Below are 144,179 nucleotides of genomic sequence, written 5' to 3'. Positions count from 1 at the left end.
AATCCAAAGCACTTTTCACACAGAGACCCTGGAAAATACACAGAAAATGTGTCAAGCAATTTGTCCCGGGATCGTTAGATTTTGTGGAATCTGTGCATGCGTTCACACACATCTCGTGAAGATCCCGTAAAGACACGTGACGTAATATACTGCAATGTAACATGCATTTTTTGGTAGTAAAAATAGGGTTGATCATGGCAAAAGATATTTTCTTGCTGTGTTTTTAGGTGGCTAAATAGTGCAATTAGGAATTATTACTGCCTTCCTTTATTTATTGCCAAACAGGCCTAAATAATCTCTGACCCGCCGTGCGAATCAAGTGTGAATCAACTCCCGCCTGGCTCCACATTTCAAACTAATGTAAATATAACACAATAGAAAATGTTATGGATTTAAGGGTTATAATGGGAGTTTTATTTGTTTTAATGGAGACTATAATAGTGTACACTTATATTTGGATTCTATTGATTTGATGTAATCTAGCAGTTTGGAACCAATAGAGCAACAGTAATTTCTATTAGAATAATGCCCAAAACACACTAGAAAAAGGAATTTTGTAATGGTTTTAATGGCAACAATTATCCTTTGTGTTATGGTTTTTATTGTTTTCTTTCAGGAGGGCAACTATACCCATACTGTGCTGCACACTATTGACAATATTGAGCTGTGGCTTGACTTTAAAAAATTATATAAAATAATATCGCAAATCAAATAACAATGTCTATATATATTTTCCCCAAATCACACAGCACAAAATCAAATCCAAGAAGTTGTCTACGCCGCAGCAGCCACGTTTCCCTGGAGAATCAAAACAGCACCATGGCTGCAGGTGAGCTACAAGCCCTTAGTAATTTACTTCCTCTTACAAAGATTGAGTCTCAAACCAACCTCAGAGCAAAATGTCGACCCGTAATGATTCTGCTGCCTTGAGTCTGTGTTAAACATGGGAATCGACTAACAGATCCTAACTAGTTTCTTATATACTGAAGCTTGAACACACTAAACAGTGAACATGGATCTTAACTGGGCTACTATTCCTGCCTTCCATTACCACAAATCCAAACTTTGCTATATGCTAAATTGAAGTGACTCATCTCTTTAGACAACCGTAAATAAAACAAATTCTGCCCAAAATTTGATTATTATGATAAACAAATTAAACTCCGTAGACATGTGCCGATTTTCGGTAATTCAATAAATCACGATAATGAATATACACAATATTGTTATCGTGGGCACTTCAAAATACCGTAAAAAATAATAGATCCGAATTTTTATTTTTAGAACGTGCATTACAGCTTATTTTCCATCAACCGCTTGAGCAAACACTGCGTATATGCTGCGCAGAACACGTGAGCGCACCCGGATGTAAACAGTGTTCACGTCACACGTAGAATCACACTGCACGCAGTGCGCGCCACGGCCACTGACGCCGCAGTCAAATTCTCACATGAAGAAGAAGCATGGCGGAAGGAGGAACGCTGCCGACAATTTATCCCCCTTCTAAAAGGGTAAAGTCAGAGGTTTGGAAATATTTTGGGTTCCAAAAAAATGCAGAGGGATTGCTGATCGAAGACAGTTTCCCTTTGTGTAAGACATGTGGACGGAAAGTGGCTGCAAAACAAGGGAACACGTCTAACATGTTCGCTCATATTCGTGACAAACTTTTATATTTTATATTGTTTTATTTATATTTATTTGTATTTAAATGTTTGAGTTACTTTTAGTTCATTAAAAAGCTATTCAAGTTACTAAAAGGACAAAACTGAAGTTTTTCTTTTTTTAACCTGTTTCTCTTGTAAAATTACAATATCGTGATAATACCGTATACCGTGATAAATGCTCTCTCAATTAATCGCAGCATGAAAAAGTGATACCGGCACATGCCTACGTCCACAGTAAAATGGCTATAAATAGTGAAGAGACATGACATCTATTCATTTTAAATGAAAGGCATAGTTCACTCGTATTAAAAATCATCATCTTTTATTCATTTTATTCCTTATGTCATTCAAAAAATGTATATGACTTTCTTCGGAACACAAAATAAGATACTTTAAGAAATTATTCAACGGTTTTGTGTCTATACAGTAGGACAATTTTATACATGTACAGAATAATTTTAATAGTGTAAGACACGTGCGATACAGTTTTGAACATGCAGTAGACAGAGCAGCCTGTTTGTGTGAAGTGCGTTTGTCCTTGTGCTTATTCTAATATGAGGTTAAGTATTGACGCACCGCTATTTATTTTGTTTATATTTTTGTTTTTAATATAAGTGTCTTTGCGACGACCTGCCAAAATAAAAGGGGGCTTTATTTGAACCAGATTTGAACCAAAACAAAACATTTATTTACAGTAGTAAATGTATAAACTGTAGTAAACACTACACTTTGTTTAACCTTACTATAGTAAATATTACTGTAGTACCCAAGAATTTCACTATAATGAAATATTTATTATATTATAAATACTGTAGTTTACAATAGTTATGTACAAATGAATTTACTATTGTATAGCAAAACGTTGAAAATACAGAACTCAGAACAATTAACAAGGAAAAAACTAACATTTCATGGCCCTAATTCATTCAGCTGTGCCTAACATGAATGTCCTTAGTCATTTATCTGTCTATTTATGTAATGAACTGCACTTTTTATACTTGGGCTACGTGCAAAAAAATTAATTTGTAAAGCCCTGCAAAGGGGCCAATTTTGGTTGGTTACCAACATTCTTCAAAATATCTTCTTCCGGGTTCTGCAGAAGAAAGTCTTACAGGTTTGGCACCAGGCGAATTAATGAATGAATTTTTATTATTAGGTGAACTGTCCCTTTAATACAGCAATCCGCTACATTGACTTAAACTGTAAACAGAACATACAAACAGAAACCATGGTTTGAGGAATATCTGTAACTGTTAATTATTTGTATTTAAGGAACATTTTGCTGTTGACAAAACACATACATGCGTATGTTACCCTTGGAAAAAGTTCACACACAAGAGTCCATTTCTGTTCCAAGTTCTCAAAGGCGATCACAAAAGGATGACACATTTCTTTGTCAAAAGAGAGAGTGGATATAAAGGAGAACTGGAAATGTCTTCGCAACGTAACTGACATGTCTTAATAACCCAAGGGGACACCAGCCAGGGCAAACTAGTTTCAGTATCGACTTGTCTAATCGTATCTCAAGCATCAACTATTTCATATAACCAGGGCTTTAGGTTAACTTTTGTTTTGCTAAAGAGGTTAAAAGTTTTGTAGCACAAAACAAATACTAATTGTATTTTCACGGGTTGCCACTAAGACGCTTCGATGTGTGTTTGAGGCAGCTTCACTTTAAACAGTCTGGCTGTGTCTGAATTCGCCCCATCTCCCATATAGTGCACTATTTCAATTGTCTGCCATTTTGTAGTGTTGTCCAAATTCTGAGTGAACATCTCATTTCCTACATTTGTTCAGTACTTTTTACTCACAATGCATTCTGATTTTGAGTGTTCATCCGATGTGACCACTCATATTTCCTATGATACAACACAAATCAACCGTCTGATTAGAATCAACCGTTAACGGCCAAAAATGTACGCTTATACTAGGGCTGCAACTAACGCTCATTTTTTCTACTAATCCGATAAAAAGTTTAATTGGATCTTTGGCTTACAATAACTCAATCAGAGATGAGAAAAGTTCACTGAACTCATTTGACTTCTCCCATAATGTTGTGGATGTCTCGCTAGTTAACGCGACGAGGTTAGGTTGATTTAGGTGTCATATTAGAAGTAGCCAATAATCTCTCCCAATCGTGGGAGGGAGGGGGTGATTGGCCAAGGAAATGTCTTTTTCTGTGGCATGAAAAGTGAGATATACAATCTTTAATTTTGTCCTTTAAAACACCTCTCCACTTTGAACTTTAAAGTGGCTTGAACAGACGCATGCAAAACACGTCTGACTTCAAAACTGCGCACCTTGCGCTGCACGGAGAGACACATTTGACTTTAAAACTGCGCACCTCACGCTGCACTGAGGGATGCATGCATAGACACGTTTGACTTTAAAACTGGACTTTTGCTCCACGGAGAGACGCATGCACGGGGAGAAACGTCTGGCTTTAAAACCGCACAACTTGTGCTCCATGGAGAGATGCCTGCATGGAGATAAACGTCTGGCTTGAGATATAGACAAATCCACGAGTATCACGATGTAACATGTTAAACTGTGCAACTCTTTCACTCATAGACATGCAGAGCATGCAGAGGACATTAAACAGTAGAGTTCTGCTTACGTGATTCCTTACGATGTTTTCCCACATCACGCAGATCATAGGGCTCCAGATAAATGGACTTAATACAGCCAGGAAAGCGAGTTTTAATCGCAAAAACTAAATATAAACCAAAATAAATAGTGGTACACCATTTGTTAACCTCACTCGCGATAAAGCACAACGACAAATGCACTTCACACAAACAGGCGGTTTTGCCCAATGCTCGTTCAAATATGTTTCGCCCGCGTGCTACACAATTAAAATGATTCTTAGCACAGACCGATTTTTTCATAACGTGCACTGCATATAAGTTACCTCATATCAGTTCTGCTACGCATTAATCATTCTATTACAAATTCAAGATCATCTACTTACACGTCAGAAGGAATCTGCTATTTAGCTCGAATCACTGCATTTACCCGGAGCTGAACTACTTGCAAGCTACATTTTCATACAACCAAATGTCACATAAATTGTCACTTGGATCCTTCCATTTCCAGCCAATCTTAAGCACCATGTGCTGCCGTGCTGAGAAGCCAGGGAAAAGACACATGTTCAATTCAATTTTATTTATATAGCGCTTTTCACAATGTGCATTGTTCCAAGGCAGCTTTACAGGGGAAATTAAAAACACCTAGTAAATAATATCTAATGTCAGCAGTCTCTCGGTGGTTTATTTAGCATATTTTGCATTAAGTGAGTGCTTGGCTGAAAAGATGCGTCTTTAATCTAGATTTAAATTGGGCGAGTGTGTCTGATCCTGGAATAATATCAGGAAGGCTATTCCAGAGTTTAGGTGCTACGTATGAGAAAGCTCGGCCCCCTTTGGTGGATTTAGTTATTCCAGGTGTTATCAAAAGTCCTGAGTTTAGAGATCTTGGAGAGCGTGATGGGTTGTAGTATGATAAAAGCTCTGTTATGTGGGTAGGGACTAAACCCTTCAAGGCTTTATTAGTGATTAAAATCATTTTGAAGTCAACACGATACTTAATGTGTAGCCAGTGAAGGGTTGATAACATTGGGGTTATGTGATGGTATTTTCTGGACCTGGTTAGAACTCTGGCAGCTGCGTTCTGAACTAACTGTAGTTTGTTTATTGATGATGCAGGACAACCACTAAGTAGCGCATTACAGTAGTCAAGTCTTGTGCAAGCAGTCTTCATTCAAAAGCAGGTGACATATCGCAGTCAGAAGCTGTTCTGAAACAAAGTGAGCTGCCAAACTAGGCAGGATCGTTGGGCATCAAAGGCACATAGGATAAACAATCCAACTCGATATACAAGGTATTGCCAAATGCAAAAAAAGAAAAGGAACCTGCGTCAAAACATGCATGCGAAGACCAACTAGATGTTACCACGGTTTTTAGACATTTACAATGGTAACACAGGATTTGGAGTCATGGCACTGTACAATCATCATGGTATATTTTTTAAGCAGTATCACAAAAATATTAAAATGCGATTACATTGCCAAGTGACTCCATGGTTCACTGTCACTTGGGGTAAAAGTAGAAAGTGAAAGAGAAACTCAAAAGCATTACAAACTTTTGTCTTATACATCTACTTAATGTATAAGCGAGTAATAACATATCAAGTAGTACAATATAATTCACCCAGTATCGTGGTTTTATCGTGTGTTTGTGTGTGTGTGTCAAACAAAAAGACATGGTATAGCAGCCGTACTTAAAACACAACATTATCGTGCTTAGACATGACAGACCAGAGCTAAATTCTTAATATAACCCCTCGTTTATTTTCTAAGCACTTAAATCACCTTAAGCGACTTTTAACAGGCCAAATATGTGTCAAGCCACATGACCAAGACAGCAGAAGCATTACGTGAATGTGCTGAACCTCTTCCTCGTGTGTTATCTAAAGATACAGATTAGACCAAAAAAGACGAAATTTCCATACAAAGTTATATTAAATACCTAAGTGTTACCCAAAATAATATGGGGAATATTCGTTAGCAATCCCGGCTAGGGCTTCACTGACACCCGCTAATGCTAAATCCAGACGTGCAAGTCATTCACTTGTGTTGGCCCTGAAACATGACATGACTCGCGCACACACACTAACATGAGCGGTCAGACTCATCTCTACAACCGCGTTCTGACCTCTGACCGTCATTCTGACAGGTTGGGGCTACTTTAGCGAGAAAAGCCGATAAAATACTTGTCTTTAGGCAGGCCCAATCGAAGCCCTGACCTCTCCACAGGCTACCTGCGGGAACACACTCGCACTCAGTGCCGCGGCCGAGCGAGCCGCAGCAGGCCCGGCCTGGTGCACAGGCCCAGCTCAATATCGCGCCGAGCGGCTCCCCGAAAACGCCCTGCGTGCCATGGATGGCGTTTAAGTTCGCTTAAAACGGGCGTATTCGCGGCGGCCGACGTGACGAGTCTCTCCCAGCGCATTTGAATTGAAAACATGGCAACCGGAGGGTGAGCGCTGGCCTAAAATTCAAGCCAACGATGTAGCGATAGGCGGTTTTTTCGCACTTACCTTCATGTCGGGACATCCTACAGACAATGACACAGCCCCCTCCTCGGGCTCCCTAACGCCTGTGAGTCGGAAAGATGCCGCTAAAAACGAAATAAAAGTGGGACGCGGTCTCTCTTTCCTATTTTCTCTCTTGAAGATGGATCCGGGGCTTACAGTTCTCTCCGCTTCCCCCTCCCCGTCTGTCATCGAGCGTGTGTGTGCTGAGCGAGCGTGGCCGCGGTCTGCCGCTAGTGGGCGCGCGGACTCATGTGGTTCTTCTTCTGTGGTGATTGAAGGGCGGTAAATCCGCGGCGCTGTTCGGTGTTCCTGTGGCTTCCTGATAGTGTTTACATCGCCACCTACTGTACTTGAGAATGCTTTATACACAGTAGTATGGAAATGTTTACGATGAAAACCTTTTGAACACTTATTGGAGCACAACAAAAATGTCACAGCGATGGCATTTTGTTTTGTCTTTTACAGTCTACTGTATTCAGCCTTCGAACTCAATGCCATTCAAGCACAATGCTGAACTGATATACCGGAACACTGTTTGTATATTAAAATAATGCGCAGTTTCTGTTTGTCAAAAGTACTTGAACATGTATGTACATGTAGAATATATTTAGGTTATTGCTAGATTATTGCGAAGGAAGTCATGCACTCCGATAACAGCCAAGTTTGACAGACAAAAAAACAAACAAATATACCCTAGAGATGAACCAAAACAAATGTAGCTACTGTGGAAAAAAACAAATAGACAAGATTATTTTGCATTCTTTATTTCTAGTAAGTAATATACAGTGCTTATTATTCTCATTTAGAACGAGTCCTTTGACATAGAAACAGGCAGATAAACAAAGTTGACACACTAGTGCCATGTACAAAGTGAATGTCATACTGTTAAATATACAGCATTTATTATCAGTAAAATACAGTGCATTTTTAAAAGACAATTGCAGCAGTTAAGATAAACATTCCTACATGCAAAACATTAACCCTTATACATCCATATTACATTCCTTACGTGTTATTATCAGATTATCAAAGAGCATTTCCTCATATTTCCATACGTTAAAAACATGCTGTAAAGAATGGGATCAAAACACATTCATATTCTTGTGTGTATGTTTTAAAGACAGACTTGTCTGAATTCTGAGATGAGTTCTATTGCTAGGAAGTCACTAAGATGACAATTCAGATTTTTTTTAAAGGGAAACTTTAAATGAAACATTATAATCAGATATGATGTATTAAGTACATTTTGGCACAAGGGAGTCTTTATCTGTGCAACATTTCTATGTTAGATACACTTCTTCATCCTATTCTGAACACTGGTTTCGACAAAAGTAAAGATTACATCTATTTTGACAAGCCTGACATCAAATCAAAGTTGTTTTTGTAGGTTTGAAGCAAAATGACTAATAGTATTAGCAAAAATATGAATACATACTATAAAAACATGGTATACAATAAGGCAATCTCAGTTGAAGCTCATGAAAAAGTTTAGTTAAATGTCCACGTGGAAATTATTACCATCCATTTTACAATCAATGTTACTATAAAAAAAGAATTAAACGAATTTAATATGTTTAATAAAAAGCCGTACAAATGTATACAACTAAAGAGGTTATGTCCGTAGAGCACTTCCTCTATACGGTACATTTTATTAAGATCATGATAAAATAAACCTGAACAAACATAGATGTAATGATCACATAATCGCTCGGTTCTTCTCAGTGCCACCCACATTGACGAACTCGCTCATTCGCTGTACAAAAAGTTAAGTATTCACGTTGGCATGGTTTCAACAATGTGGGACTTTTCTATAGATAAACAGTCTGCATGCAGTGGAACCAGGTCCATCAGTTCTGTCATTCATGAGTGCCATTGCAAAAATGTTCCTTTTATGAAGGGAAGAAGTTCCGGTACCACTAAAGCTCTGTGCAAATTTAAGATCCTTCATTCTGAATTTCAAGCTGTTCAGTGTCTGGCTGATCTTCTGCTGTCTTCTGCTTGATCGAGGAGTGACTGCAAACCGTTTTGTTGCTTTCTGTATTGCCGTGGCTTCCTGCACTGCCCAGTCGAGATGAGGCGACCACCGCTTTGACCGCTGCCTGTGTAACCAGCAACATGCTTATAGTTGAAAAGTGACTTTCATATATACACTCACACAATATTATTTCCTGATGTTTAGTTTGTATTGTTGTTATTCCTATAGTTATTTACATTTACTGAAGAAAATGTCAGCGGTGCTTGCCAATGCAAAGCTCGCTGCAACAATGTTAGTATGTATGTGGGTGGTTGTGTAATGTTGCTATGTGGCTGCTAAGGTGATGTGTGGTTTAGCTTGCTTGGCCAAAAACAAAAGGGTCCACCCTCAAGTCTCTAATATATTCCCTTGTATTTCAATATGGCTCGCCTTCAGTTTAATTCTATGGGATTCTTTTGGGCAGTTTTATAATCTTTTATATGGGAATCGTAGTTATTTAGAAATGTAATAGCACACGTGTCACATGATTCTGAGTATTACTCATATTCCTAAATGGTGCGCCATGAGCTTGAATGTTTCAAATGTGCCACAAAGTTTATTTAAATCAATACACATTTCACCTTTAAAGCATCATCAAAATGTAGCAGAGATGTCTCAAACCTTGAGTTTTCTTCGTGCGTTGAACTCCTGGAGTTTCTTCTGAGCAGTGTCCATATGGGTGAAGTTAACAGCCTTTCCAGTCACCCAGGGGTGCTGCAGAGCCTGCTGTGTCGTCAGCCGTTTCTTTGGATCCTGGACAATCAGTTTCTTCACCTGTGGGGACCAATAAAGATGGATAAATAAGGTTTTTATTTAACTAAAACCCCAGAAACATTTTAATGTAATTGCATTATTAAATATATAAAATAAACATAGAATTTCTTTGTAAAGAAAATTGTATACACATGACCTTCCAAAAAAGAAAAAACAGAAGTTGATTATGGCAGAAGAAAGAAATGGTGTGTGGTCATGGGTGTATGAACATCTGATATTTTACTTCTGCGTTGTAGGTATGTGTCATGGGATTTAACTGTTGAACCTATCTAATATCGTTAGAAAATGACATAAAACGTATTACACAACAAAGTGTTTCAATTGTCATTACTTACAAGATCCTTGGCGTTAAGGGACACATTGTCCCACCAGGGGGAGACAAATTCATATTCACAGTTGAGAATGCGTTTAAACATGTATTGATCTCCTCTTTCATCAAAAAAAGGCTCAAAACCACATAACCTGATAACAGAGAAGACAAACAAAACAGCTGTTTCAACTGAAATTGCACATTTATCACGAAGACAAACTGGATAATCACTTTTAGTCCTTAGTTAGTCTTTTTCATATGTATAGCGTTTGTTAATATAAAAAAATGTTAAGACCTTAGTGTAAAATTCATAGATTCTTTTTGCCTTTTTGAAACTTGACAGCAAGAAGGTCAAACAGGTTTGGACTGACATATTATTGAGTTAATGAACATTCCTTAAAATACTGGTTCTATAAAGAAAAGAAAATAGAATGAATCATCCCTAAAAGTTCCAAACGTGCCTCTTCGACAGTGAATGACTAAGCACAAGATTCTGGCGAAAGAATAACTTAATGACTTAATGTTATATGTTGTGTCACTCACAAAATGTACGTGATAACTCCCACAGACCACATGTCCACCTCAGGGCCATAGGCACAACCCCGCAGGATCTCAGGAGCTGAGGGAGAGAATGACAGAACATCAGAAGCATCGAAAAAAGCGATGCTCCGCTCTAAATCATTTCTGTAACTGGGTCGATGACATGACACCAATCTTTTCTGACTCCATTAAATCTATTAAAAAAAGCAAATGAGAATGTGCAATTGATGTTTTAAAATACTCAATCAAAATAAGTTTTTATATTTTTTTGTCATACTGACAATACTTCGAAAAAATGTAATATCCACATGGCTACGTGGCAAGGTCCGTAAATATTTTTTTAATCTTATTTTAAAGTAGTTCACTCAAAAATAATATTTATTTTATCGTTTATTTACTCTTGTGTCAACCTATATTACGTTCTTGCTTACGCAGAACACAAAAGAAGATATTCTCACGACCGTTTGAAACCAAACAACATTTGCCCCCATTGACTTATTGTATAGACACAAAACCACAGACCTTTAAAAAATATCTTCTATTCTGTTCCACTTAAGAAAATCATAGAGATTTAAAAAAACAAGGGGTGAATCAATTATAATTTATCATTTTTTATAAAATTATCTGGATTTCTTTTTATTTCGAAAAATGTGTTTTCAAAACTAGTTAAAGGCACAGGCACCAAAGTTCATCCTAAAAAGACAATTCTGTCATGAATTACTCATTCTCTAGTTGTTTCAAACTTGTATACATTTGTTTGTTTGGTTGAACACTGAGAAAGATATGTGGACGAATGCTTGTATAAACAAACAGTTCTTGGACCCCATTGACTACCACAGTAGGAAAAATTACAATGGTTGTTAAAGTGGTTGCACCACCACTGTTTGCATTCTTCAAAATCTTAATCTGTGTTCAAAAGAACAAAAAATATATAAAGTATTTTTTCCACTATGGTAGTCAACGGTATCCAAGTATTTTCCAAATATCTTTCTTTGCGTTCAAATAGGAACAAAGAAATGTATACGGATTTGGAGCAACTCAAAGGTGTGAAAATGACAACCATCCCTTAAAAAGAATTATGTTTTCATCAAGTCAGATGAAAACAACCTATCTGCAAAATAATAACAGTGAAGTCCTCTTGAATAAACTCACCACAATAGCCTGGAGTTCCGCAAACTGTCTTCATTGTAACCTGATCGTCCACAATTTTCGACAAACCAAAATCCGCTAAAAAGATAAAAACACACCAAGTAAAACCTGGAGTTTTTCTGGTAGTGCTTGCCCGTGTAAAACTAGTTGTGCCATGATTCTAGGATGGGTGGTTGCCATGGCGTTGCTTTGTGTCTGATGAACACCGAAGATATGTTCAAATTTCTAACCTTTAAGATGAGCAAACACCACCATGAATGCTACATTTTTCACGAGCAAAAAACGTAAAAGCAATATTTGAATCATACCACAATCTTAGAGATGATCCATTCTGTGAAACAGACAGTGAATGTTCCCTTTCTAATACAACCGGATCAAGTTACTTGGAAACTTATTTACCAACAAGGGATGTCTCAGCCAGTTGCACACAAATGGAAAGCCTTACCTATTTTGAGCGGAGCATCTGGTGCTGAGGTGGCATACAGGAGATTCTCAGGTTTCAGATCTCTGTGCACAACTCCGTGTTCATGTAGATACTGCAAGCACAATGCAGACACAAGGGGAATATCCCCATTGTTATTGTGCCATGCTTCATGGCGCACAATCAGACATTAATAAAAGGCCACAAATGAACAAGCATTGTCATTATTAGCATGTGATATTATGTTTCATATGGGATCCTCTGAGTGCTAAACAGATCAAAACAACATTAGAGTCAATTTGCCTTGCGAATGTGGTAAGTATTTCTGGAAAATTGACTCATTTTACAGTTATTTAACTCACACAAAAATATCATTTTGAAAAATAAATAGCAGAAACATTAAGATTTAAGCTGTGATTTAAGAATTTACGTTCAGAGCGATATGTTTTCAGTTAATGAATGATTTAACACTGACAGCTAAACGAAATCTATTTGAATTTAACAGTCCTACACATACGAATGTGAAACTGCAGCTCAGAACTACGGATAAGCATAACCTTATTGTTTGTTGGTGATTCTCTTTAATAAAGGTCCAGTGTATACTTTCTTTGGATGACACGGAACCGGTTTCGTAAATACGTAATGTCCTTCGTCAAAGAGGTGCAAACATGACAATATTTTAGGTCTGTGTCAGCCTCCGTAGTGCTTCGAAAGGGAGGGGTGAGTCTAGCGAGCAGTTGGTTGCAATTCGCAACCTCACCGCTACATTTCTTACAAGGGACTTTTAACTGACAGCGATAATGTCATTGTAATATTTACATACTTCATACTGAATCCTAAATACGTGGCACACAAGCTGTGTTTCTCGGGCACAGCTGACACAAAATGCGACTGCAAAATGGACTGCAGCTCTAATGCCTAGTTTCTCATGCATATCATTTATTATGAAGCCTAAAACTGAAGCTGACCTCAAATCTGAATTGGAACTCTTTTTCTGCCCTGCAAGCACTGGCATTTCTTTCAGGAAAAGCAAATAGGTTAAGGATCCAGCTCTGGGTGGATTTTAAAAACTTTTGGCCAAAACAAAGATGCACAATTGATATTCTTTAATACTTGTCTCAATAAGTGTCTCTTCTTCAGAGTGAAACTATGGGACATTTAATAATGTTATAATCTGAAAGGAGAAATAAAAAAGTTGAATAAGATTGATTCGATCCCTAAACATGACCCCTAAGCAGTGATCCTTGCCCTAGCAAACACCCCCGTATGTCAATGCCCACTGCACAAGTCTATACAGAAAAACAACAGATCTGTTTTTATAATCAGCCCCATGCACTTGCCTTGGTGAGTGTTACCACGGTAACTCATTAAACAGAGTAGCATGGGCCACAGAAGTCTGCCTGGTTACAGAGAAACAGCACGTGCTTACCGTTTAACATGCTGCTCAAGAAGCTGATGAATGCGATATAAAAACTCAACGTGAGGGAGATTTTCATTCTCTCTCATTACTGTATATAGCAACACAGATTCAACCACCCATAGCAACCGCATAGAAACACCTTGGGGTGTTGAGGTGTGTAGGGCAAAGACATCCATTTATTTTCTTTCGTAAACACAATAATCTAGTTTAATATTTTGACTATTAACTGAACTTTCCAAAGAGTCCACACAAATATGTCGTGTTCAGATACTGTGAAGAGCTCACCGGCACATAAAATTCACACGGGACCATCGAGTACAGAATTACCGGAAAATACACCGTTTAATTGTCAAACCATCACGCAAGACTTCTGATATAAAGGCAGTGAGGGAAACCACGGTCCCCAGTGCAAATGGATTCCTGTGGGTTGTTTGCAGTACGGCCGCACAGTGATTCCTCAGAGAAAGAGCAGTACAGTGTGTCAGCTCACCAACACCAATTATTATGGTGACATGAAGGAGTATAATCTTTTAGTCGCGTCCAAGGGGAATACTTCAATCCCGCTCAAAACTCTGGCACTGACACACATAAGGCATTCTCTGTCTCTCTCTCTTTCTCTCCGTCCTCCTTTCATCTGACAAGGGCTGGATGTCTATTTTAACATTGCTGCTTTGCCCGCAATGCATTTTTTAGCCACTAGTCTTTAGTTATGTAGTCTGATAAACTAACAAACAAATCAAAGTTACCTTAGTCATTTTTAGAAGGCCATATATTCGAAGAAGGTCATTTCTGCATCTAATGGCAAAACATGAATTAAAAAAAATACACGTTTTCAAACACTCTCCCAATGCGGAGAGGTTTAGGTTTAAAAAAAGGTTTAGACAAACAACACATCTGCCCCAAACCTATAATATTAAGTAGGCCAGAAATGTTCACAGTTTACATAAAACAGAACGATGTTGAGATGATGGGCCAGATTTATCAGAGGAAGGTTTATCAGCCTACATAACTATGGCATTGCGGGCAAAGCAGTTATGGTAAAATAGACCATTATGAAGATGAAAGGACGGAGAGAAAGAGAGATTGTTCCAGGGCAATTACCTCTTTTGGCATTACTGCAGGGATTTTTGAAGGTAAACTGTTCAAATGTGCACTGAAAAGGCATGGACACAGTTCACTGTAAATAAATTCACCAATTTCAGCTGCCTTAAATTCTTAAGTTAAATAAAATTAGCTTTATGAGTCAATTGAACAGTCATCTCAATATAATTAAGTTTACTTGACAGATAAAGCTAATTTATTTTATCTTTAACTTATTGCACATGCATTGGTAGGATTTTTATCTAAATCTATTTTAAAATAATCACGCAACACGGTTTAAGAATTTACTGCCCTCTTAAAACATTTGTGTTAAAAACAACACATTTTGGTCCAGTTAAGTGCAACACACAAAATGTGTGTTATTTTTGGGACAACACATTTTGTGTTTACTTTTAGAAATAGTTCAACTTTAAATAAATGCATTTACATGAACTTATATAATTTCAAACCTATGACTTTTTTTCTTCTGTAGAACACAAAAGAAGATATTTAAAAAAATGTTGGATCAAAGGTTTTTGGTTTGCAACAGTTTTCAAAATAGCTTTCTTTGTTTTGCAGAAGAATGAAAATCACAGTTTTAAAATGAGTAAATGATGACAGTCTTTTCATTTGGAAGGTAAACTATTCCTTACTTTTGCTGTCCCTTTCATTTATTTAATACAATAAACACAAAATGTAATGTGGTGAAAAGCATTTCACAGACTGTGGCATTTGCGTCATTATTTAATACCCACAAAATGAATTTCTTAACATACGCTAATTCTGCTGCTTTTGGTCAATGTGAGAATGAGATACTGCGCCTGTATTTTGTAATGTGTGCCTTCAGTAAATCACCAGCAGAAATGTCCAGCACTTTTTTTAAATTGTGCTTTCATGCTTATTAGACTGTTTAGTAAATCTGGCCCTGAATGTTTTCCTTCACAGTAATTCTAAAATCTCATTCACACATTTCACAGATTTAAACTTGGTGTGCAGCATTCAGTTACCAGACGCGATAGCTTTTGGTGTCACTGATGTCAAACCCAAAGCAATGCAAATGAGATTCGACTGCCACAGTGAAGAGCATGATTTACTGCATTATTTCTGTCTGTTCCTTGCACAAAAGAGTCACATGGCTTAAATTTTAGCCATTTTATTTAGTTTAAAAAGCAGAAAACTAAACTAAATGATGATATGTGTTTGTACACATTTTGCCCCATGGGAAGCGAGTTTAATAAAAGAGATATTAGTTATAATGTATACAAAATGTACAGAAGAAATATATGATATATGAGTGAAAAAGGTTTACCTTGAATAAATGTTTGAGGTTTAAAAAACAATTATTGCATCATTTTTCACATCAGTCTCTTTTAAAAGGACCCACAGACCCAAACATCACACAAGGATTAATATCAAAAGCTTCTCAAGCTAATTTGGTTGATGCACAGATATAACATCCGTGAAGGAGATCTGTTTTTCTAACTAAGAAGCGCTCTCCATCGACGGCAACCCTTTGAATCCGCCACGCGAGTTTCCCTTGTTTATTCTCGTAAATGTTTACATTCCTCCACAAGTAAGTGGGAATGCGGCACTGCCACCGCTGGCAGATTACATCACTGACATGGAGCAGCAACACCCGGACTCGCTTATTATCATTGTTGGAGACTTTAACAGAGCAAACCAAAATACAGGCAGCACATCACATGCCCCACCAGAGAAAGCAACATACTGTCTCACTGTAACACCACAATACGGGATGCATATCACACTGTTCCCAGGGCAGCTTTGGGTCTCTCTGACCATTGCCTGGTTCGTCTTCTCCCGACCTACAGACAGAAGCTTTAATCTGCCAAGCCTGCAGCAAGGACTGTAAAGAGATGGAGCAGCAAATCTGGATGAGTTGACTGACACAGTGAACTCCTACATCAGTTTCTGTGAAGACATATGTATTTCCATCAGGACTCACTTAACATACAACAAACCATGGTTTACAATGAAACTGAGACAGCTTTGTCAGGCTAAAGAAGATGCTTATATAAGTGGGGACAAAGTCTTGTATAAACAGGCCAAAACACACTGACAAAGGAGATAAGCGGCTAAGAGAAGCTACTGAAAAGCTGAAGAACCCATTTTCAGGCAACGACCCTGCATCAGTGTGGAAAGCACTGAAAGACATTACCAACTACAAGTCATCATCCCCTCAGTCTGTGGGCAATCGTTGACTGGCTGATGATCTGAGCGACTTCTGTTGTCGTTTTGAAAACCAGAGTCTCACCCATCACACCCACTCAGACCCTATCTCTGCTAAAGTGTAAACACCTCCTCTTGATACTCGACCTGCAGTTGGGGTCTGCGAAGAGGATGTGTGTCAGCTTTTCCGCAAACAAAAGATCAGAAAAGCACCAGGCCCAGACAATGTCTCATCCTCCTGTCTGAAAGTCTGTGTGGAGCAGCTGTCGCACATCTTCACTCAGATCCTTGAAGCAGTATCTTCCTGCTTCAAACGCCCCACCCTGTACCAAAGAAATCCAAAATTTCTGGACTTAATGACTACAGGCCTGTTGCCTTAACATCTGTGGCCATGAAGTCATTTGAGAGACTGGTATTGGCCCACCTGAAGGACATCACAAGACCCTTCCTTGATACCCTCCAGTTTGCTTACCGAGCAAACAGGTCTGTTGATGATGCAGTCAACTTGGGACTCCATTACATCCTACAACACTTGGACAGATCAGGGACCTACACCAGGATCCTGTTTTTAGACTTCAGCACAGCCTTCAACAGCATCATCCCGGACCTTCCTCTGCCCGAGCTAACCCAGCTCTCTGTGCCAACCTCCACCTGTCAGTGGATTATTAACTTCCTGTCAGATAAGCAAGTTAGGTTGAGAAAATTTACATCTAGCACATGTATAATCAGCACCGGAGCTCCTCAAGAATGTGTTCTCTCCCCACTGCTCTTCACACTCTACACAAATGAATGCACCTCTACAGACCCTTCCATCAAAGTTCTGAAGTTTGCAGATGACACCATTCAAGGCGGTGACGAATCTGCTTACAGAAGCTGGCGGCCAAAACAACCTATAGCTGAATCCACTCAAGACAGTGGAGATGATCGTGAACTTCAGAAGGAACCTTTCTTCACTCCCTCTCCTCCCCATCCTGGACAGAACTGTGTCTACTGTGGAGTCATTCAGGATTCTGGGTTCCACTATTTCTCAGGACCTGAAGTGAGAGTCCCATATAGACTCAGCCCTCCATCCTCCATCAATTGAGAAAGTACAACCTACCACAGGAGCTACTGACCTAGTTTTACTAAGCCGTTATCGAATCTGCCCTGTAAACTTCAATAACTTGGTTTGGCTTGGACACCAAATCAGACCTACGAAGACTACGACAGACAGTGTGTAGTGCTGAGAAGATGATTGGTGCCCACACTTCAGGACCTGTCTGATTCCAGAATAAAGAACAGGGAAATAAAAATCATCACAGGCTCTACTCACCCTGGACACAAGCTTTTTGAACTGTTGCCCTCTGGCCGGCCCTTCAGAGCACTAAACACCATGGACTTGCAGACACGGAAGAAGCTTTTTCCCTCAGGCCATCTTCCTCCTAAAGAGTTAACTGCTCCTCAAGAGTAATCTTCCACTTTTTTTACTACTCCTATCGTGTACATTATAATGCCATCGTGTATATATGTTTATTTCTACATGTACATTACACTACCTCTGCACACAACATTATCCATTTGCACAAGTGTACATACCGTCTGTAAATAATGTAAATTCAACAATACACTTCCCTGTACAATGTCTATTATATGTTATCCCCATTCTGTATGATAGTATTTTATATATGCATATTTATCTTTACCTACAGTCTTTATCTATCTTATAATTTGTCTTGTCATTATGTTGAATGTCTGTACTAGATGCTTCCAAGTCCAACACCATAGAAAACTCCTTGTGTGTGCAAGCACACTTGGCAATAAAGCTGTTCTGATTCTGATTCTAAATGTAACTTATTTAAAGGGTAATAATATATATTTTCACTGGTTATCAACCCTGGAAAAAATACAAATTAAGAAGATGTCTTTCACTGTACAGAATGCTAATTTTCCACTATTTCCATAACTGCACCGTCCGTTGTTAAATTGAGGCACTATGCTGGTCCAAATCATTTCACAAAGAAAGATTCTGAGTTGTACCAATACAAAATCCTGCATCAAGTCCCAGACTTCCAAAGGAGAACTGCAGAGATATTGCAAAGTCCCACGCCCCCTAGACGTCCCGGCCAATCAGATTGGCAGAGATCTACAAAACAGAGATCCAGATACCACATTGCCACATGGCTTTGATGTGACAGACGCACGGAATCTGCTGTTGTGAGGGAACCTGTGAATCTCTTCACACAATAACATGTTAAAAACGCTCTCTTAAAAGGCTGGTCACTTCAAAAGGGATGTCTGGGTGTCCTTTTTTAAGTCCTTTTTTATGACCGGGTAGGAGCTGTGGTGTCTCTGAGGTGAATCCAGCCCATGAGGAAGCCCACCATCTCATCTCCTTGGCAACAGCCATTTTTGATTAAAGGAAGAAAATGCATTTGAAATATATTAAAATACATAAAGAACATGTTTTAATTTGGACTCCAATGCCCCTTAAGCGAACAGGGATCCATCACTGATAAAATAAGGAACGTCACATCCATGATGTATAGGCGATAATAACAGTCCTCATTATAAATGTGCAAACAAACAAAACACAAGCACAGGAGGGAGAGAGAGAGAAAAGAGAAATATATAAAGACTGATGGATTGACAATAAATAGTTTATTGTGGCCATCAAATGCAATCTAGGCACACTCATCACATTTTTACATTAGAAATAGGGTTTCTATTGCACTAATAAGTTTCACTGCTGATCTAATCTGCCTAGGGATAAATAATTTAAGATAATAAATTCTGATGAACTGTCTTCTTATTTCAAAACCTCAATCATACGCATGATAAAAATTATACGGACAGATGTGGGCTTGTTTACTTGAAAATGAGTTGCGTTTATATCAAAATCCTCATTGCCTTCCCTTTTCTGTCTGATGTAAATGATTTAGTTAAGAAGGCAAAAATTTTAGCTACATTTTCTTTGTTGTCTCGCATTCACATCCCGCAAATAGACTGTCCTCAGACACAAACATGACATTATCACTGACAATTACAAAACATAACTGTCGTTCCTAAAAAAAGTTGGAATATGTAAAATTATTTTTAATAAGACGAAACTCATGCAAGTTTGGTATAACATAAAGGTACATATCTTTGAGAAAATAGCAAAATGATCTAACTAATCTGCTTACTTGTATTGAAGTATGAACAATCATTGAAAAGGCCATTGAAAAAAAAACTTTTATTAACAAGACCAAAGTTTTAAAAGGACAGTTCCCTCTAGCCGTTATGTCTTTCTTTCTTCTGCATCACACAAAAGAAGATATCTTGAAGAACGTAACCAACTAACATTGGCCCTCATTGACATCCAACGTACAATCACAAAACCACTGCAACATTTCTCAAAACATTTCCTGTGATATGTAATAAATGACGACAGAAGAATGTATTTTTGGTTGAATTTCCCTTTAAGCTTTCAAAACGTTACAGCAGCAGTAAAAGCAAACGACCAGACAAAGGAAACAATTTCAGTCAGAAAGTGCAAAAAGACTTACTGAGACCGCCTCGAGCACTTGTTTGACCGCATCAGCCGCGTCTCTTTCGCTGTAGTAGCCTTTCTCAACCACCCTGAAAGAAAGAAGGGACCTTTTGGTCTCCAGTGAAACTGCATTGAACGTAAAAGAAGCTCCCTTTTCCAATTTTCACTTCATTCTTTTTCACCGTTGGTGTGAGTCAACCACACCTCAGTGCACTGTGAGAGATGAACAGAGACATTTCTGTGGATTGTTAAAAAGAAAAGGCCATTTTGAAAATAACTCATGCCAAGACAACTCTGTGAAATCAGGTGAATGAGACAATCCTGGGTGAGTATAAAATACAGTGCATCACTGCAAAATCAGCGGGGTTTTACAGTTAAAAGTGTGCTTTTCATAAATCACACAGTAGGTTGTTTTGCTCAGTGAATAGTTCCTGCAGAGAGATACACTACATAGATTTGAAGTTTTTAAGAAAATGCTCATTGCTAACCACATTTCAATGTGTTTCTGTGTGGTTGCTACATAAGCTGGCCCAACTCAAAGAGGCCCACCGTTTGACATTTTTTTTATGACGCAAAGATATTGTTGGTTGCCAGCGTTTCACGATATATTAATGCAAAAATATCAATGTTTGTTAACTCTATCCGCCATTTTTTCCAAGTAGCACTTCACCCCCAAAAACTGACCTGTCAAATAATTCTCCTCCAGTGACCAGTTCCAACACGAGGCTGATCTCCGCAGGCGTCTCAAAGATCTCTTTCAGTTTGATCTGACAGAGAACATCATGCAAAAGGAGAACATTTCACCGGAGGAATTTCTAAACAGTGAATGATCAATTATTGATACTCCACTATGGGTAGTCCACTTTAATGTCTGACAAACATTTGCATAACTAGACCATGCTACGTCAAACACAGACAGCATCCAAACAGCATATCCTACAGTAAGACGTGGAATATCATAAGTGTTATGGGATACAAAGGAGACAACAGATTTTTTCTCTTCAGACTTACTATATTTGGATGAGAGAGGCGCAGTAATACACCAATCTCCGTTCGTACAATCTTCTTGTCAACCTGTTAGAACAAACCGAGTTTGTAGAAAGTGAACGAGGTGTACAATTATGTAGCCTTAACAATCGGCCCCAACGTGAAATAGCAATCGGAGCTCCGCGTAGAGGGGAAAAACTTCAATCGAAACTTGAAATCTTAAAAGTATTACTGGAAAAAGTAAATCAAGCACCTCTTTACCATTTAAGACTTAACTAGATGACTGGGTCATGTACACATTCTCACTCTAATGTATTGTTGTTCTAAACCTGTGTAATTGTCTTTCTTTCCAATAAAATGTTCATAGTTTTATCAATACAATGAACAGAATAAAAGTTTTTGAATTACATGATTATTTGGGTGAAATTAAAAATGATTTGAATTTATATTTTTTGTAAATGTTTTATAATTTTGCTTTATTGTTACTTTACAACTTAAGAGATAATATACTGTAGCATCGTAACACAACATAATTGAATCACATATACATTATGGAGACTTCAGTCTTTTTATACCCTATAAAGGAGCAAGATGGCACAAATGATGGAGTGTTGTACACATCAACGTATGACTAGTGATCGGACAACAGTAATTACCCATCATGCATCAGAGTGAGGTAGAGAAATAGATTTTAGGTCTTTAAGATCGAAGAAAGTTCTGGCCAGAAAACGAAGGAGAACAAAGGCGAGAAGACAGCCTGGCCATGCGTGGAGAGAGATCAGCGCACTTACAGTTTTTTTCAGCATTTTCACAGCGTAGTGCTTCTGGGTGCCTTTTTGATGGCATCGGAACACCACTGATGTGGCTCCCCTGAAAGAGACAAACAGCGAGTGACTCACTTGACCAGTTAGTTTTACCCCAATTCTACCAAGATAGAAAAAATTAACTGAAAAGGTGAATACATTTTTCATAGGAATGACATCTGTGCATTTTGCAGACGCTTTTATCCAAAGCGCCTTAAATTGCATTGTGCTATAAATAATTTAAATGAATTACTTTGTAAACAAGATAAGAACAATAATATTATATAACTACATTATACAAGTACAAAAAGTTACAGTTATATATTTGTCTCCTGTTTATTTGAAAAATGAACATTACAGTCATTTTATAAGCTATACTTTTCTGGACACGTCAACTTCCACGGAGAGTTCAATCCCGTAAACAGGTTTTATTTACTTTAACATACTGGGTCAAGCTAACAACATTGTCTGAAGTAATATTGACTCATTTATTTAAATGTTCTAATAAGAAAACCTATAATCTTACTCCTTGTGGTGGCATTCATTCTTCACTTCTTATAACTAAGGACGTAAACTAATCTGTGAACTCTAAAAGATCAAACTGTTTTTAATTATTGCTGTGGGTGGCAAGGCCGTCCTATTTAAACTTACACTGGTGTAATGTCACTAATGGCTTATACACCTGGGCCACACAACCTCATTAATTACCTTCATCATTACAGACCGCAGGCAATATACTGTAGCACTAATCCTATCTTCTATCTCATTTACAACATATACACCGCATAACAGCCCATTGGATTCTACCTTTCAAGCTATTTATATTACTATTACTACTGCTAAGAGTCTTGTAACATAATATATACGCATAATTAATAGTGAAGTCTTTAATATGATTGCATATATATATATATATATATATATATATATACAGTATATATACACAAAACTAATCCACTTTGTGTGTGGTACTTAACCACCTAACAATTCCTCTGCAACCACACAGCCTAGCATCGGGGCCAATGAGTTTTGCATAAGCAGGCACCCTTTTCTCTACAAGAGTCAACACCTTAATATTTGATTTATTCTCAAATATCCTAACCTCATCTTTCTGTGGCCCAAGACCAGTACGGTGTGTTTGATCCGAGCAACAGCGGTTAAAAACAAGCATATCAGCTGGAAAGTGTCCAGTGTGCAAATAAATGAAATTTGGGCGGACAGCTTGGCTAATGCAATTAAAGAGGAAAGGCAACCCCAGTGGCATCTGGGCACTCATTAGGTGACCAGTGCCAGATCCAAACAGCTATTCAACCCTGCTTCTTTCTCTACGCCAACCGTACCCTCCCACTGACAGAACATGCGAATAGACATCAGGCAACGGTAGAAACCAGTTTATGACTCCAATCTGCTCCACATAATCCCCATGTGCAAAAACATTAATGTTATTAGCTTATGCAAACAGAACATTTGATAGAATCCATACACCTGCCAATAAAGTAGGATGGTGTGCAGAGCATCCTGCTTAGATCACCAATTTCTCTGTGCCTGTACGTACTTGGCAGGGATATAAAGTAGAAAGTAATTGTGCTTTATTAAGTTATCCCACTAAAAATGGACGGACGGAAAGCATTTAGAAAGTATTCTATGGGCACATTGTTTACTTTCTTTAGTGAATCAGACACTTAGGCAATGCAGTCAGTGCAAATCTTATCAAACCTACAATTTCTATATGCCATTAACTGTACGCCTCTCATTCTCACAGCAAGCAGTTGGGATCCCCAACACTCCATTTCAATAAATCATTACGAGTTAATAGAAGTCCGGGATGGAAAGATTTGTAATGAGCTCTCTTGGCTTGCAGGGTGATGCATGAAAGGAAATGGAATAGCTACCTTTTCTTCCAAACCATCTGTCATAGACTTCAATTCTCAAAACGCACACTAATACAAACATATATTTAAAGAGAGGACACCAGATTTGTGCCTCTGGAATATCTCTGGGGATTCATAACAACACGTCTAAACGAAATGGCATTCACAATCCATTTACTTTTGAATGCGATTGTGAAAAGCAAGAGTTGTGTGCAATAGAACATACTTGTTTCATTGAAATACTTAGTCCGCATGTCGTCATTATGCTTATTTATTGGTGGTCAAAACAAGTCTGTTTCCTTTTTGCCTCTCCACATTCATTACCCATGCCAACAGAGAGCAGCAGCAGCAAGCGTGTGAAGTTGTTGTCATAGCAACCAGGTACGTTGCAAGCTGATCCGTCAGCAAAATAACTTGCAATGTTTTTCTTCTCAGCAAATGATGCCAGAGACAACACCTAAGAAGGATAATGCAGATATAACACTAGAAAACGTGACATAGGAGGAGGTCAGACGCAAAACCCTCTAAAAGCCACATAAAAGCCATGAGATTACAATGTTAAGTGTTTGTTCTACACACATACCACACACTTCTCGTTCTGAAATATCAGATTTTGAGATTGTAGGAACCAGGTGAAAAATGCTAATTTAAATGAAAAGCCGTCTGATGGATTAGGAGCGTTTTGCATCTGAACTCTTCATATACTCTTCATATATTTTTAAGTATTGCACAATGAGACACTCTGTGAAATCCGGACTGTCCCCCAGGTAAACAGGATTTGAGAATTTATAAACTAGGATAACTTAACCCCGGTGTAAAGAACTCGACATTTCATTTACGCTTTTTTTCAGGGTGGTGAAATGTCTCTTTCAACAGTCAGAGTCTCATATAATAAACGATTAGCTGAGATCATAATAAATCCAATACTGATAATAAGTCACAACTCTCTTTATAATGAAGTCAACCTGCTCAGGTTATGGCACTCAATCCTTGGAATGGGACGGGATTTCCATCTCATTACTTTCCGACTGGACTATTCAGCATTGTTTGATTAAAACTTGATGAAAGTGATAAGATAAAATGGCTGTCCAGGAGAACATTTCTGAGCAGATTTATTTCAGCTTTACATAAGATCATTTTGATGGTCTCTAACGGCACAAAATCTTGAGAAACGGGAGACTTTTTAAATATTAGCATGATATTTGGTCTACATTGCATCGGATTCATGGCAAGAACTACCCAGAGAGGCTCTATGAGTGACATGTAAACTAACCAGACGTGACGTGAAGATCAGATACAACCCAGAGACCAACAAATATACACTTAAAGGCGATTTTATAAAATAAAATATATATTTATATAAGTTTTTGGAACCTAAACAATGCTTTTAACTGAAACATGCATATGACAACTAGTCATGAGACACACGAGAACCAACAAGATATAAAGTTCACTTGGATTTCCATGAATAGAGCCAACTAACCCTAAACGTTTACCATGTTACTGAAAAAAGATTACATGAACTGTTGTCATGCAGTAGAGAACGCTAGGTCCTAAAAGCTAACACGCAAACAGATGGCAGCCTTATGAACGGCATATGTCATAAACCTCCATTGAATTAAAGTCCAAAGTCAACCAATATTCGTGATGATATTAATATCTCATCATCAGTGGACGCCCAGTGGCAAAAATAAATAAATTCACCAGTTACAGCTAATCATAATGAAACAACCCCACCATACCGTCTGAATATACAGAATAAAGGACCTCAGGGGGCCTCTGAAACAAATCCATCCACATCCTATAACCTACCACCGCTTTTAATGTGTCAAATGTGACTACCTTATTTGGCTCTTTTACAAACCCTAATAACACGTAGCAGTACAATTCGCACTTGAAACCGTGACATGCCCAGGCAACCAGCTCCAACTGAGGAAATCTTGCTCTACGTGATCATACAGAAGAGAATGGGACATTTTTTACACTATAGGCACAGTGTAACTTGCATTGTGTGGTGTAGCTTTTGCACGAAAAATGGAGCGCAACTTTAAGAAGACTAAATTAGAGGTATTTCGTACTGCCTGGAAGGATAGTATTAAAAAATACAGGAAAGCCCTAAAAACGTCTCGATCCACCTACATTTCATCATTAATAGAAGAAAACCAAAATAACCCTAGGTTTTTATTTGATACAGTGGCTAAATTAACCAAAAATAAATCGTCAGCGACTTCTGATGCTGTATACCAGCATAGCAGTGATGATTTTATGAACTATTTCACAAAAAAAATCCAAGATATTCGAGAGAAAATTATAACTATGCAACCAGATGCGAAACCCGCTGAACATATGACTAACTACAGCACCCCTAAGGAGAAATTATGTTTATTTTCTACTATAGATCACGATGAACTATCGAAAATCATTAGATCATCTAAATCGACTACATGCATGCTAGACCCTATACCTACAAATCTTCTGAAAGAGATGCTCCCAGAAATTATAGATCCTCTACTTAGCATTATTAACTCATCTCTGACATTAGGACATATGCCTAAAGCATATAAGGTGGCTGTTATAAGGCCCCTTGTCAAAAAACCCCATCTGGACCCTGGAGAACTAGTAAACTATAGACCTATTTCGAATCTACCTTTCTTATCTAAAGTTCTGGAAAAAGTAGTCTCAACTCAAATATGTTCCTTCCTCCAAAGGAATGAGATTAATGAAGATTTCCAGTCTGGATTTAGAGCACATCACAGTACAGAGATTGCTCTGATTAGAGTTACAAATGATCTGCTTATGGCGTCTGACCGAGGTTGTATCTCCTTATTGGTGCTGCTAGATCTTAGTGCTGCATTCGACACCATTGACCACAGCATGCTCCTACATATACTTGAAAATGATGTCGGTATTAAGGAAATAGCTTTGAAATGGCTTAGATATTATTTATGCGACCGTTTCCAATATGTAAAAATAAACAATGAGGTATCACGCAAATCGCAAGTCCAGTACGGTGTACCACAGGGCTCAGTACTAGGGCCTATGCTCTTCGCATTATACATGTTACCCCTAGGAGATATAATAAAGCGACACGGAATAAGCTTTCACTGCTATGCTGATGATACGCAACTTTATATTTCCTCGAAGCCTCACGAAACACAGCAATTCCATCGAATAGTGGAATGCATAGTCGATTTAAAAAAGTGGATGAGTAGCAATTTTTTATTACTGAACTCGGACAAAACTGAAGTGCATCTTATCGGACCGAAAACCGCCCTACGTAACAACCAAGAATACTGCTTAACTATTGATGGATGTTCCATAAAACCCTCATCTTCAGCTAAGAATCTTGGCTTTATATTCGATAGTACTCTGTCATTTGAGAACCAGATCGCCAACACCTGTAAGATTGCGTTTTTCCATCTTAAAAATATATCTAAATTACGTCATATGCTGTCATCATCAGATGCGGAGAAGCTTATACATGCCTTTATGACATCAAGACTAGATTACTGTAATGCACTATTAGGTGGTTGCCCTGCAGGCCTATTACAAAAACTCCAACTGGTCCAAAATGCGGCAGCTCGAGTTCTTACACGTACAAAAAAGTATGAGCATATTAGCCCAGTTCTGTCAACCTTGCACTGGTTACCTATAAAGCATCGCATAAATTTTAAAATCTTGCTTATTACCTATAAAGCCTTGCATGGTTTAGCTCCTCACTACTTGAGAGAACTTCTTACGTATTATAGTCCATCACGTGCACTACGCTCTCAGGTGTCAGGTCAGTTGGTAATACCTAGAATTTCAAAATCAAGTGCAGGCGGCAGATCCTTTTCTTATCTAGCGCCTAAACTTTGGAACAGTCTTCCCTGCACTGTCCGGGAGGCGGACACACTCTGTCAGTTTAAATCTAGACTAAAGACGCATCTTTTTAATCTTGCATACACTACATTATCATAATATATGTATTTCAAAGATCTAGGCTGCACTAGTTAGATCAACCGGAACCAGGGACACTTCCAATAACAACTGATGCATTTGTTGCATCAAAGAGTGCAGAACAGTACTCTACTCTCAGCCAGTCTTGTCTCATTGTTCCAAGGTTACAAGAGCGGAGCAGGCAGGGCGCAATCCATTCCTAGACCTGACAAATGCTGGACGAAGGAAGTGACGTCCCTACAAAACTTCAGCCACTATTAGATTATTAATGATAATTTTAAATCTAACTTTTTTATTTTGCCTTGTTGTGCAAGCACTGTTGAGCTTGTGCAGAGGCTGCAGTTTTTGCCAGAGGGGAACTGGAATCCCCTGGTTAGGCCTGGTTTCCCTCCGAGGTTTTTTTTCTCCTCCAATGGAGTTTTGGGTTCCTCGCCACCGTTTGTATACTGTTTTGCCTAGCCGGGGGGGCTGCTAGAATTTGGTAGTCTTATTTAATTAACACTGCATATAGGAATTTATTGTGTGTCTGATATTTGACCTGTGTTTTGAATTCCATAACATTAATAAATAATTTATGTTTTACTTAGTAATTTTTTCTTGTACAGCTGCTTTGTAACAATGAAAATTGTAAAAAGCGCTATATAAATAAAGCTGACTTGACTTGACTAATTATTAAAAGCATAGGCTAGTTCTCAACTTGGATTATATTTGGTCAGTAAAACATTTAAGCAACGTTAAATAAACAATACAATACAGACATGCTGTCACTTAATATCCTCCTTTATTTATACCATATGTAAATTGTACTCGCAGTATAGCAGAGCCTCCACACCTTACTTATAGTTTACCTATTTATTTTTCAATCATTTACTCTACGCACATGTCATTCTAAACCTATATGACATTCTTTGTTTTTCTAACTAAAACTCCATGCAAGTACAGCGTGAGTATTTTTCCTCTAATGTTCTCTTGTATTTTTATACGAATGTTCTCTTGTGGATTTCATAACATTGTAACCTACAAATGTAAGAATGTATTGATTCTGTTTTCTACTTTCTGAGCATTATATAATCGCAGTGGAGACTGAGAGAAAGAGAGTGTGTGAGGGAGGAAGAGGAGCGCTCTGGGGAGTATGGTAGGCTTCATTACTCAGCTTGCTCTGCCTTCTTCAGGACCTGGGCGGTTTGCATCTGGCCCCATTTACAAGAGTGTCCTATCTATTTCCATGCGGTCTAAACGATTCACTGGCTTTGAGTTGATAATATTAACAAATAAAGATCTTGAGCCTTTAAAATTGTACTAATGCTGTACGTTTCAAGTCTCTGGAGGATCTTGATCTAAGGTAAACATACAATTATTGGCCGTGCCAGCAAAGGCATACATTGATATTAATAAAGCTCACACATTTGTTCAGGTCTTTAACCATAAAAATTAACATGTCTACATGAATGCTTTTTTGTGGAGGGGTGCTGTTTTTAGGCTATCAGATCTACATCTTACAAACAAAACAGGTTAAGGAATCCCACACACCCAAGCCATATCTTAACACAAGAATATCACAAAGGGAGTTTTACTCGGCCCAGTAGGCAACTCCCGAGCAACCACCACAGAACACCCTAGCAACCACACAGCAATGCCCTGGCAACCGTGCATAAAACCTTGGCATCCTTGCAGCAAGTTTACCTATCAGAAATGTAAAAATCTGGTTTTATTTACAATGTTGTGCCCATGCGCTGACCTTAAGTAATCGCATCAACAAATATAATACACTCCTGTCAGCAAAGATGTATGTGACTCATTTATTGCGAGATTCATTCGATTAACTGAATTTATGTTTATGCGCCAAGAAATACAAATCACTCTTAGCTGAACGAATGCAAGGTTTATTTGTATTGTTTACAAGTGTTTCACTGCATGCGCCGGGTTTACTTCCTTAAATTAGACACTGTGACTCAAATGATTCAACATCAGCACAAAAAACCTCCAGAGCTCCTTTTCATTACATCTCATAATTAGGCTGTGTTCATTTTCACCAAATGTTAAAGGAAAAACATGAAAAAAAACTAAATTCTACATCAACATTTTTCTGTCCCTCTAAAATGTGTAATATCGTTTTTTTTCTAAAGAATTCATATCTAGTAAACAGTTATATGACTTGATTGCTCATAAAAGCGAACCAACTGTCCATTCAATTTTGGACTATAGCCCTAGTCTTTGTGAGTCTAGAAAGTACAGCCTTTAACTGAAGCCTATAACTCGGCACGGCATATATAGCGGTGGTGTGAGGAAACCATTGAACAGAGAGGCGAACACATTTATGGACACTCAGCAACAATTCATGGCCCACCCATCACAGATCAATGAATGTTCCTCCTCCTACATGCTGCTCTGAGACGCTAAAACAACACGATCAACTTATGAAAGACACTTTGAGCAAAGACGCAATCTTAAACTAACTCTCGTTTTTTATTATTTTCCTATTCAGGTGGTTTCATTATGTGTATCATTTAAGGACACTGTGAGATTATTACTACATCCCTTTTTAACATTAACAAACAAACACACATAAACAAAAATAGAAAATTACAAGGCACACACAGGCTTAAACACACTAACACATAACACTATGATGTATTGTAAACACATATCATGTTATTCACAAAGTACCACGGGCTTACCAACAATGATATCACTGTTCAATGCCAGAGTACGTTTTTGTAAGTGAAATATTATGATAATTCAGTATCATGTAAATATAAATCGATTTATCGTCAATTCTATGCCTGCAGGATCTGACTGAACGCGGTTAACCTTTAAGACAACCGATATGAAGTTTGTTTGATGAAATAATAGTCTGGTGACAAAGAAACACCTTGGAGTCTTTCCTTTCCTGTTACACTTATTGCTTAGTGACAAATGACCAGGTGGTAACATAAACACTGCCTTAGCTTATCACTTGGGTTTAGACTACCGACACCTGTGAGTCATATTATGTATGATTCTAACTTTCCTTGTGACTGCCTTAAAATTATGTCAAGAAACGGAAATGAACACATAAGCGATATTACGGATCGTGGGAAATATGAGGCTTTGTGATGGAACTAAAATAACCTAATGGAAGTAACTCATTACAATGAAAATGAGTTTTATGGAGTGGGAACTATGTTCAATTCTAAACATGTTAAATAGCCTACTGGATGTCAGTTTTCACAGCGGTGTTGACTGCATTTGTGTGGCTCAACTATTCATCCAAGTCAAGCAACTGAAAAGGAACAAACCCGAACCCAAATGTTATTTGTAGTGAAATACGTTGTTTAGATTGTGATTCTTCTGACCGCATACATTAAACTCAATGGCAGCTCATCCAAATCATTCAACGCCAAAATGGATTTAGTCCTTCATTCAAAGCAAATATAAATCCATCAATAATTACAAATCAGTATTGATTTCAAACTATTTATTGCAAATGTGCAACTACTTGCGATATCTATTCCTATGAGGGTTAATAAACACGTGATTTCCCGAATCATACGCGCAGCTGTGCCTGTATATTCAGCCCTCAAAAGTCATCTGCACCTCCACTTACCGTCCCAATTCAGACTCCAGCTCATAGAAGTCCGCCAGCGTCTCTTTCTTGGATCCGTCGATCCAGTATTCCGGAGCGGTTCTGGAGGCGGGCATAGTCACTTTCAGCATCTCCAGCGCGGTATAAGATCTGTGCGGATAACGCCACCACACAATGAAACGCAGAAAGCACATACGCACAGTCGGAATAAATCAGATGTGTAAAAGACAGAGTAAAGCAGTACCTTTAATGTATGTTGCCGAGATGCAATGAGTGGATGTGCAGTCACTGGATAGCGGTTGTCATGTCGCTGAGTCTGTGCGAGTCTTCCACTGGGTCTTACTGTCGCCTATGTAGGGCGCTGTGCGTGCGTGTGTGTGTGTGTGTGCGTGATTTACCTGGATTCAATGGACGTCACGGTACGTTAATACATAACACGAGTACTCCAGATGCAATATACACTTCTAGACATTGTTATGACCAATGACAGCTACATTGAAAGATATTTCATAATTTTCTTCATAAACACAGATCCACAACCTGAATACACAAATATGCTGGGTGTTTATGCCTGGGTTATAGATTTCACCCCGTTTGTGTTCGATTACAAAACAATTAGACATTTATTATTATGTAAGCCATTTCCTCCCTCTTAACTATACATAGTTAATAAAACATTTAAATGTCAACCTTTCTGTGAAGCCCATTCATTTTTGAGGAACTTACTGTTTCCTAAATAAAATCATTGACTATACAAAGAACTTCGGCTAATATATATAAAAAACCATGTCAAAGATTAAAATCTTAATTTCAGTATTTGAATCAGATTCTTGGATACTTTCTAAAACACCTCAAAAATGACTACTAAAAGCTTTTGACTGCCTTTGGTTTACATTAACTCCCTTATTGAATATGGCTTGATGAATATTATTGAGGATTTCCTGCATTTTTTAAATATGACACTTCCACTCAATTTCAATGTGCTAAGGGATCTGAATCACCCACACTGAGTGCACATCCATACTGGCCAGCATGACTAGTCATACTTAAAGCTCAGGCAGAGCCGGAGTGCTCTGGGCTCCCACACAGAGAGACCCATCTGTTCAGTATCTGCTCTGCTGCAAAACAACCACAATCACTGCAAACCACCAGCATTACTCTTCACTCGCCCATTCACTTCCTTTCAACTCACTCATACACAGCGAGAAGCAGATGACGCAAAATCATTTTGCCATGGGACTGCAGTAAAATATCTGAAGGAGTTTGGGTGGACAAAATAAATTTTTTTTAGAAACAAATGTGCCTTTAACTTCGAAAACAACAGATTTACTATTCCAAATCAAGACAAAAGCTAGTAAGTGGAACATGTCCATGGTTAATTTATCATGTGGTGGGATGTGCCAAAGCTGATGGAATCTGACTTCTGGTACTGTCTTAAAATAGCTCAAAGCAGTACCCAACACAATAAAAGGTTAACGCAGCCAAATTCATACATTTTAACATCTAACTTACAGACCCACTTTAAGGGACCGCGATATCCAATATCCACAGCGTGCATATTTTGCCTTCCGTAATAACATTAGTGACGCAATCAGAAACACAAAAATTACACAAACATTTTGTATACTTCTAGTTTCTTTTAATAAAACTTTAAAAAAATTGAGTCTGACACAAACATTCTCAGAAATGGCAAAAACATCTATGATGCAAAAAGGAGCTTTACAGCAGTGCACTCTTAATATACGTCAATACACAAATGTTTTGGTTTAGTAGCGTCTCAACGGTGAGCCACGATTCTTTCAGTTGATGAGACACATTTTCTGCTTCCTCCATTAGCTCGGGGTGCTCTGCAATTAGCCGAAGATGAAGCTGAAAGGGAAAGACAAAGTTCTGAGTGAAACACGCTGAAAGACATTCATCACAATGTGGTGATTTTAGTGGCATCTAGCGGTGAGGTTGCCAACCAACGGCTCAGTCCACCCCTCTCCCCCTTACAAAGCACTATGGTGGCTGCACAGAACAAAGATGTTGTCAACTTTTCGCATTCCTTGCCGAAGGAGATAACATATTTACGAAACGCGCTCTGTAGAGCAGTTTGTCCGTTTATGGTTACTTGTAGAAACGACATTGACAATTCCATGCAAGGGAACCTGAGGTGCTATGTGGATAGAAACAGCTCTTTCTAAGGTAATAAAAACAGAAACATAACGCTTCATTACGTAAGTTCTTTATACACCTCTGAACACATAGTTATGTATGTAATATTGCATTTCTGTCAGTGGACCGTCCAAAAAAATTACAATCTGGACCTTTAATGTCAAACATTGTTGCCGCTATTGCAATTCCTTTAGAAGTTTTAATAATGACTAGGACATACAGTGGCTGTTCAGATATGCAGGGAAAAGATTTGTGACAGTTGAAAAGATGACATCATCTTATATGCATCTGCTGCCATCTTGTGTTTACAATTGATGATCCTATAATTTATACATTATCTTATATAAAAACCATCTGCATAATAGGTGTCATGTTTACTTGAAAAAATAAGTGGAATTTTATAGAAACCCACACAACTAAACATCAGTTAAAGCCTCATGGCGTACCTTAAGAAACAATGCTAGCCAAGCCTGAGCCAGGTCAAAATCCCTATTAGACTTAAGAATGCTGCTGATCATCTTGAGGAAACTCTGCATCACTTTGACATCTCCACCCATCTCTGGAGACATGACCCTCAGCTCTGTGTCGACGGCAGAGGGGCCGAACTCTTTCAACAGCTTCACTGGCTCCTCATCTGTCATGGTAGCGAGAAAACATACTTAACACCACTGAAAACACATCAGAAACATCCCGGCTATGCAAACGACTCTGAACTTACACAAGTTGTTTTCTAAAGCATCCTCAAGCTGAATGTAGAAGGTGGACTTCTGTGACAACACTCCCAAGTTGACAACTTTAGACTAAAAAAAGGACAAATGAGGAAAATGTGCATTTCTATGAGGATGGTTGGCAAATGACACCTTCAACTGTACTAAACTACAGAGAAGAGAGAGCTTACCTGTTGCCCGGTGGTTGTGTCAGGGACAGCAAACTGGGGCACAAGCCCTGGAATTGTGGGAATGAAGAAAGGTGCAGCTTTGGGCAGTTTTGGAGGTTCTTTAGGTTTGTTTCTTTTCTGTGGGCAAATAAAAAAAAAAATTATGCTCAGCTTAAAAGCACATCTCCATTAAATACTGCACAAGACAGGTTTTGTTCTGCACACACACCTTAATGACATCTAAATGCAGAAGGTTCTTCCAGCGTGAATCCGGGATGAGAGAGAGTGTGATAAGCTGTTCAGCCAGCTGTTCTGGTGAAATGTATTCAGCCATCTCGGAGCCGTCAAGCTCCACAACATCATCTTCCTCCGTATCTACTCAGAATATCCCATTTAATATTAGCCTCCAGGAAAACTGGTCAATTGAACTGAATTAACTATAATTTAATCTGCTCGTACCTTTGACCGGGCAGGTCCCTGGCAGCATGATCACGGTTGGTTCATAGTCTGCAGGTAGAGGGCGCAATGACACCATATCACAAAGTGTTTTATTGGACCTAGAAAACATAGCAAAATCTGAATATCTCAACATTTTACAACAAGATATATTAATGGAAATAATAATGAACATAATTAAATTAGTGTTTTTTCAAAACATCTCTTTTTGTGTTCCAGAGAAAAAAGAAAAGCCATTCAAATTTGGCGTGAGTAAATACTGACAGGACGTTTATTTTAAAATGCACAAAGTAAGCTGTAAGCTTTTAACTCAATCTTACTGTAAAGTGTAAAATAACTAACCAAACAGCTAATAACAAGAGCTGACTGATGCAGTATCTGCAAGGCGATCTCTTACCATAAGTATACACCCAGCCCATCGACATGCGACGAGGCCAGGAAGTTCCCGGTAGGGGACATGCTGAGACTGACAGCTGCCGCATCTACCAGGAAACAGTCGACCAAACTGTGAAAGTCCGCAAGAGAAAGGGGAGGGTTAAGAAAGAGGTAAAGAAACATGTGCAACAAAAAACTGCTCTCAGGCCAGAGGGGACTTCGGAGGCAATCCCCCGGAAACCAGTAAAAACAATAGCCAACGTACGAAACGTCAGTATGGCTATAGCTATAAAAGATAATAATTATCTCTAAAATTGGTTTCACTGGTTACTTTGAAAAAAAATCATCAGCGAGTGACTAAACCAAAGGTTATCACCACTATCAAACCAGTCAATAATACAGAAAGTGAAAAGGTGTCATTGGAATGCCTTGGTGTTTCCCTGCTTCAAATGGCTACTTGGGTGGTTAGTGGCGGAATGACAAATTTGTTCTGACCTCGCTCACCTCTTAGAAGAGACAGTGACGCAAAATTAAAGTCCAAAATAATTTACTTCGGTTCTCTGAAGTCCATACCTGCCTGAAGGAAGATCCCATGTTCTGATGGTGCAGTCCATAGATGCTGTAATCAGCCAGCGTCCATCTGGGCTAAATGTCTGGAAAAAGAGCACAATACGCTTTAATATACCTAGTATTGAAGTTGAAGTTACAATAGTCCACCCAAAAATAAGACTTTGTCTTGTATGCAAAAAAATGATATTTTGAAGAATGTTTATGCTGCTCTCTTCCATACAATGCCGTGAATAGGGACAGGGGCCATCAAGCCCTAAAATCTCTAGGTTTCATTAATATACTGTAATAGTAGTTGATGCATATTATTTGGTGTCGTTTAAATCTGTTAATCTATGAAGCGACGACAATCTAAGGTTGAAACTAATTATGTTCTCTTTAATACAAACAACAAACTTCAATTTCAGGTTCTTTCAATTTCTTTTTTTTTAGAATAACCCATTTATACACGTGTAGCGATACGCTCAGTTCACAATTCAGTGCGATAAGGTTTACCATTACGATTGCACCACGATATTTGTAAACATAACATGAAACTGACATTCCACTTTTTTTTCCCTCAACCAAATGTTATTGTAAACATATACACGATTTATTTTCTATATGCAGACCACAAAAGAGGAATATTGGTAACCAAACAACACTGTCACCCATAGATGAGAAGACATTTCTCAAGATATCTTCTTTTGGGTTCCACAAAACTAAGTCATACAGGATTTGAGCAATTGTGGGTGAATTCTCTCTTCAAGGACTCAAATAACAAGTGAACTTTAGATTGAATGAAAAAAAAAACTCTTCCTTGAACAAGCCGCATCTTACCATGTCATTGATCTGCCCACGATGTCCTGAGAACTTGCGGACTATCCTCCTTGTCTCCATATCCAGTATGTTCACAACAAAATCATCCAGTGCAATGGCCAGCATTCCGCTGCGTGGAGACATCATTTAGAAACATACACCAAACAATGGTTGCACTAGACTCTGTGGTGGGTGGGTTTTGAAATAACCTTTGCAAAGTTGTTGTTACCTAAAATGTGTTGAACCACACAACCCTATCATAATAAATATATTATTTGTTTCACTTGTTCTTGTTTAAAAAACTAAGAGCATACACTCGCGTTAAGGAAATGCGCGCTCGCTCGCACACACACACACACACACACACACACGTGTTAAGGAACTTTGTGTTTTCTGTCTCTGTAAAATCGTCTCATGAAGTCCCTAAACACAGTTTTTAGGGACCGATGCATTAGAGACAAAACAATAATCTGCAGTTTGATGCTTTGAACAGCACAGCATTCTATATTAAAATCAATCTGTTCATTTCATTATTGATGCTGTTCAAAAATAGTTTTTGTGGACTATTCAAGTTTTGTTTTATGGTTTATCTAATGAGCTGCTAATGGTGGAGGACTTATTCTTTTCACTGAAATTCATGTTTTTATCCCAGACCAGTGTTTCACAATCCTGGTTCTCATCTTTTCCAAACAGCAAATTTGTTCCTTGAACGGCACTTTGTGTAGGGGACACCACATAAAAAGTCGCACCAGATAAAGAGACATTGTTCAAATATCTGCTCTTCAAATGGTGTAGGAATCTGCCCTAAACTTAATCACAAAAGCTTACACAAATCCACCAATCATAATTAAGGACCAGAAGTCTGTTTTATTTATTTTGAACATTTAAACTCCAGTTATTTACATTCCAATTTTAATATCCAAATATTCTATTAAAATAACTTTCTTCTTTAAAAGAGTGTTCTTGCATTATTATATAATCATAACAAAATCAGTGGCATTAAATATGAATAAAATGGCATAAATATCGGCTATCGCAATAAATTCTTATGCACTTTGTCGCCAAACAAATATTTGCTATCGCGACACAATTTTCATTTTTAGGTGAACTATCCTTTTAAAGGACAGTTCCTGAAGTGAAAGCTTTCTATTATTCGGTTCCGTTGTGCACCTTCCATCCGTTTCTCAACACAAGATTGGATCTTATGTAAACATCTGAGTCATTCTGCACTGTCTCTTCTCAATAAGTGTGATCTCGGAGGCGCATGTGGGCGTCTATTGACTTGATGTTTAAAGAATGAAATTGCATAATAATTCCTTTGCTAAAAATGAAATTTACATGAAGGACTGGCGGCACGGTTACCTGACGATGACTCTTTTATCAATACTTGCATTTTTGGTAAAAATACATTCTCACTTATAATTTGACCTCGATACCTTGACCTTACGATTCTGGCGATATTCTGGTCAAATAAGTTAAGGCTTGTAATACCTGTCTCTGTGAAGCAGTGAGCACGCTGGAGCAGTGGGCAGGCTGTGCGTATGTACGAGGGCCTTGGATTTAAACTTCCACATTTTCAGGAGGTGATCCGCGCCTACGCTAACAGTCAGCTGGTTGAGAGCATCCACGGCAATCCCTCGCACTGGCCCAGCATGCGCTGCAAGGCACAACAAAACATGCGATTGACCCTACTGGAACAGAGATTTCCCAAAAACAACAAAATGTAAGACAAGAAACCCCTTTGGTGCCCAAAACATTATAAACAAACAATTACCCTCGTCTTCTCCATAATGTCCTCTATGTAGACCTGACTGCATGTTATACACATCAATGTGTCCTGAAGACAGGGCGATCACTGCGAAGTTGCCACAGGAGGTGATATCCACAGCCTGGAGAACATATGGGTAAAATTAAGTTACAGTCGCTTTTTAAACATAAAAATACTGTAAACGAACATATCAACATGCTTACTGTGGCATGAACACTGAGGGCACGGTTCCTATTGAAACGTTCTGGCTCCAATTTGTGTGCACCACTTGAACCCTTCTGGTAATTCCATGTTGTTGCCACAAGAAAACCGCGGTGACACGCAATTATGCCGTCCCAGTCACTCTGACGTGCCGTTTCTATAAATAAAGACCTCAGGATTCAATACTTAAGAGTACCATTACACAAAGTATCATAGTATGCATGATATTTTAGGTTTAGTTTAAGGTCAAGACTCATCATTCATATAAATATTTTTTGGAAATGAAATAAAATCCAACCTGAGGCAAAAGTAGTGATGGCCGGAAGTTTGGCAGTGTCATGCGCAACACCTTTCTTTTTAGCTTTCGCTTTGTTGAGACTGCCTGTGGATGTTTGTCACGGAAACATTACGGCAAAATGCAAAGAATATTAGGACTGTCACGTTATGACTTTTTTTTTATATAAACACATGTGTTATTTACATATACATGCCACACACATATATAAACACAAACATTAATTCTGGAACCGATTAATCACAATTAATCTATTTGACGTCGCTAGTTTTATCCTTTTCAAGGGAGGCAGAGAGAGTTTTGTAAGGCAAAATGTCAAATGGGTGTAAAAATAGTAGACACTGGTGTGGAATTATTTACAACATTGTAGTACTAACACAATTTTATTTATTAAAGTTATTACCATCACTACATATTGTGACACTCCTTCATCATTTATAATGTTATCAAATAATATTAAATACATAATCTTCTCAGAAGATGATCAGAATATTTATCGGAAAAACAAGCTATTACCATGCCCCAAACTCTTGTTGAATCTTTCATGGACAGTTGAAAACGATTGCAATGTACAGTCTTGACCTAACATGACAAAAGAAAGACAATTATGTTCAATTCCATTTCATCTACCTTTCTTTGCTTTTTAGCTTCGTCATTTACTCGATCGATATAATACTGACTACAACATACCAGCACTGAGAATGTTCATGCTGCTCTGGTCGTGGAACCGAATCTTAGTTGGTGGAGCGCTGTGACCCATCCGATGTCTCAGCAGACGGGCGTCTCCTCCAGCAACATCAAAAATCCACACCTAATCCGCAAAGATTTGCAAACATGATTCTGTTGCCTGGTCTAATTGTCACGTCAATAATGTATTTAATCAATAACAGACACCTCGGGGCCTATATGATAAGATAAAAAGAAATGGGGCACAAACCCGTATGGCATTGTCTGCTCCATTGGTGATCAGAAGGGGCTCGCTGTGAAGGAACGTGAGCCCAGTGATGGCTGTCGTGTGAGCGTCTCTCAACTGACTCACTAGTTTCTTCTCCTCTAAATCCCAAAGTCCGATGTGTCCGATCGGACTACCTGATGCCATTATTGGATGCCCGTCTGCACAGCATGAAACAAGTGCAATTTAAAGTGTCTGTTTACCATTAATATAGGATTATTAAGATGAGATGCGTGCTTAGACATTCTGGCTTTCATACAAGTATGCACTTGATTTATCCAAACCATTACTTTCTTCCCTACATACATTACCTGTTCTGAAGGATAAGGCTGTAATTGGACCCCAGTCTTGTTGGAACTTCATAAGTGTTTCATCAATCTTCATATTGTGAATGATGATCTGGCCAGATGCTAAGCCCACACCCACAACATCAACAGCTGGAGTCTGAACAAAACCATTAGAGACAAAAAATTGTAATAAACATAATGAAGATGGTGATGCACTGCTAGGTACTTGTGTGTGATAACTCGTTTATTAAAATCGGATGAAACTACAATGCTAAAAACTACGGTACAAACCTGTTGAAGAACAGTTACAGCCGATGCCCATCCTGGGAATGTATACAGGAGTTTACTAGATTAAAAGAGAAGCAGATTGTTGGTGTTATGTTGCTTAAATAAAACAACACCTAGGGCATCTAGTTTCCAAGTGCTAACACACTAATAACTAAGGTTGTCTTTACACACCCGAGTTTTGCAAGGACTAAAAAGCGCAGGTTAAAACACAGCACCATTTTTAAGGGTTACGCAAAAGATGGCATCCTATAACGCTGGCATAAAGAGGTAAGCTAGGTTGCATAAAAAAATTCTGTTAATATTTACTCACCTTCATGCTGTTTAATACCTGTATGACTTATTTTTTTCTAAATTCAAAAGGATATTCTGCAGAGCTACACTTCTCCATTCTTGTTAATATTTCAAAGAAGCTATTATCTTTATACTTGGAAATTTCATGGTCATTTTAATCTAATTTTGATTTCATTGCTTTTGTCATATATTTATTATACTTCATTAATTTATTATATAACAAATAAAAACAGTTCATAAGAAACAGTTGCTAAGATATGGAAAAAAGCATGTCATTAAATATAACAGCTCTTAGAGGTGCATACTTTGATTTGACGTTCCACAACTGTAGACTCCCATTATTGCTTCCAAACAAAACTTTGTTCAGGTAGGTGCTCGGATGCATCACAGCAGAGACCTCAAAAGACACTCTGTCAAAGGAAATCTGCAAATATGTGTCTGTAATAACATGAAGAAGTCAAATGAAAAAGAGACATATAACATGTACCGAGAAGGATTTTGCTGAATGCAATAAAACTGGACTAGCAAGAATAATAACACGAACAAACCAACCTTCAGACTCAACGTCCCAAATGATGACAACATTCTCCCTGTCGACCGAAATGAGATGATCTCCAAAAGGTAACAAAAGGTGCACATCAGCCTCATGGCCCGTGTACGTGTGAACAACCTGTATGGCGATGATTTCAATTCAACAAAACCTTTTTATTTTCCAAATTGTGTGCGTAAATAAAAACGTGAACTGTAAACAAGAAAATAAACATTTCCTTTACTGCGGTTTCAACAAACATCTCAATGTTTTACCTCCTTGTTTTTGGCAAAAGCAGAAATAACTTTTCCGTTTGCAGCATAGACAAGCATCCGATCGGCGGCGATGCATGAAATGTCTTCTGGGAGAGAATTACCTGTGGCACATCATCACACATCCATTCACATATTAACGGGAACATCGAACATGTTTAATGTTTGTTTCTATTAAAGAAAGGAGGTATATTAGCTCGGAATCTACTCACTGACTGCAACGATTCCAAGTTTCTTGACCTGTCGAAAGAGAAAAGCCAGTGTTGTACTGAGAATGTTTAGATGAAAAACACTGCTATTGTTTATATTACTGTTAGTATAAGTTCTTTGTTCATAGCATGGCGTAAGATCAGTTGGCAAACCTAGAGACAACTTTGACTGTCCCTGCACAGCAAAATCGCACAAGTGTGGATTATATATATATATATATATACTGTATGTATGCACATACACTGTGAGTTATTTCGACCGTATTTAACACCGGCGATTTGCTGTGTGGGTGCAGGATGAGGTCATCGGTGTTTATTATGACTTTTACTTTCACACCCTCTTCTTTTTAAATTATAATTATTAATTGAATTAATAATTCTTCTTGAATAAATTATATACGTTTCAAGAACAGTTGAATGTTGACATCATGTTACACAAAATAAGCGTTTTGTAAAAGTCTGAGCAGGAGACCGTTGTGACAACTGAACTTTTACAGTTCACACAAAATAATTTGTCGTACTCTTGGTGCTCCACGTTCATATCATACCGTTGTATTATAACGGCAGCCCGTGTTACCCTAATACACGTTGGAATGTTTATTATAAGGTGCTGCTGTGTGCCTGTCATTTACTTACATTGTATGTGTGGAAACATTGTCCGACTGCGGTGATCACATAGAACTCGCGGTGTTTCTTATGGAAGCGAACCACGTGCGCCAGATGATTCGAGTAAAGTCCCAGCGCTCTGAATCCCGAGAAAATCGCACTTCCTTTCTTTCCCGTAGACATCGCGGAATGTTACTTTCAATCACAAAATATTAACAATCACCGATTGTGTCTGAACACTTGACATATATTTAACAGCGTTTCCAGCGCATTTCTGCATACGGTTCAGATGCTGTCAGTGTTACACTAAACGGGGTCCGTTTGGAAACTAGCTACTATTCGTTCCTACGTCCCAAAGAGTAGCAATATTATAGTTTTTTTTATCCAGTAATAAATCCAAGCGAAAACAAAATTTTTGAGGAAATTTTCACGGGCACACTCAATTTACAGATTTCTTTTATTTATATTCAGATATACACGTATCAGTAAACAGTGATCACTTTTCATAAATATAAGCATTATCACAGCATATACAATTTATAAAAGACAAAAGACTAACATATGTGTAAAAACAATAGGCCTATATGTACATATTTAACATTTAGCGACTATATTTAAATGAGAACATTCATGTTTTATACATTGTGCACAACAAATAAAAGTAAAAGCCTAGATATTGCTTTGTAGAAAACAACACCAACATGACATAAAGGCAGGTGTAGTACAGTTCTTCACTTGATGTAGGCCAGTTCTATTTCCACAGTTTCTCTGTTGAACAAGAAGATTGCATGCATACTTTACATATTTGTTGAATGTTAATAACGCATTTGTAACGCATGTATTGTGTCTTACAGTGCTGTCACTTATCATCCGTTGTACCGGCTCATTGAATATACACGAGTTCCCATCTAAAGTCCAGTTTAAGATGCAGGTAGGATCCGTTTCGAACTGCTGTGCGAAAATAGAATGGCTTAAAATCTTATGAAAAACAAAACCTCATGATACAGATTTTATATTTTAATCATATTTATATTATTTTAAATGTATTTATATCCACATTGAAAAACTAAACAGACCTTGATGTTTCTACACGAGAACTTTAATGTCTGGTTAGAAAAAAGAAAACAACAAAAAATCATCAATTGTTAAAAACCATTAAATGTTTTACACATTTAAGTAATTGCATTTAGACATTTCAATAAACTTACAGTGCATTTAAGACATGATATTGTTATGTGCATTATTTTGGTATCGAGTCTCTGATTTGGTGTTGCTAGTGCCATACAATCACTTGAGCTTCAAGAGTATCAAGCCAATATACAAAACATGATATTTAGCAGAAAATGACTTACACAAGTACTTACTTTCAGATAAGGCATTATTATAGCAAAGGAATCATTCTTTAGAATCTGGAGACATCCTTCCTTTTGCCATTGTGGATTTGATCTGACAGAGTAAAATGTGAGAACTACAAAAAACAGTTCTGTGAAGAAAAAGGTTGAGACGTGAGAAAGAAATCTGAACAAATGCTCACTAGACTAATAATCCAAGCGAAAATGTACCTACCACAAAGCTTTCTGCTGTCCATCTTTGACCAAACCACTTAAAGCACCACTTTTATACCAAACCGATAAAGGGGATAATGCTTACACATATAAGATGAGTCAAATCGAATTGGTTGTCAGCACCCTACACATTTTCATAAGAATTCCAACACTGTTCACATTGCAAACCTAATTTCACATCCAATTCAAAGGTATATTCATTCATGAACAGAGCGGGGGAGACCTTAAAAATTCGACTTTCCCACAAAATGAGATAAGTGATTTAATCGCTGTTTTTGTTAGACACACACACACACACACAGAATATGTGCAACCCACAATAGCAGAAAACCCTGACAAAATGGGGAAACTGTGACAAGTTGTAACAAGGGATACATAGATGAACTTTTGATTAAAAAATAGAGCTGCCAATAAATTAAAAAATAATCTGATTAATCAGAAATTGTTTTCTGTGATTAATCGATAAATCGCACATAACATTAATATTTTTATATAATCTTTTTCATTATAATAATTTTACATTAAGTCTCAGATTTTCTTGAATGAAAGCCAACATTCTGATATTAGAACATACTTCAACTGATGTCTCTATTAAATTCATTATTTTTAACTTAAGGGAAAAGTTCACCTCAAAATCAAAATTGAGTTATTTTTTCTCTCCCACATGGCGATCAACATGTTTTAAGACCTCTCTGTGTTTTCAGAACACAAATAAAGATATTTTAAAGGTACAGTGTGTAGTTTTTGGGATGATCTATTGATAGAAATGCAGTATAATATACATAGCTATGTCTTCAGAGGGGTATAAAGAGCTTACTCAGTGAAGCGTTATGTTTTTAGTACCTTAGAATGAGCGATTTCTATATACATAACGAGGGTCCCCTTGCATGTAATTCGCCATATTCTGTCAGCCGTCTTAGTGTTTCGAAAGGGAGGATGGAGTTGGAGGCTTGCAATCGCAACCATGCCGCTAGATTTCACTGACTGGACCTTTAAGTGACATCCGAGAGATTTCCAGGGCTCCTCAGACATCATGGTTATAGTTGTTGTCAAGGTCCAGAAAAGTACTAAAGACATTGTTAATTAGGTCCATCCGCTCATAGGTGCTCAAGTGAATTGTTTTGAAGCGACAAGAGGTAAGAGCTGGTAAGAGCATAGCATTAACAACGCCAAGGTCGTGGGTTCGATCCCAGGGGATTGCACATACTTGGAAACAAAATGTATAGGATAATGCAATGTAAGTCGCTTTGGATAAAAGCGTCTGCCAAATGCATAAAATATAAATGTCAAATGTAACGTGCACCATAAACTGACAGGAGACAGGAGAGCTTGCCCCTGCTGCAAGACAGAGGAGAATATATCGATCAAAGTTGTTATTTTGGTTTGTAATTCGCACATAAAGTATTCTCGGTTCAAAATATTGTCACACCTACTTCTATGTTTTCAAAGCATAAGAAAACATTTAAACATAACCATAATTTTCTTGAATGTACGTGTTATGTTGTACATGTATGTGTCATGTTGAGAATTTGGTTTTTACTTTTATCCTCATTGTCCTTATTCAACATGTCTACAAATTTTTGTCCAGAGAAAATATACTGTATATATGCAGATCAGATATTATACTGTATATTATAAACATGAATATATTGCTTTTCCAGCCCCACAGATCTGCCAAGCCTCCGAGCAACACGTTGTGTTTCCTTACTGAACAAATCAGTACTTTTAAGGAATTGGCTGAACAAATGATTCAACTCACTTATTAAGACGGTGACTTGCCACAACCTACTTGCCGTTTTAGTTTCATATTTACACGTATCATTTAATTAATTCCACAATTTCATATTTACATATTCAGAATGTTACATTTAAAATATTAATCTCATAATGGCTTTTATGCTATTGTAACTACAGTGTAAAGGTTATGCAGTCTGTATAAACATAGGCTACCTAGCGGTGCTGTTTGAAATTGAAATGCGTTGGTTTCTCTTGGCATTCTGAGCTGGTTGAACTCAAAAATTGGCACGAGCCCTTAGCATACAGACAAAGAAATACAGAAATAAATAAATAGATGTGGAAATAAATAAGTGGAAATAAAAAAAAAGAAACGTGGAAAAAATATAATTACGGAAATTTACATTTATCCAAAGCAACTTACAAAGAGTTCAGGGAGAAATTAGCGATATGTCATACAAAGAGCAATAGTACAATAGGTGCTAATACAAAGTTACTATTTGTAACTTTGTAATAAAAGTATAAATACTCATTTATTTTTGCCTTTTTACTTTTCTTCATGGATTTATTTTTGTATTTATTTTTAATTTTGGCAGGTTTGGAATTACATAGTCACGTTGTGCCGTGTCCCACAGCTAAAAGGATCACGACTGAGGTATGGCCTTAGAGCGTTTCGGCGAAGACCGAGTCTATCCATACGGAATGCGTCAAAACAACAGTTTCAAATCACGCTTTTAGGTTTAAAGGCCTTAACATGAATGAAAGTGTGATAATACAATGTAACAGACGAAGAATGACAGCATAAATGTATGCTGCTGCTAAACATTATAACGTGTAATCTGAAAATAAATCGCATGCATTAACGCGTTAACGTTTACAGTCCTATTGAAAATACAGCTTAAAAGGTTGTTTATAAACTATTTTGTTCAATATAGGAAAGGCCCACCAAAATTGACCTATACTTAACATAGAATTCTAATTACGCCAAAAAAATATATATATATATAATATATTATATATATAATAGCTGGAACATCAAGTATTTTGATTGGTGTCCTTTTCTGATGTTCGATTGTGCACATTTATGATAATTGCTATATTTCAATAAAACACCACAAAAACTGTGCCCCCGGGTCACCCTGGGTCCATCTTGGGGCCCCCAATTTGAGAACCAATGCTTTAAAATATGTTACAATTCAGTTATAAAAACAGGGTTTTCACACAAAAAGGACTTCAGACATTGATTTTAAAGCATGATGACCAATAATTTAGAACTTTATTATAGAACTTTGTTCATTTTTTCACCCAAAAACCAGACATCGGTTAGTTTTACACATGCGTTTGTGTATATAACAGTTACCAATTCAAGTATCTGAAATGAATAGTTTTTATAGCAAGTTACAATTTTACAAGCACAAATTTCACAAAGATGCAAATAATATTTTAATGACATCTATTCCATACCTGCCTTAAGAACTTGGCACAGTCCCTCAATTAATGCTGCCATGTTCAAATCACATTATGAGCGCTAATGTCCAGTGAAGTTACGGAAAACAATTACAGCACTTGAAATGTTCTGCCCCTTGTGATGGTAAAGTGGGGTTGGGGTTACCATAAGATTATTAAAATGCATTCTTAATATGGGGGCATGTTCACTAACTATGGAGCACAGCTGCATTACTGCTAATAAAATGAGCTGTGCAATTGCTTTGACAACCATTGCTCGGTGAAAAATAACATAGGTAAGCTGACAAATCACAGAAGAGGCAAAAGAAACGTCACTTTTTTGGAATGTCCAACCCGACCTGCGAACAAACCCTGAACATAACCCTACCAAATTTGTTTCACTCACGCATTTCGCAACAGCGTCGAGTAGATAATTTTGGTGATCTGCAGCACGGAGGCGTGAAGCAAGTACTGGACCACGATGGAACCGAAGCCTTTATAGAAACCCAAGGTTCCCTCCTCGCGCCGAATGACGTTGATACAGTCTCTCATTCCTTCATACTGTGTGTTTATGGGCAACACTTCGAAACCCAGGTCAGTGTTGTCAATGATGGTGCGCGTTCCTTGGATGTGCAGCCTGTGCAACACAGTTTCCAAAGGAAACAACAGCACATCGGCACACAGGCTGGCTGCAAAGCTGGCCATGAGCTCAGGGAAGTAGGCATCCAGCATCGACTGGACCGTGTCCATACCAGAGTCAGATGACAGGGGCTTCCGTGAGCCGTTATTCCGACGCAGCAGGTAAAGAACCAGCCTCTGTACGCTGGAACTGATGATGTAGTGAAGGATGCCGTGGAGCACTGTCGGGAAAACCAGGTTCCAGAGAGGGAGGAGGCGCTTGCTGTGGGGTATGCCCATTCCCATTACACGCCCAATTCCTTCTTTCACGCAATCTAGGATGCCAGGATTGTCTCTGATTATTTCACTCTGGTAAAGGGGACATTGAAAAATTTTTTTTAATACATAGCACAGCTGTTGTATCAAGCGTTGCGTAAATTCTGGCAGGTCACCTGAGTCTAGCCTGCATAAGCCGATCACATCAGGTGCAGCTAAACAACGTTAACCGATAGTCATACAACACATACTAGACCTATCCTATCAACTGCTTAATTGTGCCAAACTCAAAACCCACCTCCATCCCCATCTCCTCCATACCTGCCTGTATCTGTCTGATCATTTTTATTGAATCCTGTCATGCAACATGAACTGTTCTGGTTCTCCAGGTGGGGGGGGACATGTATTGCTGCTCTCCAGCTCTGTGGAGAGTTTGCCCAGAACAGTTTCATTCCGCCAACCTCAAATATTACAACTGTTTAAATATTTCCTGACAGAAATGATGGTACATCCAGATACAAGGCATTTGACTAAAAATAAAAAATGAAATCCAAGCTAATATATTATTTCACAAGTATTTGGCTTAAAACCAGACAGGAATGCTTGACCATGACTCTATATGTGTATAGTCTTCACCTTAGTATGATTGTCTTCATATTTTTCAAGTAACACTATTAAGGTTCGTATCTTTCTTTAGTGACAAGATTTCACAACCACCTCTTGTTGAGATTTCCAACTACCACCGCAATTTCCATAGCACTCCAGAAAGTGAAATAATTATGAGCAAAACCTATACCTGTTATCATGTTCAGTTACTGTCACAACAGGACAGATACTTAGATTTTCCATCAGATGGACTTTGCCAGTCTTTCCTTGGAAACTGATAGGAGTGGCCTCCACAAGATCAAATCATACCGTTTCCAGAGATATCTAGTCCTAAATGGACTGTGTTTTTCTAATGTGCCACTTATGCAACTTAAACTATTTTTCAAGAAGTAATATTTATATGTTATGTGTGTTGGTTTTGGAATTAGAATTCAAACATTATAAACTACTCTGGAAAAAAATTCTTGTCAAATAAAACTTGATTGGAAAAAATCGAATTTTCCACTTGTTTTAGACAACAACTCATGTATGCATTCAGTGTTTACTGAACTCCAACATTATTACGTACCTGTACAGTCTCTATGAGACTTGCTGAGTAAAACGGCATCGCAACCACATATGTCAAACTGAAAAAAGACAACGATTTGATAAGATCAAAGTTAATAAGATAAAGAAGAGACAGATAATGTAAATGTCAACTCCATGGAATTCACTTTACGTATTTTTTCTTGAGGGATTTTTGTATAAATAACTACATATGAATGAAGCTTAGTCAGATTTTATTCAGGTAGTTTCTGGCCATCTAATAGCCATGATCTGTTAAACGATGACTCATAAAAGAGATAAACTCAATAATTTGCAGCTGACTGCATTTTTTAAAACAAAGTCATTTCTGCAAACACAGTATGTAAAAACATTTATCCTTATTATCAAAAAATAAAAGCAAGCACTCAACTTACCCCTTGAGTACTAAATGTCCCACAACTTGTTTGGGGATCCACTTGTGTGACAACTCCCTGTGAAGGGACATAAAAGGATTAGATACAACAGCACCATCGTTTGTCTCAATAAAGCTAAGTTTTGTTGTTCTGTAGTAATTTCTATACAATACCTTGGCAATGAAGTGCATTCACTGATAATTCCCTCAGTTCCAAGGGCGACTCCCTGTACCACAAAAGTGCTGCCCATTCCTTTCCATAATGCCTTCGGACCCTGTAAATAAGTGTATGAGTACGAGAAAGATTGGAACAAAAAGCTGTATTAAACATTTACAATGCCACGCCAACCATATGATATATTTCACCTGAGTTTTTGTGACGTTGTACATCACGCTGATGGCTGTCATTGGTGATAAGTGGTAACACCTGGCATGATAGTTCACCTGAAACACGACGTTTATTTACATTTCTTACACATATACACTTTATGGACAAAAGTATTGGGACGACCCCTTCTGATAAACGTCTTTATCTATCGCAGTAATTCCAATCAAAACTAAATTTACATTTGCATTTTTAAGAATTATGTTTCCACTTTTGGAAAGGGCCTTTTCTGTTCTGAAATTACAGCACCCCATGTACAAGTCATTGATAAGTTTGAGTGTTTGGCTTAAAGATGTTCAGTTTGGTTCAGGTCTGGGCGTTATGCAGACCAGTCACCAGTTCTTCCACAGGGGGCACAGTCATGTTTCGGAACTGTTACTATGTAATCGGAAGCAATTCTCTAGAATATCATAATACGCTGTGCTGTATCATTAAGATTTGTGCTCAAGGAAATGACAGAAGTAGTCAAACTTGTTATTAGAAGGGGTCATCTCAAGGGTTTTGCCCTTGTAGTGCATCTTAAATTTCAAGTTGTATTACTAGTTATTCTAACGTAGTTACAGTATGTACAGTACAAACATTTATGAGCTTTTCAGAAATACACAGTATGAAGCGCAGGTGTTGTGTGCAATTTTCTTTCCCATGATGCTTACCTGACATTGACGCCGAAACACAATGCAGGGGTGGGCCAGCACATTTTCTGTAAAGAGGCTAATTCAAACCATCAGAAAATGATCAGTTCACTAACAAATCGTTTTGAAGTCGTATTTCACCTTCATTATATATTTGCTGATATTATATATTCCCTAAGTAGTGTGTTTTTACCTAGCAAGGCCTATCCCGAACCCCGCAAATCGGTTCAGCTGCTCTAAAAGACAAAGGTAAGAAGAGTCACCTTAACAGGGGAAAGTACTTGTGGAGCAGTAGCAGTCAATGAAGATATTAAAAGCAAAATAAATGAACAAAACAAGAAAAACATGAGAAATGTAAGGTTAGTTTTCTTTTTTTAAAGAAATGTTTTTTTCTATGAAAGACAAAAACAAGTCATTTTTAAGAGAGCATTTTGGAACATTTAGTTGATTCTGCATAGTGTTTATATCGGTACGATCGAACATTAGAAAGAAGTCGCTGGTGAATTAAACGTGAGGTTAAAAGAGAAAAGTGAAAGTGATAGTAACGTTATACACTCCCATTTTTACTGTTGGTTAAGGGGCGGGGTGAGCAGTGCGTTAGTTTTCACAGTATGTCAACCACCACCACCGTAAGATGCTACTGTCAAACACTAACGTGTCATTAGAAAGATAACAACACAAATTTCTTCTTGCATGCAAAATCTAACCGGACGGTGGAGCCGTTGGTTGTGTCTCTTCTGCTCCGGGTGCCGTCTCAAATTGGGGGGTGCGATCCTCAAAATGCAGGTTTCGGCTGCCAGGTATATCCGGAGGTGTAGTGACCCAGTGCTGGAGATCAGCACTGGATGAATTATTGAACGACCTCCCTGAATAACCCCCGCTGAATGACGGATCCTCCCTGCCCCTGTAACCCAAACCTTCAAAGCTGTCAGGCCGACGAGAAGTCATACTGGGGAAACGCTGGGGATAATGCGCTGAAATGACTAAATCTCTTACTCCGACCACCTACGATACGTAATCGTTGTGACTTGATTCGAATTCATTGAAAATTAGAGGAATTAAAATGAAAATGTCGAGATTTATTTTCTTGTTGACCGAGACTGTGAGCGATGCTAGCGCTTTAGCAAAACAACCCAACACCAGGTGGAGTGACTTTTGTCTGATTACATTTGACTTCCTTTTTGTGGTTTTCTGGGATATGTAGTTCGCTGTTCAAACGTTATCCAAGTAAAATGTGTTTGTACAAAACTTGTATTAGTTAATGAGAAACAACAATACAAAAGGCTGTAATAATAATTTATTTATTATTTTATTTTATTTAGGATTTAGTTTTGGACATGAAAAATCCACTCGACATTGAGAAACTACAGATAAAATGACCACATTTGACCGTTTTTGGTGTATATATTGAGCTTTCATACATCATGCTTATAATAATATAAAATAGAAATAAAAGCAATATAATAAAATAGAAAATAGTAAAATAAAGATAATTAGGACAAATAGTGTGAATTTTAATATTGGGTTTATGTATATGGAATGCGATCTAGTATAGTCTCTGGCTAGTGTATTTTAATATACTAAACATTTCATTAGTATGTAATGCCAATATAAACAATGTACTACATTTCGAATTTCAAATGGAAAATGTATTCCTGTTGCTCAGCCGGTGACAATGGTGCCTGTAATACCAAGGTCATGGGTTCCACTACCCAAGGAATGCATAATAAATTAAAAGTTTGGTTCCAAAATGAGATAAATACAATTCAATGTTTTTTTATCGTGCATTCCATTTGCTATCAATCAAACTGCAGTTGGTTTGTTTTCAAATAGATACTGATAACTAACGCCATAAAACACAATAAAATCTTTTTTTTAGATCTTTTTAATCTAATTTTGGAACCAAACTCTTCAAAATATAAGATCTTTTGGCCATTTGTGAATTCCTCTAGCTAAAGTGGCAATTTAGATTGACGGGATAAATGATACAACAACCAATTCTACTTAAGTTACATGTAACATTTTACTTAAATAATGACAGCTAGATGTGAAAATGAAGCATGTGGCCTGGCTCAGGCGGAGATGAGAGCGCCTCCTGCTGATGAAGACTGGTTGTACATTAGCTTGAGATGCAGAGGCTTTCACGGAATCACCGGGATACAGCAGCAGCAGCATCCGCTCGCGACTCCGCAGGGCCTTCGGTAAGATCATCCTTTTACAAAGCATAGCTTCACAATAACGACACGCAACGATGGGAACAAATATACAGCGTGTCTTGATCACCAAATGCATAAATGAAGAGATTTTGTTTATTGCTTCAAAATGTGTTTACTTGAATAGCATCCACCGGATAGCTTGTTAGCAATCTTACGTGCGTTGTTCTCCTAAAAACAACAATATATTTGAAATGCATGCCATGTTATTTTAAATTCAGCATTTTTGCAATGTGATTTCAACTTTGACTATTATTCTGGTTGTGCTGTTTTTACAGGTAGTTGTGACATTCACGCTGCTCCTCGCTGTTAGATCACAGTAGCTTCTGCTGGAGTAGATTGCTGATCTTTGCTAGTGTTTTTTTAGAAGCATTAGACAAGTCTGATTCACAATGTATGAATTCATTTCTATTGCAGTAGCCATTGCAAACATATTTACTCTCTGTATCTCGATTAGAGTACATTGCTTTCATGTTTATCAAGGAATCATATGCATTTAAAGCAAAGGTCTAGAGAGGAACCAGAAGTATGCCAATAGAATGCACTGTATCTAAAGTTTGTTTTTAAAAGGACACTAAATAGACATGTTGCATTTACAAACACCAACTCAAATGTTTTCAAGAAAATGCATGCTGACAATGCACTATATAGTGTTTCAGAGAGAGCAGCTCAATGTAAATGTAATTGGATGTGCTAGGCAGTGTAGCAAGCAGTACATGTAAAACACATTATACATTTTTCGCACATCTTTAGTACTACAATACACAAAGGATACACCCACTAAATATATGCAATGATCAGATTATACACATACTACACACATTATTGCAAAATGTATTATAACTATGGAGGGTGCAACAGAGATGATTACTGTGTCCGGATATGGAGACCGGTTAATTTCGGTTAAAGGAATAGGAGTGGTTGTTTGCTTATAGTGTGGTGGATGGCGCAGGGATCCTATAGCCTGGGGGGGAAGCTGTCCCTCAGTCTGCCTGTGGAAGACCGGATGCTGTAGTACCATCTGCATGAGGAAAGTAGAGTTAACATTCCGTGGCTTGGGTGGCGGAGTCACTGATGTTCCTCTGAGTTTATCTCACTCATCGTCTGGTGTAGATGGTGTTCCGGGTTGAATTATCGAATTTCCGAGAGCATGTTAAGGCAGCATTACCTCCCAACAATGTGGGGAACAGATTGCACCACGCTTTGTGATTGTCCGCAGCGATGTTCCCGGACCAGGCGGTGATGCAACCAGTCAGAATGCTTTATAAAGTGGAGGACAGATGTAGAATTTTCTTTTGCGTCTTGGCTTTTTTAAGTTAAACTTAGGTTACTTGGGAATGAACTTTTGCCCTGATGACCTACATTGCCCTCTGTCTCTATTACATCACTTCTTAATTCCTATGAATGGCAATTTCAAGCTTGAAAAAGGTGAAATTTCTTTGTTCTGTTTAACACAAAAGAGGACATTTTGAAGAATGTGGGAAGCAAACAGTTCTAAAGCACTTTTGACCACCATCGTATTTTTTCCTACTATGATAGTCAACGTTGCCCAAGAACTGTATGGTTACGATCATTCTTCGAAATATCTTTTCCCGTGTTCATCAGAACTAAGACATTTCTAACTTGAGGGTGAGTAAATGATGACAGAATTATTATTTTTGCGTGAACTATCCCTTTAAATCTTATGACTTCGGAAGGTTATTCTTTTTTTTTCATTTATCCTTTTTTATTCTAACTATCGGTTCACCTTTAGTGCCAAGCAGAGTGCTCGACATATCCTTTAATGTACCATAAAGGTTGTGAAAGACATGGATTTGAAATGACAGTAAAAGTGAGTAAATGATTCACTTTTGGGTGAACTATCACTTTAACAATGTTTCTTCTCCTTTTCTAGTTACCGTTAGTTGTTGAGAATCAGAAGGATCACAGATGTAGCGAAAGGAGCATTGCGTTGCCCCTGCTGGTCCCTGCACTGCATGGCTTCACCTGCTGGTGTCTCTCATTGTGTTTCCATAACCCCAGTCCTGCACACCCTCATGCTGGGGTCGCAGGCCTCTCACAGACGGACCAATGACTGCCTGGATTGTTCTGCCTGTCAGCCTTTCTGCCTTCTCCATCACTGGGATATGGATTGTGTACGTATTGTAATATTATGATATTCATATGTATAGTCTCATGCTTTTATCTGTCTTTGGGTGTAATGTAAAGTACTGTACATACTTTTGTGAGTAAAACAGTAATTATATCATGTAAAAATAAACATTGCTGGTATAATTCCATAATCAAACAAGCGAATATACCTGTCGCAGGTCTGATAATATACTTTTTGGCCTACAGGTATGCTATGGCAGTAATGAACCACCATGTCTGTCCTGTTGAGAACTGGTAAATTGAATCCCAAATCATAATTTTAGTTAAGTTTAAGCTTCAGGATTTCATGCTTAGTTCTGTGTATTATAGGTCATACAATTTGACATGTACAGAGGAAACAGCAAAGAGGGGCTTTCCAAAGACCTGCTGCACACTTCAAGACATCCCGCTTATCAGGTAAATCTAACAGAATAAAAGTGAATTAGCATCATTCGATTTCACTCCTGTGACGAAAAGGTATTGTGAAAGACCAACCTCTGTCCCAATGACGGAATCCAATGGCGTGGTTAAAGGGATCTTGTGTTCTGCTTCTCCTCAGTGCTTCTATCTGAAGTTTTTTTTAAATGTAATGGTTACAATTTTGTTCAATTTACATTACTCTGTAGTTAAGACCGATCTGACTTCAATTTTAATATAAGTTATATGACATTTCCAATTTATCTGTTGACTATAGTTAATTTTATCTGTTAATCTTCATACTTTATTTATAGTTATCCTTTCGTTTGGGACCTGCTGTTGCACAGAGTCTCACGCCGGCCGAGTATGTTGATCTCGGGGTCACAAAACTGTCAGTTCTGATCTTTAGTCAGAGGTTTTCGTTTTTGAAAAGTTTCGCGTACATACGACAACGTTATCAAAACAATCCGCGTTTACGATTGTTTGATGGTTTATTGGAAGGCGGGCTTCCGTCGCTAAAGAGACCATACAATACAGAGCGCTGCATTTCACCTCATTCGTAGTGAAGAGAAGCTTGCGCACATATACAAACAAACAAACAAGATGGCGAAAAGTTTGGACATTCGAAAGTTTTCCTTCCATTGAAGCTTGTCAACAACGCCATCGACAAAGTTGTCCCACCATCTACTCGTCCTCCCGGGTCTGATCCAAAGGTGTCGTTTAAAAACCCTTCGTCGCTGTGAATCAGTGTTAAAAAACGCTGTTTCCGTGTAAACGGACAGCCAAATCGCAAAAATTGTTTTGCGCTTTCACTTGAAAACGGTCTCGTGTAAACGGCCACTCAATCTATCTGTAAACAAGGCTCCCTGAGAAAGCAACACCACTTAGATGAGTGCATGTTATGTTCCAAAGTAAAAAAGCTCTTGTTAGGTTTGAAGGAAAATGGACCCCTTTACCCATCGCACCGTGACCTTTAAAACAATACCAAACATGATGATCAAGTCTTCATAACATGACAATAAATGACATACACAGTATGAAAAGTGTAAGCACATTTCCAGTGGTTAGTGCCTGAAGATATGAAGGGGAGGGGGAGGTGTGATAAGAAGAGGGGGTTCAGTTCCTGGGCATCAACAACCCCCAAGCAGAGGGCAGGACATCATTCCTCAGGATCTAGCAAAAAATGGGGTTTTAATGTTTTGTGTCCCAGCATTACAAACAACCTTAGTTCTTAGGACTTTTCCAGCTGCCTTACATTTATCTGACATCTTTTTCTTTTAACAGTAAATGTGGTTGCTATCCACCAGAGAGCTGTCTCTTCAGTTTGATAGGCAATGTTGGCGCCTTTATGGGTAAGAATGGCTAAAGTCGCATTCGAAATTGACTCTATTGTTGCACAGATGTTTTTTTTATAATAAACAGTCTTCTTAAGTTAACTTAACATGTCAAGACAGAAGAATATGTCATTAAATATAAATAATAAGATATTCAAATATGTCACAGTTGATTTTTCCAGTACTGTTTACATTATTACGTCATGCTTATTCTTCCTCACATTCTGTCCCTGCAGTGGTCATGGTGTGCATGTTGCGCTATGCTCAAGTGATTGAACACAGCCACCACGGCTGGACCAACACAAGCGCTTTGGTGTCTGGGTGCATTAATGCCCTTGGCCTGGTCATGGTGGGCAACTTTCAGGTCAGCTGGCAAGAGTGAATTGATGACCTCAGTCCATGGTATGTGAATGTCAGTTGCATAACCGTTTCATTCTGTATATCTTTACTCAGGTCGATCATGCAAAGACTCTTCATTATGTGGGAGCCGGCGTGGCATTTCCAGCAGGTCTGCTGTTCGTATGTCTGCAGTGCGTTTTGACGTACCGTATAGCAGAGACGGCGCTGGACTACTGGATGGCTCATGTGCGTGTCGCTCTCTCAGCTGGAGCTCTGATATCACTTGTCCTCAGTATCCTTACCTATAATTTATGAGGGGTTCTGACCAGCAGTGGTCAGGTGTGTAAGACTTGATAGTGTTAAGTGCTGTGTACAGTTTTCTTTATACAAAATTGTGCTGACTATTAAGTGTGCCATTCATTTGAGCTGCATTTCTTAACATCATTCTTACTATTCAAGGTGGAATCTTCTTTGTCCACGAGAGCTTTATGTTACAGCATGCCGCGGCCATCTGTGAATGGGTTTTTACTGTGCTGGTCCTGGTCTACTATGGGACCTTCACCTATGAGTTTGGCACTGTCAACAGCGACACCATAATGGCAACCTTAATGAAGCGCAGTCAACATCACCATCCGGGACCAGGGGTCATCGTGGGGGGTATCGGAAAAGGTGTCCCAATGGGGTGTGGGGGCCGCAGCCTCAAATCCCCCGGTGGCAGCAGCACCTCCACACACCTCAACTGTACAGCGGAAAGCAGTGCCATGCTTTAAGGGTTTAGCGATACAGAATTCTCTCAGACCTCAAAACTTGTCTCAGACAGAACTCTTTTCTCATTTACACCTGCGACTCACAGATTGGTTAAAAAAACGGATACAAGCAATATAGAATTACTTTGAGAGCATATAGCAAGGTGGAAGGCTTGTTAATTCGAATCTAAAGTAATGACCAGTTGGTTGTAATTCTAGGGTTATTTGCACAAGGCTGTATTTTACATTACTCTGTAAAACCACGTAGACCCGTACAGCCCCAATGACCAGCACAAATTAATCCTGTGAATGCCAATGAATATCCTGCAATAATTAATCTCATGGTGCGTTCAAACACGGACAGTGATAAAACCCCTGGAATTCTGTAAATCGTAGTGGGTGATTCTTAAGAAATCTTGATTTTTCTATAAATACTTGCCTCAACAAAATCTTTCATTTTTAAACACTTTTCTTTCCTCATTACCACAACAGTCTAAAAATGTCATTATCATAGAATGTTTAGCTAAAAAAAGAAAAGCCATAATGCTTAATAGACATTAATAAAGTATATTCCAACAGGTCATATATACAGTATGACAAGCGAATATTAAACTTGCTAGAGAATTATAAAGAAATCTTTAAAACTGGCAGATACCTCCAACAAAATGAAGCTTAATGTAAAGAAAGATCTTTGTGTGTAAACAGTCCTGAAAAATGTTAGGGAGGTGAGAACATCAGTCATGGACACCACTATTCCTTTATTTTTGTGAGCATGAACATTCTGTCAGCTTGTCCTGTTATTTTCCAGAATATTTAAATTTCATTGAGTTTACAACATTACAACATATCATGCACTCAGACACTCGGTTAAGGTAATGACATTACAATTGCTTGTTCTGCTCATGTTGCATAAATGAGGTTCAATGATTTGGATCACATGGTGATGGAAAAAATACTGTTGGACTAAACGCCTTTTAAATCTGCTACAGATCTGCCAGCAATACCAAGACACTTGGCTAGACAAAGAAGATAAATGGCTAAACGTATCTAACCTTACTTCACCTGTCTAATCTGTAGGAACTGGTCGAGCCATTACTGTAGCGATAGAGAATGTATTCATTCCGAGTGTTTTCATCGCCTTTTATGATTACGCACAATATTGGCATGCCATCACTGTGGACTACGTATCTTATATTATTAGACAAAATGAAGTGGAAAGTGCCAACTCTTCAACTTCCGGCTGTACGGAATAGAATTTACAGTAAAAAAACTAATATTTAGGTTAATCTCTGTGTAGAGATTTTAGAGATCTGTATTTAAAAGCCAATTTCATCCAAGTGCTACACATTGTGCTTGATCCAAAAACTGCCTGCACAAATCTGTTGCATCCCAGGTGTTCTGGAAATGAGATCTTTAGTATTTTAAGACCAGGGCAAACCAATAATTGTTGTGTCACTTCATGTATGTTACCCATGAGCCATTGTTCCTGGACTCACTAGATCAAGTGCTAGGAGAACGCACCGTATATGTCTCAACACTCACTTCTTTTCAAGTTCAAAACCGAAATCTGCTTTAAATGTAATGCCATTTGAGGATTTAGATATTAATGGTAAACCAAAATTTGTTTATTATACTTCCTCTGCATTCACCACCAAAAAGTCATTCATTATGCACACTCCAGGTTTCAGGTCCAGTCTGTCATTTTCAGTTCTTATCATGATGTCAGGAGGGGCATTTTGGGGTAGTGTAACAATGATAAAGGGTATAACTCCTTTTAATCTTCATGCTGAAACGTTATTGAACGATTTACTGTAGGGGAATAATAAGTATTCTAGTGAAAATAAAATTCCCCATAACATCAGGGAACCAAGGTTCCCAAGGAACCTGAGATGTTTGTTTGTCTACCATGTTCCGTTTCCATTCGACCACTTAACACCGTGTCACGAGGAATTTTGAGATAATCAGTTGCTTTACATTTACATTTATTTTAAACATTTACTTTATGTAAATGATACAGAGCAATGGTTATGCAGAGCTGCTTCTAAATGAATGTCTTTAGCTAAGCAAATAAAATATGAGTACTGCACTGAGAGTCAGTAGTCAATAATATGAAAAGAAGACCGCTTTGTTAATAGAATCGCACTGTTAACTCTATTCTTCCTAGATATTTCATCTTGTATATGGACTGTATATGGAATACTCAGAAAAAATCTGAATGTCGGAAAACACATTGAATTTAGTGATCCCGAAATGTGAAATCCTCAATAATAAGCTGTATTTTGACTACACAGTACATTTGAGTTCGAAATATTGCTCATTCAAAAGCAGTATGTGTTATACATGTTATAGAAAACCATGATGGTTGGTTATGCGTTTTATTTGTTTATATTTTTTTCTCGGTAATGCCAGACAATAAAATGGTGCAATATTCAACTTTGTTAAAGTACTTGCAAGCAGGTATACCTCGATCAGAATCCTATAAAATCTTAGAAAATGTTGAGATCCTGAAGGAGCTCAGATAAACCGCATATATTTTAACCGCATATATATTTTGGTTTGTTTTAGGTTTTCTCCTGTGATAACTACTGCTTCATAATACTCAGACAATTAAATTACAGAGATGCCACAATCTTTCTCGGGTTCTGTTATACAGAGGTGCTTTTCCTTATGGTCCATTATGTATCTGAAGCCCTTATCACAAATAGATTTTTTGGGTCATAATGTAAGGACAGATTTTCTGAAAAATGAAACGGAGAATGAAATTGATCTTGTTACAGTTCATACAGCAACTTTCTGTTTTCTGTTATAACCCAATAATCTGCATGTTCCTTATCTTTAACAAAGGTTTGTTTTATGAAATAAAATTTATCTAATTTTCAAAGACACTGTTTGCTATGAAGGATGTTTTCTGCAAGTGTCAAACTGACCGCACAGTTGTATCATGTTTGATATAAAATTTAAATTATCATTCAAATAGCTTACTGTGTCTCTTAAGGGGCGAAATAAACACATTTTCAAGGGCATGTTTCCTATGACGTCAAGGTTATTCGATGTAGTAAATATTATCCCAAGTCTGTGACATGTTTTATATAAGCACTTGACAGGACAACTAGGTCTGACAGACATTTTAAGGGATTTTCTTGTTCCCAATTTTGACATTTTAGAATATTTATTTGAAAAACAATTATGAAACGAGACATTTCAGATCTTGCCCATGACCTCACCTACCACACTTGACCTTGAAATGTTCATGTTTTGTTATAATTAGTCAAATAAAATAATGACAGAAATAAACTGCAAATGCAAGTTTGATGTTAAATAACATGAAAAACAAATTGTATTTTACCAATTGGTGCATGGGGCCAAAATAGACATTTTATGGAATGACCGTAAGGGAGTTGTATTTTATATTGCTCAATGACAATCCTTACCTCCTGTGAGCTGTTGACACGAGAACCATAGATTGAGCCAGTGAGGTAAATGCTGCTTTAGTCAGGAAGTTCAAGTGAACCACACTTTGTCTTTCTCAAGTATTTGCGTTTTTCTGTTTAAGGTCATGGGAACATCAAGAACTGAAGCTGACCCCCGACATTGGATGATTAGTTCTGCTTTCATTGTCACTTTCTGACCGTTATTGCTACAGACATGAATGTTATTAATTTCCTTCTTGGGCTGTCCCAATATAACATTTTCTCTATACAGTATTATAGCCAAAATTGTATATAACTATTCTCAGATAAAAAAAATGTCATAGCCGGTTTGTCTGTTTTGGCCAATGAATCACATTCAAAATGCAAGTGTAGTAAGAGATTTGTTGTATTTAAGGCAAAATGAAAAACTAACAAACCTGCCTCATGCCATTGTTAGAACATTATGTTGGAGTGTCAACCAGTTTTACCATATGATTGTCGTGATCATGCCTCTCCTTGTCTTGGTTTTCGAGTCTTGTGGCAGGATCATGTCAGACCCATGTGTTTTACCTGGAGAAAGAGCATGGCATTGTTTGTTTTTATAATGCCATGCTCTGTCTCCGGTGTTGCTTGTTTCTCCGTTGTGGACCTGTGTGTACTGGCATTAAGCCTGTGTGAAGGAACATTGTTTTGTAGTTCTTTTGCCCAGCACATCATCTGCTGGATTTCCTTTGCTTTGTATATGGACATGCAAACTTCAAGGATGAACAATGGATGGCTAAACCTTTTTGTCATATTAAAACTGGAAGCTCTGAATGTGAAGTCAATTACCTTGTTGTGCTGATTTGTAGTTTATAATATATAAACAAAAATTATTTAAACAGATGATTTTGAGATTATGTAATAAGCAGAGTGTAAGGATGAAGTAACTACTATATGACGAGAACGTTACCAAAAAAAAGAGAGAAAGAGAAATGATGAACCAAAACATTCAGAAAACATGGGGAATAGGGAATAAAGAACAAAAAATGAACATTTAGCTATAATAAAACAACAATCACTGAACAGCCGTCTCACTGAGAACACGGCAAACAGACACTGGTCTTTCTTTATGATATATTTTTTCCAATGCATTTGTCTGGAGAAGAGTTTAGGTAAGGTAAGTGCATAATTTAAAGATTATAATACAAACAATTCATGACAGAAGATAGATTTTAATTCTTATTCAAATCAGTTTTCAAAAAGGGAAGTTCAAGGTTGGACTACTTGGTTTATTTTACTCAAGCATTTGATTAAAGTATTTTGTCAGCACTTACAGTATATCACTGAGGTTGACCCCTTGACAACAGTTAACAATTTTTTCACTTTCTTCCTAAATTGCAAACCATGACCTGTGGTATGAGTTCAAGAAAGGTTGTTACATCTGAGGGCAGTATAATATGTAATTTATATTATTTAATAAGCATTTGTGACATGACAGCACAAATTGAAAAGAAAGATACATGTACATAACCTTAAAAGTGCCCTTCCTTTAAATCCTCTTGTGTTTACATACCAAATATCACCACCTTGAACTTTCTTGGTATAGTCTTTTTCTGCTAAGCCTGTTTATATGACATCGTTTTGCTAAGAATGTGTTTCAAAAATGGCTTTGATAAAAACAATCTCCAAAGTTAAGATAAGAACAATTTAGCCAAGATGTATAATTTTGCATGACAATTTGGGCATTCTAAATAATGAACAGAAATTTATTTACATTGGCAAATAAACCAACATAATGAATATCAGCAAAACACTTTGCACCCACACACACATTTTACAGTAAAATAATTGTCTTCCAGTGGTAGGCCTATTCATAATCTTCCGACTGGTGAAATGTCTTCCACCCGTCTGCTGAAGTTTATGGATTTTCTAAATCACTGTGTACCTCTGGATGCCCATGCCCATGCCCATGCATGTCTTGGGTGGCAAGCATGGCGACCACCACAGCAAAAACAATAATGGCTGAAAGCACTACAACGATTAAAAGTCCTTTATTAGCCCGCAGGTACTCCATCATCCGCTTTTTTTTCGGATTTGCAGCTTTTTCCAAATCCTTACACTAAAATGAAAAAACTGTCAATATTTTGTCAGTATTTTAAACGGACTTGCTTAACACCACATTCCTTTGTAGAAATAACATTTCACAGAATTCCCTGACCTCTGAAGCACATGTTTATATTTTACATTTATAAATCAATAACTCGGTGACTGTCTTGAGTTGCTGTTGTTTATATTTTACATATATAAATCAATAACTCAGTGACCGTCATGAGTTAACGCAGACTTTGTTTTGGTAAAGCAATCTTGGGGTTACATTCTATTGTTTGACTCGAAGGCAGCACAGATGCTCACATACCGCGTTCTGCAGATGTTCAGCTCTCTGATCGAGATCCGAAAGGTTTTCTCCTCGTTTTTCTGCTTTTTTAACGTTTTCCAACATAATGGCTTTCACGTCGTCTGCCTCTTTCTGTGCGCTCTCAATTTTATCCTTAAACATAACACACGGATGCCTTTAAATTCAACTTCATGTTCATAATTAACATGAATGTTTTTAATAAAAATGTGAATTTTGTTTGTTTTATTTATTTATACATTTATTCTTGCTCTTCTTTAATGGGGAAGTTAAATTAAGCATCATAAATGTAAAGGCACTATTCAAGTTTTTTTGTGCGACTGTATTAGGCTACTTGCGTTTTCATAAAAACATTGCGTAACATTGCACAAATTAAATTGCAAAATGGTAAATATAGGAAATATTTCAGAAATGTTGGATGCACTGCTTAAAATTGTTTTTTTTTAATAAGTATTGAATAAACTCACCATAATGCAGCAGTGAAGTGAGAGCCGCGTCGAGAAAAATTAAAGGACAGTGCAAGGCGCCTCTCTCGCTGTGACAGTGATTCCTCTTGGCTTAGGGAGGAAGTAGAAATGATTTTCCTTCCACCAAAAGGCAGGTCTTTACCATTTTTCCCAGGAAACTGTGACGACGTGACCATTTCAGGAAAATTTACTCTAATAAATCTTTCTTCTAAGAAATCGTATTTTTCTATCCAGCCCAAAGCACCATGTGACCCAGTGGTAGTATGGGTTTCTAATGCTGATATGTTGGATTACATTTTGGAGAACTGAACACAACGTTTGAACACAACGTGTTGTATGAAGTGTAAGCATAAATAGGCCTACTGATAGATTTCTGACTTTTGTGTAGCCTACACACTATGACATTTCTCAGGGAAACTGTGTGTATAAAATATGTTTATAAACACGTTATATCCAATGAACTTTTTATATGTGGAATGTTGGAAGAGTGTTTGTAGGCTCTTTCGTTTTTGTTTTTATTTCACAGGTGTTCAAATGATACGCTTTCAAGGGCTCCACACTATCACACTGAGGACATCTGTAGGTCAAAGGTGAAAATGGAATGGAACTATATTATTATTTTAAACAAAATAGTACAACCAAACATTCCACACATAGAACTTTATTGTGGGATTTGTGAACATGCTTTGGTGTCTTTGTATTTTTCTTCAGACCAGTAATCCGGAAGTTGAGATGCATTAAATGCATTACAGTGCAGTACATCACATTGCATTAAGTTTACATGGTGGTAAAATGCACGAATAACTATATAAATACCCTGGACTCCTTTAGCTGATGTTGTGCTTTAGAGCAAGACATTTCACCACAAAACCTCTTCATAGGCAATGCACTTTAAACGTTGCTGTTGTAAACAAGACAATTGTGCAAATGTATTCTTTTTACATTTTAGATTTGACCATCATCAAGTCTGGTCTAAACTGCAGAGCATCACCACCTTTTCACTGCTGCTATTGCACTTCAACAGTAATCAGACGGGATGTTTTTTTTAAACATTTTAAAACCTGTAAAAACATCCGGACAGCCTCCATTGCAGCACCATCCCTATAGCATCAGCAGCCCCACCTCCCTCGCCAGAATCAGCAGCCCCACCTCTAAAAAGATTACATGTCCGGCGACGGATCAGGGTGATTTGCACACACTGTGGAATTCAGATATATCAAAGGAACTTGCAAAGGGTAAATTTCAGCAAAATAACACCTGTAATGTAAATGCATTAAAGCCAAAACTGGCATCTGCATTCACTCTAATAACCTGCGTTTGGAGTCTAACACAAATGAATAGCTGTGTTTTTATGAAAACCACCTTGTTTTATCCTGTATTTATTTTTAATGACCTAATGACAACATTTTATATTTTTACAGGTGTGAGGAGTGATGGAACAACACTCATGTGATTTCATGAACTGAACTGTTTCATGCATTATTATCATTATTATGATTTTCAGTATTGTATAGTTCAGTCATAGTAAAACTAAGCCACTGGGTCTAACATAAGAAGAGGAAGTTCTATTTTAAACCATAACATTTTTATTGCAATATTATGTCTTTATTTGGGTTTGAATGCCCATATTGTTATTTAATCTAGAATTGTTTTGTTGTATTTCTTTGGCGAATTACATTTCTCCAAGCTATTGGAACATGTCTGTACTGACAGATTTTGAGGTACAGCTTTTTTACTTCTTTGCATGTACCTCTTTAATATCTGTTGTGGACAGTTATGAAAGAATACAAAACTATGACAAAACATAAAGATTTGCCTAAACATTGAACAAAAATAAATTACCAGACTTGACAGCTACATTCTGTATTTATTTGTGCATCACTTCAGTTAGTGAATTGATTGTGGGTATTCATGTTGATGGTAAGTGGTCTTATATTTGCTGTACAGTTGTCTTGTTGTGTGCTAACCACAAACATTTCTTAATATAGTTTTGGTTTTATATAGTCATAGTCTCAATGCCATTTGTTTAAGATTTGCTTTGGTAAGTTTGCACCCATTTATGGTTATTTTTTAAGCAAGAAGGACTGAGAACACCATCAAAAGAATAAAAAAATGATTCAGATTTTAATTTGCTATCTTTAATCAGTCTGACATACAATCAGAAAGTGGTAGTGCTGCAGTTAATTCAGGCATTTCCTCTGAAAAGGTATGATATTGATAACTATACTTTTGGTTATAGTCCATACATTTCCAGTATGCATGAAGTAAATAAACATAAAATAATGCACGCTTAAAACATTTTAACGTCTGTCACTTTCCACAGTCAAATCCCACAGCCAGTTGCCCAAGAAGGAAAACTAGCAAAACCAGATAAAACAGAAGTCCTTCCACCTGAGTCATATGTCATTGAGATTACCCCAACACCATGAATCTCTGCATGTAGAGGAAATATTTATATATTACTTGACTATTGTTTGTTTATGTCTACCTTTTTTGTTTAAGTGTTTATGAGCAGCACTTGATGAATTACATTATTATTGGAATTTATTATATTGCACAAAGGACTCCTGGAATTTGCCGGAAATACGAGACAAAATAAATATCCATGTGTCTTGTTTCTTCAACCCTGACTTGTGAATATTGTGGGGTGTTGTAAATATTATGTATGTAAATATCTTTTGGTAAAATAACATTAAAATTATGTGTGAAAATAAGTGCTGTGTTCTTGAAGTATATTTATATTTTGTATTATATTATATTTATTATATTTTATGTACATATTGCTATACATTTGCTAAGTAAGGTTAATAGAAACAAATAAATCCAGCAACACCTGTAGGACAGTGGCATATGTGACTATTAAATTATACATTAAATAGTTTTATTAGGTGTTCACGTAATGCCGTTAGTCACAGACACACGTCTGACCATGCTAAAAAAATCTTGTGGCAAATGACAAATGTTAGTGAGTCAAAAATAACAACAAATATTAGCACTTAGGTCCAGTGGTTTAAGTCTACGGAAAGATTGTATAGCCTACATGTCTCAAAGTTCAGTTTATCTTTAATATACACTTCTCTTGCCGTGCGAAACAAACTGTATGAGTTCGGACTGTGCCTACGCGACGAGTGGATAGCTCGAGCTCCGCCCACTAGGTCCAGCGAGGGGGAGCTGGAGCTTTGCTCCACCCCCTTTGCTCAGACTGAGTGACGTTTGAAGGGGAGGAGTTCACGGATTCCCCACCCAATCCATGTAACATACGTCATTTTACATGGATAGTAGGGAGTGCATTTTCAGATTTTAACTAACGATTATGAGGACACACGGTTTTTAAAAAGTTAATTACAATCTATTTACAATCAACACTGCAATTTTCCTTGAAAAAAATTGGCATTGTGATTTTGTATTTCACTGGGACTTTAAAATGCATACTCTCCAATGAGCGTCAACCAAATTTGGTTATTCGACATTGATACAACACTAAATCAAACATCTTTGTTACAGTATCTGACTGGGACCATTCGAAACTTGATCCAAATTTCTAACCATACTTTTCTTTAAAAAAACCTCCCATATAGTTAACAATAAAGTCCGATATTAAATACACTTATTTATATTTAGTGAACTGTCTGACATCATACTAAAATCCGTAATATCGTAATATTTACATTTCCAATTACGGCCGCTAGTTGGCGAACGCTTCGCGCGCACCTTTGCAGTGTCAGATCTTGGGCGTCCAGAAGCACCGAACTTTTATCGTTAACAGGTTTCCGTGTTCCTAACATACCCGCACAATGTCAAAAAACGGTAATAACTCAAGAATAATACAGTTTATGGCTCCAGAGGAACGCCATCAGTTTGGAATCGAGGTAAATGTGCACAGCAGAAAATACAAACACCTGACAACAACCAGCGCTAGCAAACGTTTTACACGTGTTTAAACCTTATTTTTCTACAACGCAACTGCTCTTCGCAAACCGAACTGCATAACATGTGCATTAAAGAAGTTTTAACCTCAGCAATGGTGTCACGTTATCGTCCTCCAGAAATGACAAAGTAGGCCTATATTTACAATACCTATAAAACATACAGTATGGATGCAGTAGCGGATTAGCTTGGTTAAATGATAGCATTATATTGTCTAGCATTACATCACTTAGAATGAAATGAGAATTGCTTAAATGATCAGCAATGTGAAAACTGTATAAAGAAAGAGCCTTAGAGATTGTATTTTGTAAATTGATCCAATAATGTATCGTTTTAGACTCCTTACCAGCGTCTGGCTTTGCAAATGCAAGACATTTTGGGAGATAGAGGAATTCTCAAAGAGGTGATTCATACAGGAGAAGGCCCCCCCATACCTCTTCATGCTTCAGTTTCAAGTAAATATTATAGTCAAGTAAAGTTTAAATGATTCTTTTTTGTCATGTCGAAATTCAAACATTCTATTTGATCCACAGTTCACTTTTCGGGTTTCCTTGAGTACTCCGACATGCCATTTGAGACAACCATCAATCAAAGATATCCCCGAATGATGAAGCTTGGTAGAGGTAAGTTGGAAATTAAAGCAACACTATGGAACATTCGCTCACGGTGGTTGACAAGCGCAATTGTATGTTACTAGTGTCGTTTCTCCGTGGGAAGCACAATACACGTGAATTTGTTGACTAAGCTGATGGAACAGAAACGGTGGAACGAATTCAAAAACGTCCAGAAGCTCTTCCGCAGGCAGGGGATGGGCGGGGCTGTGTGTTTTCTGACCCGAACACAGAATTTACAGTGTATGGTTGTAGCTGCTCTGAGGCTGGTCAGGTAGCAGCAGGAGTAGAATTGGTCCGGTTAAGAGTTGTTCCACCACTGAAATCATTTGGAAACATTGTTTTAAGATCGAAAAACTACAAAGTGTTGCTTTAAATTCTCCTATATATTATGTCGTTTCTGTTTGTTCTATACCATGCCACTCAAACGAAGTCTTTCCTCAGATGTTACTTTGTATGGATTAGAGCTCGGCCTTCTTTCCATGAAGAAAGGCGAGTTCTCCCGTTTTCTGTTTAAGCCCAAATATGCCTATGGGGACCTCGGCTGCCCCCCGCATATACCTCCATTAGCCACAGTCCTGTATGAGGTGCAAGTGCTCGATTACTTGGACTCCGCACAAGTGGATGAATTTATGGATCTGTCTGTGGTAAGATGTAAAGAATTTAGCCTCTTTATTTTGTCGAATGCTTTAAATTAGTTTTACTCATTGAATGTAAAATGTGAACATTTTATTAGATTAGATCAGATTCATTAATCTTGGGGTGTGTGTTAACTTTAAAGTGGCCCTGCAACGGTGTTTCGTGCATTCTGACTTATTTACAATGTTAAATGTGCTGTCTTCTCATGCTTGACATGGTCAACTTGTCAAAATACGAGTTTGACGTATTATGTAGTAGTTCTGTGCTCGATACACTCCCCCAGCGTTCGTACAGAATCGTTACGGAACAACTTTTCTTAGTCCCTTATTGGACAATTTTCCCGGAAAAGCACCAAGAAGAGCTGGAGAAGGAGCATGTGCACATCCCTTTCAGTTGTGTGCAGGATTGAAAGAGAACTACGTTTGCGATGTTCAGCTTTGTTTGTCTGTTCTCTGCGTTTGGGTGAGGAACGTTATGTAAACGGTTGATATAAGGCTGGATTTGGAGATCGTCTGAAACTGATAGATGGAGCGTGTTAGGATGCTATTCTGTAAGTACTCAAAATTAACATGAGATATGCGGAAGCTCTGTGTGTTATGGCCACTTTAAAGAATCCAAAAGTCATTTATACAACAGTTGGCACACATTTATGAAGATTATTTCAAGACACTTGAGGCTTTTATCAGAAAATAAATATAGAAACATGGCATTTATTTTATATGTTTTGATTGTGTTGTAATTAATCGTTTCCCAGGAGGAGCAGAATGATGTCCAGCTGGCAAAATTGCTGACTGTGGTGGACACCCAACGTAACTTTGGCAACCTCTGCTTCAATAAAAAGCGCTATGAAGATGCAAAAGAGAGATACCAGCAGGTTTTGTTTTCTCTGATCTTTGACTGTCTTTTCTTTATTTTACCAATATAAAGATCAAATATGTCAATAGAAGATAACATACACAAGTTTGAATTCTGTCATAACTTACGTCATTCGACAAACTTTTTTATTATTAAAAAAAGAATAGCTTGTTAACAGTCTTCTTTTGTACTGAGTGGACGATAAAAAGATTGATATGAATCCGTGTATAATTTTCAGAAAATGTTATTTATTTAATTTGATCATAAGTAAAAAAAAACATATTTTTGTGTCTTCGCAAAATATTTAATTGGAATCTTAAAATGTAGACCGTCGCCTTTGGCAATTCTTTTGCTGATTCTTCTCTGATGATGTTTGACGCCTTTGGTGCACCTTATTTATAAATGATGGTACTGTTTGCAGTGGCACACTCTTTTTTTCTCATTCGATCTTACGTCTAAAGCGGAAATATGTATGTATAAACTACCAGTTCATGTGCAAATTAAAGCTGGTTTACTGAACGTGTAAACATAATAGAAAGATACTATTAAGTCATTTTAAACAGAGCAATAAAACAAGGGCATTCTGAATTTTCTATACCTTGAATAGTCACTTTGGATAGAAGTGTCTGCCAAATGCGTAAATGTTACTGATCTAAGATGGTTTTCTAGTAACATTCTCTTGGTCCATGGAACAGGCTGTGACAGTTTTGCAGAACCGTGTGCCCCTAAACGATGAAGAAAAGAAGCATCTTGAGGAAGTCCAGTTACCTTTCTTACTCAACCTCTCACTCACCTACTTTAAACTGGAGAAGCCCCATAAAGCACTTTGTTTTGGACAGAAAGCCCTGGCTATGAGCCCCCAGAACACCAAAGCACTGTTCCGCTGCGGCCAGGTTAAACCACTTGACATTTTCATGTTTTTAAATATATTTTCTCAGTTATACTTCACCTCAAAATGAAAATTCTGTCCTCCGATCTCATCCCCGCTTGTCTCCCATGATATTTATTTTCCCTACTCTGAAAGTAAATTGGGGATGGGATCTGTTTGGTTACTGACATGCTTCCAAATATGTGTCCATTAGAACTTTGTACAGGTTTGGAACAACCCGAGGGGTGTATAAATGATGACAGGATTTTCATTTTTGGGTGAAGTATCCCTTCAAACGTCAGACTATGTTCTTTGAGTAAAAGGATGTTGGTCTACGAAGACCAGTACATCTTAAAATGAAAAGGCTTGCGTGTTGTAACTTCATTTTGTTCACCAGGCCTGTTTTGAGATGAAGGACTATGAGAAGGCCCAAGATTACCTCATACTTGCCCAGTCGAGAAAGCCATTTGACCCTGACATCAATACCTTGCTGAAGAAACTGGCTCTGTAAGTCTGCTTTGCCTAAATGTTATGCTGAACTGTTTACGTACGTGAATGTTCAACAGAAGTAGGCCAAACAAATCTACTGATACTTTGCAGCTGCTACAAGGACTATTTGGATAGAGAGAGAGAGATGTGTTCCAAGATGATCTCAGGTTTAAAGCCAAAAGAAAAGTGAAGGTGTGTGCAAATCTGCGAATCCTGCCTACTATTTTTCCAAAGTTTCCAGATTGACCACAAGAGGGCAGTGTAAACCCAACAAAGTCATTTGGTGTAATTGATTACAGTTTGTATTACAGTGCTTTAAAGTAAACTAAGTGCACAACATTGTTCTGTTCACATTGCTTTGTTTAATATCACAAATTATATATGAATCAGATTTTTTTATGAATAACATTTTATTTGGATTTTTATTTTTCAACATACTTGTTCAGTTCTTTAGTGCTCTCCTTTGATCATCATATTCAGGTATACCTGATTGACATATATTTGGATATCTATACCAATTTGTTGAATATTTTAAGTATTTCCTAAGAACGTTTTGTTAATATTTCTTATTTTGTGCAGTACGTGTGCTGTCCTCATTGTTTAAAGTTATCACTGACTCCTCTGTGTCAGCACTGACCAGTCATTTTTCAATGTTAAAGTAAAAAAGTTAAAGTAATCGTGTAAACAAGTGTTTTCCTGACCCAGAGTTTGGAATTGTCCTTAGATTTGTACAGAAATAAACACTGATGCATAAGATGGAAATATACATAAATGTTGTTTTGTTTTTTGTTACGTAAATAAAAATGGGTGCTGGTAGGGGATTACTATTGATATGAAATATCTTAAGGTTGCCTTTTGATTTTGATGTTGCTTAGCATTCCGTGAATGCCCAGTTTTAATTGGGTAAGGGTTTTTAGATTCGCAAAAATAGAAACATTTCATAAAGGGTACAAGCAAGATTTTTACAAGTTTGATTACTTAAGCCTGGCGAATTATGCTTTGCTCAAGCACACAAAGGCTACAACAGACTCTGTATACTAGTTGACAGTCAACATCTTTTCTAACATTGCTAATAAGAACATAATATTATCGGATGTTGAGAGTGTGATATTAAGATTGTGTGGGAGAGAATGCATGTTATGTTAAGACGTTTACTGTGATTTTGCCAAGTAGAATGTGTGTCTTGATCAAAATACTTGTTTCGCCTGGAACAACAATGCTATAAATCACTAGGATTTAAGGTTAAGGTTAGATCTGGGGTTAGGGGCTTGAAAAACATTTGCATCAACCTACAATTTCCCACATATTTAGATGGGGTAACGGTTGGGATGAAGGGTCTGTTTGTTTGACAGGAAACAACATGTCCTACTTGAAAAAATCATGGCCACCCATACAGATGCAGAGACATTGAAGCACATTGGTTTGCGTACAGGCTTCTGCGTGCAAGATTGCAGCAGATTCAGATCTCCAAAATGAGCTGAAAGCTGTAGACACAAATAACCCAGTTGTCTGTTCCTGTCCTTGCATGCTTTAGACCTGGAGATACTTTATGTGTGATTGTATGTACAGATATGTTCATGCGAGAATCTGAATGGTGTAGGTGCTGTGATAAGATGATGTTGTCTTGTTGTCAGATAATATCACAGTAAGGATTCCATTGACTTCATTGATGCTTTTTCTAGAGAAGACACTGTACAAACAAAAAACGTACAAAAAATAAATTTGTTCAAGTGGTATTACTAGTACTGTTAAGTTAAAAATCACTTCCAGTCTACTTTATATGTACTTATGACTATAGTATACTTGACTTGTACTGATAGAAAAGTCTATATGGTTCTATGTAGATATACTAGTCATGTAGTGTTTAAAATTGTAATCGTGTATAGCCTTATGAATGCTTTTTTAACAAAGTTTAACACACTTTATACTTACAAATTGGAGCTTATATAGATACATGTCAGCTTTGGGGTGGATTAAATAACATAGACCTGATCTTTTCTGTAGACAGTGATAAGAATCCGCTCAAATCTACTTAATATATAGTTAAAGGTATGTTTCAAGCAAATTAGTACCTAAATTGAAACTGTAATATACTAAAAGTGCAAGAATAATATACTTAAAAGTACACGTGGTATGCTGTTCTTGCATAGCAAACAAAAAAAGTGGGCCAGTCTCTATATATTAAAAAGAACTTACAAGTATATTCTGACAAGTAGTGCTGTAGGCCAAATGGTTGTTTTTGGATTACAGAAATGTTGCATGCAATTCACAGGATGATTCATATTGTACTGCAAATTTAAAATTGTCCAAACCATAGCCCATGTTTCATCCTAGCAAGTGTGGATCAAACATCAACAGTTTTTTTTATTGGAGACCCACTGTGTTAACTGTTAGAATGGGTTGCTGTTTGTCTAAGTGGGAAGGGGTCTTCTCACTTCCCTTTTTGATATGAAAACATGGAAAATAAACAAACAGGGTTGTTTTTGTTATTTTGTGAAGTAAAAGCTTTCTTTTTTGTACATAGCTCCTGTTTGTTGTTTTGGTGAGGCTGAAATGTTTTGGGCTATCAGCTGATGTTGGACTCATTACCTTTGTTTAGTATAAAACTGTACTGAAGGAGTGCTTGGACGCTGTTTGTCCTGGCTCAGGGTTGAGGATGTGGTGCGATGCCCCAATGTTGCCACAGACAAGTTGGCGCCCATGGATATGGTGGCTGAAAGGCCTGGGGTGTTTTTTGCGACAGGTATGAATGGTCAAAGCAAAGAGTGTCTATAGTTCTTTAGTTTGAATTGAATTACATCCATAACCAACACATTTGACTTCTACTGGATTTTAAGGAAACTTCTAAAGATTCAACAGTCGCTGAGAGATGTACAAAATAACAAAAAAATGCACGTTGCATATCCAAGTCATTCTTTTTATTTTTGGCTTTCTGTAATTTTCTACAATAGACCTTGTATCAAATTTGACTTGGGCAGAAAAACATTCTGGCAAAGAAACTGCATCCATCCTGCATAGATTTTACAGGCCAATGGAGACCATTATCTGTTGCCTCTAAGTGGACACATTGTTCTGCAAACACACTGGTTTACTCAAACCTGCACACAATGAGGCGATGCCTCAAGACTATTTCCTTCATTTTGTGCTTTCTGTTACGCGTTGACGCCATTGTTGGTCCTTAGTGTTCACGACAATCATGGTTCGAAATGGCTTTTGGCTTTGTTTAGATGCCGTTTCAGACAACATGCTGCAGGCTTCTAATAAATATATGCCTTTGTCTACAGCCCTGTGTACAGCCTGAAAGCTCTCAAAATGAGAAAATGTAAACAATTATGAATTAAATAGTGAAGGCTTTAAGACCTTCTTAAGACGTAATTGTCCATAAGACACTAACAAAGGTATTTAAGTGATTCTTTTGCAAAGTTAACTTGATTCTTTGTTATAGGTTTTTAAAATCAGCGTTTTGTTGTTTCAGCTGTCATCTATTTAAGTCTTATACAGCCCCTGATAAAAATAAACAGACCATTCCAAAATTACTTTTATGATATTCAGAATTTACAATTTATAGGTAGGTTTAAGTAAAATAATATTTTTTGTTTTATTCTGGGAACTAGTGATATTTCTTCCCAAATCCAAATGAAAATGCTGTTTTCTAAATTGCATTAAATTGTACTTGAACAAACAAATACTTGAATACTGTGAAGTTTTGAATTATGTTTAAACAACACAATACGTATTTTGGGATCAGTTACAAAATGAATATATGAAATTATAAGACTGATCTTTTTCACAGCTTTCATTGAAACTCAACAGACACACTGGACTGGAATCGCCACAATACATGCAGTGATGCTGAGTGGCCTTTTAATTTTTTCCACGGCTGTATGAATGTAAAGAGTACGAGTTACACTGGTATGGTGTTGTTTACTTGTCTTCCTATTAACCTCAGAAGTGAGGTAAATACACCGTGAGGAACTGTACCGTGACACAGAGACTCCGTGTGCATGATGCTGTTTTCAGATAGTGGGGAGGTATCGCTGCCATCTCAGGCTTGTTCGGGCAGGAAATGCAGGCTTGGGATTTTAGTCTTTATTTAAGTCCCCTGTGTATCGTGTTCACTTCAGACCTAATAAAAACACGTGGATATTACTCTGTTTAATATTGCCCTCTTAATTCACATCTCATCCTCTTTATTTACACGTTTAGTAATACAAAATAGTAGTTAAGGCTGTGTCTGTGTGCCCATACCTATGGTTAGGATAAAGAAAACAGTTTGTGTGCCATTACTTTTCTGACTGATCATTTTATGAATGTTTTTGCCCGGTGAAAAATTATGAAAAAATCAACCACTGCACAGCAGTGCCCTGGCAGCCATTTTAGCAGTTTAGCAGCATTTTAGCATTGCAAGACTTTTCTATTTCATGAAACGCATGTCTCTTTGTAATATTAATTTGAATAAAAAAAATCTGTCTCATTTTCAATCTAAACAGAGGAACGTAAACTGTCAGTGTGCGTTTCATTTAACATCATCATTCTTTATAAAGCCTCACTGCAGGTTTGAGGAACAAGGTTTGATTGTGTACTCCTGCCAGCCATCGCCAAAAATACCATATTTTTTTTACTCCCCTCCACGCCGGAGAAGAATCAGCTCTATGTGAATGTGAGACTCGTGTTTATGTAAGCTTCGCTGTAACTGGAAAAGAGCAATAGCAGATGAGAGAGGAGTTTAGTGAGCTTGAGAGGGGAGGCGAGATGAAGAAAACCTAGTGCCGTAACGATGGAACGGGAGGAAAGCAGCAGAATGAAATGAAGAATGTGTTTGAGCGACAGATGATTAAGAACTTGGAGTGGGATGCCTTCCTTGAGATCCAAGCACAACATTCGGAGATGTGGGAACAGTGCCGAGGTCTGGAAAAAAACGTTCTGATTTCCGCCCTTGCAGGTGGGAAATAGCATCTCGACGTATAACATTAGGGGGATGCAAGGCAGAGAAATGCAAGTGTGCTCTCTGTGTTTGGCTTGTCATTCAGTTTAGTTAATCCAGACAGTTTTGTTAGCTGAACCCCTGTGAGCAAGTTTTTATATTCTATGGGGGAAACCATGTGTATCAAGGGGAAGTTAATTTAAAGACTATATCTCAGTTTCAAGCAGGCAGTTATACAATTGAATGCAAAACTACTAACGTTCTAAAAGCAAATGACATGAGTTTTTCATTTGAAAAAAATATCATTTGTTATTTGAAAAGCCCATAAAGGACATGAAATTTGTCTTTTTTGATGCCACTGGATTCATTATTCTTTGTGGTTTTTAAATGATATAAGGGTCGATAAATATGATTTTTTATTCCCTTTTTAAAGGATATCCATAAACCAAGTGACGCACAGTATGTTTATAATATTACAGATGCTCATACTTCTAAAACAATCTTAAATAAAAACAGCACTGGCCCCTATTCACTTCTATTATATGGACACACAACGTGAACGGGGGCAGGTTAACAATAATCCTCAAAATATCTTCTTTTGTGTTCTGCAGAAGAAAGTCGTACAGGTTTGAATTGACAAGGGAGAGTAAATGATGACAGAATTTTCACTTTAGGTCATTCCACATTGCAAGAAAATATAAAATATCTCTCTCCTTGCAGATCTCATCCGTCATTCTCGAACCAGACCTGTAAACACAAAGTACTGGCACATATCAGGCAGTTTGTCACTATCTGTCTTCAAATACCCCACCGTTCTCATGTGAACTTAAACCAGTGAGGTGATACCTGATTCCTGTTGCCATCCACACCATATTAATAGGACTTGTTAGGTGTCCCTGACTTGCTGGAAACACAGTCGGGGGGAGGCTGGCATGAGGCGGGGGTGTTAGGCCTGTCCAATTTATTTTAATCTACTGGTAAAAGATACCCACTGCAAATCCAGCCATACTTCCCATTTAGTCAATGCATCTGCTGTTTGATGCTGTACGACCTGGATGGATACTGCTGCCATGGATGGCTTTCCATTATAGAGAGGCTTGGGGAGCATTTCTAAAATAAAATGTTCACAAATTGAGATTAGTATTGTAATCATTGCCAGATTTTCACGTATTTAGTGACATTCCTAAATAAGGTACATGGTTTCATTCTTTAAATACTTTTAGGCTGTACGTGTGGAGAAAACAAAGCTGACATGTCCTTTTACTAATACACTATACTGTATTATCCTAAAATATTCAAGGGTTTGTATCCAGTTGAAAAAGGCCTTCGATATTAAGCAAAAGTGATATAGAAAATATCTTGCAATGATCTTGCAATGTTTTCCATAACCCTGTATGTCCTATTATTGGGCGGTAGTGTTATTTTTCATCACTTCATCATCAGGAACGTTCTACTTTATTTAAAAAATCCTTGGTTGTATTCATCTGAAAAAAAGTTGGGCGCCATAGCATAAACAAAAACATCGTATTTGAAAGATTTGATGTGTTTGTGAATGTTCTAATTAATTTTTTTTAGTTTTGTAAACATCATTTTAAGTGCTTATTTGAAACTTTACAAATTCCACTCAACAACATTATTTTCCCTGAAGGATTCATTTTCTTTGGCCTTGTGTGTTGTGCTCATGGCTTGGACGGGGCTTTAGTGCCTCTGGGCGCCAGAAAAGCTGCATGTGCTTAAGTAAGAGGTGTGTGAAGACATAAGGCCTTTTTTGCCTCTGGCTGATGGTTAGATGAGGAATATTCATGATCATACACAAACCGAATGAGATCACCGCAGAGCAGATTATTCAGCCAGATTTATTCAGGACAGGTGGGTTTAAATTAACCTTTGAAGATCACATGAAGCATAAATTGAGTCAAGCACAATTTGTTTGTAGCGTAAAGCCTATATTTAGTGTTTAACTTGTCAAATTACAATGGCATATTGCACTCATACAGATTTGCATTCTGTACACACAGATTTATTGATTGTTTTGACTTTTTCACTTTTTTTCCCGCAGTCTTTTGGAAACTTCTTAAAGGGACATTATGAAAATATTGCTAACCGAACAATTGCGGTACCCATTCACTTATATTGTACAGACACAAAACCATAGTTCGGTTACCAACATTCTACGAAATATCGTTTTTGGGGCGTCCTGCAAAAGAAAGAAATGTTGGGTGAACAATTCTTTTAAGTTCAGCCCATTTGTTTCATCCTTCACTTGCTGTGGCATCCTTGTATCATTTGTTCTAATTTGGCTTGTAGAGATGCTTCTGTAAGTCAGCTAAGCAGCAAGTTCACGGTTCATGGAAAATCTCTCACCAGCTTTAATGGCTACATGTGTAACTTTGACTGATTGCCCTTGTAGATCTGATCCCTTCGCTTTTATTTTTGCTCCATTCAACAAGTACGAAGAATAGGCTCTTTCATGGCAGACCCGCGGTCGAAGACGTGGAAAGCGGGGCTTAAACAGCTCTCAGCCAAAACAAAAACGGCCGCCAAAAGGAATCCCATTTCATTTATACGAGCAGGAAATTGACCCGTCAGAACTACACGATACTCTGTTCTGCTGTGAACATGTCTGCTGTGCACTGCATCCTGAATGCCGAGCTGAGAGCTCAATTAAGGGATAAATGCTCTCTCTATAACTCTAGACGCCCCCTGTGCTCTATTTAGCATAATAATGGTAAAGTGATGGACCATGTATCACAGATGGTGCATTTCTGACCTGTACCTGAGACTGTAGCACACAAGAAAGCACAGATAGTAAGGAGAGACTATGAAGGTGAATCAGTAGCAAAACTTGAGAGCATGTAGATTTTTATTTGTGAACTTGCAAAGTAAGTATTTGTACCTGTACACTAAAATGTACACTCACAGCCCCAATGTGAAAACTTGTCAAAAAAAAACTGAAGTTGAATGTTGAGATTTGCACACGTGGACAAAATACATTGGCAGATACAAATGCATAGCACATATTTACACATTGTCCAAGATGCAGATTTAAATTGCAACCACAAAAAGGCAACTACGAGTAGCAAAAGTCAAGGCGGAAAGATTTGAAACTGCAGTGACAGATTTGAGAGGTCGTAGATGCCTATTTGTGGTTGCAATTCAAATCTGAATCTAAGACAACGTGTAAATATGTGCTATGCATTTGTATCTGCCAATGTCTTTTGTAAATGGCAGTTTACACATTTGTGACAATTTTTCACAAGACAGATTTGTGAGTTTTGTCCACTTGTGCAAATCTCAACATTCAACTTCAGTTTTTGTTTGACAAGTTTTCACATTGGGGCTGTGAGTGTACATTTTAGTGTATTGGTACAAATGTTCACAAATTAATATCTACATGCTCTCAAGTTTTGCTACTGATTTACCTTCATAAGAGACTCTCATGGACCTCATAGACCAGATGATGAACCCGTGGAACTGTATTGTAAAGAAAAGGATATGCTTGGGAATGGCACTATTAGATTAGATTTTACTGTCATTACACATATACAAGTACAGTGTAACGAGCATCAACTACACACACACGCACGCACACGCACGCACACGCACACGCACACGCACACGCACACGCACACGCACACGCACACGCACACGCACACGCACACACACACACACACACACACACACACACACACACACTCACACAAACATGGCTTGCAATGACATTAGGAAATCTGAGGTTATGTAAATATGTGTATCTAAGAGTATGTTAGGGGTAAATGTCTTCATAATGTTGCCAAATGCAATTGGCCATCATGACAATATTAATAAAAAATAAAAAGCTATTCAAACTACAGCTTGAAGAAAACACAATCTTTTTAATGATTTATTTTCTATTTTGTAGAAGATTACAGCTTTATTTGTGTTATAACACACAGTACATATGCATAAAGATACATATAAAATGTAATTGTGTTTTAACATGCTGCCACAATATCTTTAGCATTTTAAATGTGTTTATAAAATAATAATCCTATAGCTGTTTCCCCTAAAATAGCTTTGCCCTACATTGCAAGCGTATACATTTCGTGCAGTCTCTCTGTATTTACAGTTTTAGTTTAGATATACCGTGTGTATAATAATTGTATAATGATGTCATATATAATAACTTGCTTTTGGCATGATATATATAATAAGTGTCTATTTCATGCATAATTATTACTTTTTTCATTGCATTTGTTTGTGCTTATAAATTGAGTATTCGTTGAATATTACAGTACCCCTGCCACTGTTTCATGTCAACTGCGCTTTATTGTAACGTTTAGTGGTATATTCTAGCAAATTCGCCATCATTTCAACATATATGTCTATGACGGATCACACCAGCAGTCCTGCTCCTGTCTGTGAGAATGTGATCGCTTCTTTTTGACAGTGTTGTGGAGGAGGGTGGAGTATTAGGAGGAGTCTGTCAGTCAGTCATTGATCAACGCCCCGTTTTAAAGAACACAGCGAGAAGTGACTGACTGTACAGCCGAGTGACAGTAGCCTACACCGGAGTGTTTCCATGCCACGAGCGTCACAACATCGGAAGTTTTTAAAGATGGATTATTTCAGCTTCGTGAAAGTTTATTCTCGCGGATGTGAACGGAAACGGACAGTTGAGCGAAAATCGTTTGGACGCGAGTGTTTTAAAGCTTGAAAAGCATAACCGGTGCATGGGTTGTTTTGCTTTTGACATTCACTTTTGCCATTAATCCGACGGATCGGTTTTCCGATTACACACCTGTGGACGTTCTTAACATTATCCGCGATATTAGGCCATAAGAATGAAGATTTCTCGTGTGAACAACATTTATTCTTCTAAACCACCGAACACGTAAGGTAAATAACTACCATGAATCGACTTTTTCCATATGTAAATACAACTCTGATGAACAAACACTAGCAACTCATTTCTGCTAAACCAGAAGCCTAAGAAAAACCCACATGGCACTGGATGTATAAGTACTTTTTCTTGACATCGTCGCAATGGCCAGTCACATAAAGACAGTCGTTTTACTTTTCCAACTCATAATTGCTGGATCTACATTGGAGATTGGAGTATATGATTTTGAACGGGGTCGACCTCGCAAATGTGAACCCATCACCATTCCTATGTGCCAGGGAATCGGCTACAACATGACACGGATGCCCAACTTCCTGAAATATGAAAGTCAAGAGGAGGCTAGTACTAAACTGAACGAGTTCGCATCCTTGGTGGAATATGGATGTGACGTACACCTGCGATTTTTCCTGTGCTCTCTGTATGTGCCCATGTGCACCGATCAGGTGTCCGCCACTATCCCAGCATGCCGCCCCATGTGCGAGCAGGCAAGGCAGAAGTGTTCACCTATTATGAAACAATTCAGTTTTGGCTGGCCAGATTCGTTGGATTGCTCAAAGTTGCCAACCAACAACGACCCAAATGCGCTGTGCATCGAAGCGCCCGAAAATGACACTCAGCCCGAGACTAAGAAAGGTGAGGGCATGTTGCCGGTACCGCCGTGCTCCAGACAGCCTGCAGCGGGGAGTGGACGTTCCTCGAGCACCTCAAGGTCCTGTGATAACCCCGAGAAGTACCAGTATGTGGAGAAAAGCGAATCCTGTGCACCCCGATGTTCACCTACGGTGGATGTCTACTGGACAAGGCAGGATAAGGACTTTGCTTTCATTTGGATGGTCGTGTGGTCGATGCTTTGCTTTGTTTCTACTGCTTTTACAGTTCTGACCTTCCTCCTCGACCCTCAACGCTTTCAGTACCCAGAGCGGCCCATCATTTTCCTCTCCATGTGTTACAATGTCTACTCGGTGGCCTTCATCATTCGCTCAGTATCTGGGGCTGAGAATATCGCGTGTGATCGTGAAAACGGAGAGCTTTACATTATTCAAGAGGGTTTGGAGAGCACAGGATGCACTATAGTGTTTCTCATCCTCTATTATTTTGGCATGGCCAGCTCTATCTGGTGGGTCGTCCTCACGCTTACCTGGTTTCTTGCAGCAGGAAGAAAATGGGGTCATGAAGCTATTGAGGCACACAGCAGCTACTTTCACATGGCCGCATGGGGTATACCTGCAGTGAAGACCATAGTCATCCTCACTATGAGGAAGGTGGCTGGGGATGAGTTGACAGGACTGTGTTACGTGGGTAGCATGGACACCAATGCTCTCACCGGCTTTGTACTGATCCCCCTGTCCTTTTATCTCATTGTTGGGACCTCTTTCATTCTTACCGGGTTTGTAGCTCTGTTCCACATCCGCAAAATCATGAAAACCGGCGGCACCAACACGGAAAAACTGGAGAAGCTCATGGTGAAGATCGGAGTCTTCTCGATCCTCTACACAGTGCCCGCCACCATCGTCATCATATGTTATTTCTATGAAAGGCTGAATATGGAATATTGGAAGTTTCAAGCACTGGAAAGCAAGTGCTCTTCCTTTCCTGGTCGCAGGAGCGAGGACTGCTCATTGGACACCTCGGTGCCCACAGTAGCTGTGTTCATGCTGAAGATTTTCATGTCATTAGTGGTGGGTATCACCAGCGGAGTTTGGGTATGGAGCTCGAAGACGCTTCAGACTTGGCAAGGATTGTGTAATAGGAGGTTGGCCATGCGGACGAGCCGCAAGCCCTGCTCCAGCGTCAGCTGCAGTGGCTCCCACTGCCATTACAAAGCACCGGCTGTGTCAATTCACATGAACAAAACAGATGTGCACACAGACAATCCCACTCATGTTTGAGACTAACCATATCCGTGCACAGTCCCATAACATTATAAGACGCCCAGGCTTAAGGATGAACACTTGTCAGTAGTGGCATTTATAAAACTTTCCCTAAAATAGAAACGCACAGCAGAGGTCAATAAAGGGAAGGTATACCAGGACATTAAATATATATTGGCTGCAAAGCAGAACGGTTTATTTATTGTCAGTATTTAAGTATAGCTGGTTGTATAGATTGCTGTATGTGATATACTGTATATAAGGACATGTGTTACGAGAGAGTTTTAAATGATTTGTCTCAGAGGAGCAATAAAACATTTATAACAATAACTTTTCTCTGTTTATTTATTATATTATCAGCACAAATTGTGATAAACAAATTCATTGTAAAATGTAAAATTTTACAGTAAAATGATTATAAAATGGGGTATTTTCCCATCTAAATATAAAAATAAAACCCATAGAGAAACTTGAAAAGGATAACATTTGATATACAATTCCTGCATACATTTCAAGAAGAGACGATACAAATGAAATGCAATAATGTAAGTATAAACGTGAACTAGAGATTTTCCCTTCATCTCTCATTAGCACCATCAGCATTTATCACTATCAGCATTTACCAGCACCAGGCAGAAATTGATGAATGTAAAACATTTCACAGTTTTATTTGTTTTACTGTTGCATTTAGTTTAAGTTATTCTTAACTTAAGTCATCTATCATTTTGCTTTCATTTGTGACACGAATTGCTCTATTCTATTTCATTCTATTCATTATTTTGTTTAGCATGCGCAATGCTCAAGTCAGGAGAAAGAAGATGTGTTTTAGTTTAACCTTTACAGTCATCGTGGCCTCATGTTTTTGGTCATTGATGACTTATACTGTACAAGGTTTGGTTTATGCTGGAGCTGTTGCAATAGCAGATGATGAGTTACAGCTTTGTACAGTAATGTGTGTGTGTGTGTGTGTGTGTAAAAACTGTGCTGCTGTAATTCTGTATGTATACCTCCTCGCACCGTGGGAAAATATACTTGATTTCAAATGTACCTCGAAAAACAAACACTCTAAACCACATGCTGTCCTTTTCTAAAATCCATCTTCTTAATGAACTAGCTTTCCCTCGCAGAAGTAAATATTATTCTATAAATTTTTCAATGTGACTCTTTCTTTGCCTGACTGTGCAGATATAGTCGAATGGTTTGGCAGAGCGCAGGTGCTGGATCTCAAACTGTTGTAACATTTGGCTGTAAAAAAAGCTTGTTTGTCTTGGAGCACGTAGCCTTAACTTCACAGCGCATTAACCACATGCAGCAGTCGCAATAAAGTTCAATTAATACATGGCTGTTTTCAGCGTTTTCGTTTACAGTGCAGTAGCGTGCATAAACACTGGAGTCCTAAGACAAAAACAGACCAAGCATCAGCCAGCAAACAAGGTAAGACTGTGAAATGTTAATGTAGTGGAAGATGAATGTTCACCTCCTTTTAAATACTACAAACGCATTACTCATTTGGCAATGTATGCTTGTAAAGCGCACTGCTGTTGTTAAAAAAGAGATAAACATGATTAGGTTTAAGTATGGATGTGTTAAGAGTGTAAAAGTTATTTGGAGCTTTCTTTATGGGCTTTTCTTTTAGTAGGGGTGTTTGTGCACGATTCAGAATCGAATCAAATTACATGTACAGTTTCATTCCTTTAATTTCAATTGAGGCAAACAGGAGTAAATCAGTAAATCAGATAAATCATTAATTTAGATGTTGCAGTATAAATGTTGGGTGTATAATGAGTGTTGTTATGCATTACAATATTGCGTTACTTGCTAAAAAGTAACTTAAACTAACTGCATTACTTAGATCGTGGGTACATTACTTTTTCACACCGAACTGCTCACGCTCTTACATGCCTTCTTTACATTCCTTACTCAGTTTCAGTTCAGGCAGTTAACAAAATATTTCACACATTTTAAGTAATAAACCAATGCGTTATTTCTGAATCGTTCCAAGGGAACACAAAGTCACTGCATCAGGTAAACAGCCAGTTTAATCAATTGGACCTAAGTGTTTCCTTACTCTAGTTTTTTCAGGATTAAATTCTGCCTAATCACGGTTTTACTAACAGAACTAAGCTATTATAGTAGTTCTGTATTCCTAGTCACGCCTGAAAGTAACTGCTTGTTTAAAACACACAAAGACCAAATTTGTTATGTAGATTCTGCCAAGATCAACTTTGTCTGCACGAATGTTCTTAGGTGAAGTAGTTGTCCGACACTGCCGCATTTGAGCTGAAAAAACCTTCTCATTTATACAGCAACAGGGTTCCTCATTTTGCCCATCAAAACCCAGAACATAAAGGCTTCATTGTACACGCTGATGTTTAAGGTTTTTAGGTCTATTTTCGGCAAAGCATAGTCAAGGAAACCCCATTTGCCATTTTAGTCCATTCTCAAGTGAATGTTAATGGCCTTGGAAGTGAGCTTGAGAATTGATAAGATAGAATAGAGATGTAATTGTCCGCTAGTTTGGATGAGAAGCGATGCGTCTGGTGAAGGGAGGATCATTAAAGCATGAGGGACTTTCCCTCGTCTTTAAAGAAGCCAGAGGAATAGAGAAAGGGAATAAAGCACTGGTGCTCATTACTCTCTACCCCATGGGTAGTATCCCATTCCTCAGCATTTGATGTGGAAATGAGACTGGTAAAAGACTATTGAGAGGCCGTTGTCACCAGAAGGACTTTCCACCAAAATGCTTGAGTCTCATGTTGAGTGTTATCCACACAGCGACGTCCCAGCTGTCCAACGGGCTCACACAAACACCCTCTCTGTTTGTTTTCGATAAACGTTTGACATTGGACTTGAAACTGTACAATTTCGTGTGTGTTAGTGACTGTTGAAGGGTGACGTTTGTATCAGCACGCATTGCTTAACACCAACTGAACGTTGCTGTGAAATCACACTCTATACATAATATACACTATATTTAACTGATTCTTTTCGTGTAATGTTGGGTCAAAGGATAGTTCTATTGCTTAAATGGTGGATCATTGTGGTCTAGATTTACAGCTTGAATTCAATATAAATTGGCTTTGGCTGAAAGTGTCATTTGCATTCAAAATAATTGCTGCTGTAGCTTATGTACTTGTTTTCTTCTAGCTGCAGTGTTGTATTTTCTTCAAACTAACATTCCAATATCAACATGTTTTCATAGCTCCTGGATAAGCAAGTAAACAAAATAAAAACACACGTATACACTGTAAAAAGATTCTGTAGAAATTACAGTATGACTGGAAGCAGTTTGACAGTAACTTACTGTAGATTTACATTTATGTACAATTTACTGGCAACGGTTTCTTCAAAGATAATTGATCATTAAACTGTAAAAAGTTTTTATCCTTATAGAAAAAAACTATAAAATAACAGCCTCATGCAAAGCATTCTGGGAACCAAAATTTGAAATAAAACTGAAAAAAGGTTTATGTGGATTTTTGGTTCCCAGAATGCTTTGCATAAGGCTATTAATTTATCGTATTGTCTGTAAAGATAAAGTGTCATGATTCTGCCTTCTCTTGTCTTGATTTTCTGGTCTAGGGGCAGAATCATGACAGACCCACGTGTTTTATGTGGCGAGAAACATATTATTGTCAATCAGGACATAATATGCATTCTCTCAGTCTCGTCATTGGCCCCGGTCCTCTCATTCCTAGTATAGCGTTCCTCCTGTGTCTCATTACCCACACCTGCCCATCGTTATCTCCTTTGTTAGTCTCCCTATTTAAGGCCCTCTTGTCTACTGTCTTGTGCTTGTTCATTGTACATGTTTCCTGCCCCGTACGTAGAGTTCCTTGTTCATATTCCGGGCCGCTGTATGTATATGTTAAATTACCTTGTGGGTTTGGTTATTTTTGCCCCCTTGTGGGAAGTGGTTGTTTTTATGTTAAGTTAGTGTTTTCCCCATCGTGGGTGTTTTTGTTCTTGTTTGTTATTAAAGTCTATTTGTTAACCTCTTCATCCCCACTGCCTTGCACTTGGGTTCTTCCAGCACGTTCACCCTGTTTCACGACAAATACTTGTTAATGTTTAATATTCATTTATCTTTGAACAAACTGTTGCCAATAAATTACATAAATATAAATCTACAGTAAGTTACTGTCAAGTAGCTGCATTACTGCAGCAAAAACGTTTACAGTGTAGGTTCAATAGGCGTTCCAAATGAGACAATTAATGTCAAGTTAAAGGTCCATGTGTCTTTTTTTGAAGGATTTATTGACTGAAATGCAATATGTCTTCAGATGTGTATAAAGAGCTTACATAATGAAGCATTGTTTTCATTACCTTAGAATGAACTATTCCTATCTATGAACACAGCGGGTCCCGTTGCGTGGAATCCTCCATGTTTTTACAGTAGCCCTAAACTGACAAACTGTTCTACAGAGTGCATCTTGTAAATACGTTATCTCCTTCAGCAAATAAGTGAAAGTGTGATGACATCTTAGAGCTTTGTCAGCCGCCATAGTACTTCGAAAGGGAGGGGTGGAGTGAGCTGTTGGTTGCATTTTGCAACCTCACCGCTAGATGCCGCTAAACTTGGTATACCGGACCTTTAAACAGATATCGCATGAACACTGATAAATACTGAACTCTGTGTGAACCTAAATGCACCTTTAGTCCAAGGTCTGGTCTAGGGGGCATTGACACTCTTCTTGGGCTCCTTCAAAAATATCTAGCTCAAAATAATTCAAACTTGTTACGAAATACTTAATAAATGCTTATTTTTATGATCTATACAAATGAAGATCTGTTAATTTAATCACAAAAACACCTGCCTAGTACTGGGCCTGCTTTAATCATATGTTGACACAAACCCATGTTTGCTTAATATTGTCATTTATTAATCATTTAATGTAAAATTAATGTCCAGTGCCAGTTCGGATGTCTAAGTTTTATCAAATTTATTTTTATTTTGTCTGCAAAGTGATAAGAGGATAATATATTTAAACACTTTTTTATCTAGGCCTACTAAAATTGTAAAATAATAAAAAGGATTTTCTTTTCCTGGAGATCGAACCCATAAGCAACCAAGTGACCAACTGAGCCAGAGGAATACAGACTATGTGAGAAATGTTCAAATTTGTGAAATGTTAAAAATGTTCTGATATGGTTCAGGGTCTGTATGCATTCATTTTAAGTCTTAGTAAATGTGTCGCAAGTTTCAGCTAAGATTCTCAGACAAGTGGGCTTCAGTGGAAAGGCCTTTGAAACCTTTAGCAAATGACTAAAGCAGTGTTTTTAGGTCAAGACTGACAATGTATAGTGTGTACTCTTGTAAATAAGAAAACTCATGGGAAAGGAAAAGTAACTAATTACTAACATTAAGCGATATTTGGTTTTTATGGAACTCTGTTTACAGCGAAACCTCATAAACGGCGTCCCATGGCAGTTTTGTCAGTGTTCTTATGATTAGCGAGATGAGACGCACAAGTCTTACAAAGCAGAAAGCCCCCAGCTGGGACATGTGCTAACGGTTAGTCTCCTCAAGAGTAGGTACATTGGCACCTCACACTGGTTTCCCTGGAGCTCTTAGGGCCATCTGGCATCACCAAGCCTGGCACAAGATACGCAAATAAAGAGTGAAAATACAAACAGTGACTCACTAGTTTAGGAAGAGGCAATTGGTTATTAAAGTATGTAAAAATGAGCACATTGGTCATTTTTGTGGCACCCAGTAGGACTGTGAAATTTTGTTCTCTTGGCTTCATTTGCAATTTTCCATAGCTATGTGTAAAACAATGAAGAATTGACAGTGTGTTTCATGACTGTTGCTGTTTCAGTATTAAGTATCAGTACTATTTGTCCAATGTCAGAACTTTGAAGAACTTTATCTTTTATTTCTTTACTTCGTAATTTTTTGTCAATTGGACAAAACTGTACATAACTGAATTAAGGTACAATTTAGGTGCAATGCCCATTGTTAAGAGTCAACACAGACAAGCACCAAAAAAGATGAAAAATATTTATTATAAGAATATATCAGCTTGAATCTATCCATCTACTTTTGCTATCCATCATTACTGGAAAACATATATATATTACATATATGATATCTCACATGTATAGCTCTTTAAACACAGATGTAAACTTTGTTAAAACCTCATAGGGCATAAGGTTGTATGGACTACTTTGGGTTTCTTCTCCGGTGCTTTTGATTCTTTTTAAAGCTTGAAATTCTCCAATCACTGTAATTACATGAAAAAAGTGATCTTTTTTTGAAAAAAGTGTTCTCTTTTTGTTTTCCACGGACGAAAGTCACACACTTTAGGTATGCATGGAACAAAAATGAGCGTGAGTAAATTCATTTTTATTCCCTTATCTGAGGGTCACAGGAAGTGCTGGAACAGGGAAGCACACTGGACAGGTGGCTAGCCCATCACTGGAGTAAATTCTTATTTTCGATGCATTCGTTTATTTTGATTTATGATTTAAATAATCCAGAGGTCGGTTTCGATCTTAGAAAATCTTCCGGAATATGTTTTATAATGATTGCAGTTTTCACATCTGACAACATTTTCCACCTGGGAAAGGTCTTTTTTGACATTACATTCATTTTCTTATGGATTATTTCTTCTCCGGTCAAATAAAAATGTCCACATACATTTTTTCGTCTTCTTTGCTGCCATGCCATCTGGAACACTTCAGAGTGAATGTTGAAGTGTCCATTGTTTGCATTCTGATCTCCCACACGTGTCTCTCTGCCCCCGCGGATCAGTGGAGTATGTAAGAGCTCATACTCCTGCTGATTATGATGAAATATTACCATGACCTCACTCTCACAACAGCTGATGACTCATACATCACTGAGGATGAACATTACATTCAGTCGGTCTTATACATGCATGACTGGTTATCCATGCTGGCTGCAAGGTCTTGCTGTGATAAGGCTGTCTTTCAATGTCTCGTCTGTAAACCAGATTACAATGTCTCATAGACAATCAATATAAACACATAAAATGTATAGGCGCATTCTTCCTCCTTCAGCTCTCTCTGTGTGATCCCATGCCTTATTTTCATCAGCCTTTAGAGTTCCTCCTCGCTATATGTTATTACTTTGTGTAGCTCACCGGAATAAGGAGGGCTTGAAACATTTAGAAACAGTAATATTACAACCGCCTTTCAGGTCACAGGGAGTACAATGAGTGGGAGGAAGGTGATGATGCCAATAACATTCTCACAGGTGCCTGCTCCAGTACAATAAGGTCCAGAAGGATGTGGGTTTTTCTCCGTACCACCGCACCCTGTCTCAGTGCTGAGTAACCAGGAAAAGCAAAGCCCTGATTGACAAGGGCAGCAGTATTTGTGTTTGACTAAACTAAATGAAGTGCATGTGGCCCTAATCTAACCCTTCTACATCAGCGTTTCGCACAGGGACAATCTACTGTTTCATTAATCTGCCTCTAGTGTATGGCTGTCACAAAACTGAATTGTGATTTTTCATACACGAATGGAGCTGCTAAAACACCTTAAATGATCTGTAGTAAGAAAGCTAAGCAAAATTCATAAAAAAGATCAAATGTAATGATCCCTTTAAATAATTAAATAAAATAACAACATTTCCTCGACAGTCACGCTTCTATTACCTGTATTAATTTCGTTTTTATGTTTTTAATTCATGAGACCCCATTGTTAACCTTCATTTTTGTATACTGTATTAAATTATACTAACTGCTGCTGTATCTGAGAAAATAGAAAACTAATCAATTAAATATTAAGTCACCATTAAATCAAAAGCGACATTTCAATTTTTTCTATTCATGTAATAAATGATTAATCTCTCCAAGTTTTTTTAAATGAATGTGCCTTTCAACTTCCAATGATCCAAACGATTCCCGAAGGATCTTTTCTTTACATTAAAGAAGGTGTTTCATTAGAATATACTGTATGTCACAATAGGGCGGGATTCCAGTCTCTCCGTCATTATTGTTTTCCTGACATTACTTTCAAATACTTTTTTTGTTAAAACAAAATCTGTTATCGAGGAAGACTGTTAATACTAGCAGTCAGTTCTAGTTTCATGGAAGAAGTCAGTTTAATGCATTTGACTTGAATCCATGCAAAGATAAGTACATCCAGCCTGGCACAAACTTAGGGGTCCAGGTGATGTCTTCTTCAAGTCCATACTTTAGAGATCCCAAAAGGGCTAAACCCTTGTAGAGGTGGCACAGACGGAACCCTGGACTAAAAAGAAGAGCAAAGACGCAAAAAGAGAGAAAGAGCCCCGGCAAAAGTGCAAGAGATGATGGTCCCTTTAAAGCTGTGAGGATGTCACATCATGCAAAACACCACGTCCGAAGACAAAGACAATTAACTTTCCCTCCAAATGTGCCATCTCCTGATTGGGTTGTGACTGACGTGGTGTTTTTTGCATGTGGAAGCGGATTGGATGTTCACTTATGGATGTTTAATAAAACTAATATGAAAACCGTTAACAAAACACAAGGAACATTAACATTAGGGAAATCTCAAATGCAGCTCATAGACACCAATCATGGACTTCATATCATCTTGTTCAAATTAGTTACTACACATCTAATCATTCTAGTAGTTATACACACATCCATTCGTGTTTAAAAGAGACATAACAACAAGAACATCAGTACATGGGAAGGTTATAAATGAATATATGTTCATTTCTATAAATGTATGTTGTCTGTGTGTCTGTCCCCAAAGTGAATAAAGAGTGCATCTCCCTACAGATTAGGTTGTAAAGAGTCTTATCTTGATGATTTGGTGTGGGTTGTTATGCCTGCCAGAGATCTGGTCCTGCATCTAGATGTTGTTGCAGATTGGGGTAGACCCCCTGGTGACTAGCTTGCTGGTTGTTGTTATATTTAAGAAATATAACTAGTTATTGCGTGTCTAATCTGCCTCAGGCACAATACAGTTACTTATCAAAAATAGGATTGCCTCTTTTCTTCACCCAGGGTGGTTATTGTGCAGCCGATGATGTAAATCGGTTCTGTATGTATGTGTTTAGAAGTGTGTTGCCATGCTGCATTGAAGGATGTTGAAACCAGAGCTGAAATATTGAGAGATCATGTGCTTGAAGGTTGAAACAGTACCAGGCATGTAAGTTTAAGGTCAAATACCAACAAGCAAGGACACAATCTCATCTTTATATGAACTCTGGAATCTGCTCCTTTGATACTAATGTAACCAATGCCTCAAACAGTTTCAGGAACACAGCATGAATTTACATATTTGCTGTAACAATACCAAGTGCATTGCATAGCGACGATGTAGCATCCGTCTGCTTGGGTGTTTATGGGAAGCGGAACATGTGCCAGTGTCCCACAAGAGTCCTCTCAAACTTCACTGGTCAAGTTGTTCAGTCTGGTAGCCGCACTCCCAGAACTGTTTCATTCTCAACCAGTAGGCCGTAAAACAGTTCGGCGCCGTCGTCTGGGGCAGCAGTTTCCCGTTAACCCATCTGTCAGCAAGAGACCGGGGCAAGATTAAGAGGACAGTGGGCCGTGTCTTGTTTGTTTCTCTGTCACCCCCCACTCTCTCAGCTGTTACCATTCTTACTGCTAATGCCCAGCAATGACAAAGGATTCCATGCTCTCAACAGCGTGGTCTGTTTGGCCCTGAAATTCTGGATCTCTTGATTTGCTTCTTTTATCAGTGAGAAAACTATTCCTTCCTGGAGTCATTCCAAAGTTTGTGCATGTTCCTTTGTGAAGTGACTATGGTAGATGTTTTGGTTTACTTGTGGCAGACTGCGTGCTACTCACCCTCATGTCATACAAAACCTGTATGACTTTCATTCTTTTGCAGAACACAAAAGATATTTTGAAAAACGCTGGTAACCAAACAACACTGGCCTCCACTGAACAGAACAGAAAAGCACTGAAATCGTATTTCCGGTTCTATACCGCGTCTTTGCGATTGTAAGTCGCTTTGCATAAAAACTTTAGTTCATGTTGACATACGTTACTTACATTAAAGATAACATGAAGCAGTTTTATTTGGAAAAGTTGCCTCAGATGACCTGAAAATGAACTGTCTGGTGCATATTTCAGTGCTGGTGAAATCTTAGTTACCACTTTTACAGTATCTTAAGTGTTTAAAATGATCTGTTCATCATTAATATCTAATTTTGTTTACAAGTTATCATGAGGCTTTAGCAACTTCTTCTTAGAAACAAGTAACATAGATGTTCACAATAGTTTGTAACTGGAAGTAACTGAATATAGAAGCAAAAATAAACTTTCTATAACTGTCGGTAGAAATGGAAGGTGTTATCCGCTTGGTTGACCTTATTGCTCAGAGTACTCAGTTGACTGTTGTTTTGGAATTTACAGTACTCCGTTTACTTTGCTAATCCTTTTACAGTGTGACAACATCATATTTTATGTGGTCAGTTTAAAAATAGAAACCCAATATGTGAGTATTGGTGACTGTTATGGCTGGAGAATCTGAATGGTTACAAGGGGATATAATAGATTATAGAAACACACAGACAGTTTTATAGGGAATGGCAGTGTGCTGAGTAAAGCCGGTACAGACACAACTCAACCTCAGCGGTACATTCCAGCAGACTCATGGGAATTCTCAGGAATCTGTCCAGCCAGCTGGTTGATAGAGCTCAGGGACCTGTGCTGTACGGAGGAGAAAGTGAATGGAATAATGCATCGGTTAATAATATTTTTATATGAGATTAGATGTTTCATATCACCCTGTCCAGAGGCGAAATGTACTCCCTCAGGAATGATGCGACTGTAGAAGAACCTAAATATTTATACAAGCCCAACTGTTGTTAGGTTTAGCACTGATAATATCTAACCTTTACTGGACCTGCAGTACGTCTTGGGCTTTCCAGCTTTGTTGAGAATAGTCTGTGAATATTAAATTGCACATTACGTGTGTTTTTTACAAACATGAATTATTACTCAGTTTATTAGATGATAGGCCTTTAAACTGTTTTGCCTACAACGTTTTATGGAAAGCGCCTCAGATTTCCACAGAATTATAAGTCAGTGAAATACTGTACTCCAACACCAACGCATACTCTCCACATTTTTCCATATTAAAATCCATTCCACACAATTCTCCAATAATTCGCATAGAAAATGTGCAGATTCCTTGTGAGCGTACAGGTTATTTATATGTCTTTGTAATAATAATATTAAATAACCACATCCACATTTCTAAATCTAAATAAAACCATCTATAATTTTACTATATTTATGCATATGTCATATAGTTAATATTTATGAAGCATTATGATCGGGATATAGTAGTTGTAATGAGTGTCCACAGGCAGCAGTGTTGGGTTGCGGTTCTTGGAATCAAAGTTGTGTCACCTGCTGCCATAGAGACCCGTCTAAACACAGGACCAGAGGAGAATTTCTGGAACGGATCCAAATATTACGGATTGTTTGCCAGCTGAAACATTAGTAACATTTCTCTGTGAAATTGAGATCTTTATTCCTTTGTATCTCTTAATAGTTATACGACGAGATTATTTTGCTCTGGCACCAGCATCTTCTAAAAGCCGACGTGTCCAGCACGCGCAGTTGTCCCTAAAAATTAAGATCACTGTTTGATTCACTCTCCTTCTACCACATGTTGCCAAACAGCTGCTATGCAAAAAAAAAAAACATTGAAGGAGGGGTTTGCAATGTATTTATCACAGAAGAGGCCACAGGAGCCCGACGTCATTGCCAGAGTTTGACACTAAACCAGCTTAATGTTCTCAACAGAGCTTTCCTAGCATTACATCACTGCACAAGAAGGTGTACAGCACATCACCAAGCAAAACTTTGTTATGTTATTACTGAACAGTATGTTTATTTTCGTATGTACCATTGTGCACAAAAACAGTGAAATATCAACAACAAACATCTGGAACATCCCATTAAGTATCTGCCATGTTTAAATTAAAATTGCAATAGAGATCATGTAGGAAGATCAGAAATGTAACATGACCACGTGATTTAAAACGTCCTGAATTTGGGATTGGCCTTGTGAACACCCATGTGAATGCATGGCAAGACCTGGCAACCATCCAGTGCACCCTTCCGTCATCAAGCACCATTTACACCTTTTCGAGAAATGTAAAAATCCAGTTAGTTTGACTAAAATCCATCTTTGAGATGCTTTAAAACAAGACTGGCTCGTCCAGCTATAGGAACAATGTTCTCACACAAACGTTTCAGAGCAAGGAAAACACAGCAGAAAGCCAGACAGAGCAGCATTACACAAGAGTCTGATCGGAGCGCTCCATTGACATATATGAAGTCGCAAAGGAAACAGGATCTTTACTTGGCAGACGGACTACACAGCATTTTAATCCTCTCTGTGACAACACATTACAAGACATACACACTTGCTCTCCCCGCAAGGCCACTGAGAGTAAGACATGGCCCGCTGGTGTTGTGTGACAAGGCATCAACTCTGTTTGAGTGTATGTTGTCAAAAATAGGATTAAGTCACCAGCGGGTCATATGTTAATAGTTGTATTAAATGGACAGTAACCAAAATGAAAATTCTGACCTTTGTTAAAACAAATGGCAGGTGTTACGCAGCAAGTCTTAATATTATTTAAGACTTATTAAGATTGAAATATTTACAGTATATATAGATAATAAGACTTAATATAATGAATATTTTAAGTTTTTATGAGCCACACACGGAAGAGGATTTATGTGAGGGACAGAATACATGTAAATTGTCTTTTAAATGCGTGTAAATGCATTTTCCCACATTGCATATGTCAATATGCATACATGCTCTAATAGTTATAATTGCTTATTGCAATATTGTTTTTAACCAAGTCGGGTGAATAAAAACAACAATGCATTGCATAACTTTGTGTATATTGAGTAGATAACAGTACACACAAAACATCACAAATGCAAAAGAAAATTGTATGAGGCTTATAAACTGAGAGTGGAAACACTCAAACAATCTCAGTCAGAAGGGGGAGGCAAGGAATGGGGAGGACTACATTTCATCCTATTTGCGATGTTCTTGAGGTGTATGGATACGTTTACGCAAAAACTAAAACACATGATAACGAAGACAGTAGAAAACTAACTTATAATTATTATCTTAGGGGTCTAGGAATTTCCATTCTGTGCTCTGAATTAAATCATTCTGGAGTTGTGGAGTTATAGTTGGCAAGGCTCAGCTGCCACCATGAGCCTTGAATGCCAGCACACTCATGCATCTCTGGAAAACTCTACCGTGGGTTTCCATGCTGCTAAGCATAATCTCTAGTTCTAGAATCCTAGACCCGAATGGAACTCTAGATGCCCTTTTAAACACCGGGTTACAGAAGGCGTTTTTCTTGTTTGTAAGTCTGAACTCAGCTTGAACCAAATGTAACTGAAAACTGTTTTAATATTTCACCACAAAAACACAGACGTTATCCATGTATTTATTTTCCTCTATGGCTCCCTGTAACTGACCTAGAGACGTTTATTTGCCAAGCTGATTTGTGGAAACAGCAATACATTCCTTCCAGACATCAATATTTGCTTTTTGATTATCTGCTGTTTCATAGCTGCGGCAAGATAACATGAATTCAATTGAGAAACGAACATGTTGTACAACATTAGGTTAAGGCAAAGCTCTCCTAATATCAGTCACGGTATAAAAATGCGAATTTCAGAATATGGCCTGCATTAAGGATATTTTAAAATGCAGTTTAATGATGAAGCTATTGGGATATATACACACAAAGAATTGACTGCGCCAGTCATAATGTTTCTTCTTCATGTTACACTATCCTTCGAATGTTAGATCTTTATATTATAGGTCTAAAATCTAAAACCTTATTTGGGTTAAAATTAACAAAAAGCAAGCTGTAAAACACAAGTAAAGATGCCCCAATGTACAGTATTTTCCATGATTATTGTTTTTTATTCAAGCTGATTCTTTTGTATTTTGCACAGCATCACATTTTTAGGGATAAATTCTACATTTTCTTTCATGTTTTACAACAGTGCATTTATTACTGTAAGCAAGTGCATGAAAAAATACTTTTTTCTCTTTATCTTAATCTGATTTGCAAATAAGCATATAATAATAATTTATTATTTGAACTGTAGGGGTATCGTTTTGTAGGAAACATCAGTGGTACATCATTCGACTCACATAAAAATAAATAAAGTAACCTGCAATTGGATGTTTTTTCAAGGCGCGAAAAGCATTGGTTCAGAAGCACTTCCCTTTTCATTTTTTACATAGATAATAACGTTTTAAACATGCTTGCTTAACATATCAGTTAAGTTCTGAATGTTCTGCTGGTTGTATTATTGTGTTAAAAAAACTGAAACACAAAGGGGTTCTGGACGAGTGAAATACATAGGAATATGTTGTAAAATATAATGCCATATTAAATAATACATAATATGAAACCTATGTGAAAATGTGCAACATCACAATAGCAACAATAACAATGTATTGTTTCAAATATATATTAAACGATTAAAAAATGATCATGGTTCTGTTATGTTTTTCCATTAGTTCATTAGTTCCCTTTGTTTGCCATCTGTATTTAAACCCAGTGTTATCATCAGTTCTTTGACGGTTGTTGTTTGTGGTTACGTGTGCCTGTGTTGTTCTGCTTTGGATTCATTAAACGATACCCTTTGGGATTATACTCCGTCGTCGTGCGCATTGTATATAGGCCTAGGCTACACGTGACTGAAATATTGACTGTTAATATTATGTTATTCAAATATAATAAAAGTTTGCAGCTTTAAAGCAAAACAATAATTGATGACAAAATAATCCCTAGAACGTGAATGTATTTTTTCCTCTAAATTATAAATGATACTAGTAATTCATTACTTGTCTTTGGATGTGCTCATTTCTTTTTTATTTCCTGAAAGAAAATGGCTGGAATTCAATTATTTCCAGAGTGACTTATATTTTGAACATTGCAAATTGTGCTGTGCTGTGGCCTACACTAAAAACTGGTTGTAAAAATTGGACAACCTCTACGAACACCCAAACTTCCAATTGGAAATAGCAGAAGAAAATCAAGCCTTTCATGAAATCTTTAACATTTTCAGCCTATATTGTATTTTTAAAGATGATCCATCAAGGTTTATATTCCAGTCATTTTGAATTATCACAGGAAAATAGAGCAACATTATTTTGGGATGACTTTGTTTTGTCCTTCGGTCCTTGGAGACGTGACCCAGCTGTAATAGGGCCGGCTGGAATCCAGAGTCCATGTATAAAAATAAAGATCAGAACAGTTGTTAACAGCTGTGAGATATACTTTCACCCACCACAGCTGCGTCCCATCTCTCTTTCTTTCTTGCCATTCTGCACTCCGCACACAAAATGGCCACCAGCAGGGACGTTTTTTTATATGCTGAAGTTTATGCTTTCGGATCTTTTATTCAGAGAAAGTAACTAAATGTAATTTAAATGACAAAAATAAAGGAAATCTTCAAATCTTACGCTAGAAAGCAACTACATTAAATCAAAACCCTATGTAGTGTCAAGCCAATGCGTTTTGTACAGGCAAGAACCATTTAAAATAAATCTTTTATTTGCAATATTTACAAGCTAAAACATTTTTTGGATTGCACTGGATGGCTGCATCTCATGCCTCTCATGCGTCTCCCTCAATCCTACAAGGGCGTGCGATGCCGAGTGTACTCTATGGAGGAAGCGGGGCCATGTCTAGCTTCGGGAAGGCTGCTGATAGGAAAGCAGGGACAGAATTGGGTCACTCTGCATCACAGACCCGAGGTCACCGGGTATCTCTAATGAAGATGCCTGGCGTGACTGACAAGCTCCTGTTAAAGCAGCCATATGCTAATAAATGTCTCTGTGATGAAAGGATGAGGTCAGTGACAGGCATGTTGAGCCGGGCATGTCTGCTTGATGCCAGCCGTTGGGATTTCCACCTGGTGTGAGCTGTGAACTGACTTTATTGTTTGTTATTCTTCATCACGTATTGATTGATTTACTCTTTAAATGGCATTTTGTGTTCAGTAATTACTAGATATAACATGACTTCAGACTTTAGCATAATTAAAGACTATTAAAAAACTGTAAGGGAACCTGAGATCTCTATCAATAATATTTATTTTCCATTTGTGCATTTGGAAGATGCATTCATCCAAAGTGACTGCAGTGCATTGCAGGCACAGTGTACATGGGATCAATACACTGCTTTGTGCTACACTCAACTGACCTACAGAAACAATACAAGTTACAGACATAACAACATCAATAGCAATATCAACAATGGGCCTAACATCTGTTTCATCACGAGTCATGTTTTGTATTCCACGGAGCAAAGCCAAACCGGTTTAGAACAAAGTGAGGCAGTGAAAAGGATGGGGGAAGTTTCATTTGGTTGAACTATCCCTTTAATCCATTTTAACATCCCTATGAACCTTGTTTTTTCCAGTAACGTGGCACAATTTCTGACCTCGGGTCTGCAGACAGTGACGTGAGGTCATGAACGGGATGCATTGTGGCAGAAGCAGGTGCTGTAGGCGCCAGGTCTGAATGGGGCAGCTTCTAACCCCCTTTACACTCTGTCTTTTGCACGCAACAGGAGAAATGGAGAGCGCTTTACTCAGATGCATGCTACCCAGAGTCTGCACACATTGCTTCACTTTACACATGGACAGGTGGTGGAACGACAGCACGCTCTGTTTTAATCCAAGTGCCTGTCTTAAACCATGAGTACAGGGGCGCTGATAGCTGACTTTATGCGCTCCAAATGTAACGAAAGGTATTTTGAAAACAAGATGTAAATGGGAATATCTATTTTAATAGAAGAAGAAAAAACATACACACCGTGTTTTTTATGTCATAGATCAAAGTCATTGCAGGTCAAGTCAAATCACTGGCAACAACAGCTGCAGAACAAAAACATTTTTTTACATTTTAGTTGTCCGTTAATTTTCAACAGAATCAAACCTCAGGAATGACATAAAGTCACACAAAAGCAATGTAAAAGACTGATAGCATGACAAGACACTTGAAAACTGATAAAAATCGAGGTAAAATGATTGGAAAATAAAAAATATACTTTCATAATCATAAGTCGAGAATGATATGTATCATTCTTAAATAATGGCTGCATGTCTTTAAGTGTATCACACAATGTCATTACAGTTATTCTTGTAAAAAATACATGTAGGCTTACAAATATTACAGTTGTATTGTTTAAAAGTGAATATGAACTTGTTTTCTTTGCCGTACTGTCTGAAAAAATACAGAGCATCTTTTCTGTTACTTTGAAACCGCACATTTACCTTAACACATAAATACTATATTTACAAGAAGAGAAAATCCTTTTAAAATGTTCTCTACATTTTGTATTTAGTTCTGGGTGGGTTACATTTATAACGTAGATGGCGCCCTCTTCTGTTCATTCAGTGATATACATGCATCCCGAAAATCGTGGACTCTATGTTAAATATTATATTATAACATTAGATGAAAAACGAAATCAACTGGCATGGGCAAACTAACAATCTACAACAAATCCATTTTCAGTATTTGGAAAGCAATCAAATAGCAACCATCAAAATGCCCAAAACAAACTGGGCACCTGCATGTTTGTGGTAATGTCTTTATTAAGTATGCTCAAATATTAATATTTATATTATGTATAGAGGGATTTACTGTACATAATACAAACATAACATATAACAACCATATTAAAACCATTCACAGAATGTTTTCAGAAAGAAAAAAGAATAATTTCCTCCGAATTATAAAAATGTGTACATAAAAACAACACTGTGAAATAAGGTTAAAACATCATATATTTGATAAGAGTTCAAGGTGTTATTATGCACTAGACTCTGAGTTTAGTATAGAGGTATTGATGAGGTCTCTGGGTAAACTCTCTCTCGCCTCCTCCATGCGCTTACGGGCCCTCTGAAACGATTCTGAAATCACAAACAATGGTATTTCTTTTGTTTTCGACCGGTTAGGTTTGTGACATAGGATGCTGGGACAGGTGACATTTTAAGAGCCATGAAATCAAGCCTTTAGTAATAAAACAAACACTGCACAGCACATGAATAACAAAATGGACTTGTTTAGTTTTATCCCTTATGCTTTGGACGTCAATTGGTAATGACCTCTACGATATGATATTTTGTAATCGTGACAATAGCAATCAATAGCAATAAAAACATAACTAAAGAGATTCCGACTTTTCTTACCTAGTACATTATAAACAGAGCCCTGCTGACTGTGGCCTCCCAACTGATCTAGAACAGTCTGTCTCCTTCTTTTCAGGGTGTTTGCATCAATAAAAGCCCTGAGAAAAGCACCACAATACTCTCATGACCTTAAATGGGCAGATCAGATAGTTGCAATCTCAAAACGCAATTTTTGGCCAACCTGGCATGCTGTATGCAGTTAAGACTAAAGGTCACACTTCCAGTCGTCTTAGTGCGGAAGCCGAATCGACTCAGCCGCTCTCCCTAGAAACAGAAGAAACTTTCATATATCCTGTATTCAAGGACAAAGTACTCAATAAAGTGACTGTACGAAACCTCACTCTAAGAGATTTCTGAGTTACCTTGAAAGTTCCAGGTAGTCTGACATAACTGATGTCCTCAAGTTCAGGAGCTCCACCGATAAAGAAGCGCCTCAGTTCAGCCACCGTGCCTGTCTGGATGGGTCTCCATGTTTGGCAAGTCATTTTGTGACACCCTAAGAACAAAGCAAACATACTGAAGTTGAATTGAAACAAACATAAACACTGACACTAAATACGCAATACAATTATGTAAGTGATATATGCATTAAAATACATCCTCAAATGGAATTGTAACAAAAGTTATCATTTCTGTGAACCCAAAAATTCTCACGAAGGAATCATTAAAAAGAGTCTTTTCCGAAGCTTTTTTGGTGAATCAGACGTTGTTTTATAACACTGATCAATGTTCTCTCTCAAAACACATGTATGTCATACCTGGGGTTGAGGGAATTACAAGGAAACCATAACCTTCAGTTCTGTACCGTTGCCAGAAATCCAGGGAGAGAACTTTAAAATATAACACTGGCCACTGGGGTAATGATCCTGCACGGAATATACTCGATCATCAGTGGTAGTTTATAACTGAAGAGTTAAGCATGTCATCAGGAAAGGTACAATGTTCTTACCATCAGACTCATCCTCTTTACTAAAGAAGGACTCGAAGCTGAATGGATATGAGAAAAAGGCGACATCCTCCTATGAAAGAGAAAACATGCTCCTTTCAGGAATACAGGTGAATTGATGTAGGCAACAAATATTATGTCTTACCTTCCCTAGACTGCGTGTGCGACAGGTCTGAGTGACACCAGACAGGTAGTGAAAGGGAACGCTGGACCAACCTAAAGAATACAAATAAGTCAAACTTTTTGTAAGGGTCCGGAACTTTTAGGGCCACTGTATGGTAATGTTGACTCACTGTTTGGTAAGTCCAGGAAGAAGTGGACATAAAGATTGTCATATTCATATCCCTGAGCTGAAACTGAAATGAAAATTGAAATATTACGATCATTGGAGTGAATTTGGAGACTCATACTTTAGGTTTGAGGTAACAGTAAAAATACATTAGAAACGTACAATTCAAGTATGCATATAAACAACAGATTTTACAAAAGCTCCAATGTTTGTTTGAATGGTCTGCACTGCAGGTCTAAAGCCTTGTTAATTCGGTCATCATTTAACCCACATCGTTTTAAAACTACATGGGCTAAGATGTCTTTCTTGGTCTCCTTGCCATTTTAGACCTCATAAATGTTACTGCACAAAAATATGACAACATGACATTTCCCCTTTAAGTTGATCAAGATAACTGATAATACCCACCGATCTCTCCATTTACAATCAGGCGAAGTACCCCTGGAGGCGGCTGAAGAAAATGACCGGACAAGAATTACATTAAAAAAAAAATTCTGTACAATGACACCATGATATGATACGTATGATTCTTACCATCTCAAAGTCCTGGCCAACCAGGCTGTTAAGGTAATCTTTGTGACGTGTGTACAACTAAAGAGAGAAATATATTAGAATTGTTCGTTAAAAACAGCCTCGTACACATGAATGAAAATGAACCAATCTAAAAGGACATACATCTCTGTACATGCGCTGCTCTCTCTCCTTCTCCTCTGCCTTAATGTCTTCGGAGGCATTTTCTAAATAGAGCCGCCACACCTCCCTCTTCTCTCCCACCGTCTCTAGCCTGACATGTAAGTTAAATTGAATTGTAATTTAAAACATTCTGAAAATAATAAGTGTTCTTAGATGATCTTCTACTAGATGTTGTGTCAAAAACATAGACAGAATCGTTTATCAAAAAAATAAGTGTCCATTAAGCTTAAAGGGGTCATATGGCGCGAATACGTGTTTTTCTTTGTCTTTGGTGTGTTACAAGTTGCCCATGCATGTATTAGACAGGTAAAATTGCAAATGTTGCAAATGATGCATTCCATCTAAAAGCGAATGCTCACCCAGACCTGCCTGAAACGCCTCGTGTAACCACACCCCCACAAATCTACGTCAATTAAGGGTATGATTTGACTAAGACCGCCCAAATGTAAACGCAAGTAAGGTTGGCATACCTGTCAGTACAATTGCTTTGAACCTGATGTTCCAAATATGGTAAGTCACACGCTTGCAGAATTCAACCAATCACTACGCACTGGTAACCTGGCCAATCATAGCACACCTCGCTTTTCAGAGCGATGAGGTTTGTAAAAAATCTGCACATTTCTGAAAGACGGGGCAAAGAGGAGATACAAACAAGCACGGTATGTGGAAAGTGCAGCGTTTTTTAACCTTAAATCGTGTATACACGTTGAACCACTAAAACAAATGTTAAGATTAATTTTAACTGTGTCATGTGACCCCTTTAATTTAGTTTAATTTAGAAGTAACACATCTGCCAGTACACTGCAAATGGCTTCCAGGTTAACAGATTTCTTTATATTTCTCTAGTTTAACGTATATTATTCTCTTACCGTACGATGTACATGGTATTATAGATTATCATAGTTTTCCACATTTCAAAAAAGATGAATCATTTTCTATTAAAATATGCTTCAGTAACGTCTATTTATGCACGATGAACAAAAAAGTTACTTTGGGTAGGGATTATGGCTTCCATTTTTGTGAAACATGCTGAGGTATTGATATTTCTATGGCAATGTTAGTGTAGTTCGGTTTAAAAGGCCTTGTTTTGAAGTTAAAACGAAATGAATGCTTTTTAACATGTCACCCCATAAAGGACATATTTTGATGCAAATAAAACGTTGAATATAGCCACGAAACTCTGTAAAATATATGGTCTTGCCTGTAAGCTCCTCTGTTGTTGTTAAAGTCTGGTTTGATCGTGATTACACCATTACTGTCTGCTCTTATGGTGCATAACACATATTCATTCTCTTTCAGGCCCAGACTGTAAAACACAAACAAAAAGTCAGAAGATTCTCTGATATTTCACATTCATTTAAATTATACATAAAGGCTACCATGAGAACATACTATACCTTTTAGACTACATTTACACATCGACAATGACTATTCTATGGTCAACAACATGATCTGCTCGGTCATATTGACAAAAAGGATCCTAACAATAAGAAAGAGTCCAGCCTTAACAGTATACTTGACACGTTACAGTGTGTATTGTTTCATGAATCAGTCACTAGGTCAATTTGATTGCAAACATTTGTTCTAACATTAAAAGTGGACCTTCTAAAACTAAATATGACATTCAGATTGGCTACTGGAATGGTCTCACTTACTTCCCCGAAGCCCCAAGATCTCCCATAATGTACATGCTCTGCACAGGCGTGTTGATGGTGTGGCTGTTCTTTATGAACTCCTCTGAGGGTTCCCACACAATTGAACAGGGTTTGGGAACATTAGGCTCTCTAAAAATAACCCAAAATGACAACCTATTAAACTTCAAACGTGACGATAACAATATAGAATGGGAACATAATGCCTTTACATAGGGCAAACTGCTGGCGGTAGACTTACACAGGACGTCTTTCTTGTCTCCTGTGTCTAACATTGGCCATACGTTCTGCTAGGAATGTAGGTGTTGGCTGAGCTGGGATCAGCAGACTCTGAGCTTGCTGTCAACAAAATCACAAATTTAGAAAACTGTATGGGTGTGTCTCACAAATCTGTATATTTGACAATTGAGCACATTCCTTTAAAGAATGTCAACAACGTTTTGTTGAAATTGTAAAGTAGTATGTTTCATTTCTGAGTATAATGTTTCAATAATACTGTCTTTTAAGTTTTGGTGAGATCCACACATATAATAATGGTCTTCAAATTATCATAAAGAAACATTTGAATAACCTCTTCCCACTTGGCAAAGCGATCAAAGTCTGTGTAGGTGAAAATGCGCTGGTTTTGCCTTCTTTTAGTCCTTTCCGTTGCCAGTATTTCTGTGTGATACTGACGCTCCAGTGGAGTTTGACAGTTCGACTCCGTCTGGTAAAGGTCCACTTCATACTGCGTATGAATGATAAGAACAAGTCATCAAACCATTATTTCTCAGTCTACTCAAAGCCACGCAGCTCATCCCGATCTCTTACCTGACTGAAGATCTTCTCTTGCCAACCGACCACCGATTCCTCCTCATCGGTGGCTGCATTAAAGCAGACACAGATATCATAAGCAGCAGTATTATTACCTTACTAACTGATTTGTAGCAGTTTTCCACACATACCCGAAGCCACTTGTGTCGGCGAACCTAGGGTGTCCAGCTCTATATATCCTCTATCTTGCTGAGACGACACGTGGTGATGGAGATGCTGAGACAGAGCAGCTGTGGAGGTCACCCGCTGTAAATGGACACTAAGACCAAAATAATAACAAATGAAAAATAATAACAAACATACCAGGACTTGCTTTTTGACCATGGTGAAATGGTAAGGGTGTGGTGATTTGGATATGTATGTTAAAATTCTTTACAGTGCCATGTAAATACCGTAATACAAACATTCACATTCATGTCTGATATTATTACTGCAATGTGATATCTGCTCAATTGTGAATTTGGTAATCGTTTAAGATTATATTATTGTTGTACTTTTCATATCTATGGTGCTAAATGCTCATTCTTTTTCATGCACCACTGTATTTACACGGCACTGCAAACCACCCCAAAGAATACAGTAGCTTAACGTTACTTCTGTTTTGTTAGAGAAGTCGATTTCTGGTACAAAAGTCTCCATTCAGAAGGATAAGTTCACAACAAGTAACAATGATACGGCTGCCGTGACTTACCGTATTCGTAAGTTTTTAACGGCATCCCTCGAGCGGTAAACCGCTTCTCCGATGTCAGTACACCAGCCGTCAGCCATATCTGCCACCCAGCCTCCAAATGTAGAATATGTCGTTTTAACGTATCATTTGCAAAGATTACTATTATGCATAAAGCAAACGATGCACTGGTTTTAATCGATCTACGTCTGAAAGATAACGCTGCACTTTAGAGCGTCTCGTCGTTGCGTAGCAACATGCTAACGGAAGCAGCAGGAAGTGACTTATGCGCATGCTCGACTATCGCTCACGGACCCGCGCACGCTGTGTTCGTAGTAAACACGCACCGCGCTTAACATTCACGTTAACGACTCGCAGTGAACCGAAAATAATCCTATTTCCTTGGATTTACATTGTTGTTTTAGTGTTTGGTTGAACGGATTTCTTTGTTTTTTTAAGGTCGCTTTGTTACATTGTTTACTAAGCTAAAATGGAATCTTATGCTTTTATATTGCCGTTAATCTGTTGAAGGGCAAGTTAGCTTTCGATTAGCACCAATAACAAGTAGGTGGTATATTTAAGCGAGCACTTAATAGATTCGTAGAAAAAATAACCCATGCGTTTGAATTACATTATTATATGAACGCTTGCGTGTGTGTTTGGCAGTAGTTCACGTAAAACCAACTGAAGCTTATAGTGTTCGCTTTCCATTTTTGGTAGAAAATTGTCCTTCTGCGTTTTTGTATTTATTACAAATATGCAGATGTGCAAAAGAATATACCAAGTGTCAAATCAAGTGAGGAATAGGCATTGTTTGATCGGCCTAAATGAATTATATTTCACATCTTTTTCTGGGTACCACTGCACAAGTCCACTTCTTATGTCAAGAGACGGTGAAAGGTTGAGAAAGAATCCCTTAAATTCGAACAAAACCACAAAGTCGTATGTGTCAAGGTATAAACCTACTCTTCGTGATGATACTATGATTCCCAAAATATCAAAAACGCAGAGCAGACAATCGCAAGTGGCTCCCACAGAAAAAAGACCAGTAACAGAGAGGAAAGTGTCTTCTGAGCTTCAGAAACTGAGGTTTGAGGATTTTGCGGGGTCAGAAACTGGAAAGATCTTTGGGATTCATAAAGACACTGCGGGAAATAAAGGCGAACAGTTGGAGATTGTGTTTGGAGTGGCCCCGTGTTTGCTGGCGCTCATGCAAGATAGAAGAAGGCCCAGTCGTCTCTTTGTAAAGGATGATAAAGGGCTCCAGAGAGATGCGGTCTTGAGGGTCTGTCAGGAGGCCATCAAGCGTGGTGTGCAGATCCAGAGAGTCAATAAGCAAACACTGGACAAGATGTGTGGTGGAAAAGTGCACCAGGGGTTGTGTCTTCTGGCAAGTTCTCTAGGCTTTGTCACAGAGGAACGACGAAAAACATCTCATCACGATCACGAGAAGAATCAAGAGACGTTATGGCTGGTTTTGGACGGAATACAAGATCCGATGAATCTTGGTGCCATTTTACGGTCCGCATATTTCCTAGGAGTGGATCGGGTGGTCAGCAGCATTCATAACAGGTGGACATCAACTATCAGCTGTATCGGTTTATCTGATCATGCACAGTTTATTTCTAGTAGTATTTGTTATCCACAATTGATTGTTACGCAAAAAACGAAAAGTGGTCTTCTTTAACCGACGAGCACTGATTATGTTCTCATTTTTGTTAGCTGTACATTGACACCTACAGTGAGCAAAGCCAGCGCTGGTGTGATGGAGGTCATGAAAGTGTTTGGCTACAGCAACCTAAAAGATATGATCAAGGTCAGCAAGTATATCCCTCCGCTTAAAACAATTGACAACCTTTCCATTCGAAGCCTCTAGAGGGCAGTTAAGTGTTGCAGTAAGAGTTTTCCGAGTCATTCTCACAAACATTACATGTTAGATTTCTGTTGATGGTATAAAAACAATAAATAAGCTATTATAATATACTATAAGATTGAAATGTTTTATATATTGTTGGATAAAATGTATTATTGGACACAAAGACATTTGTTTTTCTTTGTTGTCTCAATAAAGGTAAAAGCAGAACAAGGCTGGCAGGTAGTTGGCACAGTTGGATTAGAGGAAGGAAAATCTGAAGCGCCAGTTGTGCCGTGTTCACATTTCAAGATGTCCAAACCTACACTACTGTTAATGGGTATGTGTTTTATATAATTATACTGTCTCACACTGTAATGTTGTCTGCCCTGTGTTGTGTCTAAACCCCTGTCTATTATTAGGTGGGGAGGGAGAAGGTTTGTCGTCTGAACTGCGGCAGCTGTGTGATGTTCTGCTCACTATATCTCCACGCAGAGACCTGCAGCCTGGAGTAGAATCACTTAATGTGTCTGTAGCCACAGGTACAACAACCTACAAAACAAACTCATTTTTTGTATTTGTCGTAGATTAATCATAGATGAATAACTAAGAATCAGGAATCTCCCAGATAAAAAATATATATATTTTAGAATTTAAAGACAATATTGACGACAAATATCAATAATGTGTGGTTCAATATTCTAATAGATTATTCATTTTTCAAAGCCTTACTTGGCTAAACTTAAATACGACAAACTTACACAACCCAAAGTTACAATACCCATTTTATTTAATAAAATGAACATACAATAAAATTCAAATTGTTAATGTAATAAAACTTTTATACAATAAAATATTAATATAAATTGTTATATTATTAGCCACTAGCTAGACTGATAAACAAACACACACTGGAAGTTAACTTTGTGCCAGGCGCTTGTGCCAATGAAACCGTCTAAACACAGAATATGAGGATTAACAAAAATCAATTTGCTATCCTAGCTAAAATTTTGCCAAAAATTGTGTAAGCTTTGATGTTGTGATTTTGTAAACAATACCTGTAAATCCAGGGAGTGAATTTCAAGGGGGAGCGAAGTTCCAGTTTAGATTGTAGAATTTTCATCTCGTATCCACTTAACAGCTTCCAAAATGCATGTAAATTTCATACAAAAATATAGTTTACAAAAGACTTTCTGCATATATTGTTTAAACATTTTAAATATATCTCCAACTACAGCCCCTCTTTGAAGTAATAATAAGAGAAAGTAATTTATCTTGTAATGTTTTTTATTTCTCTCACAGGTATACTGTTGCACGCTCTTCTGTCCACCCGCACACTAAGGTGATAATGATGGCGGCAGGACTGCAGCATTATTTACTCGGACGCCTCTCATTAGCTCCCTACAGTGATTAATGACTGGATTACTTCATCAATTAACAGTCTAAGAGTCTGGAGAGGCCCATTGATCAGATAAAGAGAGACTCTAGATGCATTCTGGTCCTTGACTGCCCTATGTGACCGACTTGTTCAAGGCAAGACCTACTCTGTTCTGGGTCTTTGTGAGCTCAGGGTGTAACATGTTTCAAAATAAGACAAATAAATACACATTTGCATTTATTTATTTGGATTTTGCAAAAAGTAAATCCCTTTATGGGATGTAAAGTATGTGTGTTTAAAATAAAAAAATCTGAACAAGGTTATGGATTAGATGTGTTCTTTTAAAAAAACATCTGGATAAGGATCATTCAGAAAAAGCTTAAATTAGTATAAAAGTCTTTAAACATTAGATGTTTCATTCAAGAAGTATTATCTACAGTATGTCGTAATATTCTCGGAAAAAAATTTGATAAGAAAATACTCCTGTTAACAGTCATCAGTAGTATTTAGGCTGGTTCAGCAGGTGGCACTACATATACAGTGCCCTCCACTATTATTGGCACTCTTGGAAAATATGAGCAAAGAAGGCTGTTAAAATAAATCTGCATTGTTTCTCTTTTATTCTGAAAATCTACAATATTCAAGTAAAACAATTTGAAGTGGGGTAATATCGCATTATGTTTTTTTATCTTATACACCCTGGTCACAATTATTGGCACCCTTAGAAATTCTTTGTAAAATATCTCCCAAGTATATTCCCATTGATATTTACAAGGTGACTGTATCTAATAATTTATCACAGTGGATAAAACCAAAAAATTAAGTTCTGATGTCCAACATAGTTCTGTTGAGCTACAGTACACAATTTATGAAATGGCTTTAAGGAAATAGTTAAAACAATAACAAATCTCATTTCCAACATCAGGCCAATGATCAAGAAGATTTAATGGACTGGAGATGTTGAAAACCTTGAAACAGGATGTGTGTCTATTGTCTCAATGCACAGCGAGGGGAAGAATTGTGTATGTGGCCAAAGACTCTTCAAAGAGCACAGATGGAAAAGTGTAGCAATCAGTTTACTTTTGGGGTCAGCAATCATTTAATAAAAATAAAGGAAACCTGCACCTCCATCACCACAAATTGCTTGGGACACTGTTCAAGAAACAAATCTTCTGATCTCGTGCAAAAACAAACTGGCATTATAATCTGCCATACTGGAACTTCAACTCGGACTGGGTTCTGTGGTCATATGAAATGAAAAATAGTTTTTTTGACAGCAATAACACAAGATAGGTTTGGTGCACACAGGGATAAAAAACGCCCCATGTCCACAGATCTTTATTGTTGCGAACCTACTTTTATCAGATACATGGCATCATGTTTTTATGTCAAAAAAAAAATCAAAACTATACTGACTTACTATATATAATAATGGGTCGTGGTTAGATCTTCCATCAGCACTCTGGTTCAAAATAAACATCAAAATCAACAAAAAATGTGTTACTGAATGCAAAATCTAAACCCTGCCATAGCCATCCCAGTTCCCTGATCTGAGCAGATGAGTGGGATGAACTAAAGATAAGAGAGCCCCAACATTTAAAGGATCTAAACAGATTCTGTTTGAAGGAATGGACCATTTGGGATATATTCCCAAACCCCGTCAGACATAATAGACTGAGCTGTTATTCATGCAAATGGAGGTTGAAGAAATTTTTGAGTACAAGGGTTTCAATAATTGTGACCAGGGTGTATTAGAGAAAAACTCTTTTTAATAATGTGATATTCCTCCCACTTCAAATTGTTTTACTTTAATGAAATGTTGGAATATTAAAGATTTTTTTATTAAAATATCAAGATTTAGTTTTACAGCCTTCTTTGCTCATATTTACCAAGGGTGCAAATAATAGTGCAGGGTACTGTATATTAGTAGGCCTGAATCAGGCTATAAGCTGAGGGCTTGGGGACAGAACGCTGGAGCTAGACCAGCTCCATTGAGCTGCATTTATGTAAAATTCACTGAATCTCGGTTTCCCATCCCTGCTTTACAATTATACTACAATGTTCGTGATTGGCATGCCAGCAGGGAGCAGGACTGGACGATTAGGCTTCTAATACTGTAGACAATTTCGTTTTATTCATAGCTGCAGGGGAGAATGAGATATAAGATGAGTTAGTCTGATTTAATGAAGCAATGTATTGTTTTTACTGGGGTAAATGACTCCAAGTCTTTGTGGCAGGAACAGCTCAACGCTTCATGCTCATGACTTATAACACCAATACACGTTTATCTTTTGAATATAGTCAGATCTATGATGGGTTTTAAACATTATTAGACTTCATTATTAAATCATTTCCAAGGTGCTTTAGTATTGTGTTTAGTATGGAAAGTAGTGTTGTGGTTGATTTTACTTTAGGTAGGCTGTTCTGGATCTTGTCTTGCTATTTGCTCACCCCAGGACATGGTATTCTGGTATTTTCTTGGTCGGCACCAAGCGGTCCAATGGACTTCACGGCGACATGTTGTGCAGCAGCACTTCCGACGACCTGAGTTTGATTCCCGGCTCGTGGTCCTTTTTCCCCGGCTTCCGATTCCCTCTCTCTCATCCCAAATTTCCTGTCTCAGTCTCCACTGTCCTATCCATATAAAGGCCCAAAAATGTATATATATAGTGTATATGGTTATATGACCGACATGTAATGAAATAGGTCTTATAGACAAAGTAACAGGTTTTTTTGGTCTTCCAATCGCACCTCTTCTTTCAAGACACACAATTTTGGTCCCATGCGTTATGAGTGCGTAATGAAGAAACAAGTTCGATTTATTTAAGTTTCTTTATTTAAGGGTTGTCTTTCCCAAGAACAATAGTACGAGCGAGGCTTGCTTTAGAAGTCACCAATTTTAACCTCCACTTCTACTGGCACTTGAACCCATCATTCTGACTCTCTCTCTATTTACTAAATCGGAGCTGAAAGTCAACATTCAGAGTTCCGCTTTTCTTTCACGTGTGACATTTGTCTTTGTTTTATCAGCTCTGAAGGATGAGTCGCGGGCGTGTCTGCTTTTCTCGCCTTTGTGTCGGCAGGTTAGATTGACTGGCATTTCCCCCTCCCTAGAGTGCAGTTCTATTAATCTGTTTAATATGCCACAGAAACAGTGCGTTGAGAGAGCCCAGAGCAAAGTAACGGAACAGCCGAGCGTAAAGCTGCATACCAGCTCTGATAGGTGGAGGTCAAGGCTGATGGAGTTTTTTGTTCTACTATGTAGGACCACAAGAATGCTTCATATAGGAAAAAACTAATGGATGAAAAAGTTAACAACATGTGCATATTGTAAAATCAAACCTTCGAGAGACTCATTCTTGAGAAAAAATGAACTGAATGATTTTATTGTATGCCATGCACATGTTTGAAGTCATTTAGACCAGGAGATGTTTATCCATCCAAATTGACTGTCTTTTATCGCTCTTGTTCACCCACCCTCCTTTTTATGCTCTGTGTATTAAATGAGGCAACTCCGCTGCACAAATTAAAGTTCCTCATAAATTTAGTATGACAGTGTTTTAGCTCATTACAAATGTTGAGTTATTATCTAATTCGTTCATTAAAAGAGCAGGGCAAATAGAATGAACTGGTGTGTCGTGATTGGGCTAAATGTGAAGCCCTACTGACGAAACTACAATAACATTGTAAAAATATTATAATGTTATTCTTAAAAATAGATATGTTGTAGTTATTTCAGACTTGCCCAAAGTTGTCTTTTCTTATTGTTGAGTTTAATACACTGTTAAAAATTCCAGGAAAATATTTAATATTCCGGCAGCTGGGGCGGGGCGCCAGAAAGAAATGTAGAATGACATGTTCCACTTTAATTTCTTCACCTTGCATATCAAAATCTGTAAAATAATTCACTAAAATTATGCTTTTTTACAGTGTCGGCGTTTAAAAACATGCCTGTTTTTCTCTCTAATGTGCCAAAATGGATAGAAACTATTCACAAATGTGTCAAAAAGACAAATAAATTTGGCCAGGTTTAATGTTGTTCTGGTAGATCTGCTACCTCTTTATAAATACACAAGTGAAGCTCTTACTATAGCTCTTATAATGATACGCACGGTTTAAGCATTTTCTTAGTTTAGCTATAGAGACCAATAGTTGCACTTCATTGTTGATAACTGACGCAAATAGGGGCATACTCATTTTCATATTGCCCTAATCCACTTTTATGAGCTGATGCAATACAATTTTTCTGCTGATATTAAATCTTTTTAATAACCCTTTAATGATAAGATATAAAACATCAGTGTCATACAGACTTTTTAAATGTACATATATATTTCAATTTATAAGTATGTGACGTGGATATATATTTCATAAAATGAATATTATATTACATTACATTACATTACCTTACATGACATTATATAGACTTGTATTTATATGAAACACTTTATTATAGATATATAATAAGTGCTTAACTAATGCATCAAGATTTTTATTTGTGTGATTAAACCCACGAAAAACATCAGATATGCTCTGTCATTCAGTTTGGCTTCTGGTCAAAATGTCAGAGAATAGAGAACACTGGATTGTAAATGTGTGTGTGCGTGCGTGTGTGTGTATGATGGTAATGCAGCATGACACATCTGAAATGAGACTGTGGTTGCTATGGCACAGAGCCAGGAGAGGACAGACTATGCTATAAATGATTAACATTTACATCATGTACCTGCTGAGGATCGGTTTCTGTATGATATTCCCTGTATAGGACAAACCTGGCAGACCTCATCTTGTTACCTTCAAATTAACTAAATGATTCCTCTCACATTTTGTTGAATCCAGCAAAGGTATTACATTAAAGAAAACAAATGTCATCAATGTAGTCAGGCCATGTATACACCTGCCGGAAGAACTAGCACTCCAGTTCTGTCTTTTATCAGCATTTCTGCATGTATTGTACCAGTTCCAGTCTGTTATATTCAACAGAAATAAACCTCAGGAACTACAAAGTTAGATTTATTCTATCATGTATTCATTTTTAAACAGATCCTAAAATATAGAATTTAATAAATAAAATTTAAAAACATTAGCATTGTGTTGTTCAAACATTAATACAAAATTGTATTCCTTGTTGTATTCAAGATCTGCAAACATTGCATGTTTTTTTGTTATTTTGAAGAGTTTGTCCCATTTCTCCCGGTTAAAAAAATGTTCTCATTTAGAATTTGGGAGAAATGTTGTCACTACATCACAAGTTAAAACCAAAATGACAATTTAAATGACAAAATATCAAAACAAGTGCCATCTGCAACACAAAAATATTAGACCATGTCCCGATGTCTTTTCTTTACGATGATGGTGCTGAACGAAGTTGTTCTTGTAGAAAGTAAGTTTCACTGAGAATTTAAAAAGCTGTCCACTTTAAATAATAATAATTGAACCTCAGTTTTTGTTTTATGTTGTTTTACTATAAGCTGGTTTAAATAGTGCATTATGCATTGCTTGTGAGAAAACACTGTTGATTAAAGACCTTTTATTGCCTCAGGAAGGGACAAGAAGAAAGCAAGAAGGTCTTCTTGTTCTCTGACACTTTCCACAAGGTAATGTGAATTTATCGTTATCAGCATCCACCCTGTCTCTCCATCCAGCCTCATCTCTCTTTCTGGCCTTTCCTACTGATCTGTCTTCTCACAGCATAAATCACACTTCCACTATGATAGATTCTTTCTTGGCCGTGTTGGAGACAGGTGTCGCCGGTTATCGATTTCACTCAAGCCCTCCAAAAGCCCAAACGGCAAATCATCACAGAAAAAAACGATCACAGATTTATTAAATGCATAATGAAGTATGTTTTAACCTTCCTAAATGTTGGTGTATGGGAATGACAGCATGAGTACATGACTATAACATCTTATATATACAGATCTTTTGACAGTGTGCAGAATTGAAAAGATATCTAGGGCATTCCTGAATAGCTTGATAGTGGTGAAATTAGTATTACTATCACTCATATTTAGGGAGAAGCTTTTTATTTACAACTCACTGTGTCACAAACTCCCCAGTCTCTCCCCAAACTACATTTCCCAGAAGCACCTCTCTGGACTTCTAACCACGCACACCTGTACTCACATGTTACTCAATCAGCGTTCACCATTTGTGTATATATAGCTCTCAGTTTGGTTAGATCTTTATCTAGTCTTGTTTTTGCTTCACCTTTCCGTGGACATACAGGAACTGTTACAGGAAGACCAGCAAGGAGAGCATTGCAGTAGTCCGACCTTGAGATTACAAGGGTCTGGACAAGGAGTTGTGCCGCATGCTCAGTGAGATAGGATCTAACCTTTAATGTCAAATAAGGCATATTAGCATGATCGCAATGTCTTTGCAATTTGATTGTTGAAGGACAGCTGTTCATCAAATATGACTCTGAGGTTCCTGCAGGTTTTGGAAGGAGTGATTGTGGTATTGCCAAGTTGGATGGTGAGATCGTGTTGCACCGTGGGGTGTTCCGGAAGTAGGAGTTGTTCTGTCTTGACAGGGTTCAGGTGATGCTATTCCATCCGAGCTGAGATGTCACCTAGGCTGCTACAGCGGTATCATCTGGGTGAAATTAGATGTTGATCTGGGAGTCGTTAGCAAAACAGTGATATGAGAAGCCTTGGTCCCGTATGATGGGTCCCAATGATGTTGTGTAGATGGAGAAAAACAGCCGTCCAAGCACCGATCCCTGAGGGACCCCAGTGATCACGTGATGAGCAGTAGACACAAAGCCCCTCCATGACACCCTGAAGGATCTGCCAGAGAGGTGGGATATGAACCAGCGGAGACAGGTGCCTTATTCCCAGAGATGACAGGGTTCTTAGCAGTATCTGTTGATTGACAGTGTCGAACACTGCAGATACGTCTAGCGGAATCAGGACAGAGGATTTAAATTCCACAGTGCTTCTGTAACCGACAGCACTGCAGTCTCAGTGGAGTGGTTTGCTTTGAAGCAAATAGGTAGGAAGACACCTGGTTGAAAACTGCCCTTTTAAGTGTTTTCACAATAAATGGGAGGAGAGAGACAGGTCTGTAACTGTCGGTAGAAGAGGGGTCCAATGTGGGATTCTTAAGTAGGGGCATGACCTGGGCCTGTTTGAGTGTGGATGAAAAAGGGCCGGTGAGCATGGAGGTGTTGATGATGTGTGATAGTGGGGTGTGAGTGGGCTGGATATGGCCTGGAGGAGATGGGAGGGGATTGGGTCAAGGGGACAGGTGGTTGGGTGGCTGGAGAGAAGTGTGGTGGCTTCAGTGTCAGTCAGTGGGGCGAAAGAGGATAGTTAAATGTTTGAAGTGAGGGTAGTATCGAGTGAACCGAGGTCTGAGGTGCTGATAATTGTTTGCTGATGGATGATGTATTTCCTGTGAAAAAAAGTCAGTGAAGTCCTCTGCAGTCAAAGATGAATTGGGTGGGGCGGGGGAGGAGGGGGAAAAGAAGAGAGTGAAATGTCTTCAAAAGCTGGCGAGTGTTAGGTGCATTGTTCACCATGGTGGTATAGAAAGATGTTTTAGCTGTGGTAAAACTAGCAAAAAAGTGGAGAGTAGTTAGTGGTAGTCCCCTAGGTCAGCAGGATTCTTGGTCTTGCACCATTTCCAGCCCTGAGTGTACTCCGTTGTTCACTGAGGATGTCAGACAGCCAAGGGCAGAAGGGGGTGGCGCGAGCTGGTCTGGAGGACAGAGGACAAAGGTTATCTACAGGATGTAAGTGTTGAGCATAAGGTGTCGGTGGCAGTGTTAACATCTAGAGATGCAAAGTTGGAGAGAAGAGAGGATGTCACTTTAGCAGAGAGAGTGCTAGGGGAGAGAGAGAGCGAAGGTTACATCTCAAATTAACTGGTGGGCAAGTAGGTGTAGTACATGTTTGAAGTAGCATGTTGAAAGTGATGATAAAGTGATAATAAAACAATGAAAAATAAAAGTTACATACACTGATAAAATGTGTGTGTGTTGTAAGTTGCTCATACTGAAGCAATAAGCAACCACATAACAAAAACCTAGAACTGCAAAGCATCCCACTAAGAACCTCTGTTAGCAACCACCTAACACTGACAAACCCACAGAGCTCTTGAATTTCGCGTGGAGCAGCAACCATTTTTTTTGTTAAATTTAAGTTTAGTTTTAACTGTAATTAACTTCTACAATCCTCTCAGTGTATTCCTAGTTCTGTCACTTTAAACTTTAACTGCTTAAAGACAGAGGGCTCTAGCAGGTCCAATTACTTTGCCCCCTGCCATCCACATCCTGTGGCACAGCACAGAGGTGCAGAGGACTAATAGAGGGGCTGCTGCTTTCACCCAATTACAGGCCACATTGGCCCCAGCGTTGCCACTGCTGCGACACAACACTGTGTGAGATGTGTAGCAGTGTGAGAGGTCAAGCTGTGGACTGGAGGGTTGCCAATAGACTTTAATCTTCTGTGGTGTCTCTCCTCATTTGGACACTTGTCATATTGTAAAGTTTCAGTGTTTGTTAATGTTCCGTATGAAAATGAAAGATTGGAAGATATGTAACACTTAAGTGATGAGAATGAGCTATTTAAAAAAATGAATTAAAATATTTGTAAAAATGCAAACATTCAAATATTGTTTTTACGTTGCATTACTTCAAAACTGTTTATTATTGATGATATCCTCAGACCGTAAAAAGTGAGTGAAGACATGGGTACCAAAAAGTAGAGTACACAGACTCATACTGTGGGTGCTGCTGCACTGTTACTCTCGTATAATGGCAGATGTGCTCTACCATGAGTGATGTTTCCTCTCACGGCTCACTGTAACAAATGGAGTGTCATCCTGCGCCGTGGTAAAGGCTAACCCATGTATTGATTAACCCTCATCATCCAATTTCTCCCTTCGCTTGATTTATGGGCCACCGTTGCTTTCACATTAGCCGTCAAATCTGTCTTTTGGGGTTATTGTGGGTAGGCTAATGACTGACTGTCTTCCTGTTTTTGATTCTAGTTCCAAAATATTTTACAATGCTTTAATGGCACCTATGCATTTGGTAGTGTATATCATTTACAGTAACATTCCTTCCAGATTTGAAGCATTTTCCCCAAAAGTGCGTAAGATGATTTGAGGTCACTTCAATTGAATTCAGTTTTCCCCGTGATTGGTATCCCCGTGATTATATATAACAGAATCACATTTTTAAAAATAATTAAAATAGTTTTCTGAATTTTTAATGTATGGGTATTGCAAATAACTTTACAAACAAGTACTGTTTCGCAAAATAAGAGTTTGTATTGGGACTGCGTGGTTTAAATAAATGAAAAGAATATGTACAATTTTCCATAAAAACATAATAAATAATAACATGAATTGCTACTGCATTTAAAGTCACATACTTTCAACATGCTACTCATATGACCAGTATTACCTCAATGACCTCTGCATGTTTTTCACACACAGCTGCAAAAGAGCTGTCACAGGAAAACGATCAGGCGAGTTTATCGGGAAATATTGCCGTTCTTCACGGCAAAGGCCACACATGAGGCTAGAGAGTTATGAGTGCTTTCATGAGATGCAAAGAAGTGGGGGTCAGGAATATTGATGAAGGGTCTCTCATTCCATCGTTTCATTTCAGAAAATTGAGGCGACTGCTTGAAATCCCAAAAATCTCAAACCTCATTGTACAGCAAATGAATTTGAACTATACAAATAATAAACTATTTGCTATTTCAAATCCACCAATAAAAAAATTATTATAACTTTTTAAATTATAAAAGTTTATGTAATGTTTTTATATGGATTGCGAGATGTGGCATCAGGGCAGCTCCTGCAAACATTGGGGCCTTCCGTAGTTATCCATGAAAATGAAACTGTTTGCCTTTTCTGATCAGCTTCTGTATATTTATCAACAGTATTTGACTTAATGCGAAAACTCACAAACATTTAATTACTTTTCTACGTAAGAAATTCTTTTTTAGTGACGAAGACCTTCGATGCTGTGAAAATACGGAATTGCGACTGTTTTTGGAAACAGTGTTTAGCCAAGCTTATTCTCTATGGTGATTAGATGTTAATTACAGGATTATGGGAGGGGAGGCTAAGGGGCTGCCAACATGAGAAGATGACTTCTATCTGGTGCTCTAGAGAAGACATGCCAGCTTTGGCAGCCATGATCCATTTACCATAAATCCTTTTTCCCTTTACGGCCCAATCTATTGTCTCGCAGCACTATTAACTCCAACCAGCCTCTTTAAGCTGGACTGCTTAGTGGTTTTTGCATGGGCCTCCAGTTATAGACATATAGAAGATCAGCCTGCATTTTTATAGACTGCTTATCAATTCTGATTATCGGCCTGTATGTTGTATTTGGTCAGAAAGTTTTTTTTAGGATAGCAGGCTCTAACCTATACAGACATACAGTAGTGAGTTGCCTATACCTAGAGGGCATTTTGGCATTACAGATGCGCTACCAGGTGATCGAAATGGTACAGTAGGCAGCAAAAGTCTGAATGTTATGTAGAACAAGTAATGCAGGGCAGTGTGCCAGAGGGCCAGAGATGGTTCAAGAGTGCCCGTGACCTGTCCTCACCACAGCACTCCATCAGGGAGCTTGTAGGAATAGAGTTGCAATGGAGCTAAGAGTCTCTCAGAGCTCTGCTCAGTATGACTAAAATCATCCATGTGTAATTGCCATAATTGTGGTAACTCTGTATCAGGTTGAGTGGCATCATGTCAATGAGAAAGTCCCTATACTGGAGAGCTCTTTCTGTTAATTACACTGAATTGATTTTAGTGGCCGACGAGAGTGATGTTGATATACTATGCATCCACTTCACAGACACATTTACTATAGCCTTACATGCCAGATTACAACCACTACAATTCATGGAGCCCAGACCATAATTGAAAGCATGAGCCTCTAAACACTCAGTGGAAAGATGTTTAGTGGGCCCTCTTTGTCAACGTGTTATCCGCAGTGTGAACGGAGCTATTTTTGACAAGGAAAAAACGGTGTTGTTTTGCATGACCATTGAGGACTTTTAACTTACCATAGGAAGTAACAGACATTTTTGACGACCCTGAAGAATCCAATGTCACATTTACACCAGTTTTTACTTTGTATGTTTGCAGATAAACAGGCACAATATGGACACATTGTTTAACTAAATTCCTGGCAGATACAGATACATATATAGACATATTATTCATACTACTCTATATGCAGCTGAAGCTTCAAAGAATCATTTTTTATCTCGATGCTAAATTTCTACCAAGCCGCGAAGAAAAATTAAAGACAACAATTTAAGCATCACCAACTAAACAGCACATTAACAAAGGAAACCGTCTCAAATTGGTTACATAAAGAGCTCCTTAAGCAAATGGGAAGGTGATTATGGTGGATTGCTGTATTTCTCCAAACACCTCTTCTTCACCTGTATCTGTCCCCGTCGTGTGAAAGCCTCCTCACTAGAAATGAATGTTTACACTGTCATGTAGCACTAACATGTCATAAAAACCCATCATAGTCAATTATACCTCATACTGATTCGGAAACAGGACGGACGACATCCATTGGTGGTCATTAAAGCTGTTGAACAGCGAACGATTTCTGAATTGCCCTCACCTCAGTGGTGCTTGCTTTGAGTCTTGTGTACCATAATGTGTCCTCAATTTAAAAAGGCAAAACCCGTAAAATGCAATTTCGCAACGCAACAAAAGCCACACAGATTCAGTGTTTGAACAAAGCAAAGTGTAACAATAAATGTCAGGGCAGTCAAAATAATTGAAGTGGGGCGATTTGTCCTGTCTCTTAAAAAAACGTGAACTCTTTGCTGGACAACAAAATCAAAACACAGGAAAATTGTTTATCCTGGTTTTACTGGACCGCAGTCAGACATAGTATACAGTTTAGCTAGGATATGACGACTAGAAAAAATGCTTACACTTTCCTTTATTATTATTTTGTTTATTAATGATAGATTTGTGCATGTTAAGTATTTTTTCTGATGGGCTGTTTTTGTGTTTTTATCATATTACTTGTTGCTTAAACAAAACAACTCTATTACTACTTTGGAGGTTTCCGGTCAATGAATATACTGTAATGTCTTCCAAACATTACAATTCGGCCAACCTTGTTAGCAATAATTATACCTACTGCTGTTCACGTTCTGTTTCATTATTCCTACAGAGATTCCTATAGCGCCGCAATTTAATTAGTCCGGCAGATAATGTAACATATGCTCTGCAGAGAGTAAAAAACTATTAAAGAGCTGAGTTCCCAGCGGAAGATGTGTATTCTCAGCATGAATGTGTCTCGCTGGAGTGAAGGGCCCCTGGCACAAGAGTCGTACACAAACCCTGCTTCATATTCACTGCATGAAGCACTGACTCTATAATAATAGAGAAACAAACAAGCGTGACCGCTCTGATGTGTATCACATTATAATTTAATTACATTTTGACACGGTGCAGTGTGTGTGCTGGAGTGTATGTTTAAACTCTGGCAGGGGGTTGATTTTACAGAGACAATAATAGTCTAGATAAAGGAAACGAGAGTGATGCTGTGTAGAGTTTGTGGATGGCAGTAGCAAAAAATGACGGAATGAGGACAAAAATCTGATTGAAGATTAAATGCATGTCGAAATCATAAATCCAGAAATACACAATTTTAACCATTGTAACGCCCATCTTTATTGCAAATAGCATATATTTACATTTGGTCATGTAATAAACGAGAAGGAAAATAATTATACATGCAAGTTTTTCTGTTTTGACACAGTGTCAGTTGTTGCATACTGTGACAAGCTATAAGATAAAAAACACTGCATCTCTTTGACCTTGCAACTTGTGAATCATGGCAAAGTCTGGTTGAATTCCTCTTATCTAAGCCAGGCACAATTGCAAAACAGCGCGTCTTGTGAAAAATCTGTAGCTTCCTTGTTTCTATCAACCCACTCTGTTGGCTGAAGTTATAACCTAATGGTTGTAAACCTTAATGTCATCCATGAACATGATTTGAGAAGCCTGTCAGATTGATTTCCATCGCTAGTGTAAGGAAAAACATCCTTTGCCGCATCATCAAGCTACGCCTTTGCTAATGGTTTGCAACCTCCAGCAGCTGCAAAATCTCAAGTAAAAACAATTACATGTTGTGGCTTTACCTGACTAAAGTCCCAACATTACCACAGTTGGAAGACACTGATATCCACAGCAACTTACAGTGCATTCAAGCAATACATTTTACATTCCCTGAGATTCATACTTACAACCTTTGGGCTACCGTTTGAGCGATCATAGGAAAACACAAAGAAGTGTACTCACAACAGGTCATTCCTGACACTCTGCAAAGCGCTCTAATACAATGCTCTCACCTTCTTCATCTTTTCTTTGGTTCACAGCCAGAATCTCTCAACAGGTTAAGCTTCTATTAACACCTCACTCACACTCGCTAACCAGAGAACAGCAGGTGCTAATTTCTGGCTTGCGTTAACAAGGTTGTCTAGTAAGAGCTCAAGAGGAACCCGTAAGTTTGAACCCCAGGTCACAGATGGTGTCTACAAGTGGGCACAGGCCATGTAGCTCTTATTTTTAAGGGTTTCATGCAGTTCCATTGAAAAACACATGTGTGCTATTTTGGTAACGCTTTAGATTACGGCCCGCAATGTACCGCATAATTAGACAGGATTTATAGCGTAACAATAATGTACCTAGACAGTACATATCTGTATATGAAGGGCAACAATATGCAAAGTTTGGGGAATAAAGGGGTAAGTAAATAAATTTAAGGGAACACCATGCCATAGAGACATCCAAATCAAACCGCTCTTGAAATACTTGATTTTAGTCTCAAAGGATCAAAATAGATTTCACACAATTTACACATTAAAATAAGTCAAAATGACTCATAATTAAAATCTATTTTTTACCCCTTAGCTTTATAATATAAATTTTTTCTTATTTCCTGACTTATGACTTATTCACTAGTCCTTGAATATTGTTCCCCTTTACCTACAGATATGTATTGTAGAGGTACATTATTGTTACAATTAGTAATGCTGTATATTCTGTTTAATTATGTGTTACATTGGGAGCCTTAAACTAAACCGGACGGTCAGTGAGAGAGGACCAGGCCTGGCTTTTATTGTGGTTTGTGTGTGTCACGGGCAGTCGCCCGTGAGGGGGCTGCCGGCTGTCTATTTACATTTTTATTTATTAATTAAAAGTTGTTATATGTGCGCCGGTTCCCGCCTCCTTTCTTTTATTGAACTTGTTACACATTTATTCATTTACATTTTTCATTTGGCAGAGTATATAACATTTCAAACACGCTTAACATTACCAATAGTTTAAAAGGCCATGTTACTAGGAGGATTAAAGCTGTAGTAAACAGAGAATGAACAACATGAAAGACATTTTTATAGACATAAAAGTTTTTTTTTAAGTTGTGAAGGATCCTGCAGTTCGGGTGGAGGCTGGTATTTTATTCCACCACAGGCGAACCAAATGAGTAAAGGATGGAACTTGTGATGGAACAACCAGGCATTTGGGAGAGGATGTAAGTTAAGGTAAACCCCTAGTGAAATTTTCCACTAGCGTACTGAAGGCCAGTGTCACTGATTTAAACTTGAAATCAAGTTTGAGTGAAATCAGGAGGCATTGATTGGAAAGCTAACCAGTAGAGAATTGCAGTAGTCCAGTCTTGATGTGACCAGAGCTTGGACTAGTAGCTGAGAGACATGCTTCGACAGGAATGGTCAGATTTTCCTGATACTGTAGAGCACATAAACCTGCATGTTCGAGTGGTTGCTGCGACGTGAGAGGTGAATTTCAGATGATCGTCGAACATCACCCCTAGGTTCCTTGACTTGGTGGGTGTTATAGTTGAGAATCTGAGCTGAATGGTAAAGTGGTGTTCAATTGATGGGTGGGAGTGTATAACAAGGAGTAAGTGATGCTCTTTCATCAGAAGATATGTCCAGAAGGCAGGCAGAGATACGGGCAGATCATCTGCATAAAATGGTATGAGAACCCTTGTGCCTTAATAATTGGAACCATGGAGATAGTACTGTATATATAGAATAGAGGAGAGGGGCAAGAACAGATCCCTGAGGAACTCCAATTGTCAGCTTGTGAGATCTGGATGTTTCGGCTCTCCAGGATACATTAAAGGTACTGCCTGCAAAATTAGAATCAAACCTAGCTGATATATGAGTAAACTAAAGTGAAGTATTTTACCACATTGATGCATTTTTTGTGTATATATCATTAACATAGCTTTTTTAGCATCTCCGTGTGTGCCAGCATATTTTTGCGATGTCACAGCATAATCTGACTTTAAATCACATTATTTTGCCCTTACCCAGGGAGGGACAGTTTCACTTAAGATAATTTAAAGAACATAGGTAACTAAACAACTTTGGCTCCCATTGACTTCCATTGTATGAACACAAAGCCACTGAGACATTTCTCAGAATATTAGATTTTGTGTTTCGTGGAAGAAAGAGTCATAAACTGGTTTCGAACAACATGATGGTAAATAAATGATAACAGATTTTTTTGGGGGGAAACTACCTTTATGGACCAATACACCTGTAGCATTAACATTTACTACAACTGGCTGTCAGCTGGTGTTTAGAGCTGCACTAGCCTGTAACTATGCCAACCAGCACGACAGTGTCCCCTTCATGTTGACATTCAAGGGGGAACAGGGGCCATGAAGGGGGAGGGGTTTACCGTGGCTTGTCCACTTCAACCCCAGCCTTAAGATCTGGATTAACCCCCTACACCCCATGTCAATGAGGGCACATGTCCGCCTTTCCACCACAAGCCCATTCAGAGCTGTTTTACTCACAGTGTAATAAGGATTAGTGTTAATGAGACATAAAGAATTAAGTGTGAATGAAGCCCTCTTTAAGCAGTCATTCAATGTATTCTGCACCTCCTCATTCTCCTGCTGTCTCCTCTCCTGTGAGCACAAGGTGTAATCCTCTTGAAAATCGAAAGGTAGTTGGCTCAAATGAATACAGGCTCAGATCCTACAGCGGTAATTTATTCAGCTTTTTGCCATCTGCCTTGTTTCTTTTCACCTAAACCCCTCTCAGTTTGCTACTCTCTTTTCCTCCTCTCTTCATACGGTCTTAGGGATACTGTTTAATTCCTACTTCTTGTAATGTAGGACACTTTTCATATGTGAAGAAGATATTTACAGATTCTGTTTCACCCCATCTGTGCTTTTCAAATTCTATTTGTGAGTTGAGGTTATAGTTTACCCAAAATAAATGTTATCTTCTTTTAACCAACCTCGTGTAGTTTCAAACACATTTAACTTGCTGTGGAACATGAAGTGAGATATTTTTCAAGAAAGTGAATGTTACTCTTCTGTGCGCAAAACAGAAGTAGCAACCAAAAATGTGCTTAAATACCGAGTATTACTATGGAATATGAAGTCAACCAAGAAGGATGGAGAAGGAGTTGTATCATAAAAACACAAGGTAAGGTCAAGGGCATGCAACCTGTGAGAAGAAGGAGTGGGTCCTCTTATGTACTGAAACTTCAATCATTTCCACTTTCATTTTATCCGCCTCTCTCCGGCCTCCCCAAGATATGAGACACACGTTCTGACATGAATTAGCCCCAGAAAGACTGATATACACACGTCTTTTGGGATTCAGAGAGACCCTTTACAAAATCCATCCTCCCTCTACCTCTCCTCTCGTATTTCAAGAGGCTCTCTAAATCCTTGTTCTCCATTTGTTCTCCAACTGCATGTCAGGTATCACCCGTCTTTTGGAAAAGCCATCTCACTCCTGTCAATATGTTGTGATGTTTACTTTCAATCTAATTAAAATACCGGAAAAAAACCTCTTCTTCCTTTCATGACAATTGTTACTGATGTTAAATACCTGCCTATGCTAAATTCTGACATGTGAAAATTCTGTTAGCTTATAACTGCCTATGGAAAACTATGCTTTGAGAGATATTTAGTATAGGTAGTTAAAAAAACTAATATTTACATTTAACCTATCAGTTTGGTGAAAACCTTAGGTATAAACTTGATTTATCTTTATATAAAACCATAAGTCATTTAGCCCTATAAATACACTCCAGAATGTGTTTAGCCTTTATACAGTATACATGTCTTTCCTCAATGTTTTTAGAATTCTGTGATGTTGTATATTGATATTTCATCGACCCAACAGACAGTGAGAATCCCTCAGACCATGTGTGTAATATTCTATTACTATGGACTCCTGGAGCACATAATATCCTATTAATGAACACTCTAAATTCAAATGTAGACACTCATTTTGTGGGCAGTTACAGATTTAAAGAGAGGAATTGGGCTGTCTTTATAAATACACAGATAAATGAGACAGACTAAAGACAAAGAATAGACTTGTGCTGTTATGAATTTATTTTATACATGGTTATGGATGTATCAAAATGATTAAAAATCATTATACCATTGTTATATTATACAGTTACTGTATTTCAGGTGTGATTTCTTTTTTTTTTTTACAGTACAGTATGTCTTCTTAAACACCATTGATCTTATAGGCTTGGAGTGTAATAGCAGATATTCACAGCATTTTCTTCATGCAGGTGTGATCAATGTACTTTTAGCAGCATAAACAGCTTACACAATTCGAAACCACTAAACTCGTTCTAAATAGCTTGAAAAATATTTACTGGTTTATTTGAATCCTCACTTATGATTAAATGATTCTTTTAAGATTTTGAATCATAAAAATGAACACGAAAGAACGATGCGTCGACAAATTGAACGTAACCAATCGTTAACTTCAGACCTTATTTAAATGAATTCAAATCATCCTCCACTTGCCCTTTCATTTCCCCTCCTCCTATCCCCTCCCTGCAGCGGTCCCCTATCCCAGGAGAGAGGCAGTTCTCCCCCGCCGCTGTGTGAATGAGAGCAGACGTCAGCTCTCTTATCCGAACTATCTCCAGCGTGCAGTATCAGCCCTGAACAGCAGCGGACCTGACACAGTCAGCGCAGAAACAAGTGATACAATCTGTGTTTGGTGAATCAGCGCTCGCTGTCTGTCTCTCTAACTCACAAACACACACATTTTCTCTCTCTCTTGTCAAAAAGGCCCACGGGGAGCCCCTCGGCCTCACAGCTAATCAATTCAAGGCAAATGGTGTTATTGACATGACAAATGTTACATCTGCATCTCAAGAACACATTTGGACAAGCTGTGTACCTATAGGGAAAAGACCAGAATATAACGGTGATGATATAAGGTGTTTGATAATTAAATAGAAATGCAATATGTCCACAGACCTTAGAATGGGAAGAGTGTTGATAACGTATACCTTCTCAGAAAGACACAAGGCACAATAGACCTCATTACACTATGCAGTTGTACATTAAAGGGATCCGCCACCCAAAATTCTGTCATGAATACCCCCACCAAACCTCTATTAATAACTTTGAACTGTGTTGAACCGAACAAAAAAATGATATTATATTATTTCCCTACCGTGGAATTCAAAGATGTCCCAGAAATGTCAGTTGCTAACATTTGTCCAAATATCTTTCTCTGTGTTCATCATAACAAAGATATGTATACAGGTTTAGAACAACTTGCGTAAAGATGACAGAATTTGTATTTTTGGGTGGGGTATCCCTGTGCCATTGCATAACAAAATGTCAAACCGAGTAAAGGCAATAATACAAGGACACTTCTCAAACAAGCTTAACGTTATAGTTCGCCCAAAAATTAAAATTCTCTCATCATTTGTTCACCCTCATGTCATACTTTGCTATGATGAACACAGAGAAAGATATTTGAAGAATGTTGGCATCATTGACTACCATAATAGGCTAAATTAAATGGTAGTCAAAGGTGCCCCAGAACTGTTTGTATTCCTAAATTCTTCAAAATATCTCACTTTGTGTTCAACAGAACAACAAAATAAGGTAGTGGATGATGTCACAGAACTGAATATTATTTTTTACTGTGAATATACGCGTAAACACTTCCAAAGTGTTACAGCGATTCCTTATTTTCTCTATATAAATGCATAAATCTCTGTATATACCGGATTAAAAACTTGGAAAATTCTTTATACTCTCTCTCTTTTTGAAGTGTCAAGTGCTGTTCCAAGCTGTTTCCTCTCATTTCCCCTCTGAATCGTGTAACACTGTTCCACTGCCTGCTCCCATTTCCTCTGCTCTGTGTATGTGTGTGTGTGTGTGTGTGTGTGCGTGTGTGTGTGTGTGTGTGTGTGTGTGTGTGTGTGTGTGTGTATGTGTGTGTGAGAGATAGAGAGTGAGTGAGTGAGTGAGTGAGTGAGTGAGTGAGTGAGTGAGTGAATGATGTGTGGACGAGTTGGTTTGTGATGTTAGTTGTTCTCTATAGGCCCTGTAGTAAGTCTCAGGATGATGGGATTCTTAGGAGTCTGGGATGTGATTCAAAACTTGAATCATTGTATATAATGATATTGGTGTGTAAGTTACAAAATTGACTCAATATTTCCTGATATCTAAATGGAGTAGAAAGGGTTCTGAAGAAAATAATAGTTTTGTTTATTTTTTTTAAAGAAAAGATAATTGAACATGCAAAACCAATGCTGGGCTGTTCTGAGTGGTTGCCAGTTGCTATTGTCCAAGTCAACTCAGTCAGGTCTTGTAAGTTTGTGGTACCTCTTATGTCTCAACACAGGTGACTTCTTCAGAGTAGGTCCATGAGATTTTTGTTCAGGTAAAATCTTTTGTTTAGCTTAAAGTCTAATAGCTTAGAAAAGTATCAGCACAGTAATGCATAATGGAATGTAAAGTGCATACAGTAATGAATGCACTTTTACAATATGGATGACCCAGAATCAAACATTTTAATCACAAGGAATTTTTCCTTTAGAAAAAGCTTTAGTGGATATCACAGAGATTTTCTGGAGTAGACTGCAGAACGTTGCAATACTGGTCCGACTGTTTCCTGACACAAGTTTATACCTGCTCAGTGCCATGCAGGTCTCAGGGCCATTACTGTAGATCTCACTTTCCATCTCACACAGCTCATTTTTCACCTCCCAAACGCACTCTGATGGTCTGCAATAATTCAATTAACAAATGACCCTCCATATTTGATTAAGGCTTTAATAATTGCCAGCCATGGCTAGATAACTTTTGATAACTAGTGCTCTGTAAAAGATTATTCACTCTGAAAAGTAATTATACTTCTCTATTAGAGTTCCCATGATTGACTTCTACCACTCAATTGTAGGAAATTTGTAGAATTTTTAATAGGGAATCACTAAAGCTTGTGAAATTAAATAGTCACTTAAGCAGAGCTTTAACTTTGACATAATTCAATTAAAAGATGTCAGTTTAAGACTTAAGGTATAGGTGAATTATAGGAGCATTTTATTAAACTCAGTGGGTTTTGACATATGCAAGGATGCTTTGGCAATGTTAACAGTAAATCAGATGACTGTAAATGTAATGATTTGCCAATTCAGTCTTTTCACTTTTCAATTTTCGAAGATAGCATTAAATTATTTAGATAATTATTATTAGGGGTCAAAGGGCAGATGCCCTTTTCGTATTTGTTAGTTTTCTTCTTGTTCTTCTTCTTCTGCCATTGCGTCTAAGGCAGCCTCCAGAACCGTACATAGGAAAGGTATATACCAACAGTCCAAAATGTGACAAACTTTCACATAAAATTTTGCCCATAACAAACAAAATTATTTCCGTCATGACTTCATTATCTGTCATGAAAATGTTTCCCTCGTTTTGAATTATTCAAATAACGTACTTTTTTGAACTTTTGAATTAGGTATGGAGCATAGAGACAGTGCTGACAAAAAGTTTCAAATGGTCAATCCGTTCTTGTACGAATTCGACGGAGAGCTCGCCAAAATGGATTTGATGCTGTATCTTTGCCAAACTTTCACGTATCAACACGGAACATAGGTGTCGACAAACGTCCGACCTGAGGTAACATGCTGTGTATTGGCGCAGTGCCAGCTAGTGGTCCGAAGTTACGATAAATAGCTATTTTTATAACTTGTTAACGGTTTGTCCAAAAATTTAATTATTGGCTTCGTTAGATGCAGGGTGTCATGCTGAGTCGAAAGATATCCAGTTTTCACATGTCGACCATTTTGGGCGTCGGCCATATTTAATAATATAGTAAGATGTATTTTATGAACGCATTAGCGAATCGTTGCGAAATTCGCTATGGGTCATCAGCACCATGCCTTGAGTGAACCCGTAAAGTTTCAGATATTTACATATTTACAGGCGCATCTGGTTGATGGATTTTCGTGGGAGTCATATCCTTAGATTTCTGAATCCTTTCCGAGTCCATTAATACCAAACATGCCAGGTTTCGCCTTACGGTTTGGCCTGGAGTGGGATTAAGCACCAAAAAAAGTTTGGTTTGTGTTGTTGTGTTATTTTTTTCTGAGTTAACATGCTTATACCTTCTAATTAAAATTATATATCTTCATCAAATTTTACATGTTGATTTATGGGCACAGTCTGAGAAATCACAAAAAAGGTGATGAGGCTGCGCCAATAAGTGGGCTTTTAAATAAACAAAGCGTAATTAGTTCTGATTGACTTCAAAATTGAAACTGTAAAACATGTGTATTGACATGAAAGTTTGTACGTATTATCATTGGCATATCTTGTTCGACCATAGATATTTGGTGATAGTGCCACCTATTGGTCAAAAGTCATAGTACATTTCTTGTGTTCCTGTTTTTAAACTTGGTTTTCTGTCCTGTGTCCTCCAGACCAGCTTGTGCCACCCCCTCCTGCCCTTGGTTGTCTGACATCCTCTGTGAACAACGGAGTACACTCAGGGCTGCTGAAAGGAAATGGCACAAGACCAAGAATCCTGCTGACCTAGGGGACTACCAGTCACTACTCTCCTCTTTCTCTGCTAGTGTTACCACAGCAAAAACATATTTTTATACCACCAAGTTGAGCAATGCACCTAACACTCTGCAGCGTTTCAAGATCTTTAACTCTCTTCTTTGCCCCCCTCATCACCCGCCCACTACCTTTTTGACTTGGAGGACTTTTTTACTGAGAAAACATAAGCAATCAGCAAACAATTCTCAGCACCACAGACCTCGGTACACACTACCCTCACTTCAAACATCGAACTCTCCTCTTTCGCCCCACTGACTGACACCAAAGTCACACGACTTCTCTCCCGCCACCCCACCACCTGTCCACTTGACCCAATCCCCTCCCATCTTCTTCAGGCCATATCCAGCACACCCACACCTGCACTCACACACATCATCAACACCTCCCTGCTCACCAACTCTTTTCTATCCACATTCAAACAGGCCCACGTTACGCCCCTCCTCAAGAATCCCACATTGGACCCTGCTACTACCGACAGTTACAGACCTGTCTCTCTCCTCCCTTTTATTGCAGTGAAATGGCAGTTTTCAACCAAGTTTCTTTATACCTATCCCAGAACAATCTACTGGATGACAAGCAGTCTGGTTTCAAAACAAACCACTCCTCTGAGACTGCACTGCCATCAGTCACAGAAGCACTGCTGTTAGCCAAGATGGAATCCAAATCCTCTGTCCTTATTCGGCTAGACCTATCTGCAGCGTTTGACATGGTCAATCACCAGATACTGCTAGCAACCCTGTCATCCTTAGGAATCTCAGGCTCCCCTCTCCGCTGGTTCCAATCCTACCTCTCAAGCAGATCATTCAAGGTGTCATGGAGGGACTTGCTGTCCACTGCTTACCAGATGATCACTTGGGTTCCTCAGGGATCGGTGCTTGGACCACTGCTTTTTTCCACTTACATAACATCCTTAGGACCCATCATATGGGCACACGGCTTCTCGTATCACTGTTATGCTGACGACACCCAGACCTACATCTCGTTTCACCCAGACAATACCACTGTAGCAGCTCGCATAACAGCCTGCCTAGATGACATTTCAGCTTGGATGAAAGCATCACCTCCAGCCGAACCTGGCCAAGATAGGACTACTCGTGTTTCCGGCACACCAAACAGTGCAACACGATCTCACCATCCAACTTCACAATTCCGCAATCACTCCCTCGGAAACCTCGGAGTCATATTTGCAATTTCGCAACTCCTTCCTGGTGGAACAATCTTCCTAACGCGGTCCGGTCAACCACATCTCTCACAACCTTCAAAAAACTACTTAAAACACACCTCTTCTGTGAATATTTGACAGACAAATGAAAAAAAAGTACACTAACCCTCTTCAACAGTAAGTGGTCTAGCTTTTGTCGAAACTAGTAACTTTGTATTAGCACCTAATGTACCATACTATTGCTCTTTTATGACTTATAGCTTATTACTCCCTGAACTCTTTGTAAATCGCTTTGGATAAAAGCGTCTGCAAAATGACTAATTGTAGAATGTGATAATCTGACATGTCCAAAATATTTCCTCTGTCTGCGATTATGGGCGTCGCACATTTGTCATTTTGTTGTAAATTGCATTATTTTTGAAACGCAATTACGGATCGCCATGAAATTTGGTATGGTTCATCAAGGTCATGTTCTGAGAGGACCTATAAAGATATAGGGCAGAGACTCTTAGTGTTCAAGAGATATGACGAAATGTATTAATCTGCTTGTAACATATCAGGACATCAACATAATGTTATTCGATTTACATAAGTATATTTGTTGGCTCAAGCCAAGTTCATTGATATCAAAGTCGTCATATTCCACCATACTTCCTGTCTGTCATATTGAGTTAAATTAAAAACATACTGTCGGATTTGCGTGAATTTTGTATATAGTTTCTAGGGACACCCCTAAATAAACGTTCAAATAAGCGTTTCGTTTGATCAAATGGTTCTCAAATAGAGCCTTTACAAAATCAAGGCGAGTGCACCAAATGGTCATGTGGCTGTATCTTCGACACGTTTTAGTATTGACACGAAACTTGGTGTGTATCATTGCTAGAACGACTTTTCCCCTTACACAATTTTGGTGACAGCGCCACCTTGTGGTCAAAAGTTATGAGCTAATATACTGTGCTCTTTATGATTTTACATATCAGAAACTAATCTTCAGAAATGTCCACATGTATTTCCCTGTGTGCCCTTGTAGGACTTGACCTCGTAATTGCTGCTTGCAGCTATATTTATTATTATTATTTATAAATAATTAGAAGAAGACCAATAACAATTATAATAAATTTTTAGCATCTGTACGGTGAGCCAAGGCTGATTCTGTCATTGATGCTGAGGTCCTGGGAATGTAATATTAATTTGCGTGACCTCTTGCAGGCCTGAGGCGATGGTTGCTGTCCTCTGGCTCTACCCTGCTGTGTGATGTATTGAACAGAAGTGTTGGGCTGGACTCTGAAGGGGCCCGAGGCTGTTGTCGATTGCCAACGCCATATTTGTGATGTTTTTGTCCTGAACATTTGCATCATTCCAGGCCGAGAGAACCTAGAGTACCTTAACAAAGCCTGAAGAAAGGCTTCTGTTCTGAAGCTCTGGGATCAGATGTTCATCCGTACTGTTCTATTAGCACAATGCCACTGACCCTGACACTGCAGCCTGAGGTCAGCATTTATCACGCACACTGCCACGAACAAGGCCTGTTCATCTCTTAAGGTGCAAGTGTTTAAATGTATTAACTAAACACAGTGGACACAGCTTATTGACCTTTGTTTTGAACAAATTGTCAACCTAACAGGACATAAAAAAGAATTAAAATGTTTATTTTATAGTGTGTTTCTGCCTCTTAGATTTTAATTTGATTTATTTTGACATTTGAGATAAAACATTTTAAAGTGGCACTATTGTGTGCAATCATCTGTAAACAAAAATGATGACCTTGCTGGGGTTGTGTTTTACCAGTTGATTTTTAAAGATTCTCTCTCGCTTTCTCTCTCTCTCTCTCTCTCTCTCTCTCTTTCTCTCTCTATATATATATATATATACATATATATATATATATATACATATATATATATATATATATATATATATATATATATATATATATATATATACTGTATGTACACATACAAACGCTTGCACGCACGCACGCACGCACACACACACACACACACACACACACAAAGTTACTGTAGTTACTATAAAAGGTTTGATATCTTTCTTGTAACATTCTTAATGTTATATGCAGAATATCAACGCATGTAGTTTACAAAGAACCTATCCTAGAAGTACCTGAGAATTTGAGATGCTTAGATACCCTAAGAAATTCAAATAAAGGACAAATCTTCCTCAAGCTGATTCAAATTTGGTAGCACTTTATTTTACAGATCTGTTCTACATGTACGTATGAGAGTGGGTACCAAAAGTAATGTCATATTTGTGACACATACACTAGTGCACATGTGTACAATAAAATGCAAACAGGGATGCATTCCTTTACAGTGTATGTACGCAAAGTTTTTTATTGACAAACTCTAATTTATACAATCTCACTTTAAGATTGCTATGTAGAATATGAACTAAATTCACTACATCATTTCACCCTCTCAGTGGCTGTGTGAACGCGAGGCTGGTGAAAGTGGTGTTTTGACAGAGATTGAGGGACCTGTGAAAGCCCTGGAACATTTGTGTGGAGGTCTGCGTGGAGATTGAGAGCAGATAATAGCCTCCGTGTTGACATTCCCTCTCTAACTGTGACCAATTAATGACGGCTGGCTAAAAGAGCATTTCATTAGTTTTTGCCCTTGGCTGTTGCGCATGCCTGCGAGGGCCCTGCTGAAAACAGATTAGGACATTAACTCATGAGGGGCTGAAGGACTTGCGGAGTAGTGCCTTCAGGCTCAGCCAGGCTTCAAAGCGCCCGTCGCCATCACATCGCTCCCTCCACTCTATCATCCGCCAGGCTGCCAAACACATTCATCATGAGGCTGCTTTAAAGGTCCAGACCCATGGTTTTACCTCCATCCTGCATTCCTTTTTATGCATGGAAGAGAGCTTTGTGTGTGAAGCGGCAAGGTGCATTGCAACAGTGTGTAAAAGGATTACCTGTAGGTTTTTATAAAAAAAGGGGGATTTGTATCTATTTGGAGCAAGTCCTCATAATTGTCCAAGAACATATAACGTGAGCTAGTCTATGCACATTTATGTCCTTTCAGTTGTTTCAGTTTTATTTCTCTCAAGGAATTTTAGGGAATCATCACAGACAGTCTGTACTGTTTGCACACAGTATTTGAAGAATTATACAGCAAAATCATACTGGCCATCAGTTGACCTTGTCATCTTGCATTGACATCCTTCTTTGTTTCCAAAACCAACTGGCATTGAAAAATTACCATCAAGCTGCACAAACGCTCTTGCTGATATTTCTATGCACTTTATTAACTTTATTAATTCAATGATCTCCTTTTGTGTTTCGAAGAAGAAAGAACATCATACTGGTTTGAAACAAGATACTGTTTGATAGTTTGATACTGGTTGTGATCTGTTCCTCAACATATCGGTTCATATTTTCATCAAAATTCCCAAAAAACAGTTTGTATAATAGTAAAGTGTCAGTGTTTGAATAACAGCCACTGCATGCTTTCCCTGCTCCTGACCTGCGGTGTGAGCTATATGCTCCAGCGCTCCTACCAGCCAGAGGTGAAAAAGAGGAATAGAAATAGAGAGAGAAAGTGACTGAGCATGAGAGGAGGTGGTGTATTTAATCTGCTGCGTTTCACCATATCTCTAGTCTTGGAGCAGACAGGCAGAAGTGAGCTTTCAGCAGCAAACAGGGACTGATACACTGATATGACCTGTCATGTTGACTTGAGGATGCCATAAAAACAGTGTCTATTGTTGCAGATAAGACTTGTGATTAATGGCTAGTCAACACCAACACACAAGGCTGAGGTAACGGAGAGATTTGAGAAAAATGAGGAAAAAAAGAAAATATAGGGTATATGGAAGAAGAATGTGTACGAAATGGTTTTTTAACGCCCTATAGTGAAACAGGGATGACTTATTGCAAATATTTGCGAATGTGTTAATCAGAAACATTAATATTCATATTAAAAAAATTATGTTCACCAACCCAAGTTTGGAAAATTCTTTACTGAGAGCGCTTACAATAAAAGCAGATGAACAGAAATAAAATAATTAATTACATGATAATAAAATATTGTAAAAGAAGTACAATCGTGGCACCATGCAAAAAATCCACCCACTATAATCGACAACATGACTGTCTTACATTTTTAGATTTTATAATCAATTGATGTCAAAGTTATAACCTGCATCTTTACTAAATTGACTGTTAATATACCTCCTGTAAAAAAATCAAAAGCCAAAAGGGTTGTAAGGATTTGAGTTCTGTGATTGCTTAATTTCATGTAAACAGCTCTGCACATTTCACCATTCAGTGTGAGAGCGTGAATGCATGTGTAAACACACACGTAGAGGCCCGGTGTGTGTTTGTGCATGTCATTCTGAGTTTATGCTAATGAGCCACCGAGGGAGGGGTCGGCTCTTCTAACGGCTTTTTGAATGAGATGAATGGCTTACAGATGGCCCACTCAATATATTAAAATGAGACATGCAAAGCAGGGGGCGTGGCCAGCTCAAGATGGGCACTTTCCTAGGGCAGCTGGGTACCTGTCTGCCGCCGTCATGGACGTGTACAGACACACATATGTGCACTGAGACGGTCAGGCTGTATCCAGGGCAACAGAACCGTGTCATCAACCTCATTAACAAACACAATTGCATCTATATAAAGAAACTATATTTAGAAAATAATTTGTTATCTCTAACACTCCCCTCATTCTGTCACCAAAACAGCTGATATACTTTTGTCACAAACCATGTTGACATTCAATTATGTATATCCATGTTTTTGCACTTCAGACAGAAATATTGCATGAATCCAACAAGAAAAACAAATTTGAAACAAAATGTTTTATCCTCACCTTTTTTGTAAAAGAAATCGCTCTTTTTATACAATGAAAGTGTGTGGGTATAATAGAGCACCATAAAAGGACATAATATGTACTCTCTTATAAAGTTCTGAAAAACTATCTATCCTTTACCGATGAATTGCGAACGCAACTCATGGTTGTCTAGAAACGGCAGACGCCACAACAGTGCTCTCGAGTCCTTAAAAAAAACCAAGAAAGCGGCCGGCTCACGTTTTTATATGCGAAATGCGTTTTCATATGGATGTTTATGGATGTCTATGGGCTGAGCCGCGTGAGGTTGAGGGTTTTCTCACCTATTAGGTCACCGGGTGCGACGGGCACGACGCAACACGACAAAAGACATTAGAAACGCATTAGAACGCATTATCATTTTTTTATTTTGGCATTAGACACAGTGTAAAGGGTTTCTTGGAACCGGGCCGGATCTCCAGTCACCCTAGAACCGCCCCTGCCACCAGTTACATCAAACCTAATTCGTTCTTTCTTGTGTCTAGTGACCAACATGTTTAAACGTGCACGTCTGTTTCACAAAACGTTAACTTTTGTGCTCAACATGTCACTTACACATTCACTTTCATGTTTGGAAGAAAGCTGGATTTTTTCCGTGTCACCACGATACAAAAACAAACAGGTCTTTTTTGACAATGCCTCATGTGATCTTACCATTTTACATTATTTTCCAGAGGTCTTGCTGAGTTGAAAGGTTCAGTGGAGGTCAGAGTGCCAGTCATTGGAGTAAATGCATCTGATTAAGGGCCAGCGAAGGGAAACAGTAGAGGTTGAGATTGAGAGGTTCAGCTGATATCTCCAACCGCATCCCTCTATATTGTTACTTTGACCAGTGACACGTGCTGTGCACCTCCTCCATTCCCCTACCCCACCGTCTGGCTACACCTACCCTGGCATGACCTCCCGATCTCCAGAAAAACTCCCAACCAGCTCTGCTTTCTTCAAAACACGCCCCCTGTCTCTTGCTGTGAGTCGTAGGTGGTACACAAGCACAGATGCCAAATAAGACACAGGCTGATAAATGGGAATAGCCTTCTGTTTTTCTTATCCAAGACAGTAGAGATAAAACATGCCAGACGTTTATATTACGATGTAAGTGGTGTTTATTCAAACAATATTAAAACGTTGATGTCCGTATAGTAGACTATTTAAGAATTATCATCAGCCCTGTACTTTATAGTCAGATCTACTCAACTAATCGCACACTTTTTCTCAACAAGAATAACATTTTATGGATTTGATTAATCCTATATAAAAACATACAGTTGTTGATAGCCAAATATGCTATAGCACTCAATGTTGTCAATGAGAGGACTAAATCAATTTTTTCTTTCTGGATGTTACCAATGTTTTAAAATGATTGTATTCAGATCAGAGATTTATATTTACCATGCAACAAAGGATTCTTGCGGAGTTAAGCATTGAGAGCATGCGTGGTAATGATCTGAGAGGAGTATTTCTCATCTGCATATCTTAAAATGCTGACAGGTGTGCCAGGCCGTGAGGTAAAAATGAAAAGCTACTGAACACTGATAAGACGGTGGGGTGCGCTCTGTACCTCACACACACACAAGCACAAAAACGCTCTGAGTATATTTGTCACAGATAACTGTAGATGTGTTGCCGGACCATCTCTGATGTCTGAACTGTGTATCTGAATCTAATGTAGTCTGGGTGCAGTTCTGTTGTGGGCTGTAGGCTCTTGTGAGGGCACTGATAAATCAAAGCTAATGTTATATGAAGGCCTATTTTTTTGCGTACACATTCTTCAAAGTACGCCTCATGAATCATTTTATCAGAATCTGCCACATGATGTTGATTTTTCTCCACCGACAGCCGGTCTCATAATACATGCTTGGCTGGTGCTTATAAGAGTACAGAATCAATCGTTATATTGGCTACACACCATGCTGAAAATGCTGAAATCTTCTTCGCCACAATAAATGTATTGTGGCTTGCTTATAGGATAACCTATTCTTTATTAGGACAATTCAATCCATGCAATCTATACCGTGCAGCTACATCATTACGAGATAATATTCCTCGGTATTCTTATTGACTAGGGTGGTGCATGTACATATGTCACATGTCAGAGATAATTGGGCAGAATTGCAAATGAAAAACAACACCTGTATTTATATTCATTACTGAAAACACTGATGTATCTCTCCTCCTTGCATTGTTGCACGTAGGGTTCACGAATATGGTGAACCGTACTTTGCAAGCGAGTTCTGTATCTTGCTCCTTCTTGGGATGCATTTTTCAATACACTGTTGTTTTACAGTAACAATTATTTTGCTAGTAATGTTTGTAAATATAGACTTTTTCTGGTTGCCAAGCAATCTGGTTGCCAAGCAATCTGCCAAGCCGTACTTTGGGCCTTTAAAAAGTTAACTGATAATTGTGTTTAAATTGAAAAAAGGATATTTTGTTAAGACATTTGCAAAATGATTACATCTTTATAATGCAAGTTGGTTTAATGGTTCACCCAAATATGTAGATTTTTTATTTGATTTTCTTTCTTCTGTGGAACGCAGAAGATATTTTGAGAAAAGCCTCAGTGGGTTTGTATCTGTACAAAGGAAGTCGATTGGGGCCAATGTTTTTATACCAACTTTCTTTAAAATATCCTTATGTTCTGCAGATAAAAACATCATAGAGGCCTAAAAGGGGTGAGACAGTTTACATTTTTAAAGAAGAATATGGTCTTTGACTGTCTTCCCTCTGCCTGCCTTTACTTGTGCAGGGTCCCCCTGAGTCACTGTATCAATTGTGATGCTGTTATTGGGGTGTAATCGGGCATGAGGAAGGCCAGCTTGCTGAGACTTGGAGGCTATTGTGAGGGTCCCATCTGTGACTGCTGTGTGGAGTGGGGGGTACTGGCCTGGAGGTCTCTGGCACATGTCTGTGAATGGTGGGTGTGAGAAGGGGCAATAGAAAGACAGCTGATACGCCCAGATGAGCGGGTGCATTGAATGACCTGTGTCAAACTTATGCAATGAAAACGATACATTTCCATCTCACTTTCCTATAACATTGTAAGAATTTGTGACACGATCACTGTTTCATCTGCATAAATCTTCTTAAATAGCTGTTGATTTGTGCAGGAACGTGCGTGTCTCACTTCCCCTTGGAGCATCAAACTCTATATTGTCATATTGACTAACTATTCATCGAGTGCACATTCAGGGCATCTCCACAGTGAAACCCATTACAGAGCGAGAGCAATGGTTGATCGATTTCAAGGCTTTCTCACCTGCTGTCTGCGCTGAGATCAGTGAGGTCACTCTGCTGGAGATGATAAGCTCAGAGAGAACAGCGCTATCGCTACACTGGGGTCAGGACCCCTGCGTAAATTGAGCTGATTACTGCCGCTGGTGGTCAGGTTCACTGGAACGATTCGTAATCAGACATGGGTACAGCAGAAGACTGATATTACCGACGTTACTACACACTGTGTTACACTGTCACAAGCACTATAGCTATGATATGTATCAAAATACCATCAAAAATCTAAAGAATGTGAATGCATAAAACTTTTCGAGATGTAAATGATTAATAAAATAGAGAACAAATAGAAAACTGAACAAAAGACTAATTATTCTTCACTACATGATATAATGGATTGTGAAGAATGTGCTCATTGTTCAGTTTGACAATGTTGGGGATCCGAATTTGATCAAAAATTTAATTTTAGAAAATACATGTTGATCACACTGAGCATTAGCCTATGAATTGATAAATTCTGTCAATTGTTCAATTCTGTCATTTTTATTCTGAAATAATGTATTGCAATATTACAATAACACCTACTGTAATAGTTGAGAGCTACAACAGGCACAATGTTTTTCTAGACTCATAAGCATCTACAGCAAAATAAATGATAAACATGGTAAAACTTATCCTAGGCACTTCTATCTGTGGCACCTCCTGTGCTCTCTTCAGCTTTCTGGGAAACTGCTCAGCTTACAAACACACAAACACAATAGATGCCCAGATTTGCACAGAGCATGAGGGTGAACAAGTCAGCTGGTCTCCGCTCCCTACTTGACACAAGTATGACCTTTTGTGTGTTTGTTTGTGTGCATGGGTTTGTCTCGCTCCTCCTCATTGCAGTCTGTCCATCTATTCCTTTTCAATGCCAACTGCTCCTGGGCAGGGCTGGACTCCAGGGTCTGGGTGCATCCCAGGGTCACCTGGTCAATTAAATTCAAATTGAGGATAAATGATCTGCAAATTATGTCTACATAAGTAAGTGATAGGACTTTGGAGCAGGCTATTTGCACTTTTCCTTTTACCAAGACTGGCAATATATCCAATCCTGCTGGTCTGTATTGTAATATTGTTGTACTGTTTTAAAGTATTGTTCGCCTAAACAAGTATCACTATGAATATTGCGGTTGGCTCATAAGGACGGAAATAAAACATTAATTAAAGGGATTTTTAAAAAGCTTTCACCATTAACGTATCTTCATGTCATTATTATATATCTTTTAGGGGCGTTTACCTTTTAATTTGAATGGACAGTGGAGAACAGACAGGAAAGCATCAGATGGAGACGGGGTTAGTGGGACCAGCAAAGACGGTAGTCGAACTCTGGTCGGGCCGCAAGTGCACTGGCACTATATGTCAGCGCACTGGCACTATATGTCAGCGCACTGACCACAAGGCTATTGGCGCCGACATGTCATTCCATATCTGCATGACTTTCTTTCTTGTGTGGAACATAAAAGAAGATATTTTCTGTCCAACGGAATCAATTGTGACCATGCATAAAACCCACCTCAAGTCTTTTTCTAGATTAAGATTAAAATCGTTAATTTCAGTATTATGAATGAGTATTGCGTCTTGAAATCAAACAATGAATTAACCTTTAGAATATAACGTATAATGTAAACATGATGACACCTTAAAGTGAGAGAAAGCGAGAGAGAGAGAGAGAGAGAGAGAGAGAGAGAGAGAGAGAGAGAGAGAGAGAGAGAGAGAGAGAGAGAGAGAGAGTAAAAGGCATGTAACGGTTCCCGTCCCTGAGGGCCTGATGACACTAAAGAGACACATGGAGGAAAAAGGAGGAGGGGAAACCCATCACCCTCTGCACCATTCTGTTCTTTTACAACCTGACAAAATAGCCTTTTAATTTTGCTGAACGTCTGGGGCGTCTGTGGCTCTGCCTGCATCAATCTCCATCATCAGTAGGCTCCAGGCACTGGGTCCCCAGGGGCCTCTCACTGCCAGAAGACCACTGTCTCACCCCCTCTGGGCCACTTTAAAGCATAGCTGCCAAAAAATCTAGTCTTCCTCTGATTATTTTCACACTGTGGACTTCATAATCTTCTCCCTGTTATCTTTTCTTTCAATGAAGTAAGAAGAGACTGTAAGTATAATTTGCAACCAGAGTTCACTATAGGGGTAGATTCTCTTTCATATGCACAGTACGTGCATTTTATACTCACTTGTAAACTATTCACTAATATAATCACTAATAGCATTGCTGGTATTAGTCTTCATGTTCTGAACAATAATTGATGTGAAAATAGTTGCTCTTATCAGTTGGAAAACCATGCATTTCATAAATTCATATTTTTGGATTGTTGCTTGTTTTGAGATCATATAGTCACTAGTGCGGGGAGGCCTGATGGAAACATCGAGTGAAACAAATCCATGATTTCAACTGGCAGGCTGAATGAAAGACAGTCAAAATGGATTAGTAAAATCCCCCCTTATTGTTCATGTTCATACCGTCATGTCTTAAGGGTTATCTAGAGTAAAGCGGAACAGGTGTGAAGATTTCACGGTAAGATAACCAATTTTACAGAATTGACTTAAAATGCAATACAAATTAAATACTTGTTGTCCACAGCAATAAGGTAATGCAATACTGTAAATACATAGCAGGCATTGTGGGAATATATAAACATTTGTTCCTACCACAAATGCCTGAATGGTCAGCTACTACGTAAATAGAATAAAGAAACAAAAGTTAATGACAACATTATTTATTGAAAAGTTATGTTACATTCAGTGTGGCCATCATCAAGATGAAAGATATTCCTAAATATGCAAACTTTTAAAAAAGTACAAGAGGGATGCCTTCTAGGAATTATTTTGGTTCCTCAATGGACCATTTTTGGTACTCAAAAGAAGCGGTAGACTTTTTTCCACAACTAAGATCCTTCTGTGGAACTGGAATTGACGTTACAGGTTCTCCACGGAACTAGGACAATACCTTAAATAATACAACAAATAAACAAATAAACATGAAATACTGATAAATTCATTAAAACCCTTTCATTCATTGGTCTATTTGATTACATTTGCCTTTACATAACCGCACGTTTTTGGTTTAAATAAATGTACAATATGCAACTCAAATATACTTTTGAGCAACTGTAAATGTAAAACCACACACACATTCACTCACAAATAGACACCTGTACTCTGCCTAAACTCTGCTAAGTGGTTTCATTTGGCAAATCATAATCAATTATGTTTTTTCACAAATGATGTGAATGAGTGGTCCCTCTGGGTTGCCATTTCATCTTGTTGAACTCAATTAGCAGTAATTAACACATGCTTATGAGATGATGTGGAATCCAAAACAAACAGTGGGAGCTCTGCCTCATATCCGACAGCAACAGAGGCAGTGGGTCGTGGGTCAGGTTGACTGTGATCTGGTGGAATTTATGCAAGATTGAAAACAAATGTTATTCAATCCACATCATCTAAATTGAATCTAAAGCAACAGTAAAACGAATAAAGGGAATACAAGATGTTTAAGCATTCATGGTGTGATTTGTTTGGTT

The 144,179-nt window shown here is 38.1% G+C and overlaps 9 protein-coding genes and 1 long non-coding RNA gene across 14 annotated transcripts in view; 4 read left to right on the top strand and 6 right to left on the bottom strand.

Moving 5' to 3' along the window:
• kcmf1 (potassium channel modulatory factor 1) overlaps window positions 1–7,094 on the bottom strand; it is a 16,506-nt gene extending 9,412 nt beyond the window's left edge. For 2 of the 4 annotated variants that reach the window (XR_013788228.1, XM_079486087.1), the window contains exon 1: window positions 6,762–7,094. Coding sequence is in view for 2 of the 4 variants with exons in the window: in XM_079486087.1 (XP_079342213.1) it covers window positions 6,762–6,777 (16 nt within the window). In the remaining 2 variants the exon portion in view is untranslated. The remainder of the gene's footprint in view (window positions 1–6,761) is intronic. The other 2 variants (XR_013788229.1, XM_079486088.1) reach the window with 2 other exon arrangements.
• A 407-nt stretch (window positions 7,095–7,501) lies between these two features.
• Window positions 7,502–31,714, bottom strand: camk4 (calcium/calmodulin-dependent protein kinase IV). Its single transcript, XM_079451306.1, has 12 exons — window positions 31,574–31,714; window positions 31,351–31,479; window positions 21,943–22,021; window positions 21,176–21,238; window positions 20,849–20,931; window positions 20,181–20,253; window positions 11,991–12,081; window positions 11,549–11,623; window positions 10,400–10,475; window positions 9,882–10,008; window positions 9,394–9,546; window positions 7,502–8,857 (listed from the first exon to the last, which is right to left on the bottom strand). Exons 2-12 carry the CDS (start codon window positions 31,458–31,460, stop codon window positions 8,693–8,695), a joined length of 1,095 nt encoding a protein of 364 aa, XP_079307432.1. The 5' UTR covers window positions 31,461–31,479; window positions 31,574–31,714; the 3' UTR covers window positions 7,502–8,692.
• Window positions 31,715–32,904: 1,190 nt separating this feature from the next.
• Window positions 32,905–42,600, bottom strand: wdr36 (WD repeat domain 36). Its single transcript, XM_079473471.1, has 23 exons — window positions 42,288–42,600; window positions 41,655–41,682; window positions 41,446–41,546; window positions 41,194–41,311; window positions 40,947–41,079; window positions 40,354–40,408; window positions 40,087–40,219; window positions 39,761–39,936; window positions 39,514–39,634; window positions 39,340–39,405; window positions 38,827–38,910; window positions 38,531–38,685; window positions 38,334–38,448; window positions 38,051–38,216; window positions 36,581–36,689; window positions 35,768–35,847; window positions 35,217–35,324; window positions 34,823–34,920; window positions 34,593–34,738; window positions 34,385–34,501; window positions 34,205–34,286; window positions 33,933–34,120; window positions 32,905–33,198 (listed from the first exon to the last, which is right to left on the bottom strand). The coding sequence occupies exons 1-23, from the start codon at window positions 42,438–42,440 to the stop codon at window positions 33,049–33,051; spliced, it is 2,682 nt and encodes an 893-aa protein (XP_079329597.1). The 5' UTR covers window positions 42,441–42,600; the 3' UTR covers window positions 32,905–33,048.
• Window positions 42,601–46,804: 4,204 nt separating this feature from the next.
• On the bottom strand, window positions 46,805–51,621 carry slc25a46 (solute carrier family 25 member 46). Its single transcript, XM_079474698.1, has 8 exons — window positions 51,164–51,621; window positions 50,650–50,692; window positions 50,478–50,535; window positions 49,806–49,883; window positions 49,614–49,714; window positions 49,462–49,518; window positions 49,071–49,128; window positions 46,805–47,989 (listed from the first exon to the last, which is right to left on the bottom strand). The coding sequence occupies exons 1-8, from the start codon at window positions 51,402–51,404 to the stop codon at window positions 47,405–47,407; spliced, it is 1,221 nt and encodes a 406-aa protein (XP_079330824.1). The 5' UTR covers window positions 51,405–51,621; the 3' UTR covers window positions 46,805–47,404.
• An 890-nt stretch (window positions 51,622–52,511) lies between these two features.
• Window positions 52,512–61,864, top strand: tmem150ab (transmembrane protein 150Ab). The gene is made up of 8 exons (XM_079474676.1): window positions 52,512–52,657; window positions 54,564–54,804; window positions 55,007–55,054; window positions 55,130–55,216; window positions 56,501–56,568; window positions 56,787–56,914; window positions 57,004–57,181; window positions 57,349–61,864. The coding sequence occupies exons 2-8, from the start codon at window positions 54,740–54,742 to the stop codon at window positions 57,657–57,659; spliced, it is 885 nt and encodes a 294-aa protein (XP_079330802.1). The 5' UTR covers window positions 52,512–52,657; window positions 54,564–54,739; the 3' UTR covers window positions 57,660–61,864.
• On the bottom strand, window positions 61,864–64,252 carry LOC306904671. The gene is made up of 3 exons (XR_013787658.1): window positions 63,908–64,252; window positions 63,444–63,575; window positions 61,864–63,146 (listed from the first exon to the last, which is right to left on the bottom strand). It is a non-coding gene; the product is annotated as an uncharacterized lncRNA (long non-coding RNA).
• A 3,292-nt stretch (window positions 64,253–67,544) lies between these two features.
• Window positions 67,545–72,251, top strand: fkbp6 (FKBP prolyl isomerase 6). 2 transcript variants are annotated; one of them, XM_079485957.1, is made up of 8 exons: window positions 67,545–67,776; window positions 68,172–68,289; window positions 68,368–68,457; window positions 68,890–69,092; window positions 69,839–69,958; window positions 70,635–70,832; window positions 71,205–71,314; window positions 71,408–72,251. In XM_079485957.1, the coding sequence occupies exons 1-8, from the start codon at window positions 67,702–67,704 to the stop codon at window positions 71,484–71,486; spliced, it is 993 nt and encodes a 330-aa protein (XP_079342083.1). In that variant the 5' UTR covers window positions 67,545–67,701; the 3' UTR covers window positions 71,487–72,251. The 2 variants fall into 2 exon arrangements, with proteins under 2 accessions (XP_079342083.1, XP_079342084.1); XM_079485958.1 differs by having other exon boundaries at window positions 67,599–67,963; window positions 71,408–72,131.
• An 8,497-nt stretch (window positions 72,252–80,748) lies between these two features.
• Window positions 80,749–83,296, top strand: fzd9a (frizzled class receptor 9a). Its single transcript, XM_079480391.1, has one exon. The coding sequence runs from the start codon at window positions 81,246–81,248 to the stop codon at window positions 82,989–82,991; it is 1,746 nt and encodes a 581-aa protein (XP_079336517.1). The 5' UTR covers window positions 80,749–81,245; the 3' UTR covers window positions 82,992–83,296.
• A 16,456-nt stretch (window positions 83,297–99,752) lies between these two features.
• mks1 (MKS transition zone complex subunit 1) lies at window positions 99,753–106,565 on the bottom strand. Its single transcript, XM_079475763.1, has 18 exons — window positions 106,264–106,565; window positions 105,704–105,831; window positions 105,570–105,622; window positions 105,331–105,486; window positions 105,001–105,098; window positions 104,763–104,891; window positions 104,309–104,413; window positions 103,090–103,198; window positions 102,949–103,005; window positions 102,823–102,865; window positions 102,419–102,481; window positions 102,271–102,341; window positions 102,129–102,198; window positions 101,938–102,045; window positions 101,542–101,675; window positions 101,361–101,443; window positions 101,180–101,277; window positions 99,753–100,900 (listed from the first exon to the last, which is right to left on the bottom strand). Exons 1-18 carry the CDS (start codon window positions 106,338–106,340, stop codon window positions 100,800–100,802), a joined length of 1,683 nt encoding a protein of 560 aa, XP_079331889.1. The 5' UTR covers window positions 106,341–106,565; the 3' UTR covers window positions 99,753–100,799.
• On the top strand, window positions 106,461–109,791 carry mrm1 (mitochondrial rRNA methyltransferase 1 homolog). The gene is made up of 5 exons (XM_079475773.1): window positions 106,461–107,811; window positions 107,962–108,055; window positions 108,311–108,431; window positions 108,514–108,633; window positions 109,394–109,791. Exons 1-5 carry the CDS (start codon window positions 106,997–106,999, stop codon window positions 109,435–109,437), a joined length of 1,194 nt encoding a protein of 397 aa, XP_079331899.1. The 5' UTR covers window positions 106,461–106,996; the 3' UTR covers window positions 109,438–109,791.
• The last annotated feature ends 34,388 nt before the right edge of the window (window positions 109,792–144,179 follow it).

The sequence above is a fragment of the Barbatula barbatula genome (genome assembly GCF_947034865.1).
Source record: "Barbatula barbatula genome assembly, chromosome: 2".
NCBI lineage: Eukaryota > Metazoa > Chordata > Actinopteri > Cypriniformes > Nemacheilidae > Barbatula > Barbatula barbatula.
Note: the sequence above shows the minus strand (reverse complement) of the source record. Positions and strands in the feature narration are given on the sequence as shown.

Excerpts from the sequence above, each read along its gene's own strand:
- camk4 (XM_079451306.1), bottom strand. The coding sequence starts at position 31,460 with ATGCTGAAAGTGACTATGCCCGCCTCCAGAACCGCTCCGGAATACTGG. Across the intron at positions 10,476-11,548 it reads CGGAACTCCAGGCTATTGTG|CTCCTGAGATCCTGCGGGGT; the intron begins GTGAGTTTATTC and ends TCTCTCCCTCAG. Across the intron at positions 10,009-10,399 it reads GGAGTTATCACGTACATTTT|GTTATGTGGTTTTGAGCCTT; the intron begins GTGAGTGACACA and ends CTCTGTTATCAG.
- wdr36 (XM_079473471.1), bottom strand. The coding sequence starts at position 42,440 with ATGTCTACGGGAAAGAAAGGAAGTGCGATTTTCTCGGGATTCAGAGCG. Across the intron at positions 41,312-41,445 it reads CTTTTGCCAAAAACAAGGAG|GTTGTTCACACGTACACGGG; the intron begins GTAAAACATTGA and ends ATCGCCATACAG. Across the intron at positions 40,220-40,353 it reads CTGTAACTGTTCTTCAACAG|ACTCCAGCTGTTGATGTTGT; the intron begins GTTTGTACCGTA and ends GGTTTTGTTCAG.
- slc25a46 (XM_079474698.1), bottom strand. The coding sequence starts at position 51,404 with ATGACTTCTCGTCGGCCTGACAGCTTTGAAGGTTTGGGTTACAGGGGC. Across the intron at positions 49,519-49,613 it reads GAATGCACTTCATTGCCAAG|GGAGTTGTCACACAAGTGGA; the intron begins GTATTGTATAGA and ends GTCCCTTCACAG. Across the intron at positions 47,990-49,070 it reads GTCTCATAGAGACTGTACAG|AGTGAAATAATCAGAGACAA; the intron begins GTACGTAATAAT and ends CCCCTTTACCAG.
- tmem150ab (XM_079474676.1), top strand. The coding sequence starts at position 54,740 with ATGACTGCCTGGATTGTTCTGCCTGTCAGCCTTTCTGCCTTCTCCATC. Across the intron at positions 54,805-55,006 it reads ATCACTGGGATATGGATTGT|GTATGCTATGGCAGTAATGA; the intron begins GTACGTATTGTA and ends TTTGGCCTACAG. Across the intron at positions 55,217-56,500 it reads CAAGACATCCCGCTTATCAG|TAAATGTGGTTGCTATCCAC; the intron begins GTAAATCTAACA and ends TTCTTTTAACAG.
- fkbp6 (XM_079485957.1), top strand. The coding sequence starts at position 67,702 with ATGTCAAAAAACGGTAATAACTCAAGAATAATACAGTTTATGGCTCCA. Across the intron at positions 69,959-70,634 it reads CAAAAGAGAGATACCAGCAG|GCTGTGACAGTTTTGCAGAA; the intron begins GTTTTGTTTTCT and ends TCCATGGAACAG. Across the intron at positions 71,315-71,407 it reads TTGCTGAAGAAACTGGCTCT|CTGCTACAAGGACTATTTGG; the intron begins GTAAGTCTGCTT and ends GATACTTTGCAG.
- fzd9a (XM_079480391.1), top strand. The coding sequence starts at position 81,246 with ATGGCCAGTCACATAAAGACAGTCGTTTTACTTTTCCAACTCATAATT.
- mks1 (XM_079475763.1), bottom strand. The coding sequence starts at position 106,340 with ATGGCTGACGGCTGGTGTACTGACATCGGAGAAGCGGTTTACCGCTCG. Across the intron at positions 102,866-102,948 it reads TTGGCCAGGACTTTGAGATG|CCGCCTCCAGGGGTACTTCG; the intron begins GTAAGAATCATA and ends CATTTTCTTCAG. Across the intron at positions 101,278-101,360 it reads AACTGCATACAGCATGCCAG|GGCTTTTATTGATGCAAACA; the intron begins GTTGGCCAAAAA and ends TGCTTTTCTCAG.
- mrm1 (XM_079475773.1), top strand. The coding sequence starts at position 106,997 with ATGCAGATGTGCAAAAGAATATACCAAGTGTCAAATCAAGTGAGGAAT. Across the intron at positions 108,056-108,310 it reads ACCTAAAAGATATGATCAAG|GTAAAAGCAGAACAAGGCTG; the intron begins GTCAGCAAGTAT and ends GTCTCAATAAAG. Across the intron at positions 108,432-108,513 it reads ACCTACACTACTGTTAATGG|GTGGGGAGGGAGAAGGTTTG; the intron begins GTATGTGTTTTA and ends GTCTATTATTAG.